At 38.4% G+C, this 144,179-nt stretch overlaps 1 protein-coding gene across 1 annotated transcript; it reads right to left on the bottom strand.

Annotated features, from left to right (window-relative positions):
• Positions 1–36,950: 36,950 nt before the first annotated feature.
• LOC130032346 (contactin-associated protein-like 2) lies at positions 36,951–115,626 on the bottom strand. The gene is made up of 3 exons (XM_056123930.1): positions 115,545–115,626; positions 104,055–104,165; positions 36,951–37,177 (listed from the first exon to the last, which is right to left on the bottom strand). The coding sequence occupies exons 1-3, from the start codon at positions 115,624–115,626 to the stop codon at positions 36,951–36,953; spliced, it is 420 nt and encodes a 139-aa protein (XP_055979905.1).
• Between the last annotated feature and the right edge of the window lie 28,553 nt (positions 115,627–144,179).

Raw genomic sequence — 144,179 nt, forward strand, 5'->3', positions numbered from 1 at the left:
TATGACTCATTTCACTTAGCATGATACTGTCCATGTCTATCCATTTAGAAGCAAATTTCCTGACTTCATATCTCCTAACAGCTTCATAGTATTCCATTGTATAGATGTACCAAAGTTTCTTTAACCAGTCATCTGTTCTAGGGCACTTGGGTTGTTTCCAGATTTTGGCTATTATGAACAGTGCTGCAATGAACATATAGGTACAGATGTCATTTCTATTGTGCTTTTTTGCATCCTCGAGATATATTCCCAGAAGCGGTATTGCGGGGTCATATAGAAGCTCAATTTCTAGTTTTTGAGAGACTGTCCATATTTTTTTTCCAGAAAGGCTGGACTAGTGGGCATTCCCACCAACAGTGAAATAGCATCCTTTTTCCACCATATCTATGCCAGCACTGGTTGCTTTTGTTCTTTTGAATGTGTGCCGGTCTCTGTGGTGTGAGATGATATCTCATTGTTGTTTTGTTTTGCATCTCCCTGATGGCTAGAGATGTGGAGAATTTTTTCAGGTGCCTTTAGGCCATTTGTATTTCTGTTTTGAGGAAACTTCGTTCATTTCTTCTCCCCATTTTTTGTTTGAGGTTTTTTTTTTTTCTTGTACAATTCTACTAGTGTCTTATATATCCTGGATACTAATCCCTTGTCAGATGGGTATAGGGTGAATATTCTTTCCCATTCTGTGGGCTCTTTCTGTATTTTTGGTCACTGTTTCTTTTGAAGTGCAAAAGCTTCTTAGTTTGATGTAGCCCCATTTGTTTATGTTTGCTTCCACTTGCATGGCCAGTGCTGTTTCATCCTTAAAGATGCTTTTAGCTTCAATGTCGTGGAGAGTTCTGCCTATATTTTCCTCTGTGTACCTTATGGATTAATATCTGATATTGAGGTCTTTAATCCACTTTGATCTAACTTTTGTGTCTGGCATTAGACAGAGGTCAGAGCTGGAAGCCTGCCTCGTGAGCAAAAGGGAGAAGGCAGCTGGAATAGAGAAGGGATCACTAAGAAAATGGTGGCTTGAGGCACTAGTCATGATGGTAGATGTGTGCTGAAAGTAGATAATGGACCAAAGATGATAACGTCTCAGTATATGCATTGTAAACCATAATGCCCAAAAGTAGAGAGAGAATATGTGGAATATTGTCTGCCATGGAGTCAGGGGGAGTTTGGGAAAGGGGGGGTATACTGGGGATATCGGTGGTGGAGAATGTGCACTGGTGGACGGATGGGTGCTTGCTCATTATGTGATTGTAACCCAAACATGAAAGCTTGTAATATCTCACAATTATTCAATAAAATTTTAAAAAAAGGAACATAGACTCTAGCAAGCGAGATACATGGGAGAGCACAGCTTAAAGAGTAACCTAAAACTATTTTGTGTTTATAAAATCAATGTTATTTTTCTTTAAAATGTAATAAAAATATGCTATGCAAAAAATATAAGAAAGAAAAAAGGAAAGAAAGAAAACAAGCAAAAAATTCAGATTGAAGTTATATAAAGACTTCAATATGAGACCTGAATCCATACCTTACATGGAGGTAAATGCAGGTATCTGTAAACTGAAGCTAGAGGTATCTTCAATGATTCAATAGTACTCTTTGGGAAGCAAACTGAAACAATGAAAAATAAATGAGACTCTAGAAGCTTCAAACTAAGAAACTTACACCACACAGACTGGGAGAGGATATTTTCAAACAACTCCCTGCATAAAGGGTTGAATTACATGATTTATGAAGCAGTAGCAGAGCTCTGTGACCTCTCTCTCTCCCCCAAATAACACCCCATCAAAAAGATGGTGGGCAAGATGAACAGAAACTTGCTCAATGAAGGCATACAGATGAGTCAAAGGGAGATGAAAAATTTCTTCCCATACTATACAAACCAAAACAACAATGGCAAATAATTGCAAAGCTGTGATACTGGCACCACCCCGAAATAAAAAGCAAAAACAACTAGCCTTGAGGAAAAGAAATGCTCATTTATTGCTGGTGGGAATGACAAGTTGTTCAACCTATTTGCTAAATGATATGGACATTTCTCAAAATCTAGGAATTGGGCTTCCATATAACCCAGCATTTCCACTGGGCATCTGTCCCAAGGGCAAGAAAATGATATTCAGAAGATAAGTATGTTCACAGCAGCACTATTCATGGTCATGGTCACGGTCCACCTATTGTTCATCGATTTGCTCGAGTGGACCCAGTAACGTCTCCATTGTGCTTGTTCTTACTATGTTTGGCATATTGAATACGTCATGAGGGCGAGATACTCTCAGTAGCTTGCCTGGCTCTCCAAGAGGGGTATAGGAATCAAACCCAGCTCGGCAGGGCAAGGTGCATGCAAGGCAAACACTCTACCACTGTGCTATCGCTCCAGCCCACAGTGCTATTCACAGTAGCCAAAATCTGGAAACAACTTACTTGTCAAGTATAGAAGACTGGATAAAGAAACTGTGAAAATATACAATTAAATACTACTCTATGAGAAATGATGAAATCATGCAATTTGCTAATGCATGGATGGAGTTTCAGACAGGTTTGTCAGAAAAAGGACAGATATATTGTTGGAGTACAAGGAGCTTAGGTTTATCAGGTTACACCCCTTACAGTGCCCCCAAGTCACTCCTATTACTTTGTTATCTGTAACCACTTCTGTGCTCTCTCCCCAACCAATTTGTAAAGTCTCATCCTTCTAGGACACTGAACTTGTACTGTAAGTTAATATTGCCTTTCTTCTCTCCTTGTGTCCCTTGAATAGTTCATGCCATGCCCTTTTTGTATAGATACATGAAGACAATTAATTAATATTATGCTTTGTAACTTAGGAGTTGATTGGCCCTGAATATTATTCACTCCTGGGCATCTGCTTTCTCAACTTAAGTCTCAGTTGCCTTCACTTCCTAACACCTCAAAGCAGGGTCCCGACGTGGGACTGGATGGAAAACCAGGGCAAGCCGGTAAGTTATGTGCTACCCTGGCATCGCGATGGGCCAGGCCAAGGAGCCACGATTCTTAACTATAGGTTAAGAGTTTGATCATAGGCAAATGCTGTCATGATCCAAAAGTAATGACGAGACTAGGACCCTGCTGCTAAGAATAGGAAAGGTGTCTGGCCTGAGCACTGCAGTCTGAGATTGAGATGGCCCTAGGGGAGCAATTCTATAAGCTTAAGGTATTTCTTACTGTATCCATACAAAATGATTTATATTATATATGCTTATTTGTTGATCAGACAAGGAGAAGAGAAACACATCCAGGGAATTCTGTTCTAGTGTGAGTTGATCTGCTATATGAGAATCTGTCCTAGAAGCCGCCTTCCCATATGTCCTGGCTAGCTTGGATAAGACTGAACATTTCTCCCCTTCATCTGCCTTCAGTGAGCAAGAGGCAGCTTCCCTTATCTCACAGAGACCCTACTGTGAGAGGCAGCCTCCCTTATCTCACAGAAACCGTACTGTTAGAGGCAGGCTAGTCATTTGAGATGTAGATTCCAAGCTCTAGCAGGCTGGTCTCTGATATGCTATCCAAGTGCTTGCAGCTTGTGTAAGGTGAGGCCAAGATTACTGGCCTGCAGATATATAGAAACAACGTATGTTCTGCCATCTCATTGTTCTTTCTGTAACTGTTTTTGATGACATCATTGTATTGCGCCCTTTAGAGGTACCATGATCTATATAAGGGAGATTTCAGGGCTCTCAGAGATACGTGCGGAGGACACGTGCGGACACATGTCATAGAGAACTTGGGAACATGTGCCTGAGAGAACCAGAGGGCCCGTGCTTGAGAGCACGTGCTCGAGAGATCCTGGGGCCTCTATGACATACACTTCTTCCATGTAATAGACTGCTGCTAGACCAACCAGCCTGGCCTTCATTTCCTTCCTTCGCCGGACCATCCCCATCGACCTCCCTGAAGTGGGGAAACAGCCTGAGACGACCGAACGCAGGCGGTGGGAGAGATAGGCCTCTGCCGTTCCCCTCGCCCATCCTTTTGTGTGTGTTTACACAATATATAATGGTTGTTTTTATTTGTGGGACAGAAAGATATTAGGGGAATTAAAAAAAAAGGCAACAGGCACTGATAACTTATCTTCAGTTTTATAATTTTCTCAGGGAAGGGAGGTGGAGGACTGAGGCTGGATGAAATGTCTGGACAATTTGTGGATGAAAATGGACACTGATTGAAGAGTGTGAGGTAGGAATATTTCATGTATGAAGCCCTAATAACAGTTTGTAGAATATGGGACCTAAAGTAAAATCAAATGAAAATACAAATACTGTCAAATATCCGATAGTAAACAGCAAAAAAAATAAGTTACGTGCATTACTTAAATCCTAAATTAAATAAAACATGAAAACACTAGTTTTAATAAGAACCTTCAATCAATAACAAAGGGGTACAAAAGAAGGAAAACTAATATTGACAAATACCTGATAATTACTTCAGACATAATGTTTAAGGTGGATCTTAATCACTGGATTATAGTTTCCAATCTCTAATCATTACTTAACATCTTTCTCCCTAATTAGACAGCTAGTATTTTCTCTTCAAATTGTCTTTGAAATTCTAAATGGCCTTGTTCTCTGTTAGGGAATTGTGCTCAGTAATGCTTTTATTTTTACCCAGTTTATTTACTGGGTTGGTAAATGTCAAGTAACAGGGGTGAAAAATAAATAGCATATTCTCTCATATGATTAAATATATTATATATTTTCATTCATGGTGAAAACTCTTCCCTTAATTAACTATCAGTGACTTTTACTGAGTTACACTCAGTATTTAATTAGTTCTTTTGAATTGAGGATATTCTTATAAGCTAATTATGGAAATACCTTGTGGATGTTTGACTAATATTTTAATTAAAGCACAGAGTCATATAAAAGGCATACCTCTTCTGTTGAAAGATCAGTTATTGATATTATCTATCCCTGCAGAATAAAGTCGTTGGCAATATGATCATACATTCGCACATAGGATTATAAACAAATAATTATCAAATACTTTAATAAAACTCTTCCTTTTCCAATTTTCTTATACTATTTATACCGTTGAGTAAAATTAATATCACATTCCAGTGTAATCACAAACTCTTATTATTTAAAGATGAGTTTAAAGATTTAAATATATTTTAGTCATTATACTTTGAAATGCATTCATAATTGATTGCATGTTTTCATATAACTATAATAAAATTTTTCAGTTATCTAATAATTAACTCTTAACAAATTACATTACATGAATATATAAGGTCCCCAAATTATAAGTCCTTTAATAATCTCCAAATTTAAGGTCATTCTGTAAGACCACAAATTTTTTTTCCTTAAATTTTTATTAGCAAAACACCATAAGGTACAATTGTAGACTTACAAACCTTTGCGCTTGGGTTTCAGTTATACAATGATCGAATCTCCATCCCTCCACCAGTGCCCATTCTCCACCACCACCAGTCCCAGTATCACTCCCACCCCCCATCACCCCATCCAACCCTACCTTTTTTTATCTCTCTCCTTTTGAGTGCTGTGGTTTGCAAAAGAGACATTGAGTGGCAATTTTGTTCGGTCTATAGTCTACTTTCATCACGCATTTCCCATCCTGAGAGGAACCTCCCAACACCCTTTATTTGGTGCTCGCTTCTCTATCTGAACTGCCTTTTCACCTAGAATGTGCGGCTGTCCTCAAAGCATGGAGTAATCCTCCTGGTACTTATCTCGGCTATTCTTGGGTGTTAGTCTCCCATTTTGTTACTTGTGTTCCCCAGATGAACGTAATCTTTCTATGTCTGTCCCTTTCTTTCTGACTCATTTCGCTTAGCATGATACTTTCCATGTAGTACCACTTGTATATGAATTTCATGACTTCATCTTTTCTAACAGCCGCATAGTACTCCATTGTGTAGATGTACCAAAGTTTCTTTAACCAGTCATCTGTTCTCAGGCACTCGGGTTTTTTCCAGATTCTAGCTATTGTAAAGAGTGCTGCAATGAACAAACAAGTGCAGATAAGACCACAGATTTAATGCAATTAAGTACAAAATCTGTATGTATGTAAGTTTTCTCAAGCAAAAGATTAAGGATAACATGGCTTATTTCTGAATCTGCCTGAGAAAGCATAATAACTAGAGATACCAGAATAGTTACATTATATTCCTGTTTGTGCCATGTTGTACCATATACAGTCATGTGAAGAAGTCCTTTTCTCCTGGACCTGAGCAATAGTACAGCGGGCAGGGCATTTGCCTTGCATGCAGCCAACCTGTGTTCAATCCCTCTCATCCCATATGGTCCCCCAAGCACTACCAGGAGTAATTTCTGAACACAGAGCCAGGAGTAACCCCTGAGTATCGCTGGTTGTGACCCAAAAAGAAAAAAAAAAGTTCTTTTCTCCTATGACCTCATACAGTACAAGAATCTGAATGGATGTGTATGTTTCATGAAGTTTTGAATTACAAGCCATGTTACCTTTTAAAAACCTTCAAATAAAAACACTCACACAGCTTATGACTTAAAATAGAATGTGCTTTAACCTTTGAGAGTTCTCAGTGAAGTGTTTGGCAGATTGTCAAGCAACGTTATCAGTCGGTCTTTTGCCTCAGTTACAACATATTTATATATTATGAATTACTCTGAGATTTCATTCATAAGGAAGCTATGTTAAATTGAATTCTGATATTTTATACTAAGATTCGAAGATGCCACGGGGGGTATTTAAGGTACTAATATTACAAGTAAACATGAGAAGAAATTACTCTGTTTCTCCAAGGTACAATTTGGTATGGTGCAGGAATTTCCAAAACACACAGTGTTCTCACTTACTATCCTCAGAAAAGGTGTAGATATAATTTTGTTAATAACACAAATCTCAAGATGATAGTTGGAGTGAAACAAATTTACTCAACCTTAAAATGTTAAACTCCTTACATGTCAAAAATAAAATTAATAGAAATAGACTAACAAACATAAATGAGTAATTTGTGGAACTGTCAAGGGGGAGATTTCTTGTTTATCAATTCTTATCACTCTCATGGATTTTGTACACATTATTTTACCTTTATTTTTCTTTATATCATAACTGATAAAATGGGCATGTTAGCCTTTATCCACAAAAGGATAATTATTCATCGAATGAATAATTAATAGGGTTGGCAAGTGATTTCTAATTAGAATGGTTACAAAATTGCCAACAAAAATAGCTCCTTTATTCAAAATTGAATGCCCAGAGGTTAATTGATTTGCCAAGGTCTCAAGCATTATCAGCATCAATTTATCTTGGAATTGTTAAATTATTTATCTTTTAAATATTTATAAGTCACCAAAGTTTCAAAATACAGGTAATTATACAAAAGTATTTGCTCCTTGTTTGACGAAAAATAATTTCGCTTTTCAGTCATTATATGTAGGCAGGTCAAGGAATGCGATACAGCCTGAATAACCCAGAGGAAACAAATATATCAGGATCATAGAATATGTGAGCGGCAACTCATGTTTTAAAACAATCCTATTAATTGTTGGTATATTCTGATTATAATTTTTAAATTATGTGATTTTTACAGATACAACATGCTTAGAGTTTGACTAACAATTTCCAGGTGTTAGGAATTTGGACTTAATTGGAATCGTATTAACAACAACAATTAGAATAGATGAGTGTAAATGTTTCTCTACTTTCTGATCAATTTTATCAAACGAGGCAAGTGTAAAAAATGCTTGGGAATTCAAGAAAGCAACTTATTATAAGACACTTGCTATATGTTGGGTTCCAAATATGTTGATGAAATTAAGAGAGTAAGAAAAAGTCATTAAAAAGTTAATTAATAGAAATCCCATAGTGACTTGCCCAAAGCAAACATAAATCAACCAATTCAGTCACAATGTTGCCAGTTCCGTGATGTGTGTGTATTAAAATTAAAATGATGTGCTATTTCTCTCTTTCGGGAGTATTTTTAAATATTGAAATGAATCGGTTGTTCCATTTATATATATGTACATATATATGTACATATATACATAAATATATTTACCTGTATATTTTCTGAAAGAGTACTCACTTTTATTTTCAATTATATAAGACTGATAAGTAAGAAGAGAGATGTGAGGCAATTTTTTTAAAAAAACAATACACTCCTATCCAGTTTATGTTCATATCATATTATCAAGATTTCATAGAACTTTCCTTCAACCAGTGTGTAGTTGGGTCCTGATGGTAGCGGTAGCTATTATTATGGAAATAGCTATGTCTTTCCGCAACTCTCCTCCACAAATGGTTCTATACTAGGGTCTTTCCACTGGATCATACTCTTTGTAAAAAAAAAAAAAAAGTCAACTTTGTTCTATTACATGTCTATTGTATTTCCAGCACCAAGTTACTGAGTCTTCTCTCTGTTTCTATGTAATTATTTCTCTTTTCTCTTCCTTCGTCTCTCACTTAGAATCTAAGTAAATAAATTAATATCTAATTTATTAACATATTTTTTACTTCTGCACCCGTTAGTAAAATCATAGGTAAAGGTAAAGGCCCTCCCGTTGATCGTCGATTTGCTCGAGCAGGCCCAGTAACGTCTCCATTGGAGACTTTGTTGTTACTGTGTCTGGCATATCGAATACTCTCGGTAGCTTGCCGGGCTCTCCGTAAAATCATAACCTCTATGAATGAACAAAGTATTTCTCTCCTTTTTTAGGGCTGTATAAAGCTGGGATCACACCTCTCTGGGCTCAAGACTTCCTCCTGACTCTGGATTCAGGGATTGGTTCTGGAGGTGCTAGAGGTTGACACACAGCACTCAGATGGAACTGGTTTAGGCTGGGTGCAAGGCAAACACCTTATCCACTGTATTACCTGTCCAACGCAGACTACTTATTTGGGGAGGGCAGTCACACCTGGCGATGTTCAGTGGTTACTCCTGGTTCTGCATTCAGAAATTACTCCTGGTGCTGCTCAGGGGATCATATTGGATGCTGAGAATCGAACCAGGGTCGTCTGTGTGCAAGGCAAACACCCTACCTGCTGTGCTACCGCTCCAGCACGACAAAATTGTTTTTTTTTATTTTATTAAAAATTTTTTTAAAAGTGAGACATCATGATGTACAGTTGCAGACTTTCAATTATACAATGATCAAACACCCATCCCTCCACCAGTGCCCATTTCCCACCACCACGGATTCCAGTATCCCTCCCACCCCCCATTGCCCCCATCCCACCCTGCCTCTGTGGCAGGGCATTCCCCTCTGCTCTCTCTCTCCTTTTGGGTGTTGTGGTTTGCAAAAGAGGCATTGAGTGGCAATCATGTTTGGTCTATAGTCTACCTTCCACATGCTTCTCCCATCCTGGGAGGATCCTCCCAACACCTTTATTTGGTGTTCCCTTCTCTATCTGAGCTCCCTTTTCCCCTAGTATGTGTGGTTGGCCTCCAAGCCATGGAGTAAAATTCCTGGTATGAATCTTGTCCATTCTTAGGTGTTAGTCTCCTATTTTGTTACTTTATGTTCCCCAGATGAATGCAATCTTTCTGTGTCTATCCCGCTCTTTCTGACTCATTTCGCTTAACATGATACTTTCCATGTAGTACCACTTGTATGTAAATTTCGTGACTTTGTCTTTTCTAACAGCTACATAGTACTCCATTGTGTAAATGTACCAGAGTTTCTTTAACCAGTCATCTGTTCTCAGGCACTCAGGTTTTTTTCCAGATTCTGGCTATTGTAAAGAGTGCTGCAATAAACAGACAATTCCAGATGTCATTTCGACTATACTTTTTTGCCTCTCTGGGATATATTCCCAGGAGTGGTATTGCTGGATCAAATGGGAGCTCAATTTCTAATTTTTGAGAATCGTCCATACTGTTTTCCAGAAGGGCTGAACCAGTCAGCATTCCCACCAACAGTGAAGGAGTGTCCCTTTCTCGCCACATCCACGGGCCAGCACCGGTTGCTACAAAATTGCTTTTTAACTGCCTATTGTTTCTTGTGTCCTCAGTACAATTAAGTATGAATGAGAAAACCACCACGCTATTTGGTTCTCATTGCTGTGGGCAATGAGTCTAGTTGAAATTCTTTAAAAAATGTTTGACCATGAATCCACCCTCAAAGCTCTCCTCTTGGTTCCTTTGTCTTACGACTAGTTTTAACATTTTTCATTTACTTTTTTCTCTCGTTTTAATATTTGGCTGCATCTTCCCTACTACGATGACTGAATTTAGACCTTCCCCTTGAATTTATCATTGCTTCTTCTCTTTCTATTTGCTCACTAAGCAACCGCATATAATCCTTTCCTCTTCATTGATCACTCATGGTTTTAAAAGAGTTCCTGTATCTCTATTTTCATCTGTGATTTTTCTGCAGTGCCTGAGAATTCAATTGATTCCTGACTGCCCCAGAGTTCATCTGAACATTGACTTTCAGCTGACACCTAGTGACTTCCATCTTTTCACTTGCCCTCAAGAAAAAAAAATTACAAATTTGTGTTGTTCTTTATTCTACTTGTGCCAACCCATCTTTTACTTTATCATTCCCTTCTCTCAGGCTCTTAGTATTATTCAACAAGTTATTTCCTCATTCATTTTCTAAATGCTTATAAATGGTTTATTTTTGAAAGGTATGATGACAAAAGAATACTCCCTTCAAAGATAGAGCTAGAATACTGTTAAATCGTAAAAGATTCCAGGCCTGTGATAAAGTGTTATTGTTGAGCAGATGATTTGAAGTAACATCTCATGTATGAAACAACAATATGGGAACTTCTATATAACGTGTTATCAAAGACAAATTTTAACAAATTAGAAATTGAAAATAAGTTAAAACAATAACCATCTTATTGGAAGAGATAGTGAACATAACTTTTCAAATACAAATAATATTGTAGCACGAAAGCACTGTCCTCCCATTGTCCGTCGATTTGCTCAAGTGGGCACCAATAAAGAGACATGTTGTTACTGCTTTTGGCATATCGAATACGTCACAGGTAGCTTGCCAGGCTTTGCTGTGTGTGCGTGATACTCCCGGTAGCTTGCCGAGCTCTCCGAGATGGGTGGAGGAATTGAACCCAGGTCGGCCCTGGTCGGCTGCGTGCAAGGCAAGTGACCTGCCTGCTGTGCTATCACTCCAGCTCCAGTTAATATTATTTTCACAAAAAATATTATATTTTAAAAATATCATTGGTTCATATTTGTAACTTTCTTACACTCATATTTATTAATTATTGGTCAATGTATATGCATATAATTCTATGGAAAACTTATTTTGGTTACAAACAGCAAACTCGGAGGAGCTCTGCATTAAGAACACCTATACTTGTATATAGATGCTTTGTGGAGAGAGACAGGAGAATTGAACTCTTCCAACTGTATGCAGTTACAATTGCTTCAAACTGAAGATGCCATAGAATTGTGTCTTGGAAAAGCTTTGAGGGTTTGATGGAAATGAAATTGACTCAATTTCCCATTCTGAGTGGTAGGTAGTGCTTGGTGTTAGTTGCCTGGAGATGTGGGCTGAAAAAGCTTTTGAGGTTGCCTTTGGGCTCAGTAGGAAATAGTGCAATAATCAAGCACTAATCTCTACATTGACACTTAGGGGTATGAAGTACGGTTCAGATTTCCAGCACTTTCTTTTTTCAAAACAAGCTTTTTCAGGCTTCCATGTGCGAACACATCCTGACATCTGTTGAATGTTTGCAGTAATCACATCAATTATGATTTCAGAGGTGGTGATACTGTTTTCAAGTAGCAGATACCAAACATTGTCATATATTCTGCAATCCGTCTAGGCCAATATTTTCCTGGTAAATTCAGCTGTCATCAAAATATGGGGCCCTAAATATTCACATTTTATCTCTCTGATATTGTTCTTTTGGATGTTCTAAATTTATTTGTTCTCCTAAATATCAATGACACATTTGCAGGATTTTCTTGAGACAGAATTACTTCTGAGTTTATAATTTAAAAGCTAAAATTTAACATCATGAAATGATTTGAACTCTATTTATAGGAAAGTTTATTTTCATTTTAAGAGAACTAAAGAAAAATTTTTTTAAAAAAATTCTTCAATTTCTAAAATTACTTTTACTGAAGAACTAAGGACTCCTCAGGTCATACGAATCTTGAAGAGAAAAAAACATGAAGCAGATTTCCATTCCTTTCACTCACTGTTTTCTGATTTTTTTAATTGCTTAAGGATTAGTGTAGACCCTTCTCAATTATGTTGTTCTTCGGTGGTTACAAACCAAAAAATAACGTGATAGCTCATGACTCTCAAATTTATATGTCTAGCCCAGAGACACTTTAGTTCTAAACCTGTTTTTCTGACTCCTGTTAGGAAGACAAGTGTCCACCCAAAACTCTTGTTCTACTTATACTATATAGGTTTATAAGCTAGGGAGGGCCTGACTACCTAGAACTATGCATAAAATACAAACTTCCATCTTAGCCATAAACTTACTCTCACAATAGAAGATTATTATAAGGAACAAATATTAATTCCTGTTCAAGGTTTAGGTTGGTGAACTTCCCTAATCTGCTTTCTAACTTCTTCCAAATAACTAGGATAAACTCCAAAACCTACCCTGGAAGCCACATCTTGGTAATAACGGTCTCCAAAATGACTTTTTAATCATCTCTTGAAGATGTAAGAGACAATTATCTTTGAAAGACTGCTGAAAATAAATTACCCACACTTGCCAGGAACCATGAATTGCACTGTCACATGTGAAGAAAAAAAGAGACATTTAATTTTCATTGAACAATAATTTATGTAGTGTTTGCTACTTACTCCCGATTTACCTTCTGCTATATCAACATCTCAAATTAAGAAAGTCCCATCTTTATATCTTTAAATTTGATCCCAAATTGCTCCACTTCCATTTTTTTCATTGCAGAAAATAAAATAAAATAAATAAATAAATAATAATAATAATAATAGTGATTTATTATGTGCTGATGATTATCCTGGTGAGTTCTAATAATACACTAAATTTAGATGCATATTTAACCCTTCAAAAACTCATGAGAAAAGGATCATTTTATTTTGCTTTCTTTTGAGGACAAATCAAGTGATGCTCAGGTTAATCCTGGTTCTGTGCTGAGGGATCTCTTTTGGAATGCTAGAGCACCATATCTGGTGCTGAATGAGTCATATATGAGGTAATCACACAACACACTGTTCTATCTCTCTGGACCTTAAGAAGTATTGTTTTTCCTCTCCATACTGCAGATAAGGAACTAGGTGTATAAAGGTTTCCAGTAATAAACTGAATATCCTTCAGCAAATATCACTGCAAGAATTAAATCCAAGCATATTTACTGGTGCTTGGTTTCTTTGTTCTATCAAGTTGTTGTCTCTGTTATGCTCAAGAGCAATGATTTCAACTAACATTAATATGGTCACGGTCCTCCCGTTGTTCATCGATTTGCTCGAGTGGGCCCAGTAACGTCTCCATTTTGAGACTTGTTGTTACTGTGCTTGGCATATCGAATACGTTACGGGTAGCTTGCCAGGCTTTGGCTTGCAGGCGAGATACTCTCAGTAGCTTGCCAGGCTCTCCAAGAGGGGTGGAGGAATCGAACTTGGGTTAATATCATTAAAAAATAGTTGGAATCTAGATAAAACATCAAACAAGGGTTAGAGAAGATAAAGAACATGAAAAATGAGTCATAAGATACCTATCATATGCTAAATAATGCTACATAGGGTGATTAAAAACAATATATTGAACTATGGCTTTAAGCTGTTCAGTGAATCACTGACTTTTTTAGAAAATAAATAAGTTGAATTTACCAATAACAGTTACGAGGATACATTACAGTAATCTGAATAAGTCGATAAAACTACTCTGCTGTGTTTTAAGGATAAAAGGACCAGGAAGATGATTTTTCATTCATGTTTACATTATTTTGAACTTAAATATGTTCGATACCAGAACTCAAAAGTAAAGTATTTAAGAAATTTCAAAATAGGAAAATGAAGCAAATTCCTATTTAAACTGCCAAGGCAGCAGAAAAAAATGATATAGATAAGCAAACAGGTGCTTGATTATCTGGTGAGAAGTGGAATCAGTGTGAGATACATAAAGATTGGGTAGGGGTCAAGGAACAGCCACATCTGACTGTCAATATCTCATTTTAGTGATGTTCTATGAAAGAAACTCTGCCACGCTGAAAGATTTAACATATTATTATTTTTTTTTGAGGAAGCCAATATAAATGCCCTAATCTCTGCGGAAATATACCTCTACACTCAATTTTCTGTGAGTTGCCTCTAACTTCATGCTTAATCTGAATCGCTTTGAAAGTCATATTCTTTCACAGCATCTGAATCAGCATCCTGTATCAGCACTTTAGCCTTTCTTCTGAAGGGTTGGGAATCATCTGATATGTAAATGTAAAACCTGCTCTCATCCTTTTCATTACTGTTTTCTCACCACTGGATTCTCCCTGGTATACTAATGGCATCAAGGTTGAGAGAAGTGCCTTAATGCTGGCCCACACAAAATTTCACAAAATAAATAATGTATAATATAATGATAGTGATAGTGATAATACATCCACCCAAAGGAGAGAAATATTGGATAGATTTGAGATAATCAGATTAGAAATAGTAAAAATGGAGTTTGTGTTATTATAAACATGACTTTTACCACATGTTACTATCAATGAGAGGCAACTAATTATTTAAATAAAAACAATTCACCTAAAAGTCATGAAGGAAACTCAGAGTTGGTAGGAAAATATTCAGTACAAACTCTTGCCATTAAATATAAGTAAATCTATTATTGAGGAGTATTCTTTTCTGGAATCTTAACAAATTGAATGGATAATGGATACAGAGAATTTGTAGGTCATATTTGCTTGAAAACTTTTTCAGGAGAAGACTAAATACTCTTCTGTCAAAATGATATATTCAAGTTCTCCTCATGGTCCCTGAACTTGATTTGGCTATTTAGTTCTTGGAGTTTTTACCAAAGATCACTTTGAACTGTGATTTAGTTTCTTCAGTCTGGTCCTTTGTATATTTTCCAAAATATGCTTTTGACATATTGAATTGCCTCGGAGTAATTTTATGCCCATTATATTTTTCCATTTGCAAATTGGCTTGAACCAGCAAGACTTCTTGGGTTCATGTCCATGAGCCAAGACTTTCTAAAACCTGTTTTCACCCCCGTTACCATTCAGACCCTTTGAACAAATATGTTTCCATAAGTAGGTGCCCTAATAAAATAATTTTTATGTTTATAATCTCTTGAACATATGATCCAAAACTAAATTTAATTACTACCAATTTAATCGGGCTGGAGTGATAGCACAGCAGTAGGGCATTTGCTTGCATGCAGCCAATATGGCTGACCCGAGTTCAATTCCTCCGCCCCTCTCGGAGAGCCTGGCAAGCTACCGAGAGTATCTCGCCTGCATGGCAGAGCCTGGCAAGCTACCTGTGACGTACTCGATATGCCAGACACAGTAACAACAAAGTCTCCAATGGAGACGTTACTGGGCCTGCTCGATGATCAACGGGAGGGCCTTTACTTTACTTTACTTTACCAATTTAATTAGAATCAGAGGTAGGAAATATGGTATAGATCACCCCCATCCCTGCCCCAACATTAAACTTACATCTACCTGTTCATTCAGAATACTTCACTTTCCGTGTTGGCTCTTCCTTTATGCCTATTCACATAACCCTTCATCATTGCTATTAGTGTAACTTCTTACTTCTACTTTAGATCAAATCTCTAATTTCCTTGGTACATTAATTACCATCCATTTTATAGAAGTCAATCAAACACAGAGATACACATTTCAAAGAATGGCTTAAGGAAGCATACTCTGACTATATCATCACATAATGAATTTGGTTTGGTAAGAATTCTCTCTAACATCACTGTATCACTGTCATCCCATTATTGGTCAATTTACTCAAGCGGGCACCAGTAACGTCTCCATTCCTCCCAGCCCTGAGATTTTAGCAGCCTCTCCTTACTCGTCTTTCTTAACGATTGGAGGCTCTATCAGGGTCAGGGGAATGAGACCTGTTATTGTTACTGTGTTACTGTTTTTGGCATATCGAATACATCACAAGATACTCTCGGTTGCTGGCTGGGCTCTCTGAGATATATTTCTCTCTATGATTTGTTGCCTAATGTCTGAACCCCATCAAAAAAGGTGTGGTAATTATGGTAAATGGGTAGGAAGTTTTGACCACGCAGTCCGGAAAGCAACCTGGAGCATGGTGGCAGTTGGGTAGTGGAGGTCGGCTGCCGGGACTGGGTCCCTTGGGGAATGGAGGGCCTCACCCGCTCCCCTCTGGGGAATCCTGAGTGAAAACAGCCTGGCGACTCTCTAAAATGAACATCTGGGACTCTCTAAAAATGAACTTCAAATAGTGCTATTCTCATGCTGGACTTCCAGGGAAAGGAAAACAATATAACTTCCCATTGAAAAAAGTTTCAGATTTATAGAGCAGTTGAAATAGTATAAATGAAACCATTTACCTTTTATTCTTTTTCAGATTCCATGCTGTGTTTTAATATTTTTTATTTCTCCCCCCAATACACACACATTTTTTCTAAACAATGTAAAAATAATTATACTTCATGTTTATTTATTATTGAATATTTTAGTTTATATTTCTTCAACTGCTAATGAGATCAGCTGACATGTGCATAGTAATTGAGTTCAGTAAATTTATCATTGATATATCTATTAATCTTTTCTTATTTCATTTAGCCAACTAGCCTCAGAATGTCTTTATAGCAATTTTGCCATCCAGGGTAGAATTATGGTAAGAATACATATTTCATGTTGATGTCTTTAACAAACAAAAAAAAATATTTAACCTAGAAAAACTATGTAGCCTTTCATTACCTTTTTTTAAACAAAATTTAAAATAAAATTTAAAATTATTGAAAATTTTAGTAGAATTTTATTATAAAATATTTTTTTTCATTTTGTAATGGCGATATTGTAGTTTTTTGTAATATGTTTCACATTTACATAGTACTCAGGGATATTACATGCCAGGTGTTGGATTCTCTTAAGCCTATCCCATCTATAGATACCATATTTACCTGTCCCATAAATTCATTTTGCTTTGACTAGTCAGGCAAGATATTATCTCATTTTCCTTGTATAGTTATGTTTTCCCTTATGATTCATATGTAATTGGGGAGAGACTATTAAAAAATAAACTACCTCTCATCAAAAATATTTTCCCATTTTAATTGCTAATGATATGACAAGATGGACGGGTATTGATTGTGATGGTTGCATAGTGGTGATGTAGTAGATCCATACCCATTTATTGCTCAGATGCTGGCGTTTTTTTGTGAGCAAGAGTCTGCTTTTACATCCCTTTACTCTTTCACTGTAAACAGTCATCTTTGTTTTCTTTTTCTACCTCTGTGTTTATACTTTCTACCTCCTTGTCATTATTATCCTTAGAATATCTTTCTCACACATCTCCATAGTTAAGGAAGCATATTTCAATGGTTTCTAATTTACTACTGTTCTTAATTATATTATGCTCAAAATGAATTTGGCCAATATGCATTTTTAGAAACTTGTCCAGACCCTTTGGGCATTCACTATTGTTTTATTTTTCTCTCTTTTTTTTTAGGCCAAAAAAAATGCTAGTAGGGCACTGGCCTTGTACCTGGCCAACCTTAATTGATCCCAGACGCCGCCTATGGTCCCCTTAATCCAATGAGGAGCAATGCCTATGTGCAAAGCCATAAATATGTCCTGAACACAACCACGTGTGGCCTAAAAAAACCAAAAGACAATAAAACAACAACAACCACAAAAAAGGATATGATCACTTTTAGGGATATCAGTATCTAAGTTCTGGAATAACTGTGTTTATTGCTAACAGAATGTTTTTGTTCTAGACTCATTCAAGAGTTAGGGTTTTGAATTTATCTATCTATAATACCTGTTCGATAATACTGGGTTGTCTTTGTTGCTCCCGCAGGGAACTTAAGGTCTATTGAGCCACTCCTACAACAGAACAACTGAGGCACAACTAATAACCATATATTGCTTTTCTCTTTCCTTTATTTCATTTATATGTTTTATTTAGCAATGTCCTTTTTTGTATAGACACAGGAGGATAATTGATACCATGCTATGTAAAAAGGAAGTTAATTGACTCCAAAATAATATTTACTCCTGGATTTACTCCTGTGCGTCTGTATTTACTTGACTTAAGCCTCAGTTGCCCTTAGTTGCTAGCACATGAAGAGCAGGGGCCCAACGAGGCACCCATGGACTCAGGGGAAGCTGTGAGCTACCCTGGCATGGAAATGGACCAGGCCAAGGGCCATAATATTTAACTATAAGAGAATTCAGAATAAGAAGAGACCAGAGACTGAAGGAAAAGACAATGGCAACAGACTAGAGAACAGGAGACGGAGAGAGTGAGAGAGAGCACAATGGCATGAACAGAAGACAGAGGTCTTAAGAGAAGAACACCACACCGAGGTTAGAAGTAGAAGATTAGAGACTGAAGAAGAAGACAACGGCAGCAGACTAGAGGCCAAGAGACCACAGGAGAGACTACAGAGACAAGAGTCAGACAGAGACGAGAGAGCCAGATAGAAAAGAGCACAGAGGTACACATAGCACCAGAGCACAAAGGAAGAGCACAAATGGAAAGAGAGCACAGCAACGAAGAGAGGACAAAAAGAAGAGGAGAAGGAAGACTGAGACTTTGGAGACTTTGAGGTCCACGAGGAGACCAGGATGATGGAACTCTGATGACCGAGACAACGGGCGTAACAACGACTACGACTGCACGGTAAAGGGAGAGATTGGACGACGCTGGAGAGTCCGCCTGTCACCCATCGTCTGCCTGTTGTCCAGGTTCCTGGGGAGGCTGCGACTGGTCTGTCCTCGCATCCTGCCTGCTCCTGGCCTGTGTGGGGGACTGGCCTTGTCACAGCCCACTGTTTCTTACTTCTTATGTAACATGTCTTGTGAGTTGTGAGGTGTGAAAAACTCAACAGATACCTATTTAAATAATTTATTTAACATATAAACACATTCTTCCATTTATTATTTTTATACAAATATGCAAGTACTAAACAAGGCACAGTGGGTAGGGTATTTGCCTTGCATGCAGTCAACATGGCCTATCCAAGCTTGATTCCTTCGCCCCTCTCAGAGAGCCCGGCAAACTACCCAGAGTATCTTGCTCACACTGCAAAGCCTGGCAAACTACCCATGACGTATTTGATATGCCAAACACAGTAACAAGTCTCACAATGTTACCGGGCCCACTGGAGCAAATCGATGAACAACGGGAGGACAGTGACAGTGACAGTGATACAAATTGTGCACCATGCATCCAGAAAATCTCCTTATCCCCTTGCAGAAATAGTTCCAAGCTTTCCTTACATCTCTAGCATAATGGTTTTCATACATTGACCAATGGATTCATCCGTTATTCTGTATTTTGTCATACTTGCAGTTTCAAATATGTTATTATTAAAAATATTGCTGTAATGAATAATCTGTATATTTTCATATTTTGGGGGCTGAAACTTTTGGATAAATTTCTAGAATGGAGATGGCTGAGTCAAAGATTAATACATTTGTATCTACTCTGTGAGTTTTCTATCAGCTATTTTGCCCATGAAATGTATGCTTCTTGAATTTTGAACATGGAAATGTTATGATGACTAACATCTGTTATAAATAGATGATAATTGTTAAGTACAATTTGAATATGTTTTTAGTCAATTTAGTCATTAATCTGCCAGGTGAACAACAACAAAAACATTAGGGGTTGCTATGAACTGGCTTGTCTGTTGAGCCCTCTGCGTGCTGGCTGTACATGACAGCTGTTTTCTGTCCCTCAACTATGTGCAAGTCAGAGGAACTGAGAGTTAGGCAGAATATTACTTTAGAAAATCTCTCTTCATTATCATGTTATGAACTGCAGGATCTCTGGCATCCCTTGAGTCAAGTGTGAATGGATCCCCATGTACTCACATAAATGTTGAACCTATATAAAGACCAAAATAATTCCAGTCTGTTGAAGTAGGCTTTTTTAGACCTTTGCTAAAAAAGCAAAGGATCTTCCCTTTTGCCTGGTGCATTGCTTTTTTCTTGCAATTACTTTTGGTGCTAGGTAGTAATTCTAATAGCTAGTTTCATTCCATTTCTGTACCCTAAGAAGTGAATCTGAATTTCAAGTCTTTCTATATTTACTCTTCGGAAACATGGTAATTGTTCTCATGTGTAGAGAGGAAGGCACACATAAATATACACAACTTGTTGAGTTTCCATCCTTGTACGAAAAATACCTACTTCAAGAAACAGTTCTAACCCCCATTTCCAAAGTCATTTTATGGTATGTTCCTTTAGCATCTACTGTTCCTCCAAAGAAACCATGATCCATATTTCTTATATCTCAAACTCTACTTGCTTTTGCTTTGTAGAAATGTAAACAATCAATATTTCCCTTGGTGTCCTATAGCTTCCTTTTGTATTAACTTTACATAGAAACTGTTATGCTATGCTGACAGTCAGCCTTCGTGAGATCATAACCCTTTTTATTAAGTCACCAGATTAGCTGCACTAACCCAGGAAAAAGGTCAGGTCCAAGCCCATCAGAGAGACATGCATTTATTTGGACTTAACTCCATGGTAAGGCACTGCACAATCAATCCTTCTAAAAGAAGTTTGACACTCTGTTTTATGTAACATTCCTGTCATTTCCACTTAGAAACTTCTCCATGCTCTTTTTTCGACAAATGCCCTTTCCAGAAAGGAAAACAAAACATAGAAAGTTAGCTGCTATAAGCAACCTCTGCTTTTTTCTCTCCCTCATGAAATTCCCAGGATTTTGGTGTGTTCTCATAAATGTCACTTGCACCACTCTAAGTTCTTTCAAAAGATGTAGCTTTGCTTGACTTTTGTAATAGCCTTTAGATTGAGATTTTAATATAAAAATTAAGAAATGCAAACAAATACAAGTAATGCATTAAGAAATGGATGAGTAACCCACATGTATAAACTGTATGTATCCCCAGCTATGAAAGAAAGTAGGGAGATGCCACTTACAGCCTGAAAACTCTAGCAAAATTATCACAGAGTACAAAAATTAGTAAAGTTTATAAGGGAATAGTTTTGTATCACAAAAATTAAATTGCAGTGATGGATATTGATGGATGATAGCCAGACATTATTTAGTTTGCTTCACAATGCATACAATGTAAACCCAGCATAATTATTATGACATTTGTCATGTATAAATGAAAAAAACACATAATTATTAATTTGTGAATAATTTGTGCATAATTGCTTAGTAACCATGCCTAGATCTAATATCTATACAATTCTATATCCAGATGTCCTCTAGTCATTACAGACAACTTTCCAACAAATAGTCACTAAGCACATTACTTACCTAGGCCTCCTAAGTGGTGCTCAGCAGAGTCAGGAGTGAGCCTTGGACAAAACTGGTGGTTCAACGTGAGTGTCTAAGGGTGTGCTATTGCTCATAAGCCTGAAGTGCTGAGGATTACTCAGGGCACATGGCACCGAGGACCGGAAGGGCCACTCCAGGTTTTGCTTGGCAGGACTTCAGAGATACACATAGTTTTGTTTGGGCAACCACGAGATGCCAGGGGTTGAATCAGACTCGGCATCATGCAAGGCATATACTTCAATCTCTGTCTCTCTGGCTACCTAAGCTCCTTTATTTTGGGGGATGGAGAGGGTTGGGAGCATCTAGCAGTGCTCAGGGTTACTTCCTGGCTCTTCACTCAGTCCTGCTGTGTTCTGGGTACCATTGGTAGTGCCAGGGATTGAGCCAGGTTACTGCATGCAAGGCAAATGGCTCTGACACATTTAACTTGTAAGCACTTAACTAGTAGGCAAGACCTACAGTTTCCCAGAGAAGTTACTCACTGTCCTCACTGTTCTCCCGTTGTTCATCGATTTGCTCAAGCAGGCCCAGTAACATCTCCATTGTGACACTTGTTACTGTGTTTGATATATCAGATACGTCATGGGTAGCTTGCCAGGCTTTGCCATGCGGGTGAGATACTCTCGGTAGCTTGTCGGACTCTCCAAGAGATTACATATACATAAAATCATGGACTGCAATAGTTTACAAAGTATAGTCTAAGGGAGTCAGATAGAAGACTACAGAAACCCAGATATCAAGATTTAAACTTGGTCTCTTACTTTTCAAGAATTTGCCATGGTGTTTGTTATAGAATGAAAGTATTTCCCAACAGTTCTTGATGTAATGCAGGTAGTATTAACAATGTCATTTGAGTTTAGTCAACATGCTCAGAAGCTTTATAGTTCAACAGTGAAAATTATGGCATTAATTATCTACAAATATTATGATTTGGTGGAAATTTGGTTATTTTGTAAAAAGCGTTGAAATTGGACCACACATTTTATTTTATTATCATTTACCTCAACTCTGAAACTAAAATGTAACTGAAAATGATTTTGTTGTTTTTTACTTTAAAGCTAAAAACAAATAACATTGGTATTCTGTTTAAGAAAAAGTAAAATGTTACATCCCCATCTATTACTTTGCCAAGAAAAAATATTAAAAGAATTTAATTTGCTTTGACATCTTTTATTCAATAGTTCAAGCAAAAAAAGTCATTATATATATATATATTAATTTCTTGGTATCACCATTCTAAAACCCTTTCAAAAGAAGAGAAAATCTCTAAATTTTTTCACTTGCTATCAAATACTTGCTTGTCCCAGGCAGACATAAACAGCTAGGATAACTTTATGATAAATTCACAATCCTTTTTTCTATTGCTCTAGGCTATCATACAGAGCTCTATTTTCCAATTTGTGTAGTGAAACAAAACTGAAGAATACGCAAGCAGGACAGTCTCTTTTCAAATGGAATGAATTATTGTGCTTGCTAAGTGTATAGATGAATAATGCCTTTGCCCCAGGCAACTTGGTTTTCTTTTCTGAAAAGGGGACCATGATTTTCTTGGCTTTCTCTAAGGACTACCATGAGGGTTGACTATTGAATCTTGCGGTTTGAAGCAGAAACACAAATCATTCAATGAAATTTGCCATTCAATTTCAAGTTTCAATTGGACGATGTTCTTTTAAATTTGTGAGATCTCATCACTTTGCTGGGGCAAGAAAAATCTAGAAATGTATGAAATGCATGTTCTCTAGAATAAAGTTTTAAATAAATAACCCATAGAAGAGACTTACATGCTATAGTAGTGCCAAAAATGGCACTGCATTCAGAATAAAGTGCTATGCGACATCTGGAGATTGGCATTTATATTTTAAAATCAAAGATTCCTAAAGAGGTGGGGTGATGAATTACTTTTGTGAAGTATCTTTCGGGGTAAGGAATGTAGCTCATTGGTATATAACGTAGCTGGAAAAGGATTTTGGTGCCCTGAGAATTTCTGCAGTGGAACTAGTGGTATGACTGAACCTAATTGTTAAACAATCTGCCTTTACTGGGGACTGAACATCACTAGAAGAGGTCCTGGATCCCCGTGCGGGATTAAAAAAAAAAAAAAAAAGAACATGGAGGTCTTGTCTCATTGGTCCTCCAGGAGAGAAATAATCTGAAAATGTTTCTCCTACTTTTATTTAGTAAATAAATAGCAGGGAATCATACATGATTAGTGATCAACCTATTGTTTATGGTTTGAGAGGATCAGGATGGTATTTGTTAGTTTTTAAGGAATCATGTACCACTCTTCTAGAAGTTATTGGTTTTTGTTGAAGACCATTCCTCTGTCTATCAGAGCATATTACTATAGATAGTTTATTGGTAAGGCTGGAGATAGTTTATTGGTAAAGCAGGTATGACACTATCCTAGCACATGGCTGACCTGAATTCAATCCCCAGTACTCCATGTGGTCCCAATGGCATGGCCAGGAGTGACCCCCGAATGTAGGATAATACTGTTTTATCCTTCCTGTATAGCCTCAAGAAGTTTAGGTTTATTGGGTTGCTCCCATCACAGTGCTCCCATTCATCTGTGTTTATTTGTAGTTTTCTTTGTGCTCTATGGACTTGTAAATATTGTTTTTCTCTTCTCCCTAAATCCTTTGCATAGTTTATTCAGAGCAATGCCCTTTTTGTATGGACACAAGAAGACATGCTTTTGTAATGTGACTCTCAGTGATATTTCATTCCTGGGCATCTGCTTTCTCAACTTAAGCCTCAGTTGCCCTCACTTCCTAGTGCCCCCCCCCCCCCCTCACAAAGCAGGGTCCCGACAAGGGACTGGATGGAACCAGGGCAAGCAGGTAAGCTATGTGCTACCCTGGCATTGAGATGGGCCTGGCCAAGGCACTATAATGCTTAACTATAAGTAAAGATTTTGGTCGTGGACAAATGCTGTCACAATCCAAAAAGTAATAACTAAATTTGGACCCTGATAGTGTTAGGAATGATTAATCTGGCCTGAGCTCTGTAGTCTGAGTCTGTGGCAAGATGTTCACAGGAGAGCTGCCCTACAAGTCTCAATGTTATCTCTTACTGTGTCCATACAAAAATAGCTAGTATTGATATGTTGATAATTATTGGACTGAGGAAAAGAGGAAAACACCTTAGGAGGTATTTTGCCCTTGGGCAGTCAGGAAGGGCTTGGTGTGCCTTTTAGGTGGTGTTCCCTTTGAACTTGATGGGCCCTCAGGGAGGGCTTTCTTATGTTGATTTGGCTACCTGACTGGGTGCTGTATTAGTCTGGAGAAATAGGGGAGTTGGAAAGAGAGGCAGGAGGGAGAGACAAGAGTGAATGAGGAGAGGATTGGAATAAACTGCAACTAAGACCAACCAGCCTGGCTCTCCTCTCTTCCTTCCTCTGCCCTTGGCCAACAGCCATCCTGATCCAGGCCACACACAGCAGCTTTAAAGCACCGAACGAGGGCTGTGAGAAAGAGCCTTCCAGAGAGCCAGCGAACACACAACCTTCCGCGTGCATAGTTTTTTACACCCGAGCATCCCTGTGCTAGTGTGGCCTCCCAAAGAAAACTAAATTCAGCAAAATTCTGCTAACATATAGGTTTGAACAAATAAAACTTTGCAAAGGACTTTGCTACGTTTATAAATATTTTGTAAAGATTGGTTGACATAGGTTGAAATCACAGCACTTCAGAAAGTTAGCTTATTTGGAGGTGAATTAGATTCAAGGGCTGGAGTGTTGGTTCATTGGGCTGAGCACATGATTTACATGCAGGAAGACTGGATTCAAAGCTCTTTATACATAGTCTCCCTAGAACTTCCGGGGTCTATCCCAAGCATGAAGCTGAGAGTTGACGCTGAGTATGGTGGTGTATGTTCTTTCTCACTATTTATCATTCCCCCCAAAAGTAGATGCAAAAATGAATAGTGAAGATCGCAATGGGACTGACTGAGCAACTCATCAAATATGACTGGTGTTCTTAAAGAAAGTGTGACATTATATTTACAATAACTCATTGTATATGCATGCAGATTATAATTAAATCTGACAGTGACCAGGTTTACCATGGTCTATAACTACAGAACAGAGGAGAGCGTTTGTGGTGAATGCCATAGGCTAATTAGATAGACAATACATTTCAAATTCCAATTGTTAATTCACCATTAAGACAAAAAATGCACTACTTTCTCAAGTTCTGAATTTACCCATTTCAAAAACTGACTTAATAATACTAACATATAAATCACTCCATTCGAACTGATTAGATGATTAAATGAGAAAAACGTACCTAACACTTAAGGGAACTTCCAAAACCAATTGACTATTAATGTTTATTAACTGGTGTAGGAAGAGTTTTCTGAACTACTCTACTAAGCCACAGGAGAAAGGTTTAATAGATTCACTACAGGTGCATATTTATATGATTACCACCATTTAAATAGCGATTACCACAGACCCACTATCTCTTCGCAATTTATCAGTGAAATTCATGAGAGAAATGCAGATATATATATAATCTTTTAATTTGGAATCCCTTTTTCAAAGTCTATGATTTCATCCTCTTCTAGACTCCTGAAACTAAATAAAAGTTAACTGAATACATTGTTCATCTATCTACATGACATCTGTGGGCCAGCAGGATAGTTATAGCCCATCATTATACCAGCTTATTTGAGCAAACAAAATTTATTTCCCAAGACATTTTAACATTCTATTGGTTCTCTCTCAGAGTGAGCGTTGATTAATTACACAGACAGCCTGTGTGCATCAGTGACAGACTGATATCTCTATGGTCACCAGGGGTCCGAGAATACCAGCTATGGTACTGATTTTCAATGTTATAATTAATATCTACTGTTCTGAATTACAATTACATTGAAAGACAATTATATCAGCTGCTTGAGACCCTTGAACCACAGAATCACTTATTTTTTCAGGGAAATTCACTTTTAATACAGTGTTTCGTAGTATTCATAATAACAATAGTAAAGTACAAATATTTGGAAGAGATGAAGTAAAATGTAGGCAAAAAAACCTTATATTTTATGTTAAACTGTTCAAAATAATTGGTTAACTAATATAACTTTCATTGATTTCAGTATCTACCAGGCTTCAGCTAGATAATGTTATGTCTCCTTTATAGCTAAGGTAATTAAGGCTTATGAAAGGTTGATTATGTTCAATCCTCCTATCACAGAATTGTTTGATATTTAAAATCTGGCTCCAGAGCCCAGGGCATCCAGCCTTTAAAGTATTTACAATTTGTAAATTGTATTGTATTTACAATTTGTTTTACAGGTGGAGAATTCAACTTCATTAAATTGTTTTTTTGAATGTGATATTTTTGTGTGCACTCAGTGTAACCCAAGCAAGACTCTGTCAGGACAGTTACAAGTCATGAACTATAGTTATAAATGTATAGTAGTGGAACCACAGGTCATTTTACACTAAAAAATGTGTGCTCATCTCCAGTGCTCTGTAAACAGTAGGTGCTGTGTAGGCATGGAGTTAGGGAAGCTTCTTCTCATGATTAATCTTTCTGCATTCTGCACTGGTAAATCCGTGTTCTTTCTTTGAATTTTCAGACACAGGGTCCGGTGCTAATTCCTCTGTCTTATGAGAGCTTCTGATAGGTTGAAAACAACATCACCTGTGAACATTGTTAAAATTTAGATTCTGAGAGACAGAGAGAGATTGTGTGTGTGTGTGTGTGTGTGTGAGAGAGAAAGAGAGAGAGAGAGAGAGAGAGAGAGAGAGAAGAAAATGCCTGCCACAGAACAATGAAGTAGACTGGGAGTGGGAACTGGTAGGGGTGTTGAAGGTAGGAGGGAAGCCGGGGACATTGATGGTTGGTGAATGGAAGGGTGTTGGAACATTTTATGACTGAAACCCAATCATGAACAACTTTGCAACTGTATATCTCATGGTGATACAATAAAAAATGATTTTTTTAAAAAAATTGCAACTAGTGGAAAAGTGTGACAGACTTTTTCTCGTCTAGAACCTACCAAAAATAAAACAAAATAAAAGGTATGGGTGATTCTCGAGGTTCTGGGCTTCTCACAAGTGGCTGACTTGTGATACACTGAGAGGTTTGAGTACTGAGTACACTGAGTACTGAGTACAGTGAGAGGTCTGAGTACTTGTAATTCAATAGGACCCTTCACTTTGTATGTTTCTTCCTCTATGATTTAAGCAGAATAAGAATTTAATTCAAATTTATGAGATTTTTTTTAATCTGGGTGTCTTACTTCCCTGTTAACCTAAAAAGCACTGTTCAAAGGGAATGCCCTACCACAGAGATGGGGTGGGATGGGGGAGATGGGGAGTGGGAGGGATACCGGGATCCGTGGTGGTGGGAAATGGGCACTGGTGGAGGGATGGGTATTTGATCATTGTATAATTGAAACCCAAGCACAAAAATTTGTAAGTCTACAACTGTACCTTATGGTGTCTCACTAATAAAAATTTAAAAAAGGTTCTACATTGTTCATCCATTTGCTCGAGCGGGCCCAGTAACATCTCCATTGTGAGACTTATTGTTACTGTGTTTGGCATATGGAATACGTCACAGGTAGCTTGCCAGGCTCTGCTATGTGGGCGAGATACTCTCGGTAGCTTGCCAGGTTTTCCAAGAGGGGTGGAAGAATCAAACCCAGGTCGGCCAGGCTGGCCACATGCAAGGCAAATGCCCTACCACTGTGCTATCACTCCAGCCCCTACCTTTTTACCTAAAAAGTATTGATTTAAAACTGGGATATTTATTCTCTTTTATTCACAAAGTCATTAAAGTGAATTTATTAAATGAAGTTAGACACGTTTTAATATCCTTACTAAATTTAATAAAAATCATATGTGAAAGGACTTTGCAAACAATTTCTACTATGATACACAGTACTCTCTTACAAAAGGATCATGATATGAACACTATAATTTAGATTAACATGTCCTCCCATTTATACTTAAAAGTGAGTTATTAGTTACTGCAGGCTGAGAAGCACAGATGTAATACAATACACTGCCAATATGCTAATAGAGACAAGTTATTGTAAAGTGAAAATATAAGCTAAATTGAATTTTTAAAAAGAAATTCAATACCAAAAAAACGAAGGTAATGCATTTCAAAGTCACAATTTTGCAAAATCTAATAAAAATTGAATGGCTAATATGTGCCAAGCATAGTTTCAAACTCATCATATGGATTATGATCTTAATAACCACCACTTCTATGCAGAAGGTAAATGACTGCTGCTCGCATGTTTCTAGTATTCCAATGTCACTACTGTGCTGCTAGTACTGTATTCTGTGTTGCACATTACAGAGGAGCTATTTCCACAAATAAAAGTTAAAGAATACATCTGAAATGATGCATGACAATATGGTTAATCTGTTCCTATTCAGGACCTTATTGCAGGTTGCTAGTCTCACTGCCTTTCAGGGTCAGCAAACATTTTTCCCACGGGAGGACAATATTCTTTTCATTTCTATTCAGTTACAACTTGAGCAGAGACTTGCATTTGACATTCCCTGATCTACAGCCTTTGACTGTCTCTCCTTGTCCCACCTCCAAACCCCCTTTGGTGGTACATTTCCTCTTGGCTACCAGTGCTTAGGAAACCCTATAATCAACAATACAGTAAATCACAATGCCAAAGCTTACATAGTTTTTAAAAAGTGCCCTTGCAGAGTCAGACTAATGGCCCTCCCGTTGATCGTCGATTTGCTCGAGCGGGCCCAGTAACGTCTCCATTGGAGACTTTGTTGTTACTGTGTCTGGCATATCGAATACCCTCGGTAGCTTGCCGGGCTCTCCGAGCTTGCCGGGCTGCTGGGAGACAAAATTAGGGGATTGGGGAGAGGGAAATTGGTGGAAGGATGTAGTAGGCGCTGCTGAAAGAATTGATGTTAAAACAATGTATGTCTGAAACTCAATCTTAAATAATTTTATAATTTCACAATAACTGATAAATTTTAAAGAAATAAAATTAATCAGAAAATCAGAAAATTAGTAAGATATTCAAACATATCTTACCATATACAAATATTTATGCAAATGTTAACAAAAATAAAGAAAAAGTAACCAATAGAAATAGACCCATATTTAAATGAGGGATAAGATATTTAATATCTTATACTTGCGTGCACGTAATAAATAACACACCATAGTGCTTATTTACTTAAAGTCATTTATCTTCAAGTTACCTTAATCCAACCTTGCAACAAGTGAAATATGAGAACACCACCATAATTTGAGCAACAATATTATTAAATTTAGTGAAAACACCAGCTCAGAAAAATCCACTAGATTTTTAAGAATTGTATACTTTTTTTTTTTGGTTTATAAAAGATTTTCTTCTGGGTTCAGAGAGATAGTACAGAAGGGCAGAGGACTTCCCTTGCATATGTTGTTTGAACCCCAACACCCATATGGTCACCCAAAGCTCTGCCAGAGTGATACCTTGGTACAGAGCAAGGGTTAAGATCTGACCGAGATAAGTACCAGGAGGTTCACTCCATGGCTTGGAGGCCAGCCGCACATGCTGGGGGAGAAGGCAGCTCAGAGAGAGAGGGGAGCACCAAGTAAAGGGTGTTGGAAGGATCCTCCCAGGATAAGAGATGCATGCTGAAAGGAGACTATAGACTGAACATGATTGCCTCTCAATGCCTCTTTTGCAAACCACAGCACCCAAAAGGAGAGAGAGAACAAAAGGGAATGCCCCGCCACAGGGGTGAGGTTGGATGGGGGGGGGGTGCTGGGAGCATTGGAGGTGGGGAATGGGCACTGGTGGAGGGATGGGTGCTTAATCATTGTATAACTGAAACGTAAGAACAAAAATTTGTAAGTCTACAACTGTACCTCATGGTGTTTCACTAATAAAAATTAAGAAAACAAAGACCCGACACAGTCAGGTGTGACCTCAATTTTTTAAAAATGTTATTATGCCAGACTCTTTCACATTCGTTTATATAACAGGGTGCATCAATAATATATTCACGATTGTAGATATTATTATGGTCTTATTTCTAAAATTCTGGGGGAGAAATGACACAAAATCATGTTGGACAGAATGGTTCTCTATAGGTTTGTATCTGTAGAATATTAAATGACTTACAAATTGACACAAGACATGATATCATGACCCCTTTAAATGAGAATCTAACAATACAAATGTGTATTTAAAAAGGTGATCAAAATGCACTAGTTGAGGTATTGCAATAGATGCAAAAGGATCTGGAATATCCACTTGGCTTATTAAAATTCATGAGACTTTAAAAATATCACCCAGTCTAAAAGGGATATAAACAGAAAAATCCATTTCATGGAAATAAAAGCTTATTCTAAATTCACCTTGGAAATTATTTTCTTCTATAAAAATCGTACAGATTTTCACCCTATTTATATCCAGGGTCATCTTAGAAAGGGTCTAATACAAATTACTTTTTCTGTGTTTTATTTTTCAAAAACTATTTATAAAATTATTTTGACAATGTCTAACTGGTATTTTTCCTAAATAACTGATTACAGCAACGTGCATGTGTATACAGAAACAAGCAAGGGGAATTCTCATTTATTATTGACAGATATATGACTAAGCAACTAGGAGAATTATCTTCCAAAATTTTATCTGCAAGAAAAATCCTAGATTTTTTTTTCTAAGTGTACAGTATTGATCTGTGAAGCCATTATATCATGTTTTACAACTGGAACAGATTTTTCAAGTGATTCAGAAAATTAGTGCAACAGCTACAACAAATGGTTGAAAAGATAGGACAGGATAATCCATTCATTTTTAAACAATATACCCTTACATGGCTCATTGCATACATGGCCATTATTATGGCAACAAATAATTTGTTACAAGGTCTGCAATGGCACTTGGCACAGAGTTAGGTCTATCCACCCGGGCTTACAAGCCAAGACTGCACTGCACTGCCAAAGGGAATCCATTAGTTAATAGTAACTGTGCCATAGTTTGTTCACATTCCAACTCTGACAGTTTTTTTTTCTTTTTGAGTCACACCCAGCGATGCACAGGGGTTATTCCTGGCTCTGCAGTCAGGAATTACTCCTGGTGGTGCTTGGGGAACCCTATGGGATGCTGGGAATCAAACCCGGGTCTGCTACATGCAAGGTAGACGCCCTACCCGCTATGCAATCATTCCAGCCCTCCACCTCTGACTTTAAGTCATGCATCCCTCACCTTAAATATTTTCAGATTCTTTATTTTATTTTGGTTTTGGAATATGGGGATATTTATTGATTCGGTCCATCAAAAGAATGACACGTCAGCCATGTTTTACTAATGCGATAAATATCAAAAATATCTATGTCTCATGGAAGAAACTCAGGGCTGAGATCAAGTGTAGAAATTTCTACTCACCAAAGGTTTTAATTATAAGAGTAACAGTACTAGGATGTTCATGAAAATTCTAGAAGTGCACACAACTATCCAAAAATTATTATAATATGGAAGAGAATACTATATCTACTAACTTTGTAGACTGCTTCTAAGATTGACCATTGAGAGCACACGTGTTTGCAGATTACAATTTTTTTAACATGTATAGTCTCATTTAAATAAATTTGCATTATTGTTATTATTTCTTAGGTTAGAAATTTTAGGCACAGATTATATTTCTCCAGGTTTATAAATCAAATATCTGAACCCAGATACTTGAATTCAAACTTTTTGAATCCATATTCTCTTATTCCCTTGACAAATACATAGTTGCAGGTTAACCTAGAAAGACATTTTAAAATAATTTAATCTTAAAAGTACTATATTATTTATAAGCATAATATTTTATAATAACTGAATATATGCGAACATTGATGATTGGGATCTTCTATTTAAAGTTAGAGAAAAATGTCATAGTTGATTCAAAACATCAAATAATTTAGTAAATCATGTGCTTACTGCTCTATTTTCTTACCATAATTTGTAAATATTTCACTTTTTTTACAAAGAATGAAGCGTTCATATGATAAATGTATGTATATATGAAGTGAAAGTATATACACAACAAAGTTTCAACAAACATGGCAAGCCAAACTTTATTTCACTTAGAAAATATGAACTCATATACTCCTTTATTCTTGCTCAGTATTTACCTATATAATTTCAATATGATAAAGCATTTATGTACATGAAATATTCTGACATATATAATGATAACTGGTCCTAATTTGATCCTGCTTATGACTGACAAAAGGGATCAGTTTTTAAATAACATGGGATATTTAACCATCTTGTATAATTTAATTAAAAGTTATTTAAAATAAAAAAATCTCAAGATTATAGGTAAATGTGTAGTATAATACTAACCTGAAAAACAATAACGGTATATAAGAAAAGCATCTACATTAATATCACAATCTGGCTACAATACCTACATTGGAAACCAATAATAGAATTTTCCAAGAAAAAACTAGAGGTAGCATTTAAGCAAAAATCTGCTGGATTTTATACAATGTCTTTTTTAATGGACTTCTGGTTAAAAATAGTTTAACCAGAAGTCTCCTGCCCCCACGCCTGGCTGTTCCTCACCAGGGCCCCTTGGAGGGGAGCAGGTTGAGCTTTCCTCCCCGCCCCGACCAGGGCTCTGGCAGCTGAAGACCTCCAGGACCAGCCACCACCATGCTGAGACCACTCTCCGCACACATGAAGGTACTGGCAGAGGGACAAATCCACGCGGGTTCCGCGGCCAGGATCTCCAAGCCTACTCGGATTGGAGTCGAGCATCCTCCACCCAGATCCTGTCGCAGCCGCGCCACATCTTATCAGGACATCTTTTTATGACATCTGATTATCTCATTCCTACTTTGGACAAACTTGCAGGCTATCGAATGTAGCCTGCCCACAGGGCAGAGTCTGGCAAACTCCCCGTGGCGTACCAAATATGCCAAATACCGGTAACAATGATGGGTCTCATTCTCCTAAAGAGCCTTGAATATAATCTCAGGGTTAGGATGAAAGAGACGTTACTGGGGCCTGCTCGAGGCAATCGACGAATAACAGGATGATGAAATGAAATGAAATGAAATGAAATGAAATGGTTAAAAATACTGATATGAAATACTTACTCTCTCCAGCACATTATACTTAGAAAATGTGAAAAATGCCTCATTCAAAAGAAGTACCAAATCTGAGATTGGGGAATATATAAATACAATAATTTGGGGCAATTTCATCAGTATGCACATATTTTCCTTTTATATTGCAAAGAAAATTCTAAAAATAATGAAAATGCATTATGGATAGAGTGGAAAGTACTCCGTCATGCCTAGTATTTCAAAGAGAAATGAGAAGGTTTTATTTGTTAAGTACATTTAGCAACTCACATTTCTTACTATTAAATATTCAAATAAACTATTCTTCAGGAATTTTTTCAAGAGTGATACTCATTCCATTTCATGAGATTTATGACTGCAAAATCCTGTAGAAAATGTCATAATTTTCATTTAAATGACTTATTCACCACTTATTTTAATGTATTATCCACTTGGTATAAAATAACACAGTAGCTCCTTATGGGTACTTAGTGAAAATATCAAAATAAAATTGGTCATAGTATCCATATCTCTTTTTATAAAGAACAGCCATTGACATCTACTTAAAAATTCGAATCATTAAATTAGTATTGGTTTGAAATCTTAATAATCAGTCATTTTAAGAGTGATAGGAAAAGCAATCTCAAAACTAAGTACAATGTTCAAGTATTTTTGCTAGCTGAAACTCAACAGTGTATAAATACAGTCAATCAAAAAGCCATCCATTTACATCTGTTTTAGAAGTCTCCTTTTGTGTGCAATGTTAAGGAGTAGGGAATTAAAATAAAATGCTTTATTTTATTTTTAATTTTTATAAAAAGAATTACAACATGCATTTAGTCAAGATATATAAATGCCTAATCTTAACACTTAATGTATGTTAAGAACAAGCTCTAAAGAACTCAAGAAATTTTGGAAAACATTAAGTTCTAAGATAGAGCAAGGCATTTACTATATTTTACATTAACAAGTAATAATTCTTTAAAAAAGGCCCTCCCGTTGATTGTCGATTTGCTCGAGCGGGCCCAGTAACGTCTCCATTGGAGACTTTGTTGTTACTGTGTCTGGCATATCGAATACTCTCGGTAGCTTGCTGGGCTCTCCGAGAGGGGCTGAGGAATCGAACTCGGGTCGGCCATGTTGGCTGCGTGCAAGGCAGACGCCCTACCCGCTGTGTTTTAAAAATGTCATCATTATGTCACAGGTAAATCGGCCTATAAATATATTTCAAAATATCTAGTTTGACTTTCAAACATGTCTGGGTTTTTTTTTAATGACATACTTCGCTCACTATAGTTTTATCTAGAAATTATTTAGCTATTATATATTTATTCCTAATGAGAAATGGGTTATTTGGAAGAAAGGGAGGGTCAGAATGATAGTACTGAGGATCAGGCACTTATATTGTAAGCACTGACCTCAGGTCCAATCACCAGCACCCCATATGGTTCCCAGAGCCCTGCCCCCAACAATGAGGGATCCCTGGGCACAACTGGGTGCCCTCCATAAAATAAAGAAGAGGAAAAATGAACAACAAAAGAGCAGAACATATAGAAATTAGAAAAACAGAGAGAGAGAGAGAGAGAGAGACAGAGAGAGACAGAGAGACAGAGAGAGACAGAGAGACAGAGACAGAGAGAGAGAGAGAGTCCCCAACATTACATATGGTCCTCCAAGCACTACCAGGAGTAATTCTGAGTACAGATCCAGGAATGACCCCTGAGTATTGCTGGTTGTGAACCCCAAAGTAAAAAAAAACACGTAGAAAACACAGAAATGAACACTCTGGACAAGTATTGAATATTGAAGGTGGGTAAAAGAATATATATGATAACCTTTCAGTATCTGTATTGCAAACCATAATACCCGAATGGAGAGAGAGAGAGAGAGAGAGAGAGAGAGAGAGAGAGACAGAGACAGAGACAGAGACAGAGAGAGACAGAGATAGCAACAAAGACAGCAACAGAAATAGAGAGAGACAGCAACAAGACAGATACAGAGAAGAAAAGTGCCTGCCATAGAGATAGGGTGGAGAGAGGGGTGGAAAATGTGCACTGGTAAAGGGATGGGTGTTGGAACACTGTATGACAGAAACCCTATCATGAACTACTTTGTAACTCTGCATTTCACTGAGTCAATTAAATATATATATATATATATATATGTATATAAACATTTTAAAAGTAGACTAAAATAAATTCCTACGGTTGCTTGAGCTAAAAAAAAATAAATCATTTGAACATTTTCACAGAAATACACATGTGTTGTGTTTGCTGTACAAACAGTTGACCCCAGCTTAGTCCCAGGCACTGCATATGGTTCCCTGAGTAGCACTGAGAGTAACCTCTGAGCACAGAACCAGAAAAAGACACTGAATAGCTATGAGGTGTTAAGAAACAAAAAAGCATTGCTGGGTTGTAGCAATGGTACAGCACATAAGGTGCCTTATATAGTCCCCTAAGCCTGTCAAGACTGAGGCTGAGAGCACAACCAGCAGTAAGCATCATCAGGTGTGGCAAAAAATGGAATAATAATAATAATAATAATAATAAATAATTTTTATATTTTTGCTTTTTGGGTCACACCCGGCGATGCACAAGGGTTACTCCTGGCTCTGCACTCAGGAGTCACTCCTGGTGATGCTCAGGGGACCATATGGGATGCTGGGAATCGAACCCGGGTCAGCTGCGTGCAAGACAAATGCCCTACCCACTGTGCTATCACTCCAGTCCCAATAATGAATAATTTAGCACTTTTAAATTATATATTCAAGAATCCAAGTATACTTGGATTTGAATACATATTATTTCTTATTTCATAAAAGTTTTTGATAATTGTTTAAATTCTATTTTTCTCTCATAGTGAAATGATAAAGCAAATAGATATGTGCATATACATATACATAGAGAGAGAAAGGGATGACTAATAAGGATTTTTACCCCAGTTGTAACATGGGAAACTCCTTTTATTATCTTATATCCTGTGTCTACTTCTTATGTTATTTTGTCCTGGTTTTTAACAAAAACTTTTCTTTAAAAATTTCTCAGGGCCAGAGAGATAGTATAGCGCAAGTAAGGCACTTGCCTCGCACTTGGCCAACCTGAATTCCATCCCAAGCACAACATAATATTCCCCAAAACCATCAGAAGTGATTCCAGAGCATAGACCAATGAGTAAAACCTGAGCATCACAGGGTCTGTCCCTGAGGACAAAACGTTATGTATTTCATAACCTAAGTTCACTTATTTGGTGCTGATTTCCTTGTTCTGATATTCATCTATTTAAGGATTTTACTTTGGTGACTTAAACAAAGAGCCCAGAGGTAGAACCATTGTCGCAAAACATGTAGAAAGTTCAGCCTAAGGAAACTTGTTCTTTAGTAAACAAAAATAAGTAAATTGTTGTGTCTAGGTAATATCGACGTAGAAATACATCTTCAACTGCCAACTAGGAATATTTTAAGTAAAGAGCCCTGTAGGATTTTCCAATCTGTAACTCAACTGGATTTGCCTCTAGGGCCATGACTCACCCAGATATTTCCGTCCTGATGATAAGGCTTCCAATTTCTCCCAGTGTCACTGTAGAGCATGCGGTACTGTGTCACCCAGTCGGAACTGCTGTATCTCCCTTGGGTTGCGATGGCACTGATCTGCTTCCGGTTGCCAAAGTCAACTTGAAGCCACTGATAATGGTCACTATCTGATGGAGACCATCCTCCGGCACCTGCACGAAGTAAAGGCAAGAGGGGAAAAGAATATTTAAAGTTGAACTTCTACACATGACAATGGATGATTCTGCATATTTTAATTGGCCTTGGCAGTGCTATATTTCACACATATATTATGAAGTGTCCTTTATAGATGCCATCGGGACTTCAGCTAATATTCTTCCAGCTGGGTAACATTGATACTCTAACCTTTTTATGGTGTAATTATGTGCTCATTTTCTCCTGAGCAAATGTCTTCATAATTCCTCAATTAGATCTTATTAGTACATGTCAAAGTCTAATTGGCTGAGGGTTGATCAATTTACCGTGAATTCTTTAACAAAAAATCACAGGAAAAGAAATACATAACAATATCACAATTCCTTACTCGAAGTTTTATTGCTTGGTATAACATGAATGGAACCAAGGCAATTATATACAACTTAAATTTATTTTTCTTTTAAAAGTTCAGAGTTCAGAAATATCAACTGATTTAAGTAAAAATCTAATCTTTTTTTTTCTTTTTTTGTAGGAGTACTGCTATTTATTCAGCCACTGATTAGCTGATTGAATTGTGCATGAACTCCACCTTACTTTTTTTTTCTTTTTCCATTTTTTATAATTTTATTTATTGAATCACCGTGAGAGCAGTTACAAAGCTTTTGGGTCTAAGTCTCAGTCATACAATGAAACACCTGAACCTTCACCAGTGCCCATTCTCCACCACCAAAAATCCCAGTATACCCCCATCCCACACCCTCCCCCTGCCTGTGGGGCAGATGATCTCCACATTACTCTCTCTCTCTCTCTCTACTTTGATCATATTCAATATTTTGACACCAGGCCCACCATTATTATTTGAGATTTACCCCAACACTCAGATCTGCTGAAAAGGCAACAGTAGACAATTTGTGTTCTATTGCTGGTTATGAATAACATATGATGTCACGTGGCTGCAGTAGGGCCATGTGGTTTTGAAATTACGAAATTTTAACACTTAAAACTGGAGGGATTTCTGCCAAAAGCCACTGGGTTTCGAGATCTGCTCCTGAGTCTCTGGGATCATGGCCATTGAGCAGCTTGATGAGGAGCCAAAGAGGCCATTCGCGGGCGATGACTTGGGGTCTCATTGGGGTGGGGAAGACAGGCCCGGCTCCACCTCCCCCCCATATCCCGTGAGACCCAACAAGTTTCGTCACTGCGGGCCCAAGCCTGACTGTCCAATGGCCTCTGGAGGATGACAGCCACCAAGTCGCCAAGAGGGAGCAGGCGGAGAGACAACACCTTTTCCTCCCTGGGGTGGCCTGGCGACAGTAATGTACTGTGGAGTCCGGATGCATTTCTGCCAAACGCCACTGGGTTTTGAGATTTGTTTCTGAGTCTCTGGGATCATGGCCGTTAAGCAGCTTGATCAGGAGCCAGAGAGGCCATACGTGGGTGATGACTTGGGGTCTCGTTGGGGTGGGGAGGACAAGCCCGGCTCCACCCTCACCCCGTGAGGCCCTGTGTGTCTCGTCACTGGGGACCCAAATGCGACTATCCAGTGGCCTCAGACAGATGGCGGCCACTGGGCCTCCAGGGGGAATAGGCCAAGGCACGAAACCTATTCCCACCTGGGTTGGCCCAGCACCGGTAGCCTACTGCAGAGACCCGACGCATTTCTACCTAAAGCCACTGGGTTCTGAGATTCGTTTCTGAGTCTCTGGGCTCATGTCCATTAAGCAGTTCAATCAGGAACCAAAGAGGCCTTGCCTCCAATTATATAGCTGAGCCGGAGGTGGTTTGTGGGTGTGTTTCCCACATACCTAACTTTTGGCCATTTACTTTCTTGGTAAACTTTGCCCCAAGTTTTTGGGGTCTGGCCAAAGGCACAGCAGCAATTTGGGGGTATCTGGAAGTCTGAAGGCGCCATGAGGCTGCTGATGCACTTGCCTCACAGGTACAGATTGACCTGCTGGCGGCACCGTACCCCCGTAAAAATCTAATCTTAATATAAGTCATTTTTCATAAAATGTTTAGTACTCATAAGACTTTTAGTAGACCAGACAATATATTTATCATAATATAACACATATAAGCTCTTGATGGAAATATTTTGAAAAGGATAAGATAAAATAAAATTTATTTTAGTAAAATATAACTTGTTGGAAAATAGTACAAATGCAAAATATTTATTAAAATATTTCTTATATGGAATAAAATGAGATAATTTGTGGTACAATACAAAATTATTTTGTTTTATATTGTAAAACAATATAAAACAAAATAATTTTGGGGGGCTGGAGCGATAGCACAGTGGGTAGGGCATCTGCCTTGCACGCAGCCAACATGGCCGACCCGAGTTCGATTCCTCTGCCCCTCTCGGAGAGCCCGGCAAGCTACCAAGAGTATTCGATATGCCAGACACAGTAACAACAAAGTCTCCAATGGAGACGTTACTGGGCCCGCTCGAGCAAATCGATGATCAACGGGAGGGCCTTTACTTTACTTTACTAGCAGCCAACGTGGCCAACCCGTGACGTGACTTTACTTATATTGTAAAATATACAGCATAATACTTAGTACTAAAAGGGGATATACTTTTTGAATGAGCTCAGCTACAAGTAGGAGTATATAATAAGAGCATATTCAATAAATTATTATACAATATATACAAAGATGTGCATCACTTTTTAAATAGTTTACAATGACAACAAAATAGCTTTTTCTATGAAAACTTCGAGAAAATTGTTTTATTTTATCCATAAATTATATGGGTTTATAAAATGTATGACTTTTGCTTTTGACTGATACGATAGTTTTCTCACAGCATTGGAATTTTTATTTTATTATTATAATTTTTTTTTGCTTTTTGAGTCACACCTGGCGATGCTCAGGGGTTACTCCTGGCTTTGCATTCAGGAATCACTCCTGGCTGTGCTCGGGGGACCATATGGGATGCTGGGAATCAAACTCAGGTTGGCCGCGGGCAAGGCAAACGCCCTGCCTGCTGTGCTATTGCTCCAGCCCCACAATGGAATTTTTAAAAAATAGCAAAATGCATAACATTTCCCTTTGCCTGACTCAGACTATCGATAGCACAAAACCCTGATTCATGAGAGAAGAGAAAGGAACACAAGAATGTTCTTCCAACTCCCTGACTTTCTACCTGGTTCCATTTTGTGGTCCCATTTTGTGTCATGATGCTTGTCCCCAACAGGGTCTCACTGTGATGGAGACAAATAGGAATGGAAGTGACCGAGGCAGCTGGAGTTTGTAGGACAGAGTACCTAGGAAGGGGCAGCTGTGTGGAGAAAGAACTCTGGAGTCATCTAGAGGATAATGACAGAAACTCTGGAATCCTAATGGAGGACATTCTGCTGCATATTTGCAGACTAAAGAAATACACCTTGCTGAGAAGAATAATTGGATTAAGAGAATGGCTTGAACAATCCCTCAAGCATCCATAGGGATCTCAAAAAGACAACAGTTTACTCCTCAATAAGGGCGACTCTCCAAAGGAATCAAACTCAGGTCTGCCGGGTCAGCCTTGTGTAATGCAAATAGCACAGCGGATAGGGCGACCTGAGTTTGATTCCTCTGCCCCTCTCGGAGAACACGGCAAGCTATCGAGAGTATCTAGCCCAAACGGCAAAGCCTGGCAAGCTCCCCGTGATGTATTCGATATGCCAAACACAGTAACAACAAGTTTCATAATGTTACTGGGCCCGCTCAAGCAAATTGAGATATATATATGTATATATGTCTGTTTTATATGTATATAATTTCATATATATTAATAACATATATAATATATTATATATTAATATATATTAATAACATATATATGTTATTTCCCCTAAGGTTATGTCTGTTCCTTAAATAATGCTGTCCTGACAGACTTGCATCAATTTGGGAAAACAATAGAGGGGTTTTATTTACGTTCTAAGAAGAGTTGATGCAGCATTTGTGGAACTTTCTATGGTGACTGCTTTCTAGTTCATCTCCCTGTCATGTTTTCCCCCATAGTGTTTTCCCCCTTCCCTTACACAAGTGTCGACCATGAAGATAGTCTCTGGAAATATTTCTACATGCTTAGCTCTATCTCAGAATCTGTATCCTGACTAATTCAGCCTGCAATGCCTCCTAGGCCGAATTTTTTTGATAATCTGACATTAAAAAGCATGGATTAATTGCCCTTAGTTTGTGTTTTGTTATAGGTAAACTATTTTTTAGGTAGATTATAGTAATTAATTTTCTCTACTGTCCTAGAAGACACACCTATTTTTATTTAGAATTCTTTAAAAAACTGGAGAAGGCCACAGAGGAAACTTTGGAGTAATACCATATCAATTCCTGAACAAACTCAACAAGGAATAATCTCTGATCCTTATCCAGTAGTAAAATCCTTCCTGTCCCCTTAAATTAATATATCCCCACAAGGGGATATTTTGTTCTCTTTTCTGTTATCTATATAATTCCAAAGTTTGGAAAAATTCCTTCACAAACAAAACCTAAACTTTTAAGTGCTTCAGTGATTGGATGAATTTAGTTATTGGCAAAAACCAGCAACTATTACAGTGACTATAAAAGAGGAAATTTGAGCAATTGGTAAAATTTAGACTACTTCCCTTCACTGGTCTTAAAAGAGAATACATTTTCTCTTTACCCAATCAATTTTTTGAATTTCAATTTTTCAATAAGGAAGCAATTAACATGCAGCTACTTAATCCCTCTTATCTCACTGTCACTGTTGCTGTCCTCCCATTGTTCATCCATTTGCTTGAGCGGGCCCAGTAATGTCTCCATCGCAAGACTTGTTGTTACTGTGTTTGGCATATTGAATACATCACGGGTAGCTTGCCAGGCTTATCTCATTTTGCTAAAAATAGAATTTAATGTTACGTACAAGGGAAGCAAAATTCTTGAAACAGGGGAACTCTACGTGCTTGGGAAGAATGGTAATTAACCTTGGGGGAGGGTGAGTATCATGCTTTCATGTGGAACATGGAGGAGAGATCGATGAGACGTTTCCTGCTTCTTTGATCCATCAAGCAATGCAATTTGGGGAAGTTGATTACTTTGTTCATTTGGCTTGTGAAATGTGTAACCTCTATTGATCCAAAGATTAAGAAGGGTGCCTCTTCCAACACGAAATGCTGTATAAAAGGACAGAAGGTTTCCCAGTATATTTTGAAGCATCTAAGACCAAACCTGCTCCCAGTGGGCACGGTGGGAGTGTAAAATGGTAAAATAGGAAGTTGCAGAGGTGGTAGAGAAAGTAGAGACCATGAATAGTCATGAAGCCTGTTTCCAAGAAGACTAAATAAGAACTCTTATTTAGATTGAATGAAAGAAAAGACTGAGTGGTTAAGTGGTAGAATGTTAAGGATGATCCGAAAAGGGTGATCTAAAAGATGAGAATTGCAAAGCTCTTGATATTTTCTTCACAATAGAGATTGTTCTCTTTCTTTCTACTCTCTTCTACCACTCCTATTCTGCAACTCTTTCTTTCTCCCTCCACTCCTTATAAATGTGTGTGACATAAAGGTACATACTGTTTGTGGTCTGCATACCCAATCCTCTAAAGTAGTTTTTGAGTGATAAATTACAATGGAGAGTCTGAAGAATGTACAAAATGGTATGAAAAACCTAGCCATAGCTTAAAATTATGATAGTAATTTATTCTTTGGAACTTGAAAACTAATACCTGTGAGAGACAGAAGCGACTTAATGAAAGGTTCAAGAAAGGGCATTGAGTTTCTTTTGCACAGCCAAATGACGTCTGAATAAATATGACACTCAGGTACATGGTTGTAATACTTCCATGGACTATGAGCTTCAATATTAATTCAGAAAAACTAGTTGGAAACACTTCACTTAAGGATAGAACTATCTTTAATAACGTATTGATAAATGTGTATCAGATAAAAAGAATAAGTTGGAAAGGAGATTTTCAGGCAAGATAACTATGAGTTTAGACTTTGAGACCTTCTTCTGCTCTAAGCACTGAGTATTTTTAGATAAGATAGATAAAAAGAAAATTGAAAAGACAGCCAGGATTGAAAATCAGATAAACCTCTCTAGGCATAAAAGCATACAGCCGATATGCAAAATAACGCTTATTACTTATACTGACACTGAAACTGGTTAGAAGTCCACACTTGAGAGTACATAGACATGGAGGTTATTTGGCTCAATTGGGCAAGTGAATTCATGGAAGTTCCAGATAATGTTCGGAAAGGAACCCTGAACCGGAGCTGCAAACCAGGACGCAGCTAGAATCAAGTTTCCAAAGTACAGAGATTGAAAGAATCTGTTTACTGACCTGGAAGCATGGCTTATATGAGACAGCATATCCAAAGAACAAAACAAACCACCTGAGTTGATGGAAGTGTCCATTGGTATGTGGCTGTCCTGTGATTAACTATTACATTACCAGCAAAAACCACAGGGTCATCAGTGAAAAATGAGGTTAGTATGGGGCTGGAGCCATAGCACAGCGGGTAGGGTGTTTGCCTTGCACGCAGCCAACCCGGGTTCGATTCCCAGCATCCCATGTGGTCCCCTGAGCACTGCCAGGAGTAATTCCTGAGTACATGAGCCAGGAATAGCCCCTGTGCATCGCCGGGGGTGACCCAAAAAACAAAAAAAAAATGAGGTTAGTATAAGGATATGGGAATCTTTGAGGACAAAGTCACAAAATTGTAGGAAAAATAAAGAGAGAGACAGAGGAGGATGGGGAAAGAGCTGTTTGTGTATGTGTGTGTGTGTGTGTGTGTGTGCATGTGTGTGTGTGTCTATCCAAGTACAAACAAACCAACTCTTCAAATCTTTAAATCTTAGGAAGGAAAATAAATGTCACAGAAGTGAGCTAACAGTTTCCAAAGGTCATTGCAGATCAACTCTAGATGTAACTTCAATTGAGATGTTGTATAAAAATAGATCTTTATGGTACAAAAAATATAAGACAAGGAATAGTATTCATGAAATATAGTGGGAATTAATAGATACTGTGAAGCAGCACTGTCCTCCTGTTGTTCACCAATTTGTTCGAGCAGGCCCAGTAATGTCTCCATTGTGAGACTTGTTACTGTGTTTGGCATATTGAATACGTCACTGGTAGCTTGCCAGGCTTTGCTATGAGGGCAAGATACTCTTCGTAGCTTACTGGGCTCTCTGACAGGGGCGGAGGAATAAATAAAATATTTGCAAACAGTCTAAAAAGAGCTTAAAAGTGATCTTGGTAACTAAAAAGTGATCACTGATAAATAAATTAAATTTATATAAATATATATAAATTAGATGAACTGAAAGGTGATATGGAAGAATTATGCAGTCAGGCATGCAAAACACAGGTTATAACTGGAGAACTGCTTCTGATCCAAATGTAAGGTAAAGGTAAAGGTAAAGGCCCTCCCGTTGTTCGTCGATTTGCTCGAGCGGGCCCAGTAACGTCTCCATTGGAGCCTTTGTTGTTACTGTGTTTGGCATATTGAATATGTCACGGGTGGCTTGCCAGGCTCTGCCGTGTGGGCGCGATACTCTCGGTAGCTTGCCGGGCTCTCCGAGAGGGGCGGAGGAATTGAACTTGGGTTGGCCATGTTGGCTGCGTGCAAGGCCAACGCCCTACCGCTGTGCTATCGCTCCAGCCCGATCCAAATGTTGTAATGTGAAATGAACCTATTGAAACATCGGAAACAATTAAAAAAAACACAGATGAAAATATAACATAATATATCTTATAAACATAAAAAGGTGGGGGTATCCATCTGAGGTTCTCAAATAAATGAATTGAGTCTTATCTCCAGACCTTCTGTTTTTATGCGTTTCTTTGGTTGAGACATGGCAAAGATCACATGAACATATTCCTGAGCTGGGAATAGATCTGTAAACTGGGGGTACTAAGAGAGCAAGAGCTGGTTGTAAAGGAATGATACCATTTAAATGACTACCAAGAGCATCAAGGGACACTTACATTTTCATCTTAATATGATTAGCAGAGGCCTAGAAAGAAACTACCCATAACTCAGTCAGGAGTAACCCAGCCAAAGAAAGTTCTTTATATTTTCTATTTTTTACCATGTCAACCAACCACCCCTCATATGTGTTTTTCTAAGACAGAATGAAACAGGTGAGCATAAGAGTCTTGTGCAGAAAAGATAACGCAAGCTTTATTTGTAATAACCCCAAAGTGAAAACACACCAAGTATTCCTCAGAGGTGAATGCATCAACAAATTGCTTTTGGCAGAATGCTGTTTACTGATGAAAACACACATTGAGATATGATGCAGGATTGATTTCAGAGTAATTATACTAAGTTGAAAGAAAGATCTGGGCAAAAAAAATGTTTTGCATTGTTCCATTGCATTTCTAGGAAATGTAAACATTTATGAGTTACAGTAGAGCAATAAGGATATGTTAAGAATGATGAAAAAAGAGCAGAGTTGGAAGGTATTGAAAAGTCACAAAAGTGGGGCTGGAGCTATAGTACAGTGGGAAGGGCGTTGGTCTTGCACACAGTCAACCCAGGTTCAATCCCCAGCATTCCATATGGTTCCCTGAGCACCACCAGGAGTAATTTATGTGTGTTGAATCTGGAGTAACCTCAGAGCATCTCTGGTGTGACCCAAAAAGACAAAAATAAAAAGTGGCCAAAGAAAACTCTTAGGGTGATTGATGTATCAGTCATGTTGAGTGCAATGATGCCTTCATGAGTGTTTACCCATATGAAATTATAAACTTTAAATACATACACATTCACTGCATACGAATCATATGTAAATCAAGTTGTAAAATTTTGTGCAAGACTACACCCGTGTTGTAAAACGTGGCAATTTGGATCATAAATTCAAGAAGTTCTCAATGAAATAGACATAAAAACATTTCCAAAGGGAATTCCTTAAATTTTCCAAAATTAAGGGGAAAAAAATCTGACTTTATGAGATGAAAAGGACCTTTGAACAATGAAAAGCATTTGTGAGCATATTATAAAAAGTTTGCAAGGCCAGGCAAACGCCCTACCTGCTGTGCTAGCAATAATACAGTGGGTAAGGCGTTTGCCTTGTGCGCAGCCAGCCAGGCAAGCCAGGTTCGATTCCTCCGCTCCTCTCAGAGAGCCCGGCAAGCTTCCGAGAGTATTCAATATGCCAAACACAGTAACAAGAAGTCTCACAATGGAGATGTTACTGGGCCTGCTCGAGCAAATCGGGAGGACAGTGGACAGTGTATTATAAAAAGTTTAGAAACGAGGGAGGTAGTTCGGCAAGTAGGACACTTGTCTTGCAAATGGCTGACCCAGGTTTGATCCCCGATATCCCATACTGTCCCCTGAGTCCTGTCAGGAATGATCCCTGAGTACAGAGCCAGGACTTAGCACAAAGCACAGCTGGGTGTGTTATCTACACAACCCCCCACCCCCGACTCCAATTTTGATAACATTTGGATTGGAAGGAGCCAGGAACATTCATAGAGACTAATGAATGCTTGACATGAAAAGAGAAATAAACACCAAAATATCATCATTCCTAAAATATAGAATAAGTGAGTGCTAAAAAGGTAGTCAAAACACTATCAAAGTGAATTGTGAAAGAAAACAAGAATCGAGCATTTTATCAGGTATTATTTGAAGACAGAAAGCCCAAGCTACCCTTCTTCCATTTCTGCTCTTATCGAAAAGAACAATTTTGAGAAAATTCAGGGAGAAGCAGCAAAACAAGCTTTGCAAAGTAGGGAATTGCCCCCTAAAGAAGTTAGGTTCCAATAAAAGCAGCAGAGTTGCTATAACTTCTTGGAAACACTCCAGCGACATTCAGAGAATGGCATTGTTCATAAATATAATTTTAGCTTCCTTCAATAATTACCCAAGGAGATGCCAGAAAATAGATACCTGTCTAAATATATATACAAACATATAAATAAATAAAACAAGGGCCATAGTAAGTTCTAGAAAAACTGGAGCTTCTCCAAAATATGGCATAAAGACAACAAAATTTTAAAATAAATATAAACAAAGGAGTTGGTGACATAGGAGAGGGTTATAAAACTTCCTTTCAAGATCATATTCTTGCTTACCAAAACACAAGAAACCTTCAGATATCTTTCTAACTTAATTTTATCAAAGCGTATGGGATGTTTTAATAAGTATAAAAGGGGATAAAATATGGTCTGTGAAAGAGCTGTCATAGGCATACTCAGAAAAAGTTGAAAGTTATATATTAACTATATTGGTTAATATCTGTGTCAACTTGAAGGGACTGCATAAAGATTCGCCATGGGCTTTTGTCCTGAGTCCTGTCATTTTTATATGCTTATTAAGGTATAGTAGGCATGCTTATGGCATTTTCCAATATAGAAGGCTGAAAAGAGACCTAATAGGATTATTGAATTATGATGCAAATGTTCTTGAATGGCTGGCATAATTTTTATTGCCTAGAAATAATTATACAAGCTTAATTTTCTTTATGGCTAATACAGTGCTGAAATGATGGCATCTAGCTATAATGCTATATTCTTAGTATTATATTCAAGACATTTGGGATAGATTTTTATTAGAACTTTCATATAAGTAGACAAATGAACAAATATCAAGCACAGAGTAATGGAAATTATCACCGAATGAACATCACTGCGTAATCACCAGATCTATGCAGAAGCGTTGCCAGAAACCGGAAGCTCTAACACTATCCACTTCCAAATGCGATCTGTTCTCTCCAGTGAATTGCCCTAGAGATTCATCCACACGGTTGTATGTGCTGTCGATTGCTCATACCCTTGGATGCCTAATATTACTTTGCAGATTATACTGCTATTTATTCATTGTGATACTGAATGCATATATTTCCAGTTGGAGCTGTTATGACCATTCCTTCCCTCAATGTTCTTATCAATGTTTTTGAGTGCCGATTTGTACATTTGTATTGGTTATATGCCCAGGAAGGGTGTAGCAAATCCAAAATTTTGATACTTTTTAACTTGGGAAATTTTGCCAATAGTTTTTTGAAGTAGTTGAGCAGATTTTCACCCTTCACAAACCAGCAGTGAGTTTCTGTGGTTGCATCTCTTTTCTCAAATTTTGCGTAGTCTTTCTTTTTGAAGTTTAGTTTAAACTCTGTGACTCATTGTCCACTGAATTCGCATTTTCTTGCTAACTCCCCTGTTTTACCTAGGCTAAAACTTATTATAGAATGAAAGTAAATTAGAACATAGCAAGAATATGATAAAAGAAAATATATATAGAGATTTTTAAAACTAAATCACCTGACTATGGTGTGTAAACATTTAATATGTGGCAACAGCAGCACATGATTATAAGAGAGAAGACTTCACTATCTCTATCACCCCGTTGTTCATTGATTTGCTCGAGTGGGCACCAGTAACATCTCCATTCATTCCTGCCATGTGCTAGTGTTGCCCGATGGCATATTGAGGGGTTTTTCAGGTTCAGGGGATGAAGACCATCATTGTTACTGTTTTTGGTATATGGAGTACTCCACGGATAGCTTGCCAGGCTCTACCGTGTGGGTAGGATACTCTTGGCAGCTTGCCGGGCTCTCCGAGAAGGATGGAGGCTTTTAGGGCAGCCTCTAATCACCTTTACAGGTGTTCCCAGTCAGGCATTTATGCTGGCAGGAGATTCTCGGTAGCCTGTAGGTTGAGAGTGAGAATTAGACAATAAGAGGTCACTTCCGGGAGCTTGGTTTTATAGTCTCTGGATCTTGGCCATTGATGCAGTTACAGGGCAGTTGGCGAGTTTAACTGTATAGCTACTAGAAGTTGTGGGATCTGGGTTGAGGAGGCCCAGTCCCGAACCGAGAAGGCTTGGAGTTTTCAGCCCCAGGTCCCGCACACCTGAGTTCTGCTGCTGGTTCCTTCATGCATAAGGCCTGTCCTAGCATGTGGAGAGTGGTCTCAGCATGACTGTGGCTGGATCCTGGAGGTCTTCAGCTGACGGGGCTCTGCTCAGGGCGGAGAGGGAAACTCAACCCGTCCTCCCTCCAAGGGGCCCTGGTGAGAAGAGCCAGGCATGGGGGCAGGAGACTCTGCGTAGTTCTTTTTTTATTCTCAACAACTTTTTAAAGAAGACATGCATTTAAAAATAGTATATTGATTAATTCTGTATTGATATGCATTTCAAAGTGAAATGTGGGCTGAAGAGATAGTATAGTGGATATGACACTTGCTTCACATGTGGGCAACACTGGTTTGGTCTCAAACACCCTGTAAGCAACCCTAAATCCCGCCAGAGGTGATTCCTGAGAGCAAAGATAGCAGTAAGCCCTGCGCATCATTGGATGTGACCGACCCCAAGAAAATATTTAATTAATTATATAAAAGTGAAGTGTGACTCTGGCCTAAGTTTTCCTCAAAATCAAACTAAATTAGACATAGTCATAAAAGAAAATAGAACATCAAAACTTCTAAAAGATAAAATGAGAGAAATCATATTCATGGAATTGAAAATAATTTCTTTTTCCTTTCTTTTTATTGAGGTATGCTTGTCTCCCAAGGGTTTTTTTTTAAAGCACACAGCATAATTCTCAGACAGTTGGCCTGGTGGTTAAATATAGACTCACTAACAGAGTACCTTTGGGTCCTATATCTAAGATGCTCCAAGTTTTCATACAATAGTCTATAGGGAGTCATGTGGAGGTAGAGATCAAGTTGGAGCCCCAGTAATAATTACGTAGGACAGAAAAGATTAGGGATATAATAATGATGAATAAGTAGGATTTCATTAAAATAAAAAATAAAAAATAAATCTACAAAAGAGAATGAGCTATAAACTATGTGTAAAGACCATACCTTCAGAATATGATGTTGTAAGAAAGACAAGCATCTCATGTAGTCTCGTGCATATATAATATTTAGAGAAATTAAACAAAAGAATGAACAAAATTAAACAAAGCAAATATTTAGGCAGTGAGACCAAATTAGTGGTTACAAGAATAGAATGGGAAAGAACGTAAAAGTTTGGCAAAAAGGGACAAAGAATTGTGCAGCATGGCATGGACGTTCAATAGTGATCAAAGTTAATACATATAACTTATGTTTTATGATGTACTTAAAAGTTACATACTGTTATAGTGAAATGCTATTTTAATAAATGTGTAAAATAATTAAGACTGTTCAAATAGAATAAATAGATTCATAGGGGACTAAATCTCAAGATATTGCCTTAAAGGCACCAAAACTGATTAAACCTTCATAAGGGAAAATCAGAATGATTCAATTTTCATCTTTTATTTAAAATAATAGAAATATAAAATTCCCAGTGATGCAACACAATGCCACACAGTGCAACCGATTTAAAATGTTTCAAGTATCTAGATTATGCAACTCTTAAATCAGGTTTGAAGTAAAACATAACTTTTATGATGCCATTTGTTATTTGTATGTCCATAGATTGTTTATTATTTTAAAACTCTTTCCTTTTATAATTTGACTGAAGAAAAAAAATAATCTGTAACTTATTTGAACAAATCTGAAACAAGTGCTTCTCTGGAAGAACAACAGTTAATAAATATCATTGTCCTTCATAGGTCCATCTTACTAAACTTTGAAATTTTAAAGCAAAATTACTTACAATGCTGATATTATTCATATGGATTCTATAAGATGTAGTTAAAATTTATAACCCTAAAACATAATCATGTAGACTCTATTTAAATTAAGCAAACTTAATAAAAAGCAAAATAAAATTTTAATGATTATTAAATTATAAAAAACTCTTACTAAAAAAACTTACTAATTTCTTAGAAATAGGCAGCTTTCAGAAGAAAAGTTTGAGAATATTGTTTACACTCCCATCACTGCAGAGACCAATGATTATCCTAGGATTAATCTTGTTATACAGTCTCACTGTAGAACACAATTAATTTGTTGTATATAAAAATTGAGGGGGGTCAGAGATTAGAACAATTAAGGCATTACTTTGCATGCAGCCAACTCAGATTCAAAACCTAGCACCCCAGAGTCTCACCAAGAGTGATCCTGAGTACAGAGCCAAGAATAAGTCCTGAACAGAGCTGGATATGGTCCCTCAAACAACAAAAAATTAAAAGGAAACCCAAGTACATTTTCTCACAAAATTCACAATGTCTTAAAAACTAATATAAACTCAAATTCAAGTTAATATTGGCATAAAAGTCTTATTGTGAAAGGAAAATTTTCACAAGATGGCCAGTCAATGCTATGATGTAGAAGTGAACACTTGTATATGTGTGTGATGTAAAAATAATAACAAGTTTTATTATATATTAACATCTACATAGTCTATAATTTAAAAGTTTTCTAACTATATAAATAATATGGCATATTATCCTTTAAGCGATAGCACAGCGGTAGGGCGTTCGCCTTACAAGCGGCCAACATGGCCAACCCGAGTTCGATTCCTCCGCCCCTCTCGGAGAGCCCAGCAAGCTACCGAGAGTATTCGATATGCCAGACACAGTAACAACAAAGTCTCCAATGGAGACGTTACTGGGCCTGCTCGAGCAAATCGATGATCAACGGGAGGGCCTTATCCTTTAAAAACGTAGTCCAGTGATAGTAACATGGAGAGAAAATAGAAAAAAATAGATTTTGTGTGTTATTTCAGATGGGGATATTAGGAAAGGGTTCAACTTGTTAACAGTCTTTAATGCAATGTTGTTAAAACCATTAAAATAGATAAAATAAAAATAAAATATATCACAGAAAATATCAGTAGTGAGTTCTCCATTCCAAGATTATTTAAGTAAATGCTGCATAGTGGTGTGTATATGTGTGTGTGTGTGTGTGTGTGTGTGTGTGTGTGTGTGTGTGGGGAGAGAGAGAGACAGAGAGAGAGAGACAGAGAGAGAGAGAAAGAGAGTGTTTGTGAAGTGAGATTGTTTTTATTGAATAAAATTTTCTTAAAAATGTGTAAGGAAATAGAAAGACAGGGATATATGTTCAAGAGAAAACATGGGCATCTCCAGAGTAGAAAAAGCAGAGAGACCAGTTTTCAAGGGAGAACAGATACTTTAATGAACAAGATAAATGATAATCATTTCTTTACAAAGAATGGGGGAAATACAAGAACTGCTCCTTAATGTCATTTCTAAAAAACAATTGAAATTTCTTACAAAGTATTATGCCAAATTTATGAGCAATATTATCAAGTGATTTTTCTTATAGAGGCTAATAGCTATCCAAGTTTTCTTTGATCTGTTTTATTAATATCACAGGGAGATATTATTTATACACTATTACTAAGTAATAATTATCTTTATATAACTTTTATTATTAAAGAATGTGATCATTCCTACTGGTACTGTTAATATCTCACTTAGTCCAGTCATTCAACAAAAAAATAAAACAAGAACATTTCTTTGTGCCAGTTACTAAGATTATATTTGCTTGTGGGTACAGTTTATTTGGATTGGAGAATGCACATTTTTTTAAAATTACTAAATACTGGTTACTAAAATAAAGTGACAGCCAACCAAGCCAAGTGCATATGATTCTTTGCTACACTTCACAGTAAGCTTGGAACAAACACTTGTCTCTAGGATAAGACGAGGAGTTTGTGTTGCTCAGATCATTATGAAATGCAATCATTATCCAAGGGCTTATTCATTTTGAACAGGGTTGTAGATATTTTCAGAAATAAAAGTATCTATATGGGCAAGAGGAAAATTTGATTTTAAGGTAGCCTGCTTTAAGTTGTGTTTTCATTGCTGCCATGTACTCCTATTAAACTCTATGGACTTTTGGAACAGGCATGGTTAATTAGAAGTTGTTTCCCAAACATTCTAGCCAAGTACAAACATACTGGCCTTGGCCTGGAAATGTCATCATGATCAAAATTTAATTCTTCCCGATATAAAAAAGTAAAAGCATTCTTCTCTGTAGAGCTCACAGTGTATCGTGTTGTACAAAGGAAGGATGATAGTTTAAAGCAACGTCAGAGTGCAAAGATGCAATAATCTGTAAGTTATACAATAAGTCTAGCCTTTAAGTATAGGAAGACTGAAAGAAAGCTATAACTACAGAAATAAATTAAGTAATTGAACAGGAACAATTCTGAATAAGTGCAGAGGCAATCAGCCTTTGTGAGCCAAAAGAGGAAGAGAACGGAGTATTCAGGTGAACTTCAAACAAGCAAATACTCAGTTATTCCTTAAGGGATAGGGAATTTCAGCCAAGAGGAACACAATTCAAAGTAAAACTTTTGAAAGAATTTAGATTTCACTCATAGAGGAAGGACATTTCTTGAAACTCTGCATCAGGGTTTTATCTGCACAGCTATTGCAGAGAATTGCAATGAAAAAGCAATTTTCATTTGCTTATTAAAACCCAGCCTCCTAGAATTTGGCATAGAACAGTTTGGTGTTTTTAATCAGTATATTTTTCACTTAAAAAAGAAAAAAGGTGGCAGACACAGTGTCAAAATAGAAATGTTCTCCTTGGTAACTAAAAATAGTTTACTGTTTATTAATAAAATAATTAAGGATGCAAATATCATCACCATACCATCTGCCACAGACATTTGTTTATTAAAGTCTCATTGTTTTTCTTGTGCAGAGGATGTGCTGTGAAGATAAAGATCAGCAAAATATATGCAGAGTAGCAAACAAATGGTACATACTACTAATGCATTGATACACTGTGCCACGGATTGGAGAGATAGGACAGAAATTAAGATGCTCCCCCCTGGACTCAATTGATACCCATTCTATCCCCAGCTCTGCTTATGGTCCCCTGAGAACCACCAGGAGTGATCCCTGAACACAGATCCAAGAGCACAACTGAACACAAGTGAATGTGGTCCAAACTCCCTTCTACACTAGCTCAGCTATTGTAGATGTTAATTTCAAAGATCAATACAAAGAACATGTATGAAACCGTATGAGAATTGATCTATAGTCAATTGTATGTGCACATTACAAATGTGTATAAATGCAAAGTTATACATTAAGAATGTAATGATCTTCAAACAGGTCTAAATGAAAAAAAATCAGATCATGTCTTTACTGAAATGATAATTGGGATAACTATTTCTACTGACTTGAAATAATTGAAAAACCACTTTATATCTCCACCCTTCATATTTGTATATTGAGTCTCAGATTATGATAAAATTATTTAAAATATTTGGGGTAATATGTTTATAAAGATTTTTCACTCAGAGAAAAAAATTTCTCTCCTTTAGTTCATTTTTTGTTTAAAAAAAAGCAAATACAAAGCAATTATTCTCAAGATAATGTAATCAGATATAGTAAACAAATCCCCTAGTCAAATTCAAATGGTCTTACATAACCTCTCTGGTTTTCCTTATAACTCAGTTTATAATTCATGCATATGTGCCTTCAGCATGATCTGTGCACATTCTTCATGCAATCTTTAGTCTTGTTCCTGGTTGGCAAGCATTATGTCATTCCCAAGTTAATACTTAGAACCTTTGAATCCCTTTGAAGATTTGTGGCACTGTACAGTCTTCAAGGCTTGGAGTGATAGCACAGCAGTAGGGTGTTTGCCTTGCACGCAGACAGCCCTGTTGAGCCAGGTTCAATTCTTCCACCCCTCTTGAAGAGCCCGGCAAGCTACCAAGAGTATCTGACCCGCATGGCAAAGCCTGGCAAGATACCCATGATGTATTCAATATGCCAAACACAGTAACAACAAGTCTCAAAATGGAGACATTACTGGGCTCACTCAAGCAAATTGATGAACAATGGGAGGACAGTGACAGTGACAGTCTTCAAATACTTCTCTATTGTAAAATAATCTGTTTCAGTAATGAAGGAAGTTTTCTCGGCCTTCCTTCCATTTGGCAATGTAAAACTATTTTTACCAAAATAGTAATGGGTGTATTTTGATATAAGCAGAAAATATTTATAGTTGTTCTACCTTCCTAGAGTTTGAATGAGTAGGAAAACACCAGTAGGCGGCAGATATATGCCACAGATGGCCCTGTAAATACTGTTGTTTCAGTGTAATCCATAAATGTTATCTTTGTATTCATAAAGCTGTCAGTTCCCTTTGCAAAGAACTTCTTTAATAGATTTACCCATGGAGAAAATTTGGGAAACTGGCTGACCTAGCAATAGAATAAAATGACAATTCAGAGGAAAATGGTTAAAAAAAATAAAAAGAAATCTAAAAATGTCCCAAATATTTTCTATAATTTAATAGATCTACCATTAGCACTCATGAAACACACCATACATACCTCTATGACCACCGCTTTAATAATTATCTTAAATTTGATTCTTTGTGCCTACTTCCCATGATGGAAATGTAACAGAAAGTCCATAGAGTTAGAATGAGGAAGCAATGGAGTTGATTTTTGTCGATTCATATTTCTATCATATCAGTTGGCTACAGACATTCTCTTTTTTTGTACAAATGTGTACAAATTTATTCCAAATAAATCCATCTAAAGCAAAGCATTAATCTTAAATAACATTTACTGTGGGCTGTGGGCAGAACGTGTATTTTGGCTCTGGTATCAGGTGGTCACACATTTATTCTTTACATTTCTAAAAAGAGATGAATCCAAGATTAAGTCAGATTTGGCGCCAGGGGAGAAAAGTCTTTTGCTGATTAAGAGATGAGGGTGAATCCTGATGTGATAGAAGGAACTAGGGCTTTCTATGAGACCTCTTTTATTTATTCATTTTTATTACCTGTGGGGTGAGAACTTTGGGGCCACAGATGGCAGTGCTCAGAATTTACTCTTAGCTCTGTGCTCAGGGGGTCACTCCTGGAATTGCTAAGGAGACTTTATACAGTGTCAAAGAAAGAACTGGGATTGACTGGCCACAATGCAAGAAACTCAACTTCCAGGCTGTCTCCCTGTGGGGATTTTTTAAGAGGTGGAACTAGAGCAATAGTATCACAGATAGGGTACTTTCCTTGTGTGCAGTTGACCTGGGTTCCATCCCTAGCATTCTAGATGGTTCCAGGCACTAAACAAGAGTGATTCCTGAGCGTAGAGCCAGGAAATAAACCCTGAGAACACTTGGGTGTGTCCCCAAGACACAAAAGGCTGCTAAATTCATTCCAGGAACACTTCCACCTCACCATCTGATGACCTCCTAATGTTCTGTTTCCAAATGCCAACATAGCAGAGGTTGGTTGAGATAGCAACAGGATCCTTAAAACAATTGTGGCTTCCAAACTCAGTTGCAAATATGTTTTACCCTATGACTCCTGATTCCTGAAAATAGGCCTCAAAATTCTGCTTTAGCTATGATTAAAAAGTAAAAAAATTTAAGTGACCTTTGATAATGTACAATGACACAATGCTATGGTTTTGTCATAAGTACAGTTATAAGTATGTTCTCAGTGTTTTGGTAGCCATCTCATTTACAAAATGTCTCATTATACTTATGTGTGTATTTGACAAATGTAAATAGTACTTGTAGGAATGAATCAAGTGGTATGAAAAGCAAGAGCAGTAGTAGTGGCAAACATCTATTGTAGAATTAAAAACTTATCTCTTTCTCATTTTTCCTTTAATTTACTCAAATACTACAAAGAAGGATAACTTAAAGTCCATTATTACTCATTAAACAGTACTTTTAGAGTTCAGAGCGATAGTACAGTGGGTAGGGTGTTTGCCTTGCACGCAGCTGACCAGGGTTTGATCCCTGACATCTCATCCCTAGCACTTCCAGGAGTTATTCCTGAGTGTAGAGCCAGGAATAACCTCTGAGCATCGTAGAGTGTGACCCAAAAAGAAAAAAAAAAGTACTTTAATTTTTTTTTTGTCATACCTGTGAGTGCTCAGAGCTTACTCCTGGTTCTGTGTCCAGGGATCAGACCTGGCAGGCTCCAAAGATCTTCTGAAGTATCAGGGACTGCACCTGGGTTGGACACATGTCGGCAAGGCCATACTCATTGTGCTATCTATCTGGACCCAACTTTTTTTGTGGTGGTGGGGAGTGAACACAGGACCTCACACATGCAAGAAAAGCAGTCTACTGCCAACCTACAACCCACAGCATCAAATAATTTTAATTGATTAACAATATAGTCTTTAACCTTCTGTGCACCTTGAACCTTGAATAAGCTCATTTACTGTAGAAAGTTGAATTCTCATAGTTTAAGCCTTAAATGAACACTAACTTTGTCTTATTTAATTTATTACTCTGGATAGACCCAGACCCTAGTACAACAGGTAGGGTGTTTGCATTGCATGTGGCCAGCAACAATTCAATCCTCGGCACCCCAAATGGTCTCACAAGTCTGTCAGGAGTGATCCCTGAGTGTAGGAGCAGGGAGGAGTAAGCACTGAACACTGCCAAATGTAGCCCCCAAACCAAAACACACACACACACACACACAACACATACACACAACTTTATGGTAGTGACCATGCATTCTTTCTTAATTCAGAAATCAGGTGATGCTCTGATCTTTCTCAGAACTCTGCTATAATATCTAGCTGCTTCACATAAAATTACAAAACTGCTTTTATGCTGAACTCAAAACACTATCATAACTTCCAAACAGCGCTTACATTTTAAGGGTATACAGAGCTAATAGAGGAAGAGAGAAAACATAAAAGGTGAACGATTTATAGGGCACTCTCAGTGGGTACAGAGTCTCCAAAATGACTGAGATCAGTTGCAGTATTCTCTGGACTGGGTATTTGATTGAAGGACTTTCAGGTGAGGGTTAGTGCAGGGAAATGGTCTGATAAAGGAGGGAATATCTTGACATTTTGATTTGATGAACTTGGCCTTGTTAATTCTCAAGATGGGGAAGTCTAATGAAGAAACAGATTTGGGGCAATGGAAATGAGGACTATATTGTTTTACCTAGAACTTTCAGATGCTTATCAAATATAGATCATCTATAGTAAGTCTGGCTCGCAGGAGGAAGTCAGAAATTAGGATATTTAGAAGCCATGAGAATATGAATGACATTTAAAGAGGACATTAGTACTGTAGCACTGTCCTCCCATTGTTCATCAATTTGCTCAACAAGTCCCAGTAACGTCTCCATTGTGAGACTTGTTGTTTCTGTTTTTGGCATATTGAATAAGTCACAGGAAGCTTGTCAGGCTTTGCCATGTTGGCGAGATACTCTTGGTAGCTTGCCGGGCTCTCCGAGAGGGGCGGAGGAATCAAACCTGGCTCCGTAGGGCCACCCTCACACAAGGCAAATGCCCTACCTCTGTGCTATCGCTCCAGGCCAAAGGGGACATTAAACAGTATAAAAAATTCGAGATGAGGATGCAGGATTTGAGTGGACTGACCTTTGTTTGGTGACTGCAAGGAAATTTCAAGTTATGTAGAGAAAAGGTTAAGAGAAATGATTTGGTGGAATGTGTAAGTGATAAACTCTTAATTTTTAAGTCATAAAACAATACACTTTATCCTATAGTTAAAGGTAAAGGTAAAGGCCCTCCCGTTGTTCATCGATTTGCTCGAGCGGGCCCAGTAACGTCTCCATTGGAGATTTTGTTGTTACTGTGTTTGGCATATCGAATACATCACGGGTGGCTTGCCAGGCTCTGCCGTGTGGGCCTGATACTCTCGGTAGCTTGCCGGGCTCTCCGAGAGGGGCGGAGGAATCGAACTCGGGTCGGCCATGTTGGCTGCGTGCAAGGCAAACACCCTACCGCTGTGCTATCGCTCCAGCCCTCTCAAGTGTAGTATCTGTTCTTATCCTATAGTTAAAATATAATTATTCTTTCAGTCTGCTGATTTTATCTTGAAAAGATTGAAAAATGAACTGAGAAGTTTAATAGGCTCTGAAGTTTGTGAACTGATCGTTGAACTTCAATGGTGTATGTGGTGTAGCAGTACTAAAGGCCTGAAGCAACTAAACATTTACTTTCCTAAAAAGCAGTGTTACCTCAATAAAAATAAAAACTATATATATTTTTACAAAATTCTCACTACACGGTGCTCCTTCTTTAAATGAAAAGAGTTATTTGTATAAATGTTTTTTTCCTTGTTGTTGTTTTACTACTATATTTCTCTCAATAAACTTTAACTTAGGAATATACAAATTTCAGACAAATGGACATAAAATGAAATGTTGAATTATAAACGCTTTGTAATGAACAAATATAATTATGCACTTTCTTTTAATTTTATTATAAAGGAACAAAATATAAAATTAAGTATACATTGATTGAAAATAGTTAAATAATGAAAAAATGTGGTTCAGGAATTGTTGAGAATAAAATTCCCTATTTTTACCATTACCATTATTTCAAAGTAAATTAACATTATTTTAAAATATGTTGCTTGGCATTATTCTAAAATATAACACAGTCATACCTTTTTCATTTTAAGAAGCTACATTAAATATCTTACACACACGGATTTTGTAAAGTTAATTGAATAAGATCCTTATGACCTTTGTCATTTTACTGAGGCATTAATACTTTTATTATTCATTTTCTTAAGCTTTAAAAAAATAGGAATGTGACTCTCCAATTCTCATGACTCTCCTATAATAAAATTAGAAAAATAAAATTTTTCTACTCTGTGACCATACAAATTAGTCAACCTTCAGCTTATCTTAATCAAAATTCCATTTTCTGTATGTTTAAAAGAAAAACATTGGGTGGTTTCAGTGACTGAGTACACATGAGAACAAGGGGTAGAACTCAGATTGGCTGATGCGTCCAATTTCATAGTCTTTCCTCAACGTTCTTTTGAGACATTGAAATTAAAAGATTGTTGAAAGATTAAACACTTGACAAGAGCAACTTTTATTTTCAAGTGTGATTTTGTTTTCAAATATAGTTTCATTTAATGAAAAATATGATAATCAGAAGAGTATGCAAAATACTTTGGTCTACAAAAGAAAGAGAAAGAATCCATGAATTCCTTAACAGGCAAATAAAGTCGCTTTAAAAATTAATAAAGTGTCACTAGTTTATTGCTGCTATAAAGATGAAAGAAACATCAAGCTCTCTTAGTAATGGGTCTCCTGTTCGTTGAATTTGAGATAATAGATGAATCATTCTTACAATTTCTTAGTTGAATATTTGCAAGCTTAAGACAATATAAAACTTCTTGGTACCAACACTCAAAAAGTATAATTGCAGTTAATTTAAAAAGTGAGAGAAAATCAGAAAACAGAATATTATAAACAAGAAAAGTGTTAAAAGACAGACATATAACACCACAATTCTGATATATATTTAGTTTCTGATTTAAAAAAAATGTGGGAGGAGAGGCTAAACCTGGGGAGGTGATCAGGGCTTACTCCTTGTTCTGTGCTCAGAGATCATTTTTGGAGGGGCTTGGGGAACCATACATAATGTGGAAGATAGAACTGGTGGGGTCACATGCAAGGCAAGTATCATGATCATGATCACGATCATCCTGTTCGTCGATTGCCTCGAGCAGGCCCCAGTAACGTCTCCTTAGTCCTAGCCCTGAGATTTTTTAAAAAGTGCCATATTCAAGGCTCTTTCAGGGTTAGGAGAATGAGACTCATCATTGTTACTGGTATTTGGCATATTGGGCATGCCACGGGGAATTTGCCAGACTCTGCCTTGTGGGCAGGTTACATTCAGTAGCCTGCCAGGTTGTCCAAAGTAAGAATGAGATAATAAGATGTCCGGGAGCTGGGTTTTATAGTCTCTGGGTCTTGGCCGTTGATGGGATTACACGGTGCCGGGGGCAGTTGGTGGGTGTAACCCCTGCCTACTGGAAGATGGAGGATCTGGGTGGAGGATGCTCAGGCCGGGACCCGCATGCCTTTGTATATCACATGCTAAATTATCTCTCAGGGTCATTAGCTCATAATTTTTATTCTACTGTTTTAAGATTTTGAACAAGAATAATTTCAGATTACTTAGAATACTGAGAATGAGAATTTACTTCTTGACAGATATGTTTAACTTTTTCCTTTTATCAGATTTAATTTGACTTATTTTCCTTGTTTTCATTTTTAATATTTACACGTTATCATTTGAAGTTTCACATATTTTCTCTTTATATCCTGTTCTACATTGGCATACATAATCCTACCTTCTCTTGGTCTTTCTCCAATTCTAATCATTCTTTTTGTATTCGTTGTTATTCCTCTTTTTTCTCTGATCAATTTTGGCATTTTCAAAATTTTACTTTTTACATAATTAAAATAATTTTAAATTAAATCCTGCCTTTGATTATGTATTTGTAGTCAGTTTCTCCAGACTGAGTCAATTCCACTAACATCTGCAGTCCTGTTGCATGTTTTTGTTTCTTTTCATGAAAATATAGAGAGTGGGTCATTTACCCTAAGTAATACAGGTAGTAAAGAAGCCAAATCAGTGACAGAGAGTATGAAATCTTAATCTCCATGCTCACTGTCTTCACTCAACAATTACCCTTCCCCTCCCATTGATCATCAATTTTCTCGAGCGGGCCCAGTAACATCTCCATTGGAGACTTTGTTGTTACTGTGTTTGGCATATCGAATACTCTCGGTAGCTTGCTGGGCTCTCCGAGAGGGGCGGAGGAATCGAACTCGGGTCGGCCATGTTGGCTGCTTGTAAGGCAAATGCCCTACCACTGTGCTATCGCTCTAGCCCAACAATTACCCTTACTCTGCACATAACATTTTATTCTTTTACTTAAAAGTTAAATACAAAAAAAACCCCTTACAATCATTAGTAGCACTGTAGCACTGCCCTCCTGTTGTTCATCAATTTGCTTGACTGGGCACCTATAACGTCTCCATTGTGAGATTTTTTGTTACTGTTTTTGGCATATCAAATACACCAATGGGGAGCTTGCCAGGCTCTGCCGTGTGTGTGTGATACTCTCGGTAGTTTGCGGACTCTCTGAGAGGGACATACTCACACTAGATTATTTTAATATATTTAATAAATTGCATTAAGTGTTTTAATATTTAAAAATAGTTTATTTTAACATATCTGAGTTATAAGTTAATGTTTGCCTCTTCAACATAAATATGGATGAATATTAATAAACAGTAGATTACTTCCCTGTTCCATCATTGATTTAAATACTTTATAATTCTATAATCAGATTATTTTTGACACTCGAGTCTGTAATTGTCTGATTGATAACAGCCCACCAGTGTCTCATAAACCCTAATGATCCATTCAACGTGTAGAGGCTAAAAATTGCTAATTAATGCTTACCCCAAATAAACGGTTATGATTTCAGAAATTTTGCTAAAGACAGCCTAATCTCTAACTTGATCACTTGATCACTTGACTTCCCTTTAATCGTCGATTTGCTTGAGCGGGCGCCAGTAACGTCTCCATTTGTCCCTGTCGCGTGCAAGTGTAGCCCAATGATGTCTGTTCGCTCTAGGTACACAAAGAACCTCAAAACGATTGTTCATGATCTTGATGAAGAAGTCTGACCATCTGGTAGGTGGGCGGCCACACGATCTTATGACATCCCGTGGAATCCAGTCGGTAACAGCTCTAGTCCAGCGGTCGTCTTTAAATCTCATTACGTGACCAGCCCATCTGATTTTTGACACCTTGGCTAATGAGACAACATCCCTGATTCTTGATCGTCGATGGATGTCGGAATTCGGGATTCTTTCTCTTATTTGAGTGAAACTTGATATTCCAAGCATAGCTCTTTAAATTCCTCTTTGGGAGACCCCAATAGCGTTCTCATCCTGTTTGTGTAGGGCCCAGGTCTCTGAGGCATATGTTAATGCAGGCAGAACAGTGGAATCAAAGGGAGGTTCTTCATCCTCTTAGCTATTTCTTTGATGCTCTTGAAGGCGTTCCAAGCCGCCCTCTTCCTCCTGCGCAACTCGGGTGCCAGGTCATTTGTCATGTTGACTTCTCGACCTAGGTACACGTACCTGTTGCATTCGGAGGTGGTTGCTCCATTGAGAGCGAATGGGGCATCAGGAACGAGGCTGTTTCTCATAAACATTGTCTTCGTAAGATGACAAAGGTGTGAAAACGGTGTTTTCAAGTTGGAATTCAACGTTCCTGAGAGGTATTCATCAATCTCTAACTACCCAAATTTAATCTATCGTGTGTGTGTGTATGTGTGTGTGTGTGTGTGTGTGTGCAAAGTCTGAGATAGAAAGCAAGGTATCACAAATGTAAAAGATATTGTCTTATAACTGTTTTCCTTCATCTTTAATTCATTTTGTTGAGACATTTTTTTTGGTGGGGGAGGGGAGGTTTATGAGAATACTTGGTTGTGCTCAGTGCTTACTTCTGGCTCTGTGCTCAAGAGTCAGGGTCATATGTGATGTGAGGTAAATGAACCGGGATCAGCTGCATGCAAGACATTAGTCTGATCAGTTATACCATTTCTCTGACCCTTGTTGAGGCTTTTATATAAATGTTCTTTAATTCTTATTTACTTTTCTACCCTCCCCCACATTTTTGCTCTCTCCTTTATTTCTTATTTCTTCTTTGCATGAACAGTTGTAAACAATCCCTAATTTTGTTCCTTCTTTAGTTTCGTCACCATCCTAACAATAAAATTGGGGTAATTTTGTATATCACCATTTATATAACATATACTTAATCTTTAACTTTTTTCCTCTAGTGCTCACAAAGTCTCCTACCTTTGAACAGTACTTCCACGTATCTCTTCTTGCTCCAGTGAATCTATGGCAATGGCCTTTACTGTCTTTGTTTCCTTTGTACTTTTCTCCTTGAACTATTCCTCCCTCAAGAAAGTATATATCTCACCTCCGATAGTAAGGACAGTTACCCAATTCCATGAGTATTAACAGATATACATATCTTGCTCTGCTTGGCCTCACAGCAGTCACTGTCTGTGATCTCATCCAGACTAGATGTCCCCTTCTCCAACTTCCTACTAGAGGACATTGCCAAAGTCTAGAATTGAGGCATGGCCAGGTCACTATGGTATGAATCAGGACATGAGTGATGTCCTCAATCAATAACATTTCCATTCTAAGTCCTTTCTCGTTATGTTTTACTTTTCCAACTTAAAAACATGGGAATGCGAGCAGATAGGGCATTTGCCTTGCACATGGCCAACCCCGATTCAATCCCCGGCATCACATATGGTCCCCCAAACACCACCAGAAGTAATTCCTGATTGCAGAACCAGGATTAACCCCTGAGCATTGCTGGGTGTGACCCCAAAAGCACACACACAAAAAATACATGGTGATGCTTTTTTCACTGACATTTCTCTATCCTTCTGACCCAGTTCTCCTATTTTAACCTGGATGCATCTAAAACCATCATTTTTCACTTTGAAGGCCTGTGATATTTCTTTTGTCTTTGGTTCTCTCTTGGTGGGCATCTATCTGAGTTCAGACATGGAAAAAAATGTGCTTTATATCATTATTCTTAATCTTCGAAAATTCAGTACAAGCCTCATCTAATGTGTCTCATTAAGTCAAATGATGGAATATATACATTAAATATTTGTTAAGTACCCAATCTGTGACTATACTAAACTGTCTCACTCCCTTTTTATGCCAAAGATATGTAAATATACATTCGTACAGTGTATATGTAGATACATACGATCATTCAAAATTGTCTTCACTAAATATCATAGCAATTTTTATCCAAATTATCTTATGTTAGAACAAATCAAGTTATGTGTTGTATATATCGCCATAATCATATAGCTATTTAACACAGAAAGTCATACTAGATAATTACAAATATATGTTATATGAGAAGGCATGCAATTTTTAAAATATAATTGACTATTGCCTGGAAGGTCTGATATTTATTTTATATATCCACTACAAGTATTTCTTCATGATTAAAGGCTTCTATTATCTAACTTACCACCAGTACTGAAATCTTAAAATTGCTTTTGCTCAGCAACAAAGCAATGTTCTGCAATCTTGTCATCAGATTCACAATCAGGTAAGACAAGAAAATTTATTCAGCATGAATTCATGGGTAGAAGCATTTGTCATTTTGAAAATCTACTATTAGAGAATTTGAGCATTAGTATCTATATATTTAATAATCTGTGACTTCAATTTAATGGTGGGCCAGTGTAGAATAAGGGGAATATTCACAAAAGTAAAAGAAAAGTTTTCAAAACATAAGACCAAATTTATTTTTGAAAAGTATTTATGTATATTTTTTTCTTATTGTTACCTCAGCCAGAGCGATAGCACAGCAGTAGGGCATTTGCCTTGTATGCAGCCAGCCTGGCCGATACAGGTTCGATTCCTCTGCCCCTCTCAGAGAACCTGGCAAGCTACCGAGAGTATCTCGCCTGCACATCAAAGCCTGGCAAGCTCCTCGTGACATATTCAATATGCCAAACACAGTAACAACAAGTCTCATGATGGAGACGTTACTGGGCCTGCTCAAGCAAATCGATGAACAATAGGAGGACAGTATTGTTACCTCAGGAAGCATTACATTTAGATAATATTGATAAAGTAAGCTAATGATAGATTTTTCTTAATGTAGAGATTATCACACTCAGCTCCTGGGAGAGAACAAGGCAGAGTCTCCTACCCTGTGCCTGACTGTCTCCACCAGGGCCCAACAGCTGAAGACCACCAGGGCCCAGCCAAGGCCATGCTGGGACCACTCTCCACACACTTGGATGAGCCTCACGCATAAAAGAACTGGCAGAGGAACCCAGGTGTGTGGGACCCGGGGCTGAGATCTCCAAGCCTGCACAGTTTGGGACTGGAACTGCCAGTAACTAGACAGTTACACCCACCAACTGCCGTGTAACTCCAACAACAGCCAGGATCCAGAGATTATCGCACTCAGCATTCGCGGCCGCGTGACATCTTATCATCTCATTCCTAATTTGGTCAAACTGGCAGGCTACCAAATGTAACCTGCCCACACGGCAGAGTCTGGCAAACTCCCCGTGGTACACCCAATATGCCAAATACCAGTAACAATGATGGGTCTCATTCTCCTAACCCTGAAAAAGCCTTGAATATGGCACTTTAAAAAAAAAAAATCTCAGGGCTAGGACGAAGAAGACGTTACTGGCACCTGCTCGAGGCAATCGACGAACAACAGGGTGGTCGTGATCGTGATCGTGATTGTTCCCAGTGCCCCACCTGCTACCCCCATTCCATCCCACTCCTTGTCTTTGTGGCAGGTACAATCCTTCTTACTCCCTCTCTAATTTTGGGCATTATGATTTTCAATATGGTGACCTCAAAAAACTTATTAAAAATTACAAAAGTAGATAAAGGAATTTTCTTGATAACTTTTCAGTATCAATATGCAAACCACAATGCCCTAAAGGAGAGAGAGAGAGAGAGAGAGAGAGAGAGAGAGAGAGAGAGAGAGAGAAGAGAAGAGAAGAGAAGAGAAGAGAAGAGAAGAGAAGAGAAGAAAAGAGCCTATCATAGGCGGGGGGGGGGGGGCGGTGATGAAAGGGAACCTGAGGACACTGGTGCTGGGAAACGTACACTGGTGGAGGGATGTGTGTTGGAATATTGTATGACTGAAATTCAATCATGAACAGCTTTGTAAAGGTCTATCTCACAGTGATTCAATAAAAAAAGCTAATAAAATAAATGGAAGTCAAGGGGAGTCAGTACATCGGTGGCGCTAAGGAATGACAGAGCTAACCATCAAAACCACAGACTCAGCAACACTGAAATCATGAGACCCACACTTTAATAACCAACCTTAATAGGTGCCTCAAGATGACAGGCTGGGCCTGGTGGAGAGGTAGGAGTCAGAGCCTGGGAACACAGGGAGCGGGAAGTTGACACTGGGGCCAGACTTGGTGAAGAAACATTGTATGCCCCCAATCCAACCATGAATAACTTTGTAATTCATGGTGCTTTAATAAAATAAAATTTGGAGTAAAAAAATTCTATGAGATAACTTGGGGCTGTTAATGATAACACATGGGTGTGTCTCTGGACTTTCTACCATGCATTCATCTTGACACTTTTATTAATTTAAACTAAGCTTTGTTTAGGGAGTAGAGATTCTACTAAAATCCTAATGCTTTAAAGCAAGTTCCAAGGACTGTTTACAGATGAATATTTATGAATAAGGGAAGAGGTTTCTAAGTTCAATTTTCAAATGAAAAATTAACCTGGGATCCCAAGGTTGTATCTATAGTTTTTATTATCTCTCTTTTGCTTGTCTCTCTGTGTCTCTCTATCTCTGTCTCTCTGTCATTCTCTCTCTCTCTCTCTCTCTCTCTCTCTCTCTCTCTCTCTTGCATTTGTGATTTGATTTTGACAAACATAGCAAAAGTATTCTACATTACTGTTTACATTTTTCTTTTTGTTCAGTTGCTGGTTTCATATATCTTAGAGAATAAGCATTGAGGCAGGATACTTCTTTAACATTTCAGGACAAAGCTAAGAACATGCTATGTTTACTGAACAAGTGAAGAGGTTAAAGATACAAGGAGTCTTGTTGAGTCTTTCTGCCAAAGAGATGCAACTGGAAAAGGAGGAGACAAGATTCAATTGCAAACCTGTTAGATTCTAAACCCTGGGCTGAGAAATCCATCGATATCAGTAAAACTCAATAGAGCTGAATTGGATTATTTTATAGTAATGTCTTTCATTTGCATCTCAGTATGTCGGGGAGAGTCTTTTTTTTCTAATAGAAGAAACAAAGATCAAATAGTCAGAAAAGAGTAGAAATATAGACTTATAAGAAAAATCAATAAAGCTACAGGCAACCAGCTTAAAATAAGCAGAAAGCTTCAATCTCTGCATTTTGAAGGACAGTTTGGTTTTGGTTGATAAAATGATCTAAGTGGAAATTTATTCTAGACACACTTTATAATTTAGTTTATATTCTTTACTGTGCTCTCAATCAATGCACAGGATCTTGTTATATTACAAGAAATATAAATTACAAATATCTGTAGAAGAATTATTTGGAACATAGAATGCTATTGTCTTTGGGGTTTAATTTTGTATATTGTAAGGAGATGAAAATAACCCCCTAAGGCAGAAACACAATTGTATGCTTCAATGAATAAATTATATTAGGGAATGTACTTGAGAGATGGCAAGAAACATAAGACAGACTGTTATGTAATAAACTCAGTCTCTGATGGAAAGTAACAAATTTCGTCGGCTGCGGAAATGATATATATCAATAATTTCGCTATTTTCTAAGACATTTCTTATTACTTCTTCGCATTTCAAATCTGAACCAAAAGGGGAGTTTCTAGTGGCTAAGCAAGACCACCAGTGAATTTGATTTGTCAGGGTGAAAATATTGATCTTAGTCATATAGAGATTCTTTATTACTAAGTACGGTGGGGCATTATTACATAGAAATTAGAATAAAGTCCATGTAGGTTGGCAAAAAATAAAACAATACATATTTTAATAGCAGCTGAAATCTGTTAATAATGACAGACCAGAAAAAAAGAGAGCTTAAAAAGGCATAAAGAACAGGATTAGCAAGATAAAGATAGTTATGGCAGTACGTAGAGAGGGAAGATTTAGGTTTCCCAAGTGAGAGTTGGCTAATGTAAATTGATTTTATAACTAGATACTGTTGTTAAAATAAGAGAGCAAAACAGATAGAGAAGGGAGTGCCAAATTAAGGGTGTTGGGAGGATCCTCCCAGGATGGGAGAAGCATGCTGAAAGTAGACTATAGACCAAACATGATTGCCACCCAATGCCTCTTTTGCAAACCACAGCACCCAAAAGGAGAGAGAGAACAAAAGGGAATGCCCTGCCACAGAGGTAGGGTGGGATTGGGGGGATGGGGGTGGGAGGGATACTGGGATCAGTGATGGTGGAGAATGGACACTGGTGGAGGGATGGGTACTCAATCATTGTATAACTGAAACCCAAGCACAAAAATTCGTAAGTCTACATCTGTACCTCATGGTGTTTCACTAATAAAAATTAAAAAAAAATAAGAGAGCAAAAAAGTGCTGTAAATGGAAATTGGAATAACTTTCCTAGAAGTGATCACAGTAATAGTTATCAAAATTTTTGTTTCTTTTCCTTGACACACATGACATTCATTATACTTATAATCAAAGTGAGTCGAGATTTTCTGGAGGAATATGTGTAACAAATCACATAAAATTGTGGACAGAACTTATCTAATTATATCATAATTTAGAATGATCTAAGAATAAAGAACCAATCTCCATCTTCTTAGCATAAGAATGTGGGTCATGCATATAAAATTTTAAGTAAACATTACACTATAAATATATATATTATGTGTCCAATTTTGAATACACATCTAGAAAAATACACATCCAAAAAAAAAAAAAAACACCAAACATCAGCCAAGCGGCACAAATGCTGAACGACTTTGTCCGTGAATGTGGAAAGGTCGGACTACAGCTGAATTTTATGAAGACAATGTTTATGAGAAACGGCCTTGTTCCTGACGCTCCATTCACTCTCAACGGAACCACCATCTCCGAATGCAACAGTTATATATACCTAGGTCGAGAAATCAACATGATGAATGACCTGGCACCTGAGTTGCGCAGGAGGAAGAGAGCGGCTTGGAATGCCTTCAAGAACGTTGAAGAAATAACTAAAAGGACAAAGAACCTCCAGCTACGAGCACATCTCTTTGATTCCACTGTTCTTCCTGCATTAACATATGCCTCAGAGACCTGGACCCTACGAAAACAGGATGAGAATGCTATTCGGGTCTCTCAAAGAGGAATCGAAAGAACTATGCTTGGAATATCATGATTCACTCAAATGAGAGATAAAATCCGGAGTTCTGATCTTCGTCAACGCTCAAGAATCAGGGACGCTGTCTCATTTGCCAAGACATCAAAAATCAGATGGGCTGGACACGTGATGAGGTTTACAGACAACCGCTGGACTAGAGCCATTACTGATTGGATTCCACGGGACATCAAAAGATCACGTGGACGCCCACCTACAAGATGGTCAGACTTCTTCGTCAAGACCCGGAATGATTGGTTTGAGGCTCTGCATGTTCCTAGAATGAACAGATACCATTGGGCTACGCTAGCACGCAACCGGGATGAATGGAGGCGTTACTGGCACCCGCTCGAATAAATTGATGAATAACGGGGATTAAGTGATTAAGTGACAAGTGATCTAGAAAAATAGATACTTCACATTATAAGCATAAGTAATAATGAGATTATGTTATTATGAGCTTTTATTTTTAATTCCGATTATTTCTAAACATTTTACAATCATTATGCAAATTTGAATTGATACAAATATCAATTATCAAGATACATTCGCAGCTTTCTATATTTATTTTTAAACGTATTACTTCATTTATCAAGTTATTCCACAATATCTGCCATTTCCCAGGCATTGTAAAAGCTTTAAAATACCTCATACGATAATATTCACAATAGCTATGTGAGGAATACTGTTACTATGTCACTTAAACATAAAATCAAGCATAGATAGGGACTCACACAGCTGGGGATTGGGGGCGTTAGCAGGGGACTCTGGTTTAGTATCTTCCCAAGTCCTGTGTTCCCCTTCTCTGTTATGAATAAGCCAGAAGAAGAATTTTAAGAGATGCTAATTGGAAAGTCTTATCTCTAAGGATACAGAACAGTATGTGTCTATAGAAAAGATAAAATCAATGGAGAGTTTCATCTACTCCCCACCCAATGACCTCCATGGTGTGTTTACCGTACCTAGATATACCTAAATATTCATCTGATAAAGAAGTAGATTAAGTGAAAGCACAGAACAGGTCCTAAAGTGAATCACACATGTGTCTTTTATTATGGAAGGACGGTTCCTTATCATTGCAACACAGGCTGAACTACCTACACATGCCTTCATGAAGTTGAACAATGGCTATTGTAACATGCACATTAGAGTTTTCTCTGTCACAGTTAAAACCCCAGACAAGTATGGCTACCATCATGGATCAGGTATAAGTGATGAGAAGATGTCTTATTGCCAGTAGCATTCTAGTAAATCAGACTGATCTATTGATGGCTACAGAGATTTAACTCCTAAGGAATCAGAACCTGAAAATAAGAAAACTCACAGAAGGCATTCACACACAGAAACCAATTCCAGTGCCATAATAAGCTCTTTCATCAGCCTTGATCCAGCGACTAATAAGTAATTCATGAGAGATCAACAAGATGCAGAGATTCTTCTTGTTCCCACACAAAGCTGTTGTCTGGGGTACCCTGGATGTGGGTGGGACAACCCAGCATCTGTCCAAACAGTGCATCAACAGCAAAAAATCTCCACATTCTACAACTGCCTCATTGAGGGACAAGACCCATACAGAAATTAATCTGCTAAAAGACTCGAGTATGTGGATTTCATGACTGAAATCTCCAGGCTTTCCTGGAATTGGGGATGGGTAACCTTCCCACACCTCCCTGTACTTCCGGAACTCCTGGCAGATAAGTATATCCACCACCCCAATATCACCCACTTAAAAATTTAATTCCAGTTGTATCACCCTGGAGGTCTTCTTCGGGGGGTTGACCTCCAGGACCAGCCACCACCATGCTGAGACCACTCTCCGCACACATGAAGGTACTGGCATAGGGACAAAGCCATGTGGGTTCCGGGGCCGAGATCTCCAAGCCTACTTGGATTGGGGCTGAGCATCCTCCACCCAGATCCTCCAAATTCCAGTAGGCGGGGGTCACACCCACCAACTGGCGCCATGTAATCCCATCAATGGCCAAGACTCAGAGACTATAAAAACCAGCTCCCGGAACCGCGCGGCCACATTCGCGGCCACGCGACATCTTATTATAACATCTTATTATCTCATTCCTACTTTGGACAAACTGGCAGGCTACCGAATGTAGCCTGTCCACATGGCAGAGTCTGGCAAACTCCCTGTGGCGTACCCAATATGCCAAATACCAGTTACAATGATGGATCTCATTCTCCTAAAGAGCCTTGCATATAATCTCAGGGCTAGATGAAGGAGACGTTACTGGGGCCTGCTCGAGGCAATCGATGAATAACAAGATGATTTGTGATTTGTGATTGTGTTTGTATCACCCGTTTCAAAATTCTGGACTTCCTGGAGCGATACCTCAAATTCTACAGCACTTCAAAACTGGGAGTAGCTCGCCAGATTAGATGAGATGCAATGTAGAAAACACCCAATCTTGAACTATCAGCACAGAAGGCTTAACCTGTAATGACATCTTACACAAGGTCTTAACAGCTCCATGGTGGGATATGCAATCTTCACTAACTTCCTTCTGAGGAAACATGTTTTATCATTGTTTTAGCAAAATATTGCAAGCTATAAAAAATAAATTACCAAGGGCCCGCTCTTGGGGTGGACTAACAGGGTGATAGGACAAATTGGAGATAATGGTAGAGGGAAGGTGCAATGGTGGTGGGGTTGGTGTTGATATATTGAATATCTGTAACAAACTGTCATGAAAAACTTTGTAAACCACAGGTTATATGAGGTGAAAGAGTAAAATAAAATATAAAAAAATTAAAATGTTTTTTAAAAGGAAGGAAGGAAGGAACAGTGGAATACTGTCCAACTAATGTCCAAGAAAGAGGAAATTTTGCAATTTTCGGCTCTTTGGAAGGAACTGTAGGGCATCCTGGTGAGTGAAATCAGTCAGAAGGGGACAAATCCAGAATGTTCTCTCTCACAGGTGGTGCTATAAAGAAAATTAGTAAGAAGCAACAAATGACCAAAAGCAACAGAGATTGGAGAGTTGGGCTACAGAACAGAATTTATCTGGGTGAGAGGTTATATGGGGAAGGGTCCTCAGGACATCAATGGAGGGAAGGAGAAACTCTGGTGGAGGATGAGGTGTTGGTACACATGAGACCTCATAATTGACATTATTGTAAATCACAGTGCTACAAATTAAAATTAAAATTAAAAAAATAAAACATGCAGCTTTAATTACCTGGCTAGCTACATTTTAAAATGACTTTCTCATCTTTATTATTTCCATCCTCAAGAATTGCAGCTAGATTGCCATGTTAATAATAGCTTTAATTAAATGCAACTTTGCTATAGATTAAACTTTCCGCCATTGTTCTCCTCTTTTTATTTTCCAGTAGGAGCAAGCAAATTCTCTGTTCTCTGTTCCTATCATTCCTGGGATCAATATCATGATATGCAGAATATAGATAACAGGGCATGACCCAAGTTAGTCCAATTAATGTCACTCCTGTGATTTTATCTTCTCCCTGCCTTCTTTCTTCCTTTCTTCCACCTTTCTTACACATTATTTCGTTGGATGCTAATGATTTACTTGCTGGGAAAACAACATTTTGGGTCTAGGTTCATTTATCATGCTTATGTATTTATGTATAAAGGGAATGCTTTATGTATAAAGGGAATTTCCCTTTATATATAATGACAATGGACTTTTAATGTTGAAACTCGGCTTCCTTGTTTTGTACCAAGCGAGGTAGATTATGGAGAACAGGGAAAAAAGAATATCCTGGAGACAGGAGTTCATGTGACTTTGTTATTCTATGTTTATTTTATTTTCAAAGATCATATTTCTTCTTAATTATACAATTCAATAAAATTCTGAATAAAGTTTTGTTAGCTTTGGTGTTGATGATCTAGAATAAGATTCATTTTCTTGAGATGCTACATGAGGACCAATGGAAAGTGTCTTTGTTGTTACTGTGTTTGGCATATCGAATACTTCATGGGGAGCTTGCCAGGCTCTGCCGTGCGGGCAAGATCCTCTCGGTAGCTTGCTGGGCTCTCCGAGAGGGGTGGAGAATCGAACTTGGGTCGGCCATGTTGGCTGCATGCAAGGCAAACACCCTACCGCTGTGCTATCGCTCCAGCCCTTACATATATATATATATATATATATATATATATATAATCATTTGTATATTCAATCATATTGAACCTCCAACAAAAAAGACTTAATGTAGCTAAGGTATACTTTACTAAAAGCACGGAAAACTATTTTGCTTTATAATATTTTACCTTTCACAAAGAAAACATGCTCTGATCTTTTCTCCTTAGTAGATTAAAAGTTCCTAGAGATCAAGGGTTATGACTTTTTTCTCTCTGCATCTTCCCAGCATAAGCCACGATGTCTCACCAAGAGCTTTCAATAAATATTTGTAGGCTTGAAATAATTTAGGACCCCGAAGACACAGGGAATTTCCCTTTATACATAAGCATGATAAATGAACCTAGAGCCAAAACGTTGTTTTCCCAGAAAGTAAACCATTAGTATCCAACGAAAGAATGTGTGAGGTTTTGCTCTGAAACCAAAGAAATGAACACTCAGATGATAGTTTCGCCTCTTTGACAGAGAAGGCAGTCTCTTCCACCTCCTCCTCTCTTATCATTCCATCGCTAGCCTGCATCTGCTCACAGGTAATCTGAAGATGCCTTCAGGAGGCATACGCTACTTCTAAACGGATTTATCTCGGGGAAAACCGAACAATGCTGCAGTCTAAAGGTAGAATTTTTATCTGAAAATTGAAAATCCCTGTTTCAAGGCATCGCTAAGAAGAATTAAACTTTCCCACCACCTCTTTCTCATTCTAGGAATCAAGGCCCTTTGAAATCAAAGGGAGTTCTGCAAGGAGACAGGGCAGGCAGATGAAGGAATTCTGGGGCTTTAAATTGCATCCCAGCGTTATTGGAGAATATGCAGCTCACATAAAGCTGTGCCAAGCCAGTCCTCGGAGCACATATTTTAACACCCAGCTGAATATTGCATCGTGCATGCAGGGACACTATTTCTAAATAATTCACTGCCACTTTTACAATTCTTTTAATATTTCATGATTATATCTTTAAAATTATATGCATCGGTAGTCCCCGGAAGTCATCTATCAAGTTTCTACTAGACCAATCCCTGATACGAACTGCACTACTTGGGGTGGTGGGAAGGGGGGCCTGTTGTACCTAACCTGGCCAGAGAGCTTTCTCCTGTCTCTCTGCTCAGGGATCATTTATGGGGGTGCTTGGGGTATGCAATGTCAGGGGTAGAATCCAGGTTGGTCTCATTCAAGGAAAGACCCTTGCTGGTCCTGAACAAGTCTCCTTAAGGAACACACTATGCACTATTATGTACTTTATTGTTATTATTTTTTTTGCTTTATTTTTGGGGTCACACCCGGCGATGCTCAGGGGTTACTCCTGGCTTTACACTCAGGAATTACTACTGGCAGTGCTCAGGGGACCATATAGAATGCTGGGAATCAAACCCAGGTTGGCCACATGCAAGGCAAATGCCCTACCCACTGTGCTATCACTCCAGTCCCTGTACTTTATTTATCTATTTATTTAATTCAATTTAGCTTCTCTCCCTTCCTTCCCTCCCTCCCTCCCTCCCTCCCTCCCTCCCTCCCTCCCTTCCTTCCTTCCTTCCTTCCTTCCTTCCTTCCTTCCTTCCTTCCTTCCTTCCTTCCTAACTTCCTTCCTTCCTTCTAAACTTCCTTCCTTCTTTTTTCTTCCTGCAGTCCACACATTGGAAATGCAAGTATATCACCTCTCTTGGCCCAAGACCCAAGAATAAGATGCACAAACAAAGATCATGTATTAAGTTAGTTTCCTTTATTTTCTGAGCCCCTTTCCTTTTCTGCCCACCTAGTGTTCTCACATCTGCAGTTCCCACAGGAGTCATATCTTCATCTATTTACATTTCATCTTCTCATGTAACTGCAGTGGTCTTTTCCAAGGATGGTTCATCACTATAAGTCCCACACACCATATTTTCTATTTTTTACAATTAGCTGAGCATCTGAGACGGTTTATTCCTTTTCTCCCCCTATTACTAATAATGGTACAAAGTTGGGGAGGAATCCATTATCTTAACATCTTCTCTTTGAAAAATGATGACATTAAAATGGCCTTTTGGGTAACCTCCCAACATAGAATATGTTTCTGTTCCTCATATTTAATAGCTTGCCATATAAATAAAAACAGTGCCAGTTTTATATTTTTTTCTTCCTTTTCCTTTACTATGTGGTATTTCTCCCACTGACACATTTGTAACTTTGACTATTTTGGAGTCACTGTTAGCTGACATCTTGAATTATGACTCGTACCTACTTTTCTCACCTCCTGACATTTAGATGGTCTCATTAGGACAATCTACTTTCTTACCTACAGCACCTCAAAAGTTTCCCTTTTGTTTTCTTAATAAAACATCCTAGTTATAACCTTCTCCTCTGTCTGTGTCTTGTGTAGAAGCCTAACTCTTAAAATCTGTATCCCTAACCTCAAACTACTCCAAGTTCCAGAATCACAGAAATGATTCACCCAAAACTCCAAGATGCACCCCAGATTTTCTGCATTTTTCCTCAAAATGGAATCTGTCTTATGCCTTATGTTGGATTATGTGGCAAAGGTTTTTGCACAGAACTTCAGAAAGCTTATATAACCAATTGACCTAATAAAATGCAGATTATTCCACAGAAAAATTTGACTGTGTTGAAGAACACAGGATGTAGCCTATGTACGTGCCTCAGACTTTCTCTATGAACTAGTGACTGTGTAAATTTGTTCAAATAAATTAAAATTTATTAACCTCTTTCATTTTCTCCCTTCTTAAATACTTTTAATTGTACCTCACAGAGATAGTTATCTTAAGGATTGAAAGGTCATATGTGTATATGTTTTTATATAACATGTATATAACATACACCCATATAAATACATAAATAAATTTCATTATAATTCCTTTCACATCATTATTACTATAAGAGTGATTATGGGACCTCCAAAAATTTACAGTTTTAAAAACACAAATAATATATGAAATTGTCACCATAAAAAACTAATATATGAAGACAACACCGATTCTAATCCTAAAAGTAGGAGATTTAGGGCTGGAGAGATAGCACAGCGGGTAGGGTGTTTGCCTTGCACGCGGTCAACCCGGGTTTGATTCCCAGCATCCCATATGGTCCCCCGAGCACTGCCAGGAGTAATTCCTGAGTGCATGAGCCAGAACTAATCCCTGTGCATCACCAGGTGTGACTCAAAAAGCAAAAAAAAAAAAAAAAAAAAAAACAAACAAACAGTAGGCAATTCATTTGGAACATTGACAACTAATATGAAGATTTTAATTTTTTCCCTTGCTTTAGGCAACTATTTTTTTTTTTTGCTTTTTGGGTCATACCCAGCAATGCACAGGGGTCACTCCTGGCTCTGCACTCAGGAGTCACTCCTGGCGGTGCTCGGGGAACCATATGCGGTGGGGTCACTCCTGGCTCTGCACTCAGGAGTCACTCCTGGCGGTGCTCGGGGAACCATATGCGGTGCTGGGAACTGAACCCGGGTAATCTGTGTGTAAGGCAAACGCCCTACCCGCTGTGCTATCACTCCAGCCCCTAGGCAACTATTTCCTAAGGTTCAAGTTGTAGACTTGAATGGGAAGACCCACTCGGTATTCGAGCAGAATATACTTGATTGGAAAACTCACTGAAATTTCCAGTGAGTAAATCAGACCTGAAAGGATGAGATGCTGGATATCAAGACTCACCAGCATGCCAGCCCCTGTCTGTGGCTCTATCTAGCCAGCAAGTTAGCTCCGCCCAACAACCATTGCTGCACTCTCTCAAATAGAAGATGCAGCATTGCGGTGCTTCTGTGTCGAGTTCCCACCTCTATTCTAGCAGTAAAGCAAGCTGAGGAAGTAGAATTCTGAAATCCCCGACTCTGCAGATGGTTCTGCATTTCGGTATTCACAAAAACCCCAAACATGTCTAATGGAATGCATCTCAGCAATGCGTCTCAGCAAAAGGTGAAACTTTGCTCCAACATAGATGGAAATGGATGGGGTCATGCTAGTGATCTAAGACAGAAGGAGAAAGACAAATATCAGACCTAGGATAGAGAGAAACAAAGCAAGGAAGCAGATAACAAATAAATAAACAAACAGACGAAACTGAACACTTGGTTTCAGATGATAGAACAGAGTATGGCAGAAGGGAGGGATGGGGGAATTCAGTGGATGGTGGTGAAAGATCGTAGGCACTTTGCTGTGTCTTGGGGTGTGGTTAAGATACATTTAGAAGAAGTGGGAAACTACACCCCTTAATTGTACACAGTCATGTAAACTACCATTTCTTAATGAAAAAAATTAACAACTCATCAACCAGAAAACTCTTGCTACCAGGTCACAGATTAAGGACAATGTTGTTTCTAGGAGCTTATACAAAAGGAACTTGTCAACCACTCCATATAAGAGCCCTCAGAATCTATTTAAATATTTTACTGATAGAAGTGAGTTGGACCTGGCATATAGCAATAGTGATTACAAGGAATTATACAGAAAATATACACACATGTAATACAACCCCTCAATCCTTCAGATAACTATGTGAGGTAGAGTTAATAAAAACACTCCCATTTAGAAAAGAAGACAATGGAGGAGTTTCAGACATTTTAATTAATTTGAAAAAATTATATACTTACTAGCAAATAGTGAAAGGCTCAAATTGGTGTGTGGGTTGAAACCCCATGTTCTTCATCACTATAATAATCTTGTGTGGAGTAATCAATGGTTTTAGTTCTCTTGCAGTTATTTTAGTTGAATCAAAGTATTCCATCCTTAACTCTGGTCTAATTAAAAATTATTAGTCACAATGCAATGTGATTCAAGTTATTTGGAAATATGCTCCTTTAAGGCACATAAGGTCACATATATTATGAGACAAAGATTAATAAATTTTACAATATTCTGTAGAATACCTTATCAAGTTCTATCTATTTTCTAATTTATTTTCATCTAAAAGCAAACAAACAGGATAATTGATGAAAACCAATAGACAGGTTAATTTATAATAGGTAGAAAATAATATTTAGAAACATATTTATCATTCTTCTTAATAATTTAATTTATATATCATTCATCTGAATAAAATAATATTCAATCAAAGTGAGTGACTGGGTTGCAGGCACCTGGGATAAATCATACTACATTGAAGACCTATACATGAAAGAGATACTATAGAATCATAATTTACTTTCTGAAAATAATCTCCAGTAGGACACGACAATCTGCTTCATAATTGAATGCACAACACATAACATTAGTCCTTAAAAGGGAAGTATTGTTCATGAGTGTACTGTCAGAAAAACTTCTTATAAAAATGGTTCCTAATCAAAGTGCAATGTAATGTGAAACTGTATCACAATCCAAACAAGATAAAAAAACCAATATAAACTGACATGTTCTATGCCCATTACTTTTATGTGGGAATAAGGTTAAGCCAATGGAAAAATGGAAGGTGTAAGATCGTAATGATTCACGAGAAACTGTTGAAACTGTTTAGGGATGTTTTTTAAAATTATTATTCACTGCTATTCATATTCAGGTGATGATGGCAATGGATAGAAATATCTCAAATTCTCCAGGCTAGCCTGGATACATATAAGTGAGAAATTTACCTTCACTATTCCTAGTAAATAAGATTTGAGATCTAGTTTTTTTCTGAAATACAATCTAAACCCTTCTCCCCCCAGTCCTGCAGATATCTCTAGTTATGAAGGATAAGTAATTATGCTAAAACCACCATTTAATCTTCCTTTTTTTTCTTTTCTACTGCTTTCCTAAAATTCCATCAATATTGGTTACCAGAAATAGCATCTAAGTGTTCTTCATTCAAGTGACTGACAGACTCTTCAAGTTCACTTTACACAGTGAGAGATCATGACAACTAAGATATGCCACATCCTTGTCTAAAATCTCTATTTTCCACTGATAAATCCCATCAACAGTAACAAAGCTCCATTTGCAATTCATCTCCACTTGCATCAAAGCACCGAAATCTTCAACATTCTTGGGTCCCTACAGATCCTCTGATATTGTATCTTTATCCATGCATCAATTTCTTTGATCAAAGTCACCTTCCCCATCCTATACTTAGTGATCTCAAAGGAAACTAATTTATGGTTGCTTTATTTTACTTTTTTGGGGTGAGGGGAGAGTGGAAACACCCAACAATGCTCACGGTTTACTCCTGGCTCTGCACTCAGGAATTAATCCTGGTGGTGCTCGGGGCACCAAATGGGATTTTAAGAGGGTTACAAGCTGGGTTGATTGAATGCAAGGCAAATGCCCTACCCACTACACTATTGCTCCAGCCATAAGAGAAAGCTAATTTAACATGTCTAAAAGGTGAAAGGGGTTCACCATTTTTCAGGGCAACCTAACTATAATCAGATGAATATTTCTTTAAAAAGTAATGTGCTCATGCTTCAGGGCTCTTCTGGAAACCCTTTGAAAAAAGTTACATATTAGATACATAATCTTCACAGGAAAATATAGCAGAGTCAGCATTTACAGAGGATAATACTGAGGTTGAGTGAAATGAATTAACTTCTCAAAATTATTCCACTTACTTGCTGTTTTTCTCAACTGGACTGCCATAGTTTTAAACCTGTTCTATCAGTCGGATCACGTTTGACATTTATCACTGAATCACTGTCATCCTGTTTTTCACCGATTGCCTTGAGCAGGCCCCAGTAATGTCTCCTTTGTCCTAGCCCTGAGATTTTAAAAAGTGCCACATTTGAGGCTCTTTCAGGGTCAGGAGAATGAGACCCATCATTGTTACTGGTTTTTGGCATATTGAATATGCCACGGGAAGTTTGCCAGACTTTGCCATGTGGGCAGGATACTTTTGGTAGCCTGCCAGTTCTCCAGAGTAAGAACTCGATAATAAGATTTCGCTTCTGGGAGCTGGGCTTTATAGTCTCTGGGTCTTGGCCATTGATGGGATTACACAGTGCCTGGGGGCAGTTGGTGCGTGTAACACCTACATACTGGAAGGTGGGGGATCTGGGTGGAAGAGTCCCCAGTCCCAATCCGAGCAGGCAGGGAGATCTATGCCCCGGGTCCCTGACACCTGGATTCCTCTGCCGGTTCCTTCATGCATGAGGCTCGTCTAAACGTGTGGAGAGTGGTCTTAAGCATGGCTGTGGCTGGAACCAGAGGTCTTCAGCTGCCGGGGCTCTGCTCAGGGTGGGCAGGGAAACTCAACCCACCCTCCTCCAAGGGGCCCCAGTGAGGATAGCCAGGCATGGAGACAGGATCACATTTGTCATTTATAAATGTGCCAAATAAAGTCTATCCACCTGAGTTTTTACAAGAAAATTCCTTTCTGCTAGACGGCCCTCAAAGACTCATCCAGTGAATTTGGTATGTGTAAATATACCAAGAAACCCACAGCTCTCTCTCTCTATCTTTGTGTTCCAGCTGGGTAGACATTTCATACTTATGGCATTTCGTGAATTTTGGAAAAAATATAGCACTGTAGCACTGTCACTGTGATCCATTGTTCATCTATTTGCTCCATCGGGCACCAGTAATGTCTCCATTGTGAGACTTGTTACTGTTTTTGGCATATCAAATATGCCACAGTAGCTTTCCAGGCTCTGCTGTGCAGGCGAGATACTCTTGGTAGCTTGCCGGGCTCTACAAGAAAGTCACTGTCACTGTCACTGTCCTCCTGTTGTTCATCGATTTGCTCGAGTGGGCCCAGTAACATCTCCATTGGAGACTTTGTTGTTACTGTGTTTGGCATATCGGATACGTCACGGGGAGCTTGCCAGGCTCTGGTGTGCGGGCGAGATACTCTCGGTAGCTTGCCGGGCTCTCTGAGAGGGGCGGAGGAATCGAACTCAGGTCAGCCATGTTGGCTGCGTGCAAGGTAAACGCCCTACCGCACAAATTATATGTTCACCTTAAATAAGCCCATTATCTAAGAAATAGAGTGATGCCTGTGCCTTTAAACCATCAAGATGCTTCTGAAGTGCCAAGTTCTCTAATTCAGAGATAACCAGTAGTCTATGTTTTATTTAAAATTTCTTCTCCCTTTATTTGTTATGGTTTTATCTCATATGAATATTTTCCTATATTTTTGACCTTATTTGAACTCATATATGAGTTGCATGTCTTCTTGAGTGACTTTAATAATTTAACCATTACATTTTTCTATTCATTCATGTATAAATGTTTATCTGTAGTTCATTTCCTTTAAGTTTTTTTTTTGTTGTTGTTACTCGTTACAGACACAGTAACAACAAAGTCTCCAATGGAGACGTTACTGGGCCCGCTCGAGCAAATCGACGAACAACGGGAGGGCCTTCACCTTCACCTTCACTCGTTGCAGGAACACATCCAACATTTTAGGGGACCACGCCATGTTGGGTTCCTAACCCAGAACACTGCACCTGGAAGGTTTATGATTTACCTCTTTGAGTCCACACATCCAGCCACTTCCTTTCAATTTTGAAGAGTTATTTAGTTGATCAAAACATAGATCACTTTTTAGAACAAAGATGTTCCCAACTGGACATTCGGTGGCTTCTCTTATTTTTGCCACTGCTTACAAAGATTCTGCTTGCCATTTTCTATGTGTCTTATTTTGGAGCCAAACTTGATGAATGTACAGACTTAGGAAATACATATGGCTTTCAAAAGCATACAATAATAAAGTATCTAATATTGGTCATCTCAAGGATCAAATTTGTTTTTGCTTTATGCACATATAAATGAACTTTGTAATATGTATTTGCTCTTTGAAGACCCTCTTTTGTTATGGTTGAGTAACTGCCATCACACTTAATGCCACCTGTGTTTGCTATGTCACTTTAGGTCACCTAAATTGTAGGTAACTCTTTATAAAAAAAAAAAAAGCACAGTTAGCTAGAGCTTAATTTTGATCATGGGTCCAGCACAGGTCACTATGGTACTTGGGGAAAACCATTCAATTTATTTAATCTATCTATATATCAATTTCTACATAATATATTCTCCATGATTATTAATATTTTATTCTCCATTTTGGGACCTTAAATCCTCACTGCTGTCTTCTAGAGTCAGGCTATTTATGGTCCAATACTTTTTTCTTCAGAGAAATCATTGAATGGTTTTTATTTTTTATGAAGTGCATTATCCTTGCTAAAGTATGCATTATCTTGTAATTATTAAATAATGTCTTCTTGCTCCCTCTCATTATCAACAGTCTTATATTCAATAGAAATTATATGCATATAGAATGATTTGGAAAATTATTTTATTATAATGATAAATAGCGAGTTATGTAGAGTTTTCAGATATATGAATCTCTACATATATTTCCATAGGCATATCCCTGGGTCTGATCATTATTTCAGACCTGTGTGACTAATCTATGTCTGCATTGCTGAGGTAAACCCCATGAAACAGATCATCAAACATTCATTTAGTTCAGAGTTTACTGGGAGAAGAGTGTCTTCTAACACCGAATCAGTGTGGTTCCATTGGAAGGATTTGTCTCCAGCTGTCTGGAACAAAGATCCCTGTATCCCAATCCCCACCAGATGCTGTTCTTAGAGTCTGAGTGAAAAGTCTGTGCTGAAAATTCTAATCTCTAGAAACATCAGGCATCTTGTAATATTCTCTGACAGAGAAAGGAAACCCCCGGGGCTATGTTCATCGACCATGGCCCGTAAATAGGTACAGGTTCAAGGTGGAAAGAGGATGAAAACAACTGGTCTACCTCTTTGGTTACAAATGCTGGACAGATTACATAGGATTCTGCAGGTATCACAAGCTTGATACTTTAGGGCCCTCTAAAGGACACTATCCCTTTACTTAGAGTAGCTTGTCTTTATTTCCCTACTGTTGTAATCAATCTACACCTACTCTTCTCTGCCTTCAAAGTATATGCTTCCTGACTCCCTGGGAGGTTGAACCTTAAGTCTGGATCTGAGAGATTGAGCTGCCCCCCTTGACTTCACAGCTGTCCCAAAGTTGGAGCCAGTTTGGATTCTGCTTCTCAAGAAGAATCCTGGATCTTGTCATTAGCTTAAGGACTTTTAACATTAAATGATGGATACTTATTTTTTTCTACGAAAACAATAATGCTATTGTCTTCATAATTATTTTTTGCCTCTTCAGTGTTTAGGGGGTGGAAAGCATTCCCTAGAAATCTGTAAGCTAGGTTTGTGGTCCAATACTAAGTCAGGAGGAATAGCTCCTTGTCCCTGTGGTACTGAAGTCTATCAGCTCCACATCCAGTGAAGCTCAGGAACCTCCAAAACCCACCTAGTGGTGCTCAGGAATGCATAGATAAATCCAGCAGTATTTAGGGAGTCCTTTGGTGCCAATATTTGGCAGAGGAGTTATATACCCTAGCTTCTTTACTATGTCTCGTCCCCTTGTCTGACATTGTTTTTTTCTCCAATACAATGCAGCTACCTTTTGGGTTAATTTTATTTCTAATTTCTCTCTCCAGTCTGCTCTCAACAAAATTCTGTTGCCTCCCACCCTTGCTGGAACTACTACCTGACTTCCCCAAAATTACTACCTGACTTCCCCCGTTGTCCTTGCATGTGGCTATGAACTGAGAATACAGTCACAGTCTGAATGCATCTCAGCTGACCAAGATGTGTAGCTGCTGTTGGTGACTAGTGACAAACCACTGTTCAAGAGATGAAGTTATATTTTAAGTTTAAAGTAAAGTAAAGTAAAGTAAAAGCCCTCCTGTTGATCATCGATTTGCTCGAGCGGGCCCAGTAACGTCTCCATTGGAGACTTTGTTGTTACTGTGTCTGGCATATCGAATACGTCATGGGGAGCTTGCCAGGCTCTGCCGTGCGGGCAAGATACTCTCGGTAGCTTGCCGGGCTCTTCGAGAGGAGCGGAAGAATTGAACTCGGGTCGGCCATGTTGGCTGCGTGCAAGGCAAACGCCCTACTGCTGTGCTAAGTTTAACAATTTTTAAAAAAGTTCTTTGGGAGGTGTTTGGCAGTACTCATGGTTTACTTCTGGCTCTGGTCCCAGGAATTAAATAAGAGTCAGTCACATCTAAGACAATGTCCTTAGTCCTTACATTTTCTCTCTGACCAATTTTTAAATTTTAATTCATTAATGTGTGTATTTCAGAACATATACTCTATTCAGTGATGGAAGCTGTGTCCTATGTATTTGGGAAACTATTGATGTATTTAAATCTAAATTATTGTACATACATTTTAGGAGAGGGCACAGAGGTAGGGCATTTGCCTTGCGTGCAGCCAGCCCTGCCAACCTGGGATCAATTCCTCCACCCCTCTCAGAGAGCCTGGCAAGCTACCTGTGACTTATTCAATATGCCAAACAAAGTACCAACAAGTCTCACAATGGAGGCGTTACTGGGACTGGGCCCACTAGAGGAAATCGATGAACAATGGAGGACAGTGCTACATTTTAGGAAAACAAAAGCCAGATGAAATATTATATATGAAAACTTAGCTCCTGAATTATTATATGCATATAATACATAATATCTTTTTAAAGTATTGTAAAAATATTCCATCAAACCAACAATGCTTCTTTGATTATATACTGAAATGATAGCATTTTGATAAAAAATAAATGGAACACAATAAAATGCAACCATCTAGTTTTACTTTGAATACAGTTATTAGACAATTAAAAGTATAGCTATGATTCAATTTATAATGTACTGGGTAGCTCTTCCTTAGACTATAATGTAGAACACAGGCCTATGAGATGAATACAACCCATGATGATGACCCCATGTGTCTCAAAGAACTGTAGACTACTATACAGTGTCCTTCACATTGTTGATTGTAGGTTGTAGTTTTCCTTAATGTTGAGAAACACTCTCAACTGAAAAAAGTGAGCTATTATTCTTACAGGTTATTGTCACCTTCTAGTCCTTCTTATTGCTGTCATTTACTGAACACCTAGTTATCTCCCTCACTTCCTGAAGATGTTAAAATCAGACTCATTTTTTCTGTTGACCTCAAGGCCTGTTGTCAGGAGTTTGGGGTACAAACTAAAGTCATAGTCTCCTGCTTACTTAACTTAGTCACCAACAATGATCTTGCACACACGAATGACCTTCCTGGATGGCCACTCCCTAAGTTAAGTAATCACCCACATCACTGATTTATCTAAAATATGAAACACCTAGAGTCAAGCATATGGCTATAACCACCTTCTCTCAACTCTACCATGCTAAATATTTGGGTTGCTTAGATACTTTCATGTCATTGCTAGAGTATTTCCTCTCACTCAAGATTCTTGGAATGTCTCTAAATCACCACACAGAGGTAATCTCAAGGAGTATGCCTGATTATACTTACGTTCTTATCATATCAAACTCTCTGTACAATGTACTAGCAGAATTCCAACCTAATTTTCTGTAAACTGTCTTTCTTTTTATTTATTTATTTTCCCCAGCAGCTGAGGACCTCTGGAGCCAGCCATGGCCATGCTGGGACCACTCTCCACACGTCCGGATGGGCCTCATGCATGAAAGAACTGGCAGAGGAACCGAGGCATGTGGATCCCAGGGCTGAGGTCTCCAAGCCTACTCGGATTGGGACTGGGCCTTCTCCACCCAGATCCCCCATCTTACAGTAGGTAGGTGTCACACCCACCAGCTGCCGCCAGCGCCAGGTTGGTCCCATCAACAGCCAAGACACAGAGACTATAAAACCCAGCTCCCAGAAGCAACATCTTATTATCTCATTTTTCCTTTGGATAACCTGGCAGGCTACCAAAAGTATCCTGCCCGCACGGCAGAGTCTGGCAAACTTCTTGTGTTGTATTCAATATGCCAAATACCAGTAACAATGATGGGTCTCATTCTCCTAATCCTGAAAGAGCATTGAAATGGCTCTTTTAAGATCTCAGGGCTAGGAAGAAGACGGTACTGGTGCCTGCTCGAGGAAATCGATGAACAACAGCATGATTGTGATTGTGATTTTTGGCAGGGTGGGTTCAACTGTGAATTGTGCTCAGGGCTTTAACCTGGCTCTGGACACAGGGATCCCTCCTGGTGGTGCTCAGGGGATCATATACGGCACTGGTTCAGAGGAGTTTTGGCCACAAACAATATCAATACCTAATTTTGACACTCTCTTCCTGTGTAAACAAGCACAGCATTGCTAGAGAAAAATCACTCAATTTAGCATATTTTAAGTTCTGAAAGTTATGAAACTGATGATCAACAATCATATCATTAAAATTGTCTACAGACATTTTAGCAATTTAGCTTTGAGTTCTCTATCAGTATTTTGTTTGGCACTTCCAAAAAAAAAATCTGTCAGCAATTCCACATTTCCCCCAGGAACAGAGTTTCCATTAAGTTTTACTTCTTAAAGATTATTGTCTGAATTCTTTGAGCCTTTCTACAAATTTATATTATTCATCCATACTTATTCTTACTTCCTACTCCAATGGTAGAGAATGTTTATATATCCTCTAATTCTGGTTTATTTACAATTTCTATACTTGCAGTTTCAATTGACAAGAGTAATGTATAATAAGTTCAAATTAAATAAAAGAGTGATTGTAAGAGTTTTCATTTACTGAGAAATACTTTTATGCCAGATAATTTGCTAAATTCTTGAGCAAAAATGAATCTTTATTTCTTATGAAACATTGTAGGTAGGTAATATAGTCATTTCATGTCTAAGGAAATGGACCTGAAGAATGCTTGATCACTTTACCATAACCACTTAGATAATAAAATGTAGGGGGAGGGGGCTGGATTGATAGCACAGCGGGGAGGGCATTTGCCTTGCATGCGTCTGACCCGGGTTCAATTTCCAGCATCCAACATGGTCCCCAAAGCACTGTCAGGAGTAATTCCTGAATGCAGAGACAGGAGTAACCCCCTGTGCATCACCAGGTGTGATGCAAAAAGTAAAAAAAAAAAATGTAGGGGGAAGTTTCCAATTCAGGTCTGGTTTTCTTTGCTGCATACGATTCACTTGATCACAAAGGTACCACAGCAGTCTCACAGTGCTCATTTCTCAGTGATTTTCAAGTTTCTTTTTCAGGTTTGCTTATCTTCTACCTATTAAACTTTATTTTTGCTTAGTGCTCTGTGTGCAGTTTTTTCCTGACAAATCACACTGGAATATTTTGGCCCACAGCATTTCATCAGATAGTTTGTGTACATTTACATCTCTCAAATTTATTTATCAACTTCATATTTAACTTGAATTTCTACACTGTATTTATAAATCTAAATTGTCAATTATCTTTCTATATCAAATTCCTTCATCTGTCTATACTGATAGCATTGTTGAGTGGCATAACACTCTATGTCACCAAAGGTAGAGATTTTGGTGAAATTTTTTTCATCTTGTCTTTTTTTCTGTTGTCCCACAGATCCAACAACCATCTTTTTACTCTTTGCTATGAATATTTTCTGAATTCACCACCTCTTTTAGGAATTTCAAACAATTCCTCAAATGCCATTTTGACTTTTATAACTTAGATAATATTAAAATCATTAAATGAGATAATATAAAATAAATTATGTTAAGGGTCTGGAGTGATAGCACAGTGGGTAGGGCGTTTGCCTTGCACGCGGTCGACCCAGGTTTGATTCCCAGCATCCCATATGGTCTCCTGAGCACCACCAAGGGACCTGAGTGCAGAGCCAGGAGTAACCCCTGTGCATTGCCAGGTGTGACCCAAAAGGAAAAAAATATGTTAAGATTTTATTCTCCTTTAAGAAATATGTCCTCAACTCTCCTCACCAAATTAGGTCATCTTTTCTTTATAAAGTCTTAATAAACTTCATCTGTATACAACTTAATTGACACATGATGATATAAATCTCCTATAAGCATCAATTTCACGATATTCCCACAAGCACAATTCCATAGTTTGTGAGTTTCACTTGTTTCTATAAAGCTATATTCTTCTTCTTCATTAAAAATACGCTCCTAGATTTTTTGAGGCATGTTCATATTGTCTTCCAAAAAGTCTTAACCAATCAATATTCCCATCAGTAGTGAGTAAGGGTCCCGTTTACCATATATCTTTGCCAACCCTGATTCTTGTTCTTTTTGCCAATCTCTGCTGTGTGAAATAATATCTCATTATTTTGATTTTCACTTCCCTTATGAATAGCGATAATGAACCCTTTTCATGTACTTTGTGACCATCTATATTTGTTCTTTAGTAAATTTCCTGTTCGTATCTTCTAATATTTTGATAGGATTGGATGTTTGTTTTTTCTTATAGAGTTCTGCCAATGTATTATATATATTAAATATTAACCCTTTGTCAGATGATGGAACAAATAGATTTTCCGTGTCTGTGGGCTGTCCTTGTATTCTGATCATTGTTTTCCTTGAGGTATAGAAGCCTCCTAATTTAATAAGTTCCATTTATCTTTGTTTCTACTTGCTTGGTCAGTAGAATTTCATCCTTAAAGATGTCGATAGTTGATCATGGAGAGTTCTGCCTATATTATCTTCTATGTAACTTATGGATTCAGGTGTGATATCTAGGTCTATTTTAATGTTTTGATTTGAATTTTGTGCATAGGGTTAGGAAGAGGTTTGAGTTTACATATGACCCAACAATTCCATTCCTGATAATATCCCCAAGGGCCCTAAAAGCACAATATAGGAAAAACATCTGCACTCATGTTCATTATAGCGCTATATACAACCTAAAATATAGAAACAACCAAATTCCCATAAACATGTGACTGAATAAAAGAAACTATAATCTACACATTGGAATACTAGTAAACCCTACGAAAAGATAAAATCATGAGATTTGCTGCAATATAAATGGATCTGGAGAGTATCATGTTAAGTGAAAAATCAGTCAGAGGAAGAGGATCAGACTTAGAATGGTTTTTCTCATGCATGGTATTCAAAGAACACTTTTAGAGAAATACCAAATGGCAATAGAAATGGATGAGCAGGAGAACTGGTTTTCAGCAGGAAGCTTCCCACTAGGGCAGAGTCGCCAGGGATAAGTTAGAGAAGGAAACTCTGGGACAATGAAGGAGGGTAAAAGTACCTGCCACAAAGCAGGGTGGGGTAACTGGTAAAGAGTAGTGTATGCTTTCGAAGGAATTGGGGTTGAAACAATGCATGCCTGAAATCCAATCATAAATATCTTTGTATTATTGTAACTCAAGGCAACTCAGTTAAAAACCATTGGTTCCTATCTCCTCCTTATTGATATTCAGATGGCACTTGACCCTTGCCTGGGTTTAGAGCTAGGGACACTCATCCATGTGCACCAGATCAGTAACACTTCTTTGCACAATAGTGATAATGGTGAACCCTTGTCTGAGTCCCTGAAATATTTCCTTGACAAGTTTACAGGTGTGTAAAAATCCCTCATGAAGTCGGATCTTTAGTAGTGGTACATGTTCAGCTCAGTACATGTTTATTAAATAACTCACTCTCTATACTATGAAATGTTTCAGATCTCATTCTGAGATCTTGTTTCATTGTGTCTATTCAGTATTTCTAGATCATGACCAATGTCGTAGTCTATTGAAAATGCTAATGAATCTAGGGCTGAAAAGAATTCTGTTGCCTTACTCAGCATCACTGTCACTGTCACTGTCCTTCCGTTGTTCATCAATTTTCTCGAGTGGGCCCAGTAACGTCTCCATTGTGAGACTTTGTTGTTACTGTGTTTGGCATATCGAATATGTCACGGGTAGCTTGCCAGGCTTTGCCATGTGGGCAAGATACTCTCGGTAGTTTGCTGGGGTCTCCGGAGAGGGCCGGAGGAATCGAACTCCGGTCGGTCACATTGGCTGCGTGCAAGGCACACACCATACCTGCTGTGCTATCGCTCCAGTCCACTCAGTATCACCTGTGATATACTAAGTTCTAGGGGGCCAGAGCGATAGTCCAATGGATAGGGCATTTAACTTGAACACAACCAACCCAGGTTCTATTCCCGACATCTCATATTGTCCTAAGCACTTCCAGGAGTAATACTAAGTACAGAGTCAGGAGTAATCCAGTAATCCCCGAGCATCACTAGGTGTGATCCAAAAAGAAACAAAAAGAAAGTTCTAGACTTTACTTAGATTGCTTACAAAAATAAAATAACATAGGCAAAACCTTACTGTGTTTAGCCTTACTTTGCTTAAGTATTTTACCTAAAATTTAAAATGTATAGATTTGCCAAGCAGGTTATTTTTAAAAACACTCTTTGTTTCTCCTTTTAGAGAGAGAATATCTTGGTAACAAAGAGAAAGAAAAGGCATGATTGCTAATGTTCCTATCAGCCGGAATAACTCAGAATCACACAAGTGTTTATGAATAATGAATGTCTAATTGAGGTATCTGAAATATGAATAACTGTGCTATTCCATACTGCAGTGAGATATAGAATTTTCATTCAACAATGATTTCCCCCCCCCCCCCACTAAGGCTTCTATTTTTCACATTTTGAGTGTGAAACTAGTCTTGATAATACTTCATAGTTTCTGAAACAATCATTCACACTTTTTTTCTCTATGCTGGAGCAATGGCACAGTGGGTAGAGTGTTTCCTTGCATGCAGCGAACCTGAGTTCGATTCCTCCACCCCCTTTGAAGAGCCCGGCAAGTTCCTGAGAGTATTCCACCCGCACGGCAAAGTCTGGCAAGCTACCTGTGACATATTTGATATGCCAAAAACAATAACAAGAAGCCTCACAGTGGAGATGTTACTGGTGCCCACTCAAGAAAATCGATGAACAACGGGAGGGCTACTGTGCTACCATCTAAGATATCCTAAACAACAATAACGACAAAAATGGCAGAGGGGAAGGCCAAAGGGTTTAGAACAAAGTGAGACTTAAATCTTGATTAATCCCATACAAAAAAGTAGAACCAAAGGGTTTTATATTTTGGTCTCAGTGAGAATTATTTAAATTCCAGAAACAGACTAACACAGGTGAGACCTAATGACAAAACATCTTGCCTGTCTATCTCTTCTTAATGAATCCTTGCCATGTTATTGATAAATTGCTAAGGAGTACTGATTACTTAAATGCCTGTCATATCAATAGGTAGAAAAATGCCAAATATATCATCATAAATTATTGTTGAATGATAACAAAGGTGAACATTCTCTACTTCTGTTTTATGTACTGACCAGTTTGCATTGTCTTATCTGAATTTTTCCTCATGCTGAAAAGGGAATTCAAAGGTTCCTGGTCAATATTTTGGGGTCTGACCACCCATAGTTCTCCCTTCTAGAAGCAAAGGAACAGGGTCAAAGGATTGAGGTATCTGAAATATGAATAACTGTGCTACTCCATACTGAAGTGAGATATAGAATTTTCATTCAACAATGTTTTCTCACACACACACACACACACACACAATTAGGCTTCTATTTTTCACATTTTGAGTGTGAAACTAGTATCAATAGTACTTCATATTATCAATTTGAATTGATAATTCAGTCCTTTAGAGAAAGGCCTGACCCAATCATACAAGACAGTCTCTCTGCGGTAGCCACATTGTTTGGACATTTCCAACAGCATCCTTAAAACAGGTTTACTTCAAGTTTTGTTCCTTTTCCCTCCCAAGTCCTAGAGCTGTTTGAGCATGTGGCATTCACCAAGGAATCATGGAAGCTGAGTCTTTTGGTAACCAACACACCCTTTTCTCCTACTAAGTTTCAATGGCTGGAGCGATAGCACAGAGGTAGGGCATTTGCCTTGCATGCAGCCAACATGGCCGATTCGAGTTCGATTCCTCTGCCCCTCTTGGAGAGCTCGGCAAGCTACCGAGAGTATCTCACCCGCACGGCAGAGCCTGGCAATCTCCCCATGATGTATTCGATATGCCAAACACAGTAACAACAAAGCCTCCAATGGAGATGTTACTGGGCCCACTCGAGCAAATCGACGAACAACGGGAGGGCCTTTACCTTACCTTAAGCTTCAATGTCAAATGACTGCTAGTCCTTCAGTCTGAAACATATAAATACTTAATTATAAAAATAAATGTACAATGTAGAACTGATTGACCTCAGAATTCACTTTTAATTGTAGAAATCGAAATGTAACGGTTGGAACCAAATGCCAAAGGCATTTTGTGACCTCTACTATTCTATTTAGATAACAATTTCCCATCATCAGTGATTAACTACGGAATTTTATGTAAAGAGTAAAAAAAGTCATAGCAAAAAGGTCACATTTCGAATTGCTTATCTGTACTTATTTCAATACTTTACTGATATGTAGAAATTGGGATCAGAATGGAATCAATTATTATCTTGGTATTCTGTATGGGTTTGTTGGAGGTATGATATTCTGTTAAACAAAACACAAAATGGAAATAAAAACTGGAAGAAACAGTTGTATGATTGATAATGATCGTGCACTGGGATTCTGTTGTTATTATTGCCAGATTATTTCCATGTCATACCACACAGAGATCCAGTTTATGGCATATCTAGTTGATTGCAGACATTTTCCATTTTGTGTTTGAGTTTTTATTTCTGTTATTCATTTCCTCTCACTTTGTACTGACTTACTGCTTTTTATCCTTGTGTGTCTTGAATATTAATAGTGTTGGTGACTTAAAAATATTGCTCATGTCAGTTTCTAGCATACTGGTGATGCACATCACTGTTTTCTTTTCTTATTTCAATTTTTTTTTCCTGAAAGAATGTTCATTTCTTTGTTTTGTTATCTTTACAGTTCTCACATACATAATATTTTAAGTACAGCTATGTCTTTTATTTGTGCATGTCTCGCCTCAAATAAATTCAGCACAAGTAGCACTGTAGTACTGTCCTCTCATTATTCATGGATTTGCTTGAGTGGGCAACAGTAACGTCTCCATTGTGAGACTTGGTGTTACTGTTTTTAGCATATCAAATACATCATGGGTAGCTTGCCAGGTTCTGCTATGCAGGTGAGATACTCTCGGTAGCTTGTTGGGCTCTCCAAAATGGATGGAGGAATCAAAACCAGGTCAACCATGTGCGAGGCAAATGCCTTACCAGCTGTGCTGTTGTACGAGTATTTAAAAAAAATCTATATTTGGGCTCGTTGATTAGTGTATAAAAGATGCACCCTTTCCAATAAATTACTTATAAATACTTCAATAGTCATTATTATTTTCTGATTATTTAAGTAAGGTATCTTGATGTCAAAAAAATACAGTCAGCATACGATTTTTAAATATAAAACAGATGAATGTGTCAGTTTATGCTCTAAAACACCAGTGGGAAAACTTTAACTATGCCCTATAGCCAACTCAAATATTATCTCAATTTTTCCTAAGAAAAACACACACAGGCAGAGAAGATATGCAGAGACAATACAATGAGTGATTTTGAAATCAGAAGGGGGAATATCAACTTTATTGAATTTAAGCTTTTTTATCCATAACACTGAGTTTTATTACTTCCAAACTCTTTCTCAGGGCCTTTATGGGGACCCAAAAATAGGTACATGCCAGTGTTTGTCAAAACATGGTATTGCTCTGTCCTTAGCATCACTGTGATGTTTTCTCTACAGTCTGTAAATTCTAAGATAGAATAAAATATAATAGCCCATGAGAGCCATTTTGTTTAATCATTCAATGATGACTTTTGGAAAGGTAAGCCCTAATCTCACTACTGAAGGTCAAGCAAACTTAAGGAAAAAATTATGTCTCATTATAAGTGAATAGAATTTGAACATAAATTGTGTGGAAGGATTGGTTAAAAAAGTAGTGTAGGATCACTGGTAATACATGCTATCTTGGGCTTTCATGGAGCTCTTTCCAATCTTCCCCAATCTGGGGAACATAAAGGAACAAAATAGGAGACTAACACCCAAGAATGGCTGAGATTAGTACCAGAAATTCTACTCCATAGCATGGAGGCCAGCCACACATGCTAGGGGAAAAGGGAGCTTAGATAGAGAAGGGAGCACCAAATAAAGGGTGTTGGGAAGATCCTCCCAAGATGGGAGAAGCATGCTGAAAGTAGACTATAGACCAAACATGATTGCCACCCATTGCCTCTTTTGCAAACCACAACACCCAATAAGAGAGAGAGAACAAAAGGGAATGCCCTGCCACAGAGGCAGGGTGGGATGGAGGGGGTGGGGGGTGGAAAGGATACTGGGATCCGTGGTGGTGGGAAATGGGCACTGGTGGAGGGATGGGTATTTGATCATTGTATAACTGAAACCCAAGCACAAAAATTTGTAAGTCTACAACTGTACCTCATGGTGTCTCACTAATAAAAATTAAAAAAAAAAAGAAAGTGTTGTCATGTCTCTCAATATCTTTATTCTGTTGCTATTATTCAAAAGCACAGTCTGTTTATTCTCCATTCTAGAAACCCTATTTGCATGGCTTTAGTAATGTATAAAGAAAAGAGGATGTCACAATTACAGATCTCTAAGAGCAGAATATCACAGAAGTATGTGGTCTCAATGTCCACTCTGTTTAGAACATTCAGGAAGAGTTGGGGAACCAGCAACACTTCATAATGCCTATCACATAGTCTAAGCATCGGGCAAAAGCAAAGCCTAACAAAACTCAAATTAATAATCCACTGAAATACATATGTGCCAGAAATTGACTAGGGAAAATTCCACAAAACATGTGTAATTTATGCATTGTTCATACATATGTTAAGACACAGATCTTCTAATAGAGAATAATTCACCCTGGAGGCAGAACAGTTTTCCTGCTTGCAGATGTTTGCTGATGTGGGGGTAACATACATTCCAGAGAAGATCCTGCAGTTGAAACCAAAAGCCTGATCCACATATTGTAAAGAAAATAAAAAATAATTTGCTTGTTTTATTCTTTTTTTTTTGGGGGGGGGGTCACACCCAATGATACTCAGGACTTACTCCTGGTTCTGTGCTAAGGAATCTTTCCTGGCAGGCTCCTGGAACTACATGGGGTACCAGGGATCAAACTAGGGTCACTGCATTTAAGGCAAAGGCCCACCCACTATACTATTGCTCCTACCAGGAAAGTTTGAATCTTCTAAATCAGATACAAAGATATAAAAAAAAGTGTATCCCAGAAGCTACACAAACAAAAAGAAAAGAAAAATAAATCCATAGCATAAATGATGTTACCAAAAAAATGAGCTAAAAAGTAAATGAAAGTGGTTTTTCAATAAAAATTGAGGAATGGAGCTTTCTACACTTTCTTGTTTACCTTTCAATGTTCAAGAGACAAGAACAATAAATATGTTCTTTCTTAAATGCTATAAATCATGTCTTGCCACGGGTACTCAGATCAAGCACAGATGTTGATTTTAAAGTGAGGGAATGAATGAATGAGTGAGTCATGCCTGTTGCTCATCTGCAGAAACCAAATATGGCAATAGTATAATGAAGGGTAGAGAGATTACTTGGAATTATCATAAATAACAATATTTTTAAAGTTAATTTTGGAAGAGGGTGTATGGGCATAAAATAAGGGACGAGTTTATATTTTTCTACTTTTGCATATTCATGTAAATATTAATACGTAGATTTTAAAAAAAAGGTATTAAGGCAAAAATTTATCTCTCACCTAACCAGGTTGCTTTATATAATCAAAGTTAGATTAAATCATTCAAGTTGTCTTGGGAGGAATTTGGTCTCTTTTCTTACTGAACAAAATTAGGGGAAAGGAGTCAGGATGCCAAAAGCAGTTAATCTTCACAGGTAAAGGTAAAGGTAAAGGCCCTCCCGTTGATCGTCGATTTGCTCGAGCGGGCCCAGTAACGTCTCCATTGGAGACTTTGTTGTTACTGTGTCTGGCATATCGAATACTCTCGGTAGCTTGCCGGGCTCTCCGAGAGGGGCGGAGGAATCGAACTCGGGTTGGCCATGTTGGCCGCTTGTAAGGCGAACACCCTACCCACTGTGCTATCGCTCTGGCCCAATCTTCACAGAGAAGATACAAAGAACTATGGAGTAGCACTCAAGTGGGATAGAGGGAAAGTAGTGGTTCAGTTTTGAGTATATATTTATGTGTATGTGATGGTTTGTACCCTAACTTTATAAAATGAATTAATTCTATTGAGTGTCTCTCATTATATAGTGAGCTTTATACTACTGGTTGATACATCTTTTCCAGATTGTGGAAATTACCAACTTATTTCTGATCTTTGCTTATTTGCATTAACTATACTCCTATGGGTCTGGAGTGATAGCACAGTGGGTAGGACATTTGCCTTGCAAGCGGCCAACCCGGCCAGCCCGGCTGACCCAAGTGTGATTTCTCTGTACCTCTCGGAGAACCAAACCAGCTACCGAGAGTATCTCGCCCACATGGCACAGCCTGGCAAGCTCCCTGTGGTGTATTCCCTATGCCAAACACAGTAAGAACAAGTCTCAAAATGGAGCCATTACTGGATCCACTCAAGCAAATCAATGAACAATGGAAGGACAGCGCTACAGTGCTACACTCCTGTGACTGAAACACAGAGATATTTCGTTTTAATTTTATTTTTAGAAAGCACTGTAGCACTGTCCTAGAATCAGTCTAGAATCAGGCCCTTTCTTGAGCCAGATCAGAACTTATTCTACATGAGCTGCTTCTTGAAGTCACGCAGGGTAAGATGCTTTGCTAGGACCTGAGTCTCCATTCTCCATCTTGCGGGCTTACTGTTAATGCAGTTACAGTTGGCTTTTTAGTTTTGTCTCTCAAATGAATAGGCCCTGAGAGCAGCAGTGAAACTAGACTTGTAGCGGTACAATCTGAATTTCAAAATTACTATTTCAATCGGAACCAGAGAGATAGGAGAGCAGGTAGGGCACTTGCTTGGTACTCAGAAAACCCAAGTTCTACCACTGGCATCATAGTTGGTTTCCCAGTTCCCACCAGGAGTGATCTCTGTGTATAGAGTGAGGAGTAAGCCTTGACCACTCTTGGTGGGGCCCTCCAAAGCAAATAAAATTAAGATATTAGCTAAACTCTACTCAGAATTTATAGGTTAAGGGGTTCAAGAAGATAGAGTGGTACTTTCTATTTACTCTAATGATCAGAACCACTTCAAAAATATAATATATATTGACAAGTAGATGCTCTACAGAATTCAAAGATTTGAATTAGCAAAAATATTTTAAATGATCAAATATATATAATAAGAGAATATAGGATAAATCTCTTAAAATCTTACATTTGAATAAAAACTGTTCAGAAGTTAAAAATACTTTAAAACCAATGACTTTCAGCTCAAGTAACCATGAAATCGCTGTGTGTTAGGACAAGGAATGAAATCAGATAGATTAGGAAGGAGTGGAGGGGAACGAGAAAAAAAAGATAGGTAAGAATCTTGAACATGGGCAGAAGCCCAACATTCTATGGAATTTTTGTCTATTTCCTAACTTAATCCTGGATATTATGGTCTCAGGGAAGAACATCCTTTCAAAGGTGAAGTATTCTTCTTGATTTAGCAAAACCTGTTGCCGGGAGTACATTCTATGGAAAAGAGAAATAAATCAAGGACTAGACAGAGCAGAAGAGAAGAGACAGGAGGCATTATAAAAATAAGGAAGGTATCCTTATGGACTTATGGAAATGACCTCCTCTATCGGGTGTCTATATATTGCCTAACTGAGTTTAGCTGGTTGTAGTGGATCCTAAAATATTTGAAGCAGGAAAGGGCAGAAAGATTAGAATACAAAGGGAAACGGGAGCCTTTTCCAAATATTATGACAAGAGAATTGAGGATGCAATAAAGAGAGTATATAGTGATTTCCGGGAGTAGCAGGAACAAACCTCAGAGGCACAGAATTACTGTGATTATTTTGTGAGTTCCCCACAGAGCCTGCATGAAGTTAGACTCATGGATGTTTGAGAGTATGAACTAAAGAAGTTAGCATGGTGCTGAAGCCTACCGTTTGCTCCTGGCAAACAAGAAACTGGAAATTATAAAGACAGTGACCTATCCAAAACCAGACTTCAAGGCAGGGTGGCACTGAATAATTTCAGGACTGTATTCCAATGGAAAGTAAAGCCTGCGTTTCTTTACCAGATACAAGTGTGGACATTAAGGGACCACTGGCAGCCCACTTCCAGATGTTTCTTAGACATATACCCCTCCTGTATGTGATCATTTACAAATGCAAGCTGTTCTTCTGGCTGGAGGACATCAAGGATAAATCACTTGAAAATAATACCATAATCACCGCTCTCATAGAGGCCATGAGAGAGTCTTCAAATGGGAGACATTAACTGGTCACCAAAAGAAAATAGAATGTCACCGAGGAAGTGAGTGACAAGCACTGGAAGAATCACAAAAAATCAGACAAGAGGGTGACAGTGAAGAAAATCTCTGAAGCTTCTTATCACCGAAACTGTGAGATTTTGTCATTTAGTTATTCTCTCTCTATAAATATTAACTTAATCTGCACTCCTCTACCTCCTTTGGGGTTACATCTTGGGTCTAATTCTAATAAAACACTGATATGGTTCCATCTGACTTAAGTGGGCAGGAAGATGCCAGCTTTGTGCAGAAGTCATGGATTTGTGCCCTTTTGCCATATCCAACCCACTGCTCCCTGTCTATGAGATATGAGAGAGAGTCTGAAGTGTTGACTCTCAGATAAAATCTTCTGGGGGTTCCATATTTATTTTGGAGGCATGAATAACTATTTTTTTGCTTTTTGGGTCACACCTGGTGATGCACAGGGGTTACTCCTGGCTCTGCACTCAGGAGTTACTCCTGGCGGTGCTCAGGGGAACATATGGGATGCTGGGAATCGAACTCGGGTTGGCCGCATGCAAGGCAAACGCCCTACCCGCTGTGCTATCTCTCTAGCCCCGAGTAACTTTATTTTAATAAGAAGTCATTTAATAAGTACAAAGACAGCTGGACTGAGCACGGCTCAGGCATCAGGAGTGCTGATGAGAATTAGGAAAGTAAATGATCGACAGAAGCACAAAGCATCCAGGGATTGTGGCCCCAGGAAGCAGGACCAGAAGGAGACATGGAATGAGACCAGGACTTCATCCATCCTCTACCAGTCTCCTGACATCCTGGGTGAGCAGTACCAACTTCTCTTCTCACTCTCTTGGACTTACACTTGACTCATCTTGGCTTCTGATCATCACCTTGATGTAGGCTGGCAGATACTGAAGTTCCCTTCCCCAGGCGATGGCAGTAAATTTCTTGGGAAGTAATAGTTCTGAAGTTGCAAAGGCCGACCTTGCAGAAAAGAGGAACTAAGGCCTGATAAGACCCTCGCCTGCAACAGACCCAGAGAAGCTTCTGCAGAAACTAAAGGCTAGGAAAGGAATTTCAAAGAAGACCATCATCACTCCCAAAGCCCTTGGTAACCTCCTTAGCAACAGACTTTGACCGAGGTAAAAGCCCCACCTGGGTGCAGGTTGGAGAAACCCTATAAAGGCCACCTTGAACAAAGAAAGTGTGTGCATAGGCTTCCTGAGAACACATGCTGCTTGTGCCCACGTGGCCAAACACATGTGGCACCTGAGCACATGTGGCGCCCACATCTCCCCTCTTGAGATGTGTACTTTCCTGCTTTTTTGTCTAATGCTGGGATGTGAGTAGGGGCTCTCTCAGCCATTGGAGAAGTCCGGGTTCTCTCTTAAGTGTGTTACTCTCCACTCTCTCCCACTTTCTCTTCCTCCTTTCCTTCAAAATCTCCAAATAAAATATGTTTTACTTCACTGCTTGTCTACTCCCGAAATTCTTTTCTGTGAGTTGAGACAAGAACCCAGTCACCCTGGGTCCCGGGTGGCAGAGGCAGATGGGGAGAAAGTGACTGTTTTTCTCCTCCCTACTTCACATATGTCACCTGTGGGGCCCACTGACATCAATCCTAGTTCCCAGATTCAGGTCACATAAGAAAGAGATTCTGTGACTCAAGTGATAGTACAGTTGAATAAGGAACTTGTTTTGCACACAGTCAACATGGATTCAATCCCCAGCAACCACATATATTCCAGAATTTCCTGTCAAGAGTGATCCCTGAGCACAGAGTTAGGAGTGAGCCTTGAGTACCAATGAGTGTGGTCCATAAACAAAAATATACCAAAACCAACAAAGTAACAAGAGATTCTGGCAGCATCAGTTGAGACCAAGACTTCCCTCTAACCACCCATGGTGAGTAAATGACACATATAGTATGACTTCCCCTTTGGGATAGCAAAGAAAGATGACTTTCGCAAAAGGCAGCTCAGATAGAGAAGGGAACACCAAGTAAAGGATATTTGCAGGACTCGCTCGGGATGCGAGATGTGTGCTGAAAGTAGACCGAACAGGATGGCTACTCAACACCTCTATTGCAAACTACAATACACTAAAGGAAAGAGAGAACAAAAGGGAATGCCCTGCCATAAAGGCGGGGTGGGGGGAATGGGGTGGGTGGTGGGAGGGCTACTAGAATCATTGGTAGTGGAGAATGGGCACTGGTGGAGGGATGGGTACTCGATCATTATATAACTGAAACCCAAGCATAAAAGTTTGTAAGTCTACAACTGTACCTCATGGTGTTTCACTAAAAAAAAAAAAAAAGGCATGTGAGGTACAAGGGTAACAGAAGAAGTAACTGGCATCTTTACCTTGATATTCTCTTCATGTGAAGAGCAAGTGGCCTTTAGAAAGCCTATGAGTGCTTTATAATCTTTATAATATGTAGGATATGGAATAATTATAAGGCAGTGAATGCCTTATACAAAATCTTCAAGGATTAAATATCCATGATACCCTTCAGATACTAACCACTCAATTTCTCTTGACTTAGAATGATTCAAGACTAGGAAACATTCGATAAATAAAGAATATGAAGATAGGACCGGAGCAAAATGTGAAGATTGGACCGGAGCAAAAGCATAGCGGGTAAGGCATATACTTTGTAAGTGGCCTACTCAGGTTTACATCCCAGAACCACATATTTAATAAATTCCTGAACCTTACCAGGAGTGATCCCTAATCAGAAGTGATCCCTAATCAGGAATAATCCCTAATCAGAAGTGATCCCTAACCACAGAGCCAGGAACTAGCCCTCTGCACAGCCTGGTGCATTCCAAAATCCAAACAAACAAAACCAAACACTGTCCTCTAGTTGTTCATTGATTTGCTCCAGTGGGCCCAGTAACGTCTCCATTTTGAGACTTGTTGTTACTGTGTTTGGCATATTGAATATGTCACGGGGAGCTTGCCAGACTCTGCTGTGTGGGCGAGATACTCTCGGTAACTTACTGGGCTCTCCGAGAGGGGTACATGAGTCGAACCCAGCTTGGCCAGGCTGGCTGCGTGCAAGGCAAACGCCCTACTGCTGTGCTATCTCTTCAGCCCTCCAAAATCCAAAGCAAAATAAAAGAATCTGGACATAATTCAAGAAAGCAGATCATAGGAGGTAGCTACTGTTTAAAACAAATAAACAGCAAAGTATAAAAACTGTAAAAACTGTGAGCAATATACTCTAGAGACATGCTAGGACAATAAGTGGATTTCCATTTAAATATTGTATTCCCTTCCACTATTGTTAAGCTTTCATATCTGATAACAAGTTTGTAGCAAATGGCATTGTATCCCAGGATCCCCCCTCCAAAGAAAATTAGATAAATATGTGTCAGTCTTTCTGAATGTATAGCGACACTTACACTGTGCATTTCTATGTGTTCAGAAACTCCAGCTAACCCAAATGCATTTGAATCATTTAATTTAAATAAATGATAAAACTTAAAGCCAATGTATATCAACATAATGCTTAGCAATTTGTTCTTTTCTATATTCATATAATTACTGTTACATTTCTTCAGCCTTCTGTGTTAATCTGTCATCCTCTTGCATTCATATGCTTGCATGATACTATGCAAAAAACATATCTCCACCATTTCTAATTTCTCTTACAGTATCATTTTTGCTTTCTGTTTGGAATCCTCTACAGATTTTAACTATACCTAAGCTATCGTCTATTGCACTATGTTAAACAATACCTTTTTTAATTAAGGTTGGTTTTTAGTTATCTTTACCATGACATGAATTCCAGCCAATGAGGGTCTTTTCCCCAGAGCATTTGCAAATGAACTCCTAAATGAATAACAATTTTTTTCAAAGTAAAACAAGCACATTATAATTTTTCCTTGGAGAGAAAATCAACTTCCTCTGCATTCTCACTCTGTTGAAGCATACTTATTTCTCAGCTAGGATTAAGACTAGCTACACTTGAGGACCATATATTGAACTACATGTAGAGGCAAAAGCAGTAAAATGAGTAGATATAGACCCAGTTGTGATTGGACAACGAGGCAAACAGTATGGGGAGGGTTTGGTAGAAGAAGGTATTTGTTTTGTGCATATTATAACTTTGAAAGCACGATAGAGCCTCTGGATTCCACAAGAAAGTAACCAAAGCCTCCTACATAACACATGTTGATAAAATGTCTTGTTTTATCACAGTATCTCTCTATCACTGTCATACCGTTGTTCATCAATTTACTCAAGTGGGAACCAGTAACGTCTCCCTTTGTCCCAGACCTGAGATTTTAGCAGCCTCTTCTTACTCGTTTTTTCTAACTGTATTGGAGGCTCTTTCAGGGTCAGGGGAATGAGACCCATTTTCGTTACTGTTTTTAGTATATCGAATACACAATGGGGAGCTTGCCAGGCACTGTCGTGCCCTGTTTTAAGAAGGAAATATCTTTGACACTTGTTGTTTGCTCCTTATTTATCCAAGATAATTTTGTTTTTAAGCAACTTCGTAGATATTTATGTCAGTGTCCCCTTGAAGCCAAGAAAAGTTGAATTTTATGATCTTAATTTGTTAATATAATTCTCTATGAGCATGAGGGTTTATACACTTTGAATTACATTTTTCCCATAATACTGCAGCCCTAAAGGCAAAGTTGAGTTGTGAACATATGTCTTATTTTCACATGGTTTTAAAAAGAAAGTCAAACTATAGGTGTTCGGGAAAAATTGTAAATAGTCATGCTTCTTCATTCTTCACTTTCAAACCAAACAATAAAAAAGAGAAAAAGACATTGAGCTGAACCTCATTCTAAATGATGTTCTGATTATCAAGAATTTCTAGGGTTTCTTTTTTTTGGCGGAGGGAGGCATCATTTTGAATTCATTCTTATCTACAACTCTCAAAACGCTTCTTCTTTGATTAACCATCTCTTTATTTCAGTCCAATATTACTCAATGTATTTGGCTACTATATATATATATATATATATATATATATAACTATCAATGCATTTTTAATAGAATGGGAGAACTATTTGGGATGCTTGCTAATAACTGTTGTAAATTAAATCAAAATTATTTTATACATAAAATTAGTAATTAAAGTTGTAGAAATGCTGGTGCAAATATAACTTGCTCTTGTTGAGCACATTTGTTGACAGAGGAAATAAAATGTCACTTACCTCCTCTCTTGTTGATCTTGGCATAGCCTGGTGAGTAGCTCCCAGACATAGCGGAAGAGCTACTGAAAGCCACATGGGACAGTCCAGATACAAGAGCCTCATCGCATTTTTCTAAAAAGAGAAAGGAAAGAAATGAAGTAGTTTAATCATGATGGCTATCTTTTAGTACAAAAATTGGTGTATATAATAGAAATTTAAAAATCTACAATGCCACATTAGACAACTCATAATAACTTAGGCAACTTGATTTGAGTCAGTATAATAAATCAGAGGAACAATTTAAATATTTTCTGTTTTTCAAGAGTGAAAGCAGGGTCTGGAGTGATAGCACAGTGGGTTGGGCTTTTGCCTTACATGCAGCCGACCCAGGTTGGATTCCCGGCATCCCATATGGCAGCCTGAGCACCACCAGGAGTAATTCCTGAGTTCAGAGCCAGTAATGACCCCTGAGCATCACCAAGTGTGCCCCAAAAGAGAAAAAAAGAGTGAAAGCAATGGTTAAATGAATGGTTAAGTGATTCTTAGATAGCTGATCTGAATGTAGGCCCTTTGAAAAAAAACATTTAAGGTACCAATTCTTATCTGCTATCAAAGAAGCATCAGCAAAGTTGAGGATATTCATTGAACAAAATTTGAAATCTATTATATCTGGCAAGCTAGTAACAGTATTCTGCCCGCACGGCAGAGCCTGGCAAGCTTCTCATGGCATATTCAATATGCCAAAAACAGTAATGACAAGTCTTACAATGGATACATTACTGGTGCCTGCTTGAGCAAATCAATGACCAATGGGAGGACAGTGCTAAAGTTTTATATCATAGCAAACCATAAGAATTTATTTAACATAATTATTGATACTTTTGGTTTTAGGGCCAAGTCCAACTCTTATCAGGTCTTATTCCTGGCTCTGTGTTCAAGGATAACACCTGGCCAACCACCAGGGCCCATATGGAGGAGTAAAAAGGATTAAACTCAGGTTAGCCACATGCAAAGCAAATGCTTAATCCAGTGTCCAGTCTCTCTGTCCTCTTAAAATGTTTTGTTATTTTAAAGAATTTCTTACAATATAAACAGAAGTTTAGAACCTGAATTAGAGATTGGAGAGAATTATCACAGGGGTTAATCACTTATCTTGCATGCAGCTAACCCTGATTTCATTCCCAGGACCACTTATGGTCACAATGAGTACAGCCAGGGGTCATTCCTAGACACAGAACCAGGCATAGCCCTTGAACCACTGTTGAATCTGGCTCAAATAATATCCTCTCCCACAAAGAACGTTAATTAGATTTAAAGAGACAAAAAGAGGCACGGCCAAAAGGAATCTAATCAAAGTCGAAAGACTCTGAAAGTTATGCCAGTAAGGGAAAACATAGAATGAACAGTATGAAAAGCACAGCCCTTGTAAAATAAACCCATTCCTATGAAATCTGACCTATTCACTGCATCAGAGCCCAGAGATCATTCAGTTCCGCCCTCCAATTCCACAACACCACTCATTTTCCCCACCCCCTCCCCACGACTCTTTTGCAATCATAATCCTTCCACAGATCTTTCTCCTTTTCCTATGGTCCAAATGTAAAAGTTCCCAGCACACCATTCTTGAATCTCTATCTCGACTCTCCTCCTGCTGCTGGGAAACTGCATCAAGGACTGTGTCTACTCATGTTGGTATATTCCTATTCCCACCACTTCACACACTGACTGCAAGCAAATATCAACAACAGGCTGAGGAGAATTGCCCCCTCTTCTTACTTCCAACTCTGTCTGTTTTTCTTTAGCCTGTGTTAGGTTAGAACCAGGAGTAAGCCTTGAACACTGAATGTGTGCCTCACCCCCCAAAAAACATAAATTAAATAAAAGTATACATAGCAATGAAAGAGGCACTCGAAAATACCAGTCAAGCACTTCAAAATATGCAAGTCTTTCTGTTACCATTACTTGGAAAATGAAATTCCCAAGGGCCCACACAATCACTGCATTGGTGACATTAATCTTTCTATGTCTATGTCCACTTCTATCCAGCCATGGTGGTGCCTTCCTCCTTCTCCAACAAGCCTAACTTCTCCTTCGATCCTTGACCTGCACTATTCTAGCTAAATCAAGCCTTTGTTCTCCCAGCTGTCACCCTTCACTGCTACAGATATGATTTGGGTGTCCACTGGACCAACAAAACACCACACTTTCATCTCTCTGCACTCATGTCCCATAACAGTTACCTTTGAGGCTTCAAGAACAACCTGATTTGCTGTGTCCTCACTCTTTTGCTGGAATTTTAATGGGAATAAAGTTTTTGAGACTTTGCTTAGTGCCTGCTTTCGAGGAATCTGAACTGCACTTTACATGCTGTAGGATCTCTGAAAACATCACACTGCTGCATGAATGAATGCAGAAACGGCCAATTCAACCTGACAAGCTGCAGTGTCCCCGTGCAGAACAATATCGCAGTACAGTATGACACAACACCTAGTTTTCCTTTTTAAAGAAGTTTTTAGCTTGATTGGTTTGGGAGCCACACCCCACAGTTCTCGGGGCTTATTCCTGGCTCTGTGCTCAGGGATCCTCCTGGTGTTGTTCAGGGGACCATGTGCACTGCAGGGATTGAAATTTGGTCAGCTGCCTGCAAGATAAGTACCTCACCAGCCATCTTATCTTTCTGAAACCCCAACACCTAGCTTGAGATGTTACAAACGTTCACCAAATGCTTACACAGTCTCAATTCTCTAAAGAGTAAGACAGAGAATAACACTGCACTCTGTAGAATAGCATTTTAGATACGAAATTCTAGATATTTAAAAACAAAAAGCATTTCAGCACTAAGAGAAATGAATCTGTTTTCTTTACATAGAGTATAGTCCTTCACAATACTCAGGAAATGAGCTGATCTTCACGATGTCATTGCCCAAACATGTACAAACCTGAAGTTTGAATGAACAATTCATCTCCTAAACAGTGCTAAATTCCTTATTATTATTCATTATACTGAAAATACCTCTGGGAAACACAGCATATGGGCAGGAATATATTTTTTAGAAAAACAAATAAAAAAGAACTAAACGATGAATGAGGCATTTATTTTAAAAGTTCAACAACAAGTGTCTATTGTCAAATACTGTATTAATTATTAAAAAATATGTAATTCAGTTTAGCTTCCCATGAAGGAAAAAAATTAAGTCCAGACTTTCTATTTTCTGACTCTCGAGGCTGATTTTGGAAAACAAGTCACATATAACTGGAGTAACTGCTTACATTTAAAGCTTCCACTGTATATTAAAAATGTGCCCGTTCGTTTTTGTTTCATGCATTCACACATGCACCAGCACCTAAAATGACTTGGGAAATGCAGTAGTTGAATCAACAGATGGATTGATGGTAACTTGAGGTTGACTGGAAAGAAACAGAGTGAAGAAGCTAGGAGGGAGGACAGTCTTGATCCTAGAACCACCTGGTCCCATGGAGAGCGGCTAGGTATCACTCTGGAGGTCATTGAACACTGCGAAGCTCACTCTAGGTTTCTAAGCACCGCAGGGCTTAAATAGAACTAGAACATCGTTATTCTGAGGCCCATGCGTTGAATTGCTTCTCCAGTTGGTGGAGAATCACCGGAATTGACCCCATGTGGAACCCCTTCTGGTCCCCAGAAAAGAAACCTAAAAACACTAAAAAGCACATTTCTAGGATGAGCTGGTGATGAATGCCATAGAGACACATTAAATATTAAGAAAGGCAGCAGGGCATTGATCTGTGGGGTGGAAGTTGAGAAAATTGCTATTTTTTTTTCTGTCTTGTTCGAAGAAAACCTCTTTGATAAGGTGACATCTGAGCAGAATCTGTGGGCAAGGAGTGGAGCCCTATTAGAAATCAACAGGACGATGCTCAGAGAAAACCTTTTCAAATTCACAACTGCTCAGTGGGGGCGTAATCAAAAAAAGATGCAGTTTTTTAAAAGTGAGCATTCAATGCAGATATATGACTACATTGAAAGTAATTAATTGATTTGCTGAATAATTGATTCCGCTCCCCATTAGCTAACTTCAAATAGGGAGCTGAAACATAGCATTTATAAAACATGAAAATAGTGACTCATTATTGCATGATTTAAAAAAAACTAAGATTTCTATAATAGGTTAGTAAGCTTAACAAATTTAATTTTTTAAACTAAATTATAAGTCACATAAGTCACAATAGCAAAATTAGGGAGAAAATAGATAAGAACATATGAGAAGATTTTTTAATGGTAGCTAAAATTTTATCAAAAATTCCTTTTGCAGTGGTGGTGGTGGTGGTGGTGTTCCCATGCAGTGCTTGGAGAACCCCAGGACAAATCCCAGTGATTCTTTGGCACATTTGCTGAGGGCTCAGTGTTCAGGCCTTGGATGCAGTTTGGTACCAAAATTAAGCCAGGCCATCTCCACTGTGTTCAGCCGAACATATGGTGCCTGGTCATCAAACCTTGCCCCTGTTCTAACCTTTGAACTATCTATCCTGTGCTCTTATTATCAAAGTCTTAACCAACAGTACAATATTCTAAATTGAGACATAATCTATAACCCTCTAATTAATAAAATGTAAAATGCTACCTTTACTGAATTTTGTACTGGAAGACTGTTGTTTTATTTTGTTTGGGGGCCACACCCTCAATACTTAGGGTACTGACTCCTGGCCCTGCACACAGTGATCACTCCTGGCAGGGTACTGGAGAACAAATGTAGTGCTGGGGGTTGATCCTGAGTCAGTCACAAGCCAAGTAAGTGTCCCGTCCTCTGTACTACACTCTGGTCCCTCTCCTGAAGTCTTTTGTCAAAAAATTTATTAGTACGCTCAACCTTTCCTCAGTACACACATGTTCCTTTTTCTTCACGAGTGGCAATAATACAGAGCTACGCAGGACACGTAAAACATGAAGCAACAAGAGAATCCTACGAAAGAGTTTTTGCACTGAAGGCTGAGCAGACTGTTATTAGGTAAAGTAACGGATGACTCTGCCCAGATCAGAGAGTCCGGCACGCTACTGAGAGTATCTCGCCCGCATGGCAAAGCCTGGTAATACCCGTGACATATTCGATATGCCAAATACAGTAACAATTGTCACAATGGAGATATTACTGGGTCTGCTTGAGCAAATTGATGAACAATGGGAGGACAGTGACAGTGACAGATGACTTTAGAATTCAGGCCTTTTCAGTTCCTACTGACTCCATCCCAAACAGGTGAATCTGAGGATTCTGAGGGTGTTGATATTTCTACACATGACACATCAGGGATGGGAGGAAATTAGCCATCTTTACCTAAATGCTAAACACAGCTATCTTTACATAAATCTTTACCTAAATGCTAAATTCAGCACAGGAGTTCGAAACCGGGCTTCCTGCAGGCAAGGAATAGCCCTATACTTTCATTCCTAGAAGTTTTCCTTTTTATTTATTTTATTTTTTTCATTTGCTTTTGGGGTCATACCTGGCAGTGTTTAGAATTTACTCCAGGGCCAGAGTGATAGTACAGTGGAAAGGGCATTTGCCTTGCACTTGGCCCACCTGGGTTCCATCCCCTGCATCCCATATGGTACCCCAAGCACCACCAGGAGTGATTCCTGAGCACAGAGCCAGGAGTAGTCCCTGAGCATTGCCAGGTGTAACACCCTTCCAAAAAAAAAAAAAGAAAAGAAAAGAAAAGAAAAAGGAACTTACTCCAAGTTCTGTGCTTTCTGGAACCATATGTGGTCCCAAGAATTGAACCCAAGTCAGCTTTATGGAAGGCAAATCCTCTGTACTATCACTGCACCACCCCAAAAAGTTTCCTTGATGCACAAACCAGCATATTGCCTAGGTCCACATTCACATGATAGTAGGACATCATCATCCCAAGCAAAAATGTTTTTTCTCTGACATTTTTAGAGAAAAAGAGTTTTAAGTTTTCTAATATACCAGATATTTATATATCCAAGAAAAATAATTACCAATCAACTTTTATAGCATCAAGATGCATAAACAATGAATAAGGACTTTCTGATAAATTGAGGAAATACACAGAGGTGGAAATAGAAGAATATTCTAGAAGGAGGGAAGAAAGTCATAAACAAAAGCATGGAGTTCACAAAGGGACTCACATGTCATGGAAAGAACTATATCAGCACTCATGGCCCACATAAGTCAACATACTTTTTAAATAAACAAGCCCTTTTTATTTCCAATTGTAATAACCATAGTAAAAGGCACTTATTTCAAAGAATCAGCTTGTTGATTTATCATATGCTAGAACACATGTCTTAGTATTCTGCAGACACTGAATACCAGGAAATCAGGCCAATACCCCGAGGAAGTTAAATTTTATACAGGGTGGGGAAAGAGAGCTGGATAGAGCAAGAGAGAGAAAGAGTGTGTGGTAAAATTTGAGACAATTCAGTATTTCATTTTTCTCTCATACTGGGATGTCTCCCAAAGGAAGCCACACAGCAGGGACAAATATTTGGTCTCTCGTGTACTTCCCTTCCGGGGAATTTTGGATGAAGTCTAGAGGAGCAGATGGGTCTTGAGTTTTATTTTCACACAATTTCAGTCCATCAGGAGGCAGACAAGCTGTAAGAATTCTGCACAATTTCAAGCTGGACCAGAGAAAATTATTGGCAAAGAGAGATGAAATGATAAGAGCCTGACCCAAGTGAGTAGCTGGAGATAGGAATTCTACTGACCACTAAAAGGTAGGAATTTGCACGGGTCAAGGACTTTAGGACCTATATGTTGACAATAGATATCATCAACATGTGTATCTGATTAAAAAATAATGAGCTGTGTGAGAACCTGGGTTTGATCTATGCAAAGTAATGTAGATTTTTTATAACATAGGTTCTTATAAAAACCACAAGCTCTTGATAATGTGTGCTCTATATCACATATATGGGAATGTATGTCAAAGACAGAAAATAATTAAGAGAAGCAAAAGACCATAGAACCAAAAGCACTATCAGGAGAGAAATTGAACCCAACATGGACTTTAGAAAGGAAAAAAATGCAAAAACGTGGGGTTATTGATCAAATTCATCACCAATAACTTCTAACTTTTTCTTTTTTTCCTAATTTTTGAAGCTGGGATTTGTTATCACTTTTCTTCAGTTAACCATTCAGTTTAACCATTCATCTCCCAAATCAGGACAAATTTAAGAGACCAGACTTGCCTGCAACAAAACCTTGTTTTCAGTCAATAGGTCCTGCTGGCAAAAACTTAGACAGAATTATAAGCTGAGCAACTGTGCTAATTCATTCCTTTCTCTGGCTGTTAGTTCCTCTCAAAGACATTGTCATCTCAATCTCCATCATGACACTTGTCTCCTGCTATAAATTTCTGGATTGTATCTTCTCAACACAACCATGCCACTGCCACTTGCCATGATCTCCAGTCTGAGATCACAGCTACTTGAATATTTGGAAATCCTTTACTGTGTCCAAACTAAAGATCACAGTTACTCCATGCATTTTCTGCTGATCTTCCTACACAGATCATACTTTCAGTGACATGGCTTTCAAGAACATTAGGAAAAGCCCTAGACATAATAAAACTTTATTTCTGAAATACTTTAATGAACATTATTGGAATTTGAATATAGAGAGGCTGAAATCATGACTCAGCTCGTAAGTAATAAGTAAGACACATAGCAAGTTTTAGGGACAATATAAGCCACATCTTTCACCCATTGACCAAATTCTGACTTGTAAGATATCCAGCACTTCTCTATTCTGAAACTTTATTCCCAGGATTAGGATTCCTTACTTTATTTTTGTTGCTTTAATTTTCTCTTTAATAAAAAGGAAAGCATAGAAAGAGGAAGAATTGAGAAAATGGATGAAGGGAAGGAAAGAAAGGGAAGGCAAGGGGAAGGGAGGGAAGGGGAGGGGAAGGGAGGGAAGAGGAGGAGAAGGAAAGGGAGGGGAAGGGAGGGGAGGGGAGGGGAGGGGAGGGGAGGGGAAGGGAAGGGAAGGGAAGGGAAGGGAAGGGAAGGGAAGGGAAGGGAAGGGAAGGGAAGGGAAGGGAAAGGAAGACACAAACTAATAATAACCTTAACATTTTCTTCTTTCAGCTGCTGTTGGCTCTCTATTGTTACTGCTGATATGTTGGGCAGCTGCTTACAGAAATATTTTATTTTGATGCACTTCCAAATATGGTGTTTTGTCTTTTCTCAACAAGCATCACTTCAACAACACTGTAGCTTTCACCTCAGACTTTCTCTAACTTTAGCATTCTATTAAAAATACATGAACACACTTAGATCATTCCATATGGCATCAGGAATTTCCATACCTCCATTGCTTCTCTTTTTGGAAAGGGTGAGACCAACTTTTGTTGAAATTGAATAACTTAGCTATTCAATTCAGCATGGTTAGCACATCCTGAATTAGATATGGAAATATAAGAAACATAAAACGGGCATTTTTTCATTAATTTAAAACTTTAATAATTTAGGTATTAACAAGTAAAATGTATATTTCGATTAATTTCAATGACTTAATAATAGTCATGGTTCATTTTCATGAATAATTAGATGATGAATATTTTCTTGGGATAGTCATAATATTCAGCGGTAAGATGCTGAAGTATCCCTAATATTAACAGTAAGTTCTGCACAGTTGTAAGTTTAGATAATATTCATAGTAACATGGATTTGAATTTACTTTGGTCTTGATGCCTAATCCTTTGTTTCATTGTTTCTAAAATGCTTTTTCAGTGTGGAATCAGTGCTCTCTGATTTTTAATTTTTTGTTTTTCTGGAGAGGTGTTGCTTCTCAAGCAGTGCTTAGTGACACAGGACCACTCCGGTAGGTGACCTGTCCCTGGGCCAGAAGGTGCTTTGTCCCTCCTACACAGGTCCACGGGGGGTCATCCTAGTTGCTGTCAGAAAGCCCCAGGATTAGACCTGATGAGACTGGCTATCAAATTGTAGATACTAAATTTGTAAACTCCTGGGGCTGGAGCAATAGCACAGTGGGAATGGCAGCTTACCTGGGTTTGATTCCCAACAGCACCATCAGGGGTAATTCCTGAGTTCATGAGCCAGGAGTAACCCCTGCGCATTGCTGGGTATGACCCAAAAAGCAAAAATTATAAAAAATAAATTTGTGAACTCCAGATCACTGAGCTATCTTCCTGTTCATCCCTGATTTATAAATGATAACAATGAAAAAAAAATGGTTCAGAAGTCAGTTTTACTTCATGGAAAACCATTTGCTCCCCCTGTAGGCAACAGTTATTACTGACATCAACTCATACTTTCCTGAATCTTCATTTCTATCACACTTTCCTTTTCTTCCATTTTTTAAAAAATGGTTCATACATTCCTTTGCATGCCTCTTGCTCCAGCTTCTCTATGCTATTGGAAATAGAAAATATTTCTCATGGTTCTATAACATTTCATACAATACAAAGAGAGAACTTCCATGGTCCATAGAAATAATCACCATTACTTATCTTCAGATACCTGCATATATGCACACATACATACATACATACATACATACATACATACTCACATACTCCACTTAGTATGCCAGATAAGTATAAACAAGAAAGAACATTTACAATATGTCCTGAAACATTCTCTGTAACTCAATCATCCATCACAGAATATCACATACAAACGCTATATTTTTAAATCTTTCATATTATTGGAATTTTTTAATGATTTATAGGAGGGCCTAAATATCAGGCTTAAATTTACTGGCACAGAGTATAGTGCAGGAATGCAAGTGTTAGATTATTACTACTTTAATTTTATAATTAAGAATCACATTTCTCTCTAATGTGCCACCATTAATTTATTTTGATTATTTTGATTATTTTAATTAATTTTGATTATTTGTATTTTGTTTTATTTCTGTTTTGTGTGGTTGAGCATAAAAGTACTTGAAAAATGAATAACCAAGATGGGGGGGGTGAACTTCTTTTATAAGTAAAGAAGCTATGAATTAGGTCTCATCGCTCAGAAATGATAAAACCCTGCAGTTTTCTGTAACTGGAGAGTATAGTGCTGAGTGCAGTGACACCCAGAGTCCAGGGCAAATACTGAACAATCTCACTACTATGTGGAGTAGAATGGGCAGTGATCACAGACCCTGAGAATCTCCTATGAACCTGCCTCTGCAGGAGGACAAAGGGAACAAGAAAAGACCTAGAAGCAGTGGTGCAGGGCTGTTGGCACTCAGGTGGTGGGTGTGATGCAGTATTCCTAAAACATTCATGTGATGCTATTATAAATGATGGTATAGCAATTAAAGGCCTTTTTTTTTAATCTCTTCAGGCCACACCTGGTGACGTATATGAGTTACTCCTGGCTCTGCACTCAGGAATTACTCCTGAGGTGCTTGGGAGACCACATGGGATGCCAGAGATCGAACCCAGGTTGACCGCGTACAAGGCAACTGCCCTCCCCTCTGTACTATTGCTCCGGCCCCGAATGATGGTATAGCAATTAAAATAAGAGAGCAGCTAAAGAAAAAATACGCTTAGGAGGCAGAAAATATATTAGAATCAGAGGGGAAAGCAAAGTCGTACCTGATAATGATATCTATACTTCTGATGTCTGCACACATGTAGATGGAACCCTCATCTATACTCACTTCCGGTCCAATTTTTATACATTGAGTTCGGTTTATTTCGGATTATGCAGATTTCCCAATAACATTGGAGGGTCAGAATTTTCCTAGCACCTTTCAGTTGGAGTTCATATAAGGTGACTTATATGATGCTACTGCAGGAATTTCAATATAGTCCCTCTACGTTAGATTCATATCTTTCATTTTTTAAAAATTGAATCTCCATGAGACACAGTTACAAAACTTTCATGTTTGAGTTTCAGTCGTACAATGATTGAACACCCATCCCTCCACCAGTGCACATTCTCTACCACCAATGTACCCAGTATATCCACCCCTACCCACCCTCCCCCTGCCTCCATGGCAGACAGTTTTCCCCATACTCTCTCTCTACTTTGGGGCATTGTGGTCTGCAATATAGATATTGAGAGGTTATCATGTTTGGTCCTTTACTTTGAGCACATCTTTCAACTAAAAGGAAGCATTCCCTTCAGTTTGAAATCAGTGTTCTCAGAGAAACTGATACAAAACCAGCTGCTCAATTGATTATAGTGACATCAAATAAGTATGCTTTCGGCAAAGCATTTAAAATGTGTTCATTTTTATTCATTAAATAAATACATATTGGACACTTATCGCCAGCTTCATCCTCTATCCCCTTAGAGTCCATTTCCTTTGCAGATGGATCTTTAATAAGTGGAGGTCAGGTGATGCCTTGCTCCAATGACAACTTCCCTCCTCATTTAACAGGAAATCCAAATTTCACCAACGCCTGCAATAGCTTGGTCATGAGACATGTTCACCACAATTTTATTTCCTTCTCTTCTAGGTCACTTTCTTCTCTTCCAGACACACTGGGTATACCCTTGCCCATGAGCCTGACCTACCTCTCTGTCTTCCAGCTACTTACTGCTCCAGGTGTAAAAGGAGCTGCCATCTTGCCATTCTGCCCTCAACTTAGAAATCAGCACCTCCTTCTCAAGCTGGATCATTTACATGAATCAACTTGGCCCTATACTCTGTAGATAATATTTTGCTTAAAGCATAAACCACAGAGGCAGGGTGGGACAGGGGGGTGGGGGATGGGAGGGATACTGGGACCCATGGTGGTGGAAAATGGGCACTGATGGAGGGATGGGTGTTTGATTATTGTACAATTGAAACCCAAGCACAAAAATTTGTAACTCTACAACTGTACCTCATGGTGTTTCACTAACAAATTTTTTTTAAATATATAAACGATGGAGAATGGGCACTGGTGGAGAGATGGATACTGGATCATTGTATAACTGAAACCCAAGCACAAAAATTTGTAAGTAAGTCTACAACTGTACCTCATGGTGTTTCACTAATAAATATTTTTTAAAAAATAAAATTACCTAGATTATTATAAAAACATATATTTGACTCTTGCTGCATTATAAATACTATGAAAGCCGGGTAGGTACTGCTCTGGAGTCTGAGTCTTTAGTTCACTGACCTGAGAACCTGGTACAGCTTCTCAGGTCAACGAATAAGGATTTTAGTCAACAAATTATTCACATTGATAAGAAATACACCTGTTTAAAAGTGAGCCAAGCTATAAGAGGAGCTTAGTTTTGGTTACTGACATATATTCAATTTGTCTGTCTTTGACTGACATTTTTGCATTTCTTAAAAATTTTGAAATCTGGGGCTGGAGTGATAGCACAGCGGGTAGGAATTTTGCCTTGAACACGGCCAACCTGGGTTCAGTTCCCAGCATCCCATATGGTCTCCCAAGCACCGCCAGGAGTAATTCCTGAGTGCATGAGCCAGGAGTAACTCCTGTACACCGCTGGGTGTGACCCAAAAAGAAAAAAAAAATTGAAATCTGCTCATGCAGAGATCTGACCTCACCCTCAATGTTCTGGATCTATTTTCCTCACTATGTCCCAGAGAAGAGAGAGAAGGTCCTTCTGATCCCCTATCACTTTATAATGACTTCTCTTTTGGAATACTTGTTAATTAGAGACTCTAGAACTTTTAAAATTTCTAGGCTCCATCAAACAGCTTTAGTGAAAGTGGGAGTGATGCTCTCTCTGAATTAGCTCTTTGGAAATCCTCTGTGATAAATACTTATTTACATGATTTTCTCTCTATTACATGTAGATCTGAAAAAAAATGGTTTTGATTTTGCTGTGTGGGGATTTTGGAATACATGTAGGTAGTCGTTTTTTAAATTTTTAATTAAAAAAAAATGGACCACACCTGGTTGTGCTAAGGCTTACTCCTGGCTCTGTGCTCACCAGGAATCATTTCCAGTGGGACTCAGAGACCATATGTGGAGCGAGAAAATGAATCAGTGTTGGCTGCCGGCAAGGCCACTGCCCTACCCAATGTACTGTCGCTCTCACCACAAGTAGGTAGCCTTGACATCGAAAAGCATTGGACAAAATCCCAACTGTAGGGTATAACTATAATCCAGCGGAAAAAAAAAATAGATCAAATTTTATATTGCTATTTGTTGGCCCAGTAGTCTTACTTTTTAAAAAAGTTAAGTACTACAGCTAGAAAATTAGTCAGGTTTGCAGGAATCATGGTCATAAATCAAATAGGAAATTGTCGGGTCTGCATGTACCAAGGGCAAATTACTTCGAGACTTGTAGTTCAAATTTAGCTGGACATTTAACAGCTGCAGCGTATTTCTGACAGATGGTATAACAGATGAATCGGTTTCAAATTATCTACTAAACTGTTATATACTAGAAAAAAAATAGATTTGTGAGCCATTAAAAATAAGTGAAGTTTTTGTCTCCTCTAAGTTGATCTAATTTCACAGAAATAAATCCTGTGACACAAAATAATAAAAATCAAATTCACCCTTTGGAAAACCTCTTGAAAAATTAATTCATATAATTAAATGTTTAAAAAAAAAAAGGAAATGATGTTCCTAAGTAGAACCAACTTGTTGCTCTAAAGTCAGGCAGAGACTTTTATCTCTTAAACAGTGATAATAGCAGTGTTGAGGTTTTTACTCAAACACTACTCTCTCTCTCTCAAAGAGGCAGAATTATTAAGAACTTCAGTAAGATGATATTTTGAAGAGTATCAAGTTCAACTGCAGTATGACTAAATGAGTTAGCTTACAGCTTCTATTTTCAATATTCCTCTGAATGAGGTTCTTTTGGATTCAGGTTTTATGTTCTACTGGTATATGTCTCACTTTATATGAAATCATTTTATTTACTGGCTTATCAAAGACAGGATTTAACAATGTAATGCAATGTGTTAAGCAGTTTTTCATAATATACAACACGAAAATATTATTTTGGTAGTGTTTTGGGACAGGGATTGGGGTTTGGGATGGAAACATCCCGAATTTGGTGGTGGAAAGGTGTAAGGGTGGTGGGATTGGTGTTTGAATATTGAATATAATCAAACATTGTGAACTAACTTATAAAATTTTTTTTAAAAAGTAATGTGGAGTTTATGCCCAATTCAATCAGCTTAATCAATGGCTGAATAAATAGCAGTGCTCCTACATTATAAAAATAAAAAGAAAAAAAAAACAATGTGATGTAATAAACTTAGTAAAATCATGTGTAGCTCTTCAACTTCTTCATGGTCCTCCAGTTATTCATCGATTTGCTCAAGCGGGCCCAGTAACGTCTCCATCATGAGACTTGTTGCTACTATGTTTGGCATATCGAATACATCACGGGTAGCTTGCTAGGCTCTGCCGTGCGGGCGAGATACTCTCGGTAGCTTGCCAGGCTTTCCAAGAGGGGCGAAGGAATCGAACTCAGGTCGGCCCAAGTTGTTGGCTGCGTGCAAGGCAAATGTCCTACCACTGTGCTATCGCTCCAGCCCTTCAACTTCTTAATTCAGTTTATTTTTATGTAGTTAACTAAAAGAGATGTGGTTTAACTGCATCTAGATTTTATATATGCAAGGTCTTGAATTTGATCCTGGGTGCCATGTCCTTTTAAATTCTCAACACCAATTGGTGTAGACCTGGTGGCCCCTAGGATTTCTATGAGTAGCTAAGGGCCCCCAGTTCCAGAGAACAGAGACCTAACAATAATGGCAAATAATTACCTAGAGAGTTGTAAGTAAATATCTTTCAGAGTTCCTAGCTCAGATTACTCCTACACAGGGCATCTACTCAAAATGAAGCTGTAGAAGAGGTTTTAAATAACTGAGAAATATTTATGATATAGGGAGGTAAATAAAATAATCTTTACTTATAATCCTAATTATATGAAATACAGGTAAAATATCTAAAATATATTAACAAAAAGTTAACTATGATGTGACTTTTCTTTTAAAATAATTATGGTACTTACTTGTCATTATTTTTAATTTTTTAAAAAAATCTTTCAATTACCGTCAATTGATTTCATAACATATAAACTCCATATTAAGAACACTTTTCAGGTAATAAGTAAAAAAAGATGATACATATTCATTTACCCGTGCGATGATTATTTATAGAAGACTTACTCCAGTGTAAAACTGTCATTTTATATTATAATGAGTGAAGTTACAACATGCCAGTGAATAACAAACATTACAAGAGAAAATTAACATCTGAGATTTTGGAAAAGCAAATAAAGTGTCCTTTAAGTTAGGGGGTCCAAGAAAGCTTCACTCATCAGGTGTCATTTTAGCAGGAATTTGAAGAAGAGGCAAGACCCAAGAGTCTTATTTGGCATCTGTTCTAGAACCAAACAACCCAAATGAAATAGCTGAAGGGCTAGAGGCAGGCTGGGCTCTTTGAAATATTTCATGGAGGCCTCTGTTGATGGCATAAGAGAAACATGAAATAAAGAAAAGAGATCAGAGAGACCAAAGGGCGGTGGTGGGGAGCTGACATAATAAATAGGGTTTGATGGAGCACTGTAATGAGGTGGACTTTGGTAATGATGAAAGATTCTATATCCTATGCAGAAAAAATATGTTAGAATGCTATAATCCACTTTATTTCAATAAAAATCTAGTGAAAGTTTACCACAGATGGTTGTTTTCCAGTCTGTTCTTATTTTTTAAGACTTAAAAAGCAGTTATCGATTTAAAAGAAAATTGAAAGGGTGACACAAAAGAATTTCCAAATATTCCTCTTTGCAACACATTTATAGCCTTCCTATCTAGTTACCCAAATCCTATTGTTTGCCTTAGAATTAATTCCTTGTGTCCTTTAATTATATGGTCTTCAACAAAACTTGATGATTGTTGGATGGAGGAAAAGATCCGAAGTTGGAAAATGAGAACATTCAGAAAATGATGGAAATTCAAATTAGTGAAGATTATCAAGATGAAGGCTGGAACACTGACCACCAAAGTCATATGCAGAGGAAAACTAAAAAACAATTCTCTCTATATAGCTAGTGCTTTTGTAAAACTCTGCACAGGCAATTGCAAAACTCTGAGACTCTCTAACTTTTTTGAGAAAACCGAGCAAGGCTAATGTACGACTGTTCCTAAAACTTGCATCCAACCAATCACACATTACAAAGCTTTCTTGTCCTTTTGCCTTCTAAACCCAATCCTGACGGCTTGCATCTGTGTGAGACATTCGAAATCTGCCTTGATTATAAGACTTTTACATTTAGGATCTTAACTTGACCCCAATTAAAGCTCCTTTTTTCTTTCTTCTTTACTGCAATGTCTGGATTTTCCCTGGGATAACAATATTCTATAGGTTATTCTCACAGCTCTGATAACACACCTCTGATCTATTAATCTCCAATACTTGCAGCTCTGATAATCACTGTTTTTTCTGTTGTATCTCTACAGCTTTCTTTTTTCTAAAGTATCTTTTTGTTAGAATCCTAAAACGCGTAGCTTTTTCACACTAGCTTCTCTTATTCATTATGCCTTTGTCTTTCTTTCTTTCTTTCTTTCTTTCTTTCTTTCTTTCTTTCTTTCTTTCTTTCTTCTCCTTCCTTCCTTCCTTCCTTCCTTCCTTCCTTCCTTCCTTCCTTCCTCCCTCCCTCCCTCCCTCCCTCCCTCTTTCTTTCTTTCTTTCTTTCTTTCTTTCTTTCTTTCTTTCTTTCTTTCTTTCTTTCTAAATTTTATCAAATCACCGTGAGACAGTTACAAGACATCACGTTCGGTCCTTTATCTACTTTCTGCACACGGCTCCCATCCCGACCGATTCCTCCAGCCCCTTTTTTTTTAGTAATCCCTTCTCTATTCCAGCTGCCTTCTCCCCTTTGCTCATGAGGCAGGCTTTCTGCTATGGAGCAATCTATTTGTTCTGTGTATCTACTATCCTTAGGTGTCAGCCTCATGTTATGTTGTTTACCTCGGTACATCTACACAATGGAATACTATGCAGCTGTCAGGAGAGATGAAGTCATGAAATTCTCTTATAAATGGACAGACATGGAGAGTATCATGCTAAGTGAAATGAGTCAGAAAGAGAGGGACAGACACAGAAGGACTGCACTCATTTGTGGAGTATGCCTTTGTGTTTCATCCGTTATTTTTCAGGGTTGAGTAGCTCATTCCTTGTTAACGTCAAATAACACAGCATTGTCAAGTTGCACCATAGTCAATAATTTACATATTCATGGGCATCTTGGTGACTTCTAGGTTATGACAATTCAACTGCATAAACATCCATGTTCACAATGCTATATGGGGGGATACCTTGAAATTTTAATATTTAAAATGGGAGGCTAGTAAAAATGGATCACATAGAAAACGAGACTTCTTGGGAATGGTTGGCATCTTCAGGAGGTGAGATACAAATAACAATAACGACGACAACAAAAAATAGATTAAAAAAACGACTTGGAGCTGCTGAATATGCTCTCCTCTAATTTTTTCTTGGATAACATACAGACCTTAAGATTCATGGCTGAGAGAGTCTTTTTTAATTGATATCATTCTTGAAACTCATTATAGCTCACATACATTCTTTCCAATAAAACTTTGTCTCAGGGACACAGCCTCAGAGAAGAAAGGCCGCTGGGCGGCTCCACAGCTCCCGGAGAATGCCCCAGGTCCCAAAAAGAGCCGAGATCACCGGGAAGTCCCAGATGGGGTAGGTGCCGCATCCCGCCTCCTCCAGGTGGAACCCCGGTGACCATGAGCCTCTACAAGCATAGCTCGAGTATGCGGGAACCAGGACCTTTACTCCGCGCAACATCTCCCTATATACAAAGTGATCAATGGAAAGTAAATCACCCAACGTTTCTCCCTGAAAATCAGGCTTAACTCTTATATAAGCCACAACACCCAATAGGAGAGAGAGAACAAAAGGGAATGCCCTGCCACAGAGGCAGGATGAGATGGGGGGGGGGGGGGCGTTGGGGGTGGGAAGAATACTGGGATCCATGGTGGTGGGAAACGGGCACTGGTAGAGGGATGGGTGTTTGATCATTGTATAATTGAAACCCAAGCACAAAAATGTGTAAGTCTGCAACTGTACCTCATGATGTCTCACTAATAAAAATTAAAGGTAAAGGTAAAGGTAAAGGCCCTCCCGTTGATCGTCGATTTGCTCGAGCGGGCCCAGTAACGTCTCCATTGGAGACTTTGTTGTTACTGTGTCTGACATATCGAATACTCTCGGTAGCTTGCCGGGCTCTCCGAGAGGGGCGGAGGAATTGAACTCGGGTCGGCCATGTTGGTCGTGTGTAAGGCGAACACCCTACCCGCTGTGCTATCGCTCCAGCTCCAGCTATTTTAATTTAATAAAACTTAAAAATATATATATGTATATATAAAAACTTTGTCTCAGATCTGATGGATCATAACACTATCCTCTGTGGTGTTCACTTGTTTTATGTGTGAATCTACCATGAGTTTTACATTCCACAAAAGAAGAGCCAAGCATATTTCCTTCTCTTCTGCATATACAGCATATACAGCATATACAGCATATTCTGCATATACAGCATTTGATTGACACCTAGAAGAAATGAATAATGGATGGTCCCACATTGGGGCAATGCTTGATTCTACACAGGATGATCTAATTGGGAGGCTAAAGCTAAATTGCCTTAATGTTATTTCCGGATTGTCATGTTCTCTTATTCATTCAACAAACACTGGCTGTCTAGTGTGTTTGATAAGGGGAGATTTTATCTAAGATTACAGCAAGTAGTGTATCCCAAGTTGTAACATATGGTTTATATTCTGTAGTCCTGAGAAAGCAGTGAGATGAACATATGATGGTGCTAATTATGGGAAATAATTCTATCTTTGTTTTAGGGAAAAAGAGAGCTCTGCTAACCTGCTGAAATCCTCACTGCAGGTGAGTTTTGGAACCAAAGAAAAAAACATAGCAATGTGAATCAGAAGTGATAGGAAGGTGAAAGAAAAAGTGCAAAGGGAATTTTCCAAGGTAGTTAGACTTGACTTCCCATAGGCACTGAGGAACAAAAAAGACAAATGAAACTGAAAATCACTGAAACTTTGTAAGTGGGTGACAATACAGTATGAAGTCATTTACTGAGTCAAGACTCTGACATATGGTATTACTTGCTCTAATAGTTTATTAAAACAAGGTGTTTGAGTCATTTAAGTGCATATACCAAGATTATATCTTCACACTCAATTGACTTCATGCTTCTAACTAAAATTGCCAGCCAGTGGTTCTATAATTCATTTCTTGAAATAGTAAAGTTTGCTGAGCCAGGAAAGCAAAAACTGTGGCACTTGAAAATCTCCCTATGGAATTTTTTGTAGGGGGAATTTCCCATGGTATTGATACCTGTGGTGCTCAGGGTCGTCCCACAGTGCTAGGGACTGAGCAAGGCAAGTGCTCTAACACTTAAGTCTTATCCCTATTCCTGTTGTAAACTTTTGAGGCCCTCGCAGTTCTCTCTGGCTTAAAACAAACTCTTCGGTGCTTTTGTTATTGTTGTTTTCTTCCAATCTCTATAGTAAACCACGCAACTTAGGATCAGTGAAGATTTTTCTAAGGGACAACTCCATTAGTTGATAACCTGTTAATCCGGATTCATTTTCTTTTTCTATCAATAAAATTGGAAAGGAAGATAGCTGTGTCCTAATACCATTTGAGACCGACCTCCAACAATCATAGTCTTGTTTGGTTTGGTTTGGTTTTGGAGTTGTCACAGCCAGTATTATTCAGGGGTTACTCCTGGCTCTCTGCTCAGGAATCACCCCTGGTGATGCTCAGGGGCTCTTATGGGATACCAAGGAACAAACTTGGGTTATCTGAGTGCCAGGAAAATGCCCTCCCCACTGTACTATCACTCTGTTCCAACAGCCTTTTCCTTATAAAATGTCTTTTTTTTTCCTCATCCTAATGTCACGCTGGCTTAAATCAAATGCAAATTTCCAGGCCTTTGGAAAGAAAATTTGTAAATCACAATATTTCCTTCTCAAGACCCCCAGCATTGAGAGTTATATCCTCTATCACCCCAAAATGGTTCAGAAAATGGGGCAGTTCCAAAGAGAAAGGCTATCATATTAATTTTCAGAAATGTGTATGTTCCTAAAGTTATATATTCCTTGAATATCAATGTTGTCAAATGTTTAAAGTCTAATAAACACAGTTTTTTAAAGAACTTCTCTCTAAATATTTTTCAAAAATACACTTAAGGTAGCTGGAGTTTTGCACAGCGGGTAGGGCGTTTGTCTTGCACATGGCCGACCTGGGTTCTATTCCTCCGTCCCTCTTGGAGATCCCTACAAGCTAGCGAGAATTTCCTGCCCACACAGGAGAGTCTGACAAGCTACTGGTGGCATATTTGATATGCCAAAAATAGTAACAACAAGTCTCACTTCATGTTCCCAGAGCGAGCAGATGCCATTGGGCTACACTAGTACATGACAGGGATGAATGGAGATGTTACTGGTACCCGCTCGAGCAAATCGATGAACAACAGTGTTACAGTGCTACACTTAAGGAGGCCTGAGACATAGCATAGTGGGTAAAGTGCCTGCCTTGCACTTAGCCTACAGGTTTGCTCTTCGGTACCACAGATGACCTCCCAATTCCCATCAAGAATAATCCCAATGTCCACAGCAACCAAAAGGAGAGAGAGAACAAAGGGGAATGCCCTGACACAGAGGCAGGGTGGGGTGGGGGGCGGGGGTGGGAGGGATACTGGGATCAGTGGTGGTGGAGAATGGGCAGTGGTGGATGAATGGGTATTCTATCACTGTATAACTGAAACCCAAGCACAAAAATTTGTAAATCTACAACTGTACCTCATGGTGTTTCACTAATAAAAATTAAAAAAAAAAAAGAAACATCTCTGAGTATGGCTTCTGTGGTCCCCAGACAAGCAAACAAAAAAAACAGACACAAAAATAGAAGAAAACATTAAAAAATCTTTCACATATACACAGACATGAAATAATTTTTGATGAAATTCAAAAGAATAGTCATTGGTTCTCACATCTTACTCTTGTATTCATTTTCTTAGCAATAAACATCCAGGTTTTCCCATTGATGGGAAGTGAGGCAGAGCTGTGGTCTTAGAGCACCAAATGCAAGATAAAATTAAGTCTAGATAATTCAAAAAGAAAACCAAGTGGATAGTAACCAAATTCAGAGTCTCAGTCTGCAATTCTTAGAAAACTCCTTCCATCTCTCTCTGGGTTTTATGCAATATGGTGTACGTGAGAAAAAAAAGCTCTACCATCTCGGGAATTTTTCATAGTTAAAAAGAGAAATTATGCCATCTCTAGAAAGGGAGAAAGGGAGCAATTATAGGCATAAGGAATGAATAATTAGTGGTTGCAAAAAAAGTAAGTTTGATTAATATGCCAGGTGCAACTGCGGAGTAGAAAGAAACGGGATTCCATATAAGTACTGTACTGGGTCTTGAAAAGCAGAACATTTTTGTTCTCAGTTAGGGAATTGGGAACAATGAAAGGTTTCTTAACAGAGAAATTACAGAGTAAAAACGCACAGAAAGTTCGAATTAATCAACAGCCTGCTTTTTAAGCATCCTTAAAGCGGGTGATTCCCGGGAAAGGAATTCCAGCCGGGAAAAGAAAATGTCTCCTGAGAAAACAATGCGTTTTGAAATAATAAGAAGTGAGGCTACCTAATATAGAGAATCCTCTGTTGCTAAATCATAGGTAGTTTCCAAGAAATAAGGAACATTGTCAATTTTATGTTTGAACATATAAGAAGACAGAGGAGTGAAGAATAACTGAGACACGCATATCATGCAGAGAAAAGATGGAAACTCTAGTTCCATGGAAATAATGGCATTGTTTTCCCAGTACCTACATCGTCACAGACATTGTTTTCTGAACCTGAAAAAATTTTTGTAAACCCAAGTTTGAATTTATGATCAGTACCCTTTCTTGAAGAAGTTACACATTCATGTTGATTCTTAGTAATCAGAAAGAAGTACTTAGAAAGATGGGCATAAAATCTTTTGAGTCTCTTTCTAGACCAAACTTGTCAGATTCTGTAAGACCCCAAGGTCTGCCTGAGAGTACAGCCCTTATAAGTTGAGGCTTCCCTTGTTATCCAACCGGGATGTGCATAATAATTCCTTGTTCATAGAAAGGAATTACATTCACTCCAAGAATATTGCAAAAATAGATCTCTTTATTGTGAAATGGATTTATAGCGACATTGAGAGAAAACCTATACCTTTCCTTCCTGTTCATCCCAGAAACACTAATTTAGGTGAATTAACCTAACTGATAGCTATGGACCCTGTATCTGTTTGTCCACAATGTCTGGGACATATGGATTCTTAAGCTCATCTGAACATAGATATTTTTTTTAAGACATGAGCACTCATGAACTTCCATCTTTCTTGCACAGGTGCTATTCTTCTTTTATAAGCATCACAGGTATTCTTTGGTTTATAACTGTATACTCAGAAGGATTTAAATAAAATAATATTAGAAAACATCATATTACACACTCTTGCAAAGAATCTTTCCTTATGGTTACCTTATTCTAGCACATTCTATAAAGACAGTAAATGAACTGTAGGGTCGATCAGAAGCTTGTCAGTAATCAGTGCCCTGTGATCTATATTTAGATATTGGTCTCATAAAATATTTGATATAATAAAATGTGTTTAAATAGAAATTTTTACTATAGAAGTGAATATGCACAAATGTTTAATGCTAAACATTTGTGAATATACTATAATATTGTAATTTAGCCTCATTAAGGTAAAAAGGTAAAGGTAAAGGCCCTCCCGTTGATCATCGATTTGCTCGAGTGGGCCCAGTAACATCTCCATTGGAGACTTTGTTGTTACTGTGTCTGGCATCTCGAATACGTCACAGGGAGTTTGCCAGGCTCTGCCGTGCGGGCGAGATACTCTCGGTAGCTTGCCGGGCTCTCCGAGAGGGGCGGAGGAATCGAACTCGGGTCGGCCATGTTGGCTGCATGCAAGGCAAACGCCCTACCCGTTGTGCTATCGCTGCAGCTCCTTAGTACATTATAATAATATTAGAATGTATTTAGGAAATGAAAAATAAGGAGTTCTGTGCCATGCAGGCACAGAAATACCAGAGGATTTGTGTTAGAACTCCTAGCTTTGTATTCTGAGCAACTTCATACTATTAAATCTTCTTAAAGGCATCTCTTAATGACCTCCAACCTTATTATTAAGTTTAGAAAATGAACTTAAACCAAAGTTAATAAGTCATTACTAAGTATCTATAGGTGCTCTATAATTACAGATGAAGTTTAGGACACAGATGAGCAGTTCAGACAATACATATTTTCCCCGGGGATGGGAATGTAGAGTCAATATTTGGGTATACAGCCAGAGGCAGGGTATTGCAGGTAGGGTGTTTGCCTTGCACGTGGCTGAGCCAAGTTCGATTCTTGGCATCCCTTATGCTTCCCTGAACGCCACCAGGAGTAATTCCTGAGTGCAGAGCCAGGAGTAACCCCCAAGCATTGCCAAAAGCCAAAAGTGACCCCAAAAGCCACAGAAAATAACAAACACAAACAAAAAAGGAATTTGATATAACATAAACATGTATCTAGTATGCAATACTAAGTGCTGTTAAGGGTTCTGTTGCAAAGTGTTTTAGGGGTATTATAGGGAGAGTACAACTCATTTTTTCTTGATTTTCAAGTATCTCACTACGTTTAAGGACATATTATGAAAGAACATGAAATTAAATGCTTTTGTATTACAAATCTTGTACATATATTGGTTTCTTCCTAATTACTATATTCATAATAATTTTATTATTTTAAAATGAGTTTATCAAAGGGGCTAGGAGGCTGATAAGGGACATTGAGATAAGAGTGTAGAGCTGCTTATTCTGGTAATGGATGAGAAGTTGGAATATCATAGGCCCGAAGGTTTATTCTTAACAGTACTGCAAACCATAGTGCCTAAATAAATAATAATAAAGATCAAAAATTATCAGAAACAAAACTAGTATTACTATTTGCATTTCTCAGATTGCATCAGTTCATTGTGGTTATAATGTGATGAATGATAAACCTTAAAATATACAACTACTCTTTGTTGTTTATTTCAGACTATTATTTTTGCCGGCTTCACATACATAAGTGAGTTGCTAAGAGTATTCTTTATATTATTTTTGTTTGTTTATAGGCAGCCACATAGATTTCAGAATTTCAAAAGGATTTTAAAGTTTTATTTTTTAAATTCACATAATATAACCAATAGAATTCTTCCAGCAAATTCTTCACATTCTGTTCTTCATAATTATTTTATCTTTGGTAAATTTTCTTTAAAAATAACCTATCATAAAAATAAATGAGCCTAATATATAGAACCAAGTATCCTCTCTGTATTGGAGCCTGCAATAGGACTCTGATTTCTTCTCTGGTACAGGAGGGAATATCTGTAACATAGTCTCTATAAATAGCACCGTATTATTTGAATGCTTCAATAAATCAGTTTACAGATTCTGCACACTGCCACATTTCTCGATACACTTTCTGACTCTATGTCATAAGCCAACCTACAAAGATTTGAATTATGTGTTTGCTATTAGTTCATCACTTGACATCCCATATTTCTTATGGCTCACAATATAAGTATATGTATGTTTTTACATTTTTCTAAGTTCCACTTATTGGAAGTATAATATGAAAATGCACTTGACAAGTTACCCAGAGGTAGTGCGGCAGTTTACAATGGGAAGTATGAACATCATTTATTCAGGGCAAAGAAATGTTCCCTGTTTGATTGGAGTTTTCTATTATCATCAAATGCCACTGGACACCAATAACAATTTATTTTTCAGGGCCACAATTGGCGAGGTGGAAAATATTTTTCTTGGGCTTAAAAGAGCACATATATTCACACATTCACTTGGTAGTCTGTCCTTGTTCAGAATATAATTTCATGTAGATTGCAGTGTCTATTCTGTCTGATTCATCTGTGAGTTTTCATGCTCAGCAGAATCCAGAGTACAGCACCAGTGCTATGGAGATGTTAGCCAAATGATGAAACCTGTCCGCTTCTTCCTCTCTCGTAGCATGAGAACTAAGACACAAATTCTAATGACGGCTCCGACTCACCCACTCTAGGAATGATACCCTCAATCCCAAATACTTCAAAAGGATGCCTTCTGGAGTTTATTCTATATATTGCGTATCTAAAATTCAGGTATCATGGAGGTCATAATATTTTAAGAAATACAACATAGATTTTGTTTCTGGAATCGGCTCAAATTTAATATGAACTCTTTCTATGTTTTTAAAGGAATACAGTTAATTTTGATATGAGGAGAGTATATTTTGAAGAACAAGGGGGAAAAAACGAGAATAGGGTGTGTGGTGTTCCAAAACAGCACTTTTTTAGAAGCATCACCTAAAAAGAAATTTTCCCATCCAAAACTACAGGGGCAAAATAATTAGCCTTTCTTTCCTAACCCCTGCTACACCTGCTATCCTTTCTGCCCAAGAATTCTGAAAAGACCTGTGGAGAGAGAGAGACACTGTGTCATAGCCACAGACCTACTACAAAGAATCATTTCCCTTAAGGTCAGCACAACTATTGTGACCTGCTAGTTTCAATAAAAATAGCAACGGATACCATATATCGTTTAATTTTCTTTCTCATAGGAAAAAAGCTATGGTAGGATATGCACACCGTAAATGGTAGTCACCTGAAACACATTTCTATTTTGTAAGAATAATAACAATTGTCCAGAGAGATAAATCAAAATACATTTAACTAATATCCTGTTTGCTCCTGGCCATGGAAAACATTTTACCTTATAAGATTTCTTTCATTGATTACTGTTAGCTTATTCTGCACATTAACACATCAATCTGTATTTGAATTTTTTTCAATTTTCATGAAGGGTTTGATGCCCAGTAAAATAAAACTATTTCTGGCTGGAAAAGCCATTAAATTGGTCTGAGAATCAAAACAGTGTTTTCCAAGAGCATTTAAAAAGAAACAAATTTCAACTTGGATATTCTCTAAGGGCTCTCTATATAACTATGTATAACTCTAGAAATCTGGGAGAGATAAAACTCAGCATGATTTCTCTATGCTGTGATTTTTTTAATCTCAATTGTATATAAATGATTCCAGAGTGTCGAAAGTCAGATCACACTAATATTTCTGTATAATTCCAATCACCATAATACATCAGTATCATCTGGCACATAAGTTCATAAACATAGATGCTTAAGTTCTACAATGATTATGTAGAACTCGACATATTCTACATAAGTTGGTCAGCCTGGAAAACAAGAGACCATATCAATCCTGAGCATTACTCTAATATTTTTAAATAACTAGAATTAATTTAAATTTAATTTTTCTAGTAGAGATTTTTTTATAAGATTAAGTGACATCCACTCTAAGAAGGTGTTATGAAAAAAGTGAAGCATCTAGAAATTTGAATTCTCATCTTGAGTCCTCCAAATAACAGTCATGGCTCATTTCCACTTGCAAAGGCATGCGATGAAGCTTTGCTCATAGAATTTGTAAGTATAAAAGAAGTCTCTGTGATCCTGTATTAACCCCTGGTTCTAATAAAAACAAGGTGATATTCACTGATTTTCCATTCACTTTTCACCTGTGAGGTACATAAGCCTTTATCATAACCACCGATAGAAAACAAATTATTTCACAATGCCTTTTCAGCAGTTCTGATTGTTGGGGGGGGGAAATCCCAAATAATACTAGTGCATCTTTTGTTGAAATAATGAATGTAATCAAAGTAGAGAGAGAGTTACGTAGGAATCATCTGCCTCATAGGCATTGGGAGGGGTGGGAGGGGGGTATATTGGGGTTCTTGGTGGTGAAAAATAATTACTGGTGAGGGGAGGGGTGTTTGATCATTGTATGACCGAGACTTAAACCTGAAAGCTTTGTGACTTTTCTCATGATGATTCACTAAATAAATTAAAAAAGAAAAAATGAATCTGGGGAGTTTGTCTTGTAACGGTCAACCTGGGTTCGATTCCCAGCATCCCATAAGGTTTCCCCAAGCACGGCAAGGAGTAATTCCTGAATTCAGAGCCAGAGAAAATGCCTGAGCATTGCTGGGTGTTACCCCAAAAAAGCAAAATGGGAAAAAAAATCATAGCAGAGATAAACTGGAAATAACCAATAGAGGGAGTTCGAGAACAGCAGCATATTAAAGATTTGTAGCATCTCGAAGTCAAGAAACATAAACTCATGCTTTACCTGGGGGCTGGTGGGAAGGTCTGAAGAATCAATCAATTTGTCATATTTACTTACTCTGAGGAAATGGAGGCCAATAAAACAGTTGCCTTTAAAGCTGAAGAAAGTGTGTGTATATCTGTGTTCGATTCCATTCTAACATGTGGCATTCAGACATTCCAAGGATATACAAATATGTTACAATGCAATCATAATAGTATTAGGATCAATATGTTGTTCCTGAATAATAAGAGTAAACTGGCATGAAGATCTTAATAGAGCTTCTTTTTAACTTGTTAATTGACCTGGATGATAAAATTCTTTTCCTACACTTGAGTACTTGAGACAATGCCACATTAGAAGCCTGAGTGATAGTACAGTGCGGATGGCATTTGCTTTGCTCGTGGCTACCATGGGTTAAATCCCAGGCATGCCATATGGTCCCCAAGCACTGAAAAAGTGATTTCTGAGGACAGAGGTAGAAGTAAGCCCTTAGCGCCACAAGGTCTGCCCCTAAAAGCAAACAAAAACAGAAAGAGAGACAATTCCACACTAACAATAAAACACCTTATTCTTAATATAAAATACTGCCATATATGTTACAATGCAAAAATATATGAAAATGGAATTGTTCTATAGCACTGTAGCACGGTCCTGTTGTTCATTGGTTGGCTTGACCGGGTACCAGTAATGTCTCCATTGTGATAATTGTTGTTACTGTTTTTGGCATATCTAATGCACCACAGAGAGCTTGCCAGGCTCTGCCATGAGGGCGGGGTACTCTCGGTCGCTTGCCGGGCTCTCGGAGAGGGACAGAGGAATCGAACCTGGGTCGGCCATATGCAAGGCAAATGCCCTACCCAGTGTGCTCTTGCTCCAACCCAAACACCCTACCCGCTGTGCTATCACTCCAGTGAAATTGTTATATGCTATCAGAAAACTGTTGTTTTCAAAATTAAAGTGGAATTAAATTAAAGCTCTTACTCATATCCCCTGTTTATTTCTGTCAGCGTTGTTCTCATAGTTCAGGAAGCTAAACTAAGCAATTAACCACTATATGAATATTTAACTTTTCATGGAAAAAATAACAAAGCCTCTCTGACTTATCTCTCAAGTGATGTGCTTAATGAGATATTTGGATAAGTGTGTTTCTAAAAGGAAAAAACAGAAAAGATAAAAGAGATATATAAATTTATGCCTGTACCATCTCCCTAAAGAAGAAATAACTTCTGTGTGTAAGTATTGAAGACCATTTGTTAAATTTAACAATTTATAGTTGGTGATAGAAGAAAAATATCCTTGTGCAATACTAATAGAGTTGATGGCAATCTGTAGGCTTCTGAGGTCTGCCATATACACTTTAACCCAGTGAAAAACTGATCAGACACATGACTGGAACTAATTGAGAGCACTGAGGATTCAAGGAAGGGGTCGAATTAATGCGCCAAGTATCTTTCTCTAACCTGGAGAAAGAAAAACAAAGGGAACAAACGCATAGACCAAACAAATCAGTGAGTAGAAGCTGAGCTTCAGAGAAGGACTAGGGCAGGGAGTGCGGTCTATGGCAGCTGTTGGAGTCTTCGGTTTTGAGAAAGGAATCAGGTAGGGACGCAACTAGGAGCAAACGAGGTGCTCTGCATTTTAAATATGGAAACAAGAGGGAATCTGGCTATAGACCACAGAACAGGGATACTAGATTTTGGCATATCTAATGCACCACAGAGAGCTTGCCAGGCTCTGCCATGAGGGCGGGGTACTCTAGGTAGCTTGCCGGGCTCTCGGAGAGGGTATTAATTAACACTGGTAGAATGTAGGTTTTTCAAGTTTAAATTTGCTTGTCCGTTTCTTGGCGGTTGTTACTAGATAAATTTGGCAATAACTGATGATGGGGAAGAATAGGACACATCCCCAAAACTCAGAGATTTGGACGCATTTGAGAAAATGTAAAGACGAAACTCATCTTCACACCAAGAGACTGCCTTTTATCACTTCTTCTCAACAAAGCACCATTGCCCATTTTTATAGACTAAGTCAAAGCGTTGATCTAGGTGAAATATAGGATCATAATAAGTGAGAGGGATAATTCTAACTCCCGAGTCTTCATGTCAATGATGGGAAATAGCCATGCAAACAGATTCTACAAATATTGATATGGCACCAAGAGAGCCTCTGTTTGAAATTCATATTCTACCTCTAAATATTTACCAAGTTCAATAAATATTTTATTTTCTAAGTTCAATAAATATTTTTCTAATTTAGCATCTGCTTCAAATCATTTATTTGGGTCCCTATAATTCTCTATTTGGGCTTTTCTCATGCCTTTTGGGGAACTATTTTGAATGTTATCTAAAGAGACAGGTCATAAATGTTATAAAAGTGATGGTTTTTAGATAATTCCTTGTTGCTTCCTAGGATAGGATAGTCGGACTTTGTTCTATCTGGATAGCAGGAGATGCTGAATATCATAGAAACCCATTAAAAGAATTTAAAACCCAAAGAGAGAGCTAATGAACTAACAGGCTTTGCTTGCAGTAGGTCAGGGCTTACTCACTGGAGCCTTATAGTCCCAAGCGCTACCAGAGTGGTTTCTGCATGGGGACAGAGGAGTAGTCTAAACATTGCATTATCTGGCTCCAAACAAACAAAGACCCTCTCACCCACTTCGGAAAAAAAATAAACTTAGTCAATGAGATAGAAGATGCGACTCAGTTGTAGAGGACATGCTTGCCCCAGGTTCAAACCAAGCCCTAAAATAATAAGCCTATATACAGTTTTAATTTGCCCAAAAGGCAAAGCCTGGCAAGCTACCCATGATGTGTTCGATATGCCCAACACAGTAACAACAAGTCTCACAGTGTTACTGGACCCGCTCAAGCAAATCGATGAACAACGGGAGGACAGTGACAGTGACAATTTTAATTATTAGAAGGCCTTCTAGTTTAAGAATAGAGACTGGTGTATCCATCATCAAATAGATTTAATCCCAGATTTGCCAGTTGCCATTTGTGAAGTTTTGGACAATTTGTTTAAACCTGTATGTTCCTTTGTATTGCCAAGAGATTGATATATTGTTCCTGTTTCTCTATAATCAAGTTGTGAATATACAATTTCTTTTACCAATCCCTTTTATTTTAGAACAAACTGAGTTTCAAGGCTGCCTTGGGCATTTTAAATTAGATTAACTGAGTTTAATGGTTTGAAGAATTTAGAAATTAGAAACATTAATAAGGTAATTCTGTCAAGTTCTTTGTAAAGAAGCAACTGATTTATTACTAACTTCTGCACCCGGTAACAGTATCAATGGCCAAATGTATTTCATAATTTTGACCTTTAGAAATGAATCCGGTGGTAAGCTCCTAAGAATTAGATTTTACTTGTATCAGGCATTGTCCTAAAGTTTGAATTTATTATCTAGCTGTACTCTAACAATACGTTATATCATTTATATTTCCAGAAAATATTTTCGGTGATTCTTCCATGTTCACAAATGAGTGCGCTATTGAGCAAACTTCTTTTCTTTTTTTTTTCTTTTTGGACCACATGCTATGATGCTCAGAGATTCTCCTGGCTCTAGATTCAGGAACTACTCCTGGCAGAGCTTGGGAGAACATGTGGAATGCCAAGAATTGATCTCAGGTCAGCCACACGCAAGGCAATTGTCCTGTATGTTGTATTATCACTCCAGCCCCAAGATTTTTTCCAAAGGCTGATACAGTATACTTTGTTTTCACAGAAGTCCATCATAAATACCAGTTGCCACAATATGAAAAAAAAAATTAAGTAGCTATATAGAAATAATACTGTGAAGTTAAATGTCTGCATACTTGGAGTGACAAGTGAACACTATTTAAATAGAAAATTATTGTTTTTCCCAGCTTGGGAACAAGTTATGTCACAGATAACAAATGCTATCTATATAGCTAACCATTTTTCTACTATATTCAATGTCTCCTGCCCCAGCCCCTGGCTGTCCTCTCCAGGACCCCTTGGAGGGGAGCGGGTTGGGTTTCCCTTCCTGCCCCAACCAGGGCTCCGGCAGCCGAAGACCTCCAGAACCAGCCACCACCATGCTGAGACCACTCTCCGCACACATGGAGGTACTGGGGGAGGACCAGGGGCATGTGGGTCCCGGGGCTGAGATCTCCAAGCTTGCTCGGATTGGGGCTGAGCATCCTCCACCCAGATCCTCCAAATTCCAGTAGGCAGGGGTCACACCCACCAACTGGCCCCCTGGTGCCGTGTAATCCCATCAACAGCCAAGACTCAGAGACTATAAAACCCAGCATTCGCGGCCATGGCTGCATGACATCTTATTATCTCATTCCTACTTTAGACAAACTGACAAGCTACCCACACGGCAGAGTCTGGCAAACTCTCTGTGGCGTACCCAATATGCCAAATACCAGTAACAATGATGGGTCTCATTCTCCTAACTCTGAAAGAGCCTTGAATATGGCACTTTTTAAAAAATCTCAGGGCTAGGATGAAGGAGACGTTACTGGGGCCTGCTCGAGGCAATCGACGAATAACAGGATGGTCGTGATCGTGATTCAATGTTTAGTGAAGGTAATTTGGAAATGACTTCTTAGTCCTCAAGAAATAAAGGCTAGCGTTTGCCTTTGGCAGATCATCCATCTCTCTTCATGCACACACACACACACACAAAAGAGGAACCTGAGTTTACTAGCAATCTCTCCTCTTTACCACCCCCTCAATAGCACAGGATGCATGAATCTTGGAAGAGACTCCTTAATCAAACAGATGCGGTTTCAATAATTATGAAATCTCTTCATTAAGCACTGGCAGTAAGTCATTACAATATCTTCTCCAGCCTTTTGGCGATGATCAAGTGTAGACTATCATCTCATTAGGATAATGGGATTCAATAAAAGAGTGTTCCATCATTCTCCATAAGGGAGCAGACTGGAACTTTTGGTTAACGATAATCATTTAGCGATTCGTTTTATCTTTTTCAGATCATGTTAATTCATTATGGGTACAAGGTTAATTTTTCGTACATTTAGGTTTTGATCTAGACAAAATGCATTGGTCATAAAAGTTAACTTTGTAAAAGGAATGAGGACAGTTTAAGTTTAAATTAACGCTGCTTATGTAATGAGAAGAACTAAAAGTATTTTACTTTCATTTGTTAACCCTGAGAACTGTTAAAGAATGATGGATATATTTTAAGTAGTGATGCTTAAGGGGTTGTTGACATTATTTTTTCTGAAAAAATTAGGAAAAACTCAAAATATCTGAATTGTGATATATTCACGAGTTCAATTCTCCGCCCCTCTCCGAGAGCCGGCAAGCTACTGAGAATATCTTGCTGGCATGGCAAAGCCTGGCAAGCTCCCTGTGACGTATTCGATTATACCAGGCATTGTCCTAAAGTTTTCATTTATTATTTATCTCTACTCTAACAATAAGTTATATCATTTAGATTTCCAGAAATTATTTCAGTGATTCTTCCATGTTCACAAATGAGTTCACAATTGAGCAAAATCCTTTTTCTTTCTTTTTGGACCACAACCTATGATGCTCAGAGGCTCTCTTGGCTCTACCTTCAGGAACTACTGCCAAAAATAGTAACAAGTCACACAATTTGTTGTGAGAAGTTACTGGTGCCTGCTCGAACAAATCTATGTACAACAGGAGGACAGTGCTATCGTGCCACTTTGTATCACTTGAGAGTTTTTCTCTAGTTAATTAGTTATACTTGCTTCACTGAAAAATTCACAGAATACAGAAATAAGACTCTCCCTTTGTTTTATGTATAGAATCTCACCAGCCAGAATTAATAATAATGTATCACTCTGTTCTTTTACTTTCATTATTTTCCTGATGAAAATACTTTGTAAAATGTTGTCCTCTTTTAATTACATTCAACTCATCTTCCATCCTCATTATTTCACTTAAAATTGAACCAAAAGTTCTGTTCAGTATTATTCTTTATAATCATAAATTTATTGGCTCTTAAAGTTCATTGAGAAAACAGTTACTGCCTAGATGTAGATATGTGATGTTTGCAACATTTCAAATACTTCTTTTATGAATAATCTGTTTTATAAAATAAGTTCAGATCTCAAAAGTGTTGAATCTCACACACGCAGGTTTCCTTTATAACCCAAGCTGATCTCAAATCACTACACTTTGATGTTACGGAGGGAATAAATCAGAAAACAAAATCAACTTGTATATCAACTAGCAGTAAAAATGCACTTGCCAGGTGTGGGGAGACTGGTGATTTTGAGCTTTATAGGGAACCAGAAAATACCAGCTTGGAAGAGGAAGACTCACTTCTTTGCTATCCTATATTAGCATATGAAAAGTTGGGAGGTTCAGTGGAGTATAATGGGATCATTTACAATACAATGGAAACATTCTTAAAGGAGTTGGTCACCAATTAGTCCTCAAAAAGAATAAGCCCTGGAGCCAGAAGACTCCCAGCCACCAGACAGGCTGGACAACTTCTTTTGAAGGTGGAAGTGGCTAGATTGTGATTTAGCTGGTTCTTAGGAGGCTTTCCCTCTAAATTCTAGTCTTTACACTTGATGTTCAGCAAACCTACAATTTGAACTTTGGACCACAAGTCTTCTGCAGCTTGTTACAAAGCTCCTAACTCCCTGATTTCTTTTTAAAAGCTGGTACATAGGTTAAAACAAAAAAGAAAATACCAAAATTTAGGGTGGTTTTGTTTGTTTCTTTCTTTGTTTTGATATTTGGGCCACACCTGGCAATGCTCAGGGGTCATTCCTAGCTCTGTACTCTGGGATCACTCCTGGCTGTGCTCAAGGGACAACATGGGATGTTGGGGATCGAACCTGGGTCAGTCGTGTTCAAGTCAAGCGCCCCACCAGCTGGGTACTATTATCTCAGCCCCATATTTCAGGTATTTTGAAGGGTTTTAATACCTCTTTTCTCTCTGAAACTATCTTTTATAAATCTTCCTGTTTCCTCTCGCCATTTTGGTGTATATATATGTATTTATCCATACATCTATCCACTTACCTGACCCATCATTTATCTAAGGTATATGAATATTTACCTATGCATCTTGATAATACTGTTGCAGGCAACTTATTTGAAGTTGGGAGAAGAGATAGGTGGTAGCCTGGAGAATGGGGTCTACAGCTAACCTCTCTAGTCACTGGTCACTGGTTGTTGAAAATGTAGAGCAAAGAAAGTCTGTGATCAGCCACTTCATGGCACAGATCTCTCATTTCTCCAGCCCCTGGAGGCAGGCATCAAGCTGCCGCTGAAGACTCTGTGGTGTGCGTGGCGTGGGGCATGATTTCTGCCAGCCCTAGTGCTCAGGACCAGTGGACTCACACTGGAATCAGGAATTGCTCTTTGCAGGAAAGGAAAGCCAGGCCTAAATCTCACTCAGGGTTTTAGAATCCTTCTCTTATCCCTCACGGAGGGTGTGTGTGTGGGAGGACTTCAAGAGGAGAGGACTAATGAACGAAAACAGTTTCATTTGAGACTTCATCTTTCATCTTGAAACTATTCAAGATGTTAGTCTCCTGTATGTGATCTACCCTGGAAGATCAAATTAGGACATTAACAATGTCTTTAAAGCTTTTGAGAGTTTTTACAATACGGATGTAGAAACATTGCCTCCTAAGTTTTCACAGGGCCCATTTGTAAGGGACAGGCCCAAAAATGGACTACCACCAGAATTAATTTAGCTTAGCTTAATAGGAAGCTGCATTGCAAAATAACTTGTTTTTCAAGGAACAGGTCTAGATAAGCTTTTTCAGATCCGCTTTATAGGAGCCTGCACTGCAAAATAGCTGGTTTTTCTGCCCCTGAGCAAGGAATTCAGATACAGGTACTCGAAGGGTGGGGGTCAGACCAGATAACCGGATGTCTCTCACAAGACCCATGTTGCAAGACCCAGGACTGCCTTAAAAACCTGTAAGTTCCTAAGCACCGACGCAAAATGCTGATCTTTAAACTATAGGTTAAGAAGTGATGTACCCTTAATTGGATTGGTTAAGAAAGCATATGTTGTTACAAATCTATTGGCTATGAAATGCGCGGGTTTTGCTGTAACGGCCAGTGAAGGCCTATATAAGATCCCCTTTGAAGAAGTTCGGGGTCTTGCCTCACCTAACTGACCTGCGTGTCTGTGTAGGCGGCTTGACCCTGGCTAGCCAGTCTTACAATAAACCTTGCTTGCTGTTTGCAGTCTCTGGAGTCTCTTTGTCGTTAAAGGGAGATCACGATCCGCGCCCTAACACCATTATTACTCTTTTTTTTTGTTTGTTTTTTGACTTTTTGAATCACATCTAGCAATGCAAGGGGTTTACTCCTGGCCTTGCACTCAGGAACTATTTCTGGCAGTGCTCGGGGGACCGTATGGATTGCTGGGAATCTAACCTGGGTCAGCTGAGTGCGAGGCAAATGTCCTACCTACTGTGCTATTGCTTCAGTTCTACTATCTTTTCTAGGGGGTCAAAGAACACAAGTTGTTTTGTACACTTTCCACTTTCCAAAGTTTTCTATGCCCATCTTGTAAATGGCTTTGTCTAATCTGGTCTCTGTTCTCTGATTCAGTAAAACTAACGGTATATTGGTGGCCAAAAGATATCACAGATGGGTTGTAGGAAAGTTCCTTAAAGCAAACTAAATACATTTTATTTATTTATTTATTTCTTGGGGGTCACAGCCAGGGCTTTTCAGGACTTCCTCCTGGCTCTGTACTCAACGATCACTTCTGGTGTGGCTTGGAGGAGCTATGGGATGCTGATGATAGAATGATAGAATTCACGTCAGCATCATGCAAGACAAGTGTCCAACCTATGATCGTATCACTCTGGTGTCCAAAGTATTTTCTTTTTAATGTTTTAATTTTTATTTTAGTTTGGTTTGGGGATCCCATCCAGTAGTGTTCAGAGCCAACTATCGACTGTGTTCTGGGATCAGTTTTGGTAGTATTGGGGCTATCCATGGCAAAAGTAGTCTCAAAGATAAAACCCCATTTAGACATATGCAAAGCAAGCACCTTACTTGCTGTTTTATTTTTCTTTTTAGTCCTAAAGTAGAGTAAACTTGTAAAAAAAATTATGCTGGACATATATACTCATTGCATCCACCTGCTTGCTATTTTAGAGAAACAAACATTATTCTTTATGTTAAGAAGGTATAAATTACAGGAACAAAAGATTGCAAACAAAAAAGTCAATAAACCATGAAAGTAAAGGCAGATGGACCCAAATTCCACAAACAGCCTCGCTGGAATGCTGCCAAAGATAGTTTAAAATTTTTTTAATGCAGCCCAAAAGGAGAAACGAGTGAGAAGTCGTAATTATTATTGTTATTATTGTCACAACACTCAAACCGTTGTTCAGGAAGGAGGGTTTGTAATATGGTTCGGAAAAGAGTCTAGCCCAATTACTGACTTCAGGCCTGCAGCTTTGTTCAGGCCTCTTGTTGAGTTGTTTCCTTGCAAGTCTCTGCTACTTCCTAAAGATCCTCCATTTGTACCCCCCTCCCCCCGTCCTCCTCATCAGTTCCTCTCCATTCCTGTTGCTACCCTATGCCTCAAGAAATACAATGTCCAATAGGAAATTCAAGTTCCTTGTGAAGCAGACAGATGGTGGAGAGGACGAAAGGGTTTGGCAACAAGTCCTTGGGAAGAAACAAAACCAAGATGTGACTCAAAGAAATCACTGTCACTACCCTAATGGAGCCCATGAAGCATGCAGGTCACACTCACTTTCTGGAAATAGAAACAGAACCAATGAGCATCTAACCGGCATCAGCACCAGCTCAGAGAAGGCAGGACCCCCACCAGAGGAGGGAGCAAAGTCTCCAATGGGACCAAAGGCTCTGATAAGGATTTGAAGGTGGACCACCATAAGATAAAGTCTGAAACCTAAGAGATGCAATGGTGGGTAGATGGACCCAGGTTTGATTGTCAGCACCGTTGTATGTCCCCTAATCTCTACCAGGAGTGATCCCTGAGCACAGAAGCAGAAGCAAACCCTGAGAACTACCTCAAGTGACCTCCACCCCCTCACTCTCCCTAAAATAACCCCATCTGAAAGCTGTTCTAAATGTTTATCCACATAGAAAACCCCTCAGGGGGCACAGTTTGGGAGAAAAAGTATAAAGTCAACTTTGCAGAGGTGAGCAAGTGTGAAAACACTTTCATTTACTGGGGGTAACCTGCGTCTTGACATAGGATATATAACTTTTTTTTCTTTTCAATTTATGAGAAACTCTGGTTCTCTGTCCTCCGAAGAAGCACATGTTCCCACGTGACTCTTTCTCCTTCCCTCCTCATAATCCTAGATAAAACTTCCATTTCACTACCTGTCTCTTCCTAATATATATATTTTTTTCTGTAGCAGGATCGGGAAAGGCAGAGGGCCTGAAAACCACCCAGGCAGGGGACTGATTTTCCTTTTTCCTGCAAAATGCCTTGAACTAGCCTGACTTTCACGCCTTCCCCAGAAACTGGGTGCTGAGGATTAATTCTTGACCCTGTAGATCAAGTGAGATGCAGCGGCAATGTAAAGTGATGAGACACTTGTGTTTGTGACATAGAGATGCTCATGTCAGATTTTATAAGTCCTGACCCTCCCAGGATCCTCACCAGGTGGTCTTGGTGGGTAAAGAGAAGGGCCAAAAAAAAAAAATCCCTTTGGAGGTTATGACCTGACTTCTCTCCTTTTCACCTATTCACCTGCAACAAAGCCTCCTGCAGCGCCAGTTGGTTTAGTCCTTAGTCTGAATCATCTATGAGTTCTCTTAACTCCATGTTCATTGCAACACCACAGATTCTGCCCACAAAAGTTTCTCCATTGAAAGAAGTCTGCAGGTTCCGCACCCTGGATCCACATCATTTGCCCTTGGAGGTTTAGCTGATATACTCCATGCTCTATCTTTGGAGCATTTGTTTAGTCTCTGTCACGGTATAAAAGTGTAATAGCTATAAAATAAAAATACCTGACATATTTTCTTCCATTTTAAAAATTACTTTTTGGGGGGCTAGAGCGATAGCATAGCGGGTAGGGCGTTTGCCTTGCACACAGCCAACATGGCCGATACAGGTTCAATTCCCAGCATCCCATATGGTCCCCCGGGCACCGCCAGGAGTGATTCCTGAGTGCATGAGCCAGGAGTGACCCCTGAACATCACCAGGTGTGACCCAAAAAGCAAAAAATAAAATTACTTTTTTTGGCGGTTACAGTGTATATCCAGTGAAGTTCAGGGCTTATTCCTGCACCCTGGAGTTACTCTTGGTGGTGCTTTGGGGAATATTTGGGATGCGGAGGATCAAACACATTCAACCATATGCACAGCAAGTGCCTTCCCACTGTACTGTCTCTGCAGTGCTACATATATCTTTCAGAGACAGATTGGTTGACTTTCTTTTCTTGACTATCTTTAAGTATTTTTGATATTAGACTAATGCTCAAATCTAGCTTACAGTATCTTTACACAGAGATACCTCTATAGTGAGCAATAAAAAAAAACACAAATTTCCCAAGTAATATATCCAGAACAAAAATCTTAACTAAATTTCATGAATTATTTACAGTTTCACGCAAATGTTATATTTAAGATTATTTTAACTTTTTTTTGACCTTTAAAAAAATGATTCGCCATGAGATACAGAGTTACAAAGCTGTTCATAGTTGGGTTTCAGTCATACAGTGTTCTGAAAGACCCATCCTTCTACCCGTGTACATTTGCTACCACCAATGTCCTCAGTTTCCCTTCAATCACTATCCCCCCAGCTTATCTCTATGGCAGACACTTTCCTGCTCTCTCTTTCCTCTTCCTTTCTCTCTGTCTTTGTCTCTGTCTCTGTCTCTATCTCTGTCTCTTTCTCTCTGTCTCTCTCTCTGTCTCTCTGTCTCTGTCTCTCTGTCTCTGTCTCTCTTTGTCTCTCTTTCCCTCTCCTTTTGGGCATTACGATTTTCAATACAGTGCAATAGAGATACAGAGAGACCATACCACACTGAACGTGTCCCATCTCATCTGTTATACTTTTAATAACACATTACTGGATTGATTATTTTCTTAATGGCTCCCTCTGCTGGTTCTCTTTAACATATGGGAAGTTAAAAGTAAGTATGTCAAATGTATTTCCTAAGAAGCACTGTAGCACTGTCCTCCCCTTGTTCATCAATTTGCTGGAGCAGGCACCAGTAACGTCTCCATTGTGAGACTTGTTGTTACTGTTTTTGGCATATCGAATACGTCATGGTAGCTTGCCAGGCTTTGCCATGTAGGTGAGATACTCTCGGAAGCTTGCCGGGCTCTCTGAGAGGGGCGCAGGAATCGAAGCTGGGTGGGCCACGTGCAAGGCAAATGCCCTACCCCCTGTGCTATAGCTCCAGCCCACTTCCTAAGAAGTTACAAAAAATTTCTTTAAAGATTAGAAAAATCAACATTGCAATTAGCTTCTTAATATTTGTGTATTTTTGCTCATATCATCCATTTATGAAAACTCATGTTACTATAATGCATGATTATTCATTTCCTCAAATAAAATAGTTGATTTTAAAAAATAAATGAATGTACTCGTTTCTCTAAGGAAAATATTTGATTACTTTTCTTTGCATTTATTTGATCATGTCTCATTCTTTATACCCAATCACGCTCGAAAATTCCACACATCCAGGGAGGCCCTGTGTCAGGGTGGCAGAAAGCGATGGTTCTGGAAGCAGGCAACTTTATCAGGTGTGCAGGCGGACCCTTTGTTAGGCATCTAGGAGGCAAAGATGTTGCATCTTCAGATCTTCCTAAGGATCCCTTGGATCTCCCTCATGAACAGAAAAATCAGCACACTTGAGCCTTTATACCAGAACCTTAAAAAAAAATCTTCTATCATTCCAAGGATTCTTTTGTTAATTTTTTATATTCTTAATTCTACCCAATGGTAAGTTTTTGTTGTTGTTGTCTTCCCTGAATTAATTTGATTGTGGCAAAGACTCTTAACATGAGCTCAAACCTCTTGAGTTTTTCCTTCCAATTG

The sequence above is a fragment of the Sorex fumeus genome, unplaced genomic scaffold, assembly GCF_029834395.1.
Source record: "Sorex fumeus unplaced genomic scaffold, SorFum_2.1 ptg000048l, whole genome shotgun sequence".
In the NCBI taxonomy this organism is placed as follows: Eukaryota; Metazoa; Chordata; class Mammalia; order Eulipotyphla; family Soricidae; genus Sorex; species Sorex fumeus.

Bases quoted from the DNA above. Each gene is read 5' to 3' on its own strand.
- LOC130032346 (XM_056123930.1), bottom strand. From the start codon at position 115,626: ATGATCCAGCTTGAGAAGGAGGTGCTGATTTCTAAGTTGAGGGCAGAA. The intron at 104,166-115,544 runs GTAAGTAGCTGG...TTCTCTTTTTAG, and splicing joins CTCCTTTTACACCTGGAGCA to AAAAATGCGATGAGGCTCTT. The intron at 37,178-104,054 runs GTAAGTGACATT...TACTTCGTGCAG, and splicing joins CAAGATCAACAAGAGAGGAG to GTGCCGGAGGATGGTCTCCA.